General features: G+C 53.9%; 1 protein-coding gene across 1 annotated transcript; it reads left to right on the forward strand.

The window, feature by feature from the left end:
• Window positions 1-49,100: 49,100 nt before the first annotated feature.
• On the forward strand, window positions 49,101-115,471 carry CDH22 (cadherin 22). The gene is made up of 11 exons (XM_026503646.2): window positions 49,101-49,355; window positions 57,220-57,514; window positions 70,585-70,704; window positions 78,528-78,695; window positions 82,172-82,365; window positions 84,863-85,116; window positions 94,024-94,160; window positions 105,516-105,637; window positions 105,755-105,872; window positions 111,698-111,949; window positions 114,906-115,471. The coding sequence occupies exons 1-11, from the start codon at window positions 49,101-49,103 to the stop codon at window positions 115,469-115,471; spliced, it is 2,481 nt and encodes an 826-aa protein (XP_026359431.1).
• The last annotated feature ends 26,846 nt before the right edge of the window (window positions 115,472-142,317 follow it).

Genomic DNA, 142,317 nt, shown 5'->3' on the forward strand with positions numbered 1-142,317 from the left:
ATGCCCCCAGAGGAATATGCCTTTCTTTAATTCCCATTAAGATTCCCCAATTGGAAGTTAAGCACTGCTCACTCCTTCTCTCACACTCACTGCTCACAGTTCTCTCACTGTGGGGACCCACCTTTCTGAATATATCAAGCTGAGTCTGAACATACGCAGTGCAGGGACCTGGGCAAATTCCTTCTCCCCCTCTGTTCCTTTCATGCCCCATCAGCAGGCCCCTTCCTGCTGTCACACTGGGATTAGGCTGGGAACTTCTGGCTTCCTCATCAGACCCACAAGCCTTCAGTCATCCACTGGCTACCAGCTCCCTCTGCTGTGTATATAAATAACCGAATAAGAACATGGTCATGGGCGTCAGGCCAGCCTGGATTTGTGATTTTTCTGGCTGTGTGACTTTGGGCAAATTACTTTGCCTCTCTGAGCCTGTTTCCTTCTCTGTGAAATGGAGGGGGGAAAAAAGTCATGCCTGCCTCATTGGGTTGTGTGGAGATGAAGTGTGCACGAGTGTGTCTGGTGCCTGGTGCAGAGCCCGGCACACAGGACGCTCTGTAAGGGAAGCAGTATGGTGACTATCATCCCTCCAATTGTGTCTCTTGCTTCCCACGGGGCCGAATGCGTGGTTCCTCCGTTTGGTTTTGTGCGTGACTTCGGCTGCCTGGAATTCTGTCAGAATCACCAGCATCTGTCTCTGACCTCAGGATCCTTCCAGGGACGGCCTGGTCCCTGCACGAGGCCGGGGCATCCCCACTTGAGCTAGGTGCCCACAGATTACATTGCACCCTGGTCTCTCCCTTCTCCCCCCTTCCATCGGTCCCATGACCCCTGCTCAGACTCAGCCCTCGCTGACTTTGCCTGAACTGTTGCTGCAGCCTCCTCCCTGGCCTCCCGGCCTCTGATCCGCAATCCCTACCGCAGCCAGAGCCATCTTTCTCTAACGCAGGTGGGCTCGTGTCACTTGTTTGATTAAAACCCTTCCATGGCTCCCCATCGCCTACTGAATTAAGTCCAGACTCTGCACCGTGACATTCAAGGTCCTTGTAATCCGTCTGCGTCCTCCTTTATCTCCCACTGTGCCTCCAACCCGACACTCCCGCATTCAGCCACACCTGCCCTTCTTCCTGAACACCCTTCCCTTGAAGATCTTTCAAGGCATTAAACACCCAACTCAAACAGGAGCTATTCCTTGCATCTACCTAACCCGTCTGTCTACCGTCCATCCATTCATTATCTAGTTAAAACTATGTATTTGCACATACGTGCTAGGAGTTCAGTGTGCGCTAAGCATTGTAGTAAATGCTAGAGATAAAATGTGAGTAAGTAGACAGGATCCCAGCTAACAGGAGTCCGGTGGTCCCAGAAAGGACACTGACACACAGTTCTCATAAGCCATGATAAGAGCCCATTGTGGCCCCCGGGGGAGGGGGGTGGGCAACCAATGCTTCCGGGAGGAAGTGGCGTTTAAGCAGGGACTTGTCTGGTCGCTTAACAGCTAGCTAGAGGATGAAGGCTTCGAGGGAGGATGAGGGCAGGGAAAGCAGGCTCCAGGCCAAGAGGTGAGGGGTACCAAGGCCCGGAGGGGAGGAGGAATATTGGAGGAACGGCAAGTTCAGTTGCCTGAAGAGGAACATATAGAGTTTGGGGTGCAGGTGTGGGAGTTATGGGAAATGAGGACAGCGAGGCAGACAGCAGCTGGGTCCCATGGGTCTTGGAAATCATAAGAGGAGACTGGACTTGGTCTGGGAGCAGTGGGGGCACTGAAGGGTTTTCAGCAGGGGAGTGGTATGGCGGGTTTGCCTTCAGAAGCCTCGCCGTGCTGTTGGCTGGAGAACGGTTTGCAGGGATGACGGGGTCCGGCACTGCTGGTGGCTGGGCCTGGGGAGCAGAGGAGGGCCTGCCAGGGCTGGCAGAGTAGAATGGACTGGGCCGGGAGACTTCCTGGATGTGGGGGAGCAGGAGAGCCCCTGTTTGTGACTTGGGAGGCCGTGTGGGTCATGGGAGGAGGGGCTTTCAAGAAGAGGCAGAGGCCATGCTGGTGGGATATTCGGTGGGGATGCCCGATGGGCAGTGGTGCAGGGAAGACTGGGCCCATCCTGGGGGCGCTAGGCCAGAAGTAGATCTTGGAACCCACAGAATGGGTGAGATGAAGCAGGATAAGTCTGTAGAAGGAAATGAACCTCGAGCGACCCTGGCATTTCAAGGACAGGTGCACCCCAGAAGACTTCTCTGGCCCCTCCAGGCACACGTGACTCCCACTTACACAGAGCCCCGTAGCGATTCTTTTAGGTTTTCTCTTCCTGCCTCCTTTGTATTATCCACTAGATCCATGGTTCTTGACCAGGGGCAACTTTGCCTCTTAGGGGATGTTTGGTAATGTCTAGAGACATTTCTGTTTGCCACAGCTGGATAGGAGGCCGCTACCGGCATCTCGTGGGTGGAAGCCAGGGGCGCTGCCAAACACCCCCGCAGGGCACAGGACAGCCCCCCCCCCGCCCCCCGCAACCAAGAATTGTGCCTCCCAAATTGTTGACAGAACCGAGGTTGAGAAACCCAGCCATCGATGAAAAGATCCTGAAGGGGGGGCACCGGGCTTTTCCATTTGGGTCTACCCAGCATCTAGCATGGCATAAGGCGCAAGGCAAGCGCTCGCACCCTCGCTGAATTAAACATGGGCTTGGGGAGGGGGCGTCCGGCCACACAGCATTGCCGCCTGCAATACGTAAGCCGCAGTCGTCCCCAGGGCTGCCCGTTCCCTCCCCAGCAAGCCTCATGGGCATGTGGAGGAGAGAAGGACAGGCCTAGGGAGAAAATCTGCAGAGAAACTGCTCAGGACCCCAGAGGTTGAGGACAGGCTGCTCTGCCTCGTTTTTTCTCCTTGTCTTGTTAACTTCTGTCGTTTCTCCTCCACCCAAGTAAATATATGGAATTTTTTTTAAACAGGCAAGTTAGAGATAAACAAAATGAGAGAACGTGACAACCTCCTGATTCAGAGCATGGGCTCTGGAGTCAGAGAAAGCCAAGTTCAAATCCTGACTCTGCCACGTAACCGGGCCTCTGTGTCTTCATCTATAAAATGGCTTTACTAAACCTACCTTCTAGGATTGTAGGGGGGAGTAGAAGAGGTGCAGACAAAGCCTGACTTAGTGCCATGTTGGGCTGGTGGCTGTCAGCACGGAGTGACTACATATGCATGTGTCAACTCGTGTGTGTGTGTGTGTGTGTCTTTTTATATAAGAAAGCATTTTTAATTAGCCATAATCCCACCACCACTTGGCTAACATTTCAGTGCATATCCTTCTTGACATATATAGATTTTTAAAAAATAAAAATGGCATCTTGCTTTATACATATGCCTTTGTAACCTGCTTTTTTCGCTCTATAATATATTGTGAATGTCTTGCCATTTCGATAAATATACATCTACGTCATCATTTTTTAAGAGCTGCGTGGTTCTCCATTGTGCGGCTGGCCCATAATTCATTGAACCAGCCCCCACCGTTGGACATTTGGGTTGTTTCCAACACTTTGTGATTACAAACAATTCTGCGACGAACATCCTTGTACACACATCTTCACGTTCTTGTCCGGTGATTTCCTTGGGGACCCCTTGGACATTTTTGTCAGAAGGCATGTGGCCCTGACCAGATTCTTTAAGTAGGAAGCCCTTGGGCCCGGTGAGGAGGGAGTTGGGGGTCCCCCAGGGAAGGGAGAGGGTGCCGGATGGCAGAAAACTGTTTTGGCTCCGGGGAAGTAGGTTCTGATGTTAGGACTGGACTTCTCTGTGAGCGAGGAAGGAGAGGCCCCACCCTACCTCTCTGTCCTCACTGTGGTGCCTGCAGCATAAGGGCCTGGGGGTGAGGAGGTGGATTCCTCCGTGTGTGTGTGTGTGTGTGTGTGAGAGAGAGAGAGAGAGAGAGAGAGAGAGAGAGAGAGATGGGCAGAGTGGCAGACGCCAGGCAGGCAGGGGACACAAGGTGGATGGGCGCGGGCAGGCTGATGGACGGGGAGCCGAGGCGGAAGGATGCGGGTCAGTGGGCAGACAGGATGATGGGCAGTGATGAGCCGGACAGATTCAGGTGACCACACGTGGGACTGTCACTGCCCAGTGGGGCCCACAGGAACCCCGGGGCTGCAGGGGCGGCTTCAGGGACAACAGCGAGTTCCTGCGACATGCAGCCAGGCCCGGAGGCCAAGAGGCTCCCAGGGCTTCTATCTTCTGTCAGCCAAGCAGCTGTATGTAGGATGATCCATTTTAGAGCTGAAAGGGCCTTTAGGGGCAAACGGGCCCAACCCCATTAGGTAGAGGAGGAACTGAAGCCCAGGGCAAGTCCTCTTTTCTTTCATGTTCATTTTTTTCACGTGAGCCCCTCGCCTGGGCTGGCAGGGCTGGGGACTAGGGCGGCAGGGGAGGAGATCCCAGCGGGGCGGGGGACTGGGAGGTCAGAGTGCGCCCTGTCATGAATGTCTCTGTCCAGCCACCTGCCATGGTGCCCTGTTGGGAGCACAGACCAGGAGCGGGACTGCCCACTTCTGTCCCTGCTCTGCCACTTACTAGCTGGCTGACCTTAGAAAAATTGCCCAAACTTGAGCCTCAGTTTCCTCATCTGTACCTCCCTCGTAGGTTCATTGAGAGGACTGAATGAGTTACTGGAAGTAAAGCCCTTAGAACAGTGCCTAGCCCACAGGGAGTTCTCTATACTCATTCACTGTGAGTATTACGCTATTTTGCCTTTATTTTTTTCCCTTTGACTTCTGTGTTTGTGTGCACCCGCACACTCAGACGTGGGCTGTGTCCCCTTGAGGGCAAAGATTGTATCTTTCTCATCCTGTATCCTCCCCCTCCCATCATTAGGGCCCTAAAGCCAATTGAACGCATAGTAGGTGCTCAATAAATGTGTCTTGATGAAGTGGCTTGTTTCATTATATCCGGTTGGAGGGATTGGGGAAGATTTCACTGGGGAAGCAGCACTTGAGCTGTGTGTTGAAGTCTTGGATGGCATTGCCACCAGTGGAGGGGACAGGGAGGGCTTCCCAAGTGGTAGGGACAGCATAAGCAAAGGAGGGGAAGCATGGTGAATGTCCAGGCCACAGCCGGGCTACCTGGTACAGAGTACATAAGGGAGAGGAAGGAGAGAGGCCCCAAAAGGGGAGATTCAGCTGAATTCGGAAGCGTGGAGCTCTAGGCAGTAAGAGCCATTGCAGGTTGTTGACTGGAGCTGAGCTGTAGGAAGGTCATGCTGGTGGCATTGTTTCAGGGTCAGCGTGAAGGAAGGAGAAAGGAAGCACAGGGCATGGGCAGCAGAAGTTGTCCAGGAGACAAGCCGGGGGGCTTAAATGAGCTCTTGGAGAACTGGGGCCAAAGGGAAAAGGCACCAAGGAAATAGGATCCACAAGTCTCGGAGCTGCTTGGTTGTGGGAAATGAGGGAGACGTGAAATATGACCGGGTCTCCAGCCCAGGTGTCAGGGATCTGGGGTGCCATTAATCAAGTTAGGGAGTCTATACTTGGGAGATATGGGGAAAAGTTGAGATGCCTGCTGACATTATTCATCCATTCAACATCCCATCCAAGCCATCCTTCCTGCCATCCATCTATCCATCCATCCATCCTTCCTTCCATCCATCCTTCCATCCACCCACCCACCTGTCCATCCATCCATTCACCCACCCACCTACTTGTTTATCCATCCCTCCAACCACCCACCATCCACCTGTCCATCCATCCATCCATTCATCCATCCACTCACCTGTCCATCCATCCATCCATCCATCCATCCATCCATCCAACCACCCACTCACCTGTCCATCCATCCATCCATCCATCCATCCATCCATCCATCCATCCATCTATCCATCCATCATCCTCTTGCCCACCCACCTCCATTTAAACATCCATCTGCCCACAGGTCACCCGCCTCCACCCTCCACCTATCTACCTGTCATCCACTGCCACTACTAACACCTGTCTTTTCATCTCTTTGTTATTCATCCATCAATCCACCAACTCATTCATCCATCCAAGCTACACTTCCTGTGAGCCTCCGATATGCCAGGCTCTGGTAAAACCCTACCACAAGCATTTGCAGATGGCTGATAATAAATATAGTAATCAGGAAAGCCAGTGGAGGGACCTGGATTCATGTACCTAAAGGAGAGAAATTTGAGAGGAGACTTTACTGATAAAAGGTGGCCTGCAGATGAGCTGTATTCTATTCCTAGGACAGAACAGAGGAAATTGGCTGCACTTGCAGCTGGAGGGATTGAGGTTAGCTTGGAGGGAGAACTATCTTACTGATCATTGCTGGTGTCTGAAGTACCCACTAATAATGCGCTTGGGCTGCAGCAGGATATGAAATCCACATGGGTGAGTTAGAGGGAACAGGTGCCCCCTGGGGCTTTTATGGAATAGTGGAGAAGGACTCAGGGCTCAGCCTGGCGGATATGGAGAAGCAGAGGACCAAGGTGAGGGGTCTTAAGTGGAAGGGGCCTGTGTGGGCCAAGGAGACAAACTGGGGCTAGGATGAGCCAGGACAAAATAGGGCACCTCGCTGATGGGTTGGGAGGAAATAGTTGCCTTGATTCCCAAAACAACCCTTAGAAGGAGGGGCCCCTCCATTCTTGTCTCCCAACCCCCAGCCCTTCCTACGCTAACATTTCTCTTGGGCCAGATTCTCTTACACAGCAGCCCTGACCCCTCCTGGAGCCTCTGCCCCTTCTTGATCCCCTCACACAACCCGTGTGCTTTCTTCTGAGCGTCTGTCCCCTGAAGACCCCTTCATTCTCCTCACAAATCCCATGCCCTCAACTGAGCCCCTGGCTAGGATCCCCTCCTCCAGAGTCCCCACCTTTTCTCAGAGCCCCATCTCCTTGTGGAGACTCTCTCCTCTCAGGGCAGGGAGCCCCTGTTCCCCAGAATCGCCAGCAGAGCTCATGCTCCCTTTTACAAGAGCCCTAGCCCCTTGTGGAGCCACCCCCCTTCCTGGAGCCCCCAGTCCTTTCCCTCAGCACCATCCCCTCCTGGAGACCCAAGTCCCTCTCTGAGCACCTCGCCACTTGACTTAGCTGCCAGCCACTGTTCCTAACAGAATTCTGCCTCTTTTCTGAACCCTCATCTTCTCCCTGAGCTCCTTTTCCTTGGGGGGGGGGTGCCCCTCCCCCTTTGCGGAACCCTGGTGCCCCCTCCCTCCTCGGGAAGAGCAGACCTCCTCTCCTCAGGCCCTGTCAGCGGGCAGGTGGCCGCTACTGCTCTGAAGCCACCCCTGGGGCTCTAGTCAACCCAGTCCGCCCACAACACCCTCTCCCCAGCCTGCTTTGTACCCCTGGGGGCTTAGGGGAGGGAGGGGCCTAGGTCCCCAAGTAGGCTGGACTGGGGGCGGAGACCAGCCGCACTGGCAGCTCAGCTCTGCTTGTGGGCTGGGAGAATCTGGAGACTCTCGCTGCTTCTGGGTTAGGAAAACAATCACAAATTAGAGAAAATGCTCTGGGAAATTGCTCCGCTGCGCGAGAGGGAGGCCTCCTCGGGAGGGAGGCAAAGAGGCTCCTAAGCCAGCAATGGCTCCCTGTGGCCTCACCCATCCGCTCCAAACCATCTGCTTGGCATTTGAGGCCCCATCCCATCAACCGACATGGTCACCCGCCGAGCCCCGACATGCACGTGCTCCAGCTGAGTCTGTGCTCCAGCGTCCAATCCCGCCCACGGGCTTTGTTCACCTGGGCTGAGCTCTGCCTGCCATTCGGTCTGAATGCCCCCTTCAGCCCTTCGGGAGCCCTCGTCATCTGTGCTGTCTCTCTGAGAGTCCCTCGAGGACAGGAACCATGTCTTGACCTAGAGGTAGACAGAGGCAGACAGATCTGGGCACCCGTCCTCATCTGATACATATTAGCTGGGTGGCTTTGAGCGAGTCTCTTTGATGTTCTGAGCCTCAGTTTCCTCACCTGTAAAAAGGGGAGAGCGAGCACTCCCTTGCTGGACTGTGACTGGGAATGATTGAGGTAATGGGTGCGCTGCTCACAGTAGGTACCAAATTAATGAGGGTGCCCTTGACCGCCTGACAGCCCGCCCAGGTCTTGGGGCTGCGAGTGCCAGCATTGAGCTATGAATGTCCACTTGTCACATCCCCAACTGCCCGCTCTGTCCTCGACTGCCCTCTATTCCCCTCCTGAGAAGATACAAAAAGAGGGTGCATGATCTTCAGGACAAGCGCTTGGGGGGGTCCCCGATACAAGAGGAAGCAATCAAAATTGAATGTTACGAGTCTTCTGGCCATGAGACAAGACTCGGGTCAGGCCATCTTCTGTCAGGAGGAATTAGGATAGTAGCCAAGAGCCTGGATTCTCGAGCCAGACAGTCTGGGTTTAGGTCCCTCCGCTCCTCCTCCCTAACTGCCTGACTTTCACGGGTGACTTAACCTCCTCGGTTTTCCCATGTGAAAAATGGGGATGGTCGTGGTGAAGAGTAAACGTTTGCACCGTGCTTAGACTGGTGCTGGGCACTAGTAAGGCTTATGAAAGGATTTGTTTGATACATGATGCGGCGGCAAGGACACGGGAGTGGGCAGCAGGGGGGCTCAAGCAAGGTGGGAAATGGGCTTAAGCATTTGCAGAGCTCAAGCCCAGCCAGCTGCCAGTCGAATCGGGCTCTTTCTGAGGAAGGAGAGCACGGGATGTTCTCAAAGGAACAAGGCTTTTTCTGGAGACCACTCGAGTGCCTCATTTGCAGACGGAAGGGCCCAGGGCTGCTGCGCACAGAGGCTCTGCAGAGGGCGGCAGGGACGGGGCTCCTGGGCTCTCAGCCGGTCCCTCGGAGCGTCCCGGGCTTCACCTGCCCTCGCTCGGGCCTGGCAGTGGCTCCTGACCCACCACTCTCCCTGTCAGTGAAAGGTGAAGCTGGTTGCCATCTCTCCTTAATGAAGGGGGACAAAGACAGTCTGCCAGGGGCTCTCAGAGAAATCCGCCCCCCCCCCCCACTGTCTGCCTGAGCCTCCCCCTCCTCTACCACAGCCTGGTCTGGAGCCAGCCCTGTTACAGAGCGTCTGCTTCGGGCCAGGCCTGTGCTGGGCCCCGGGGAGGGCACTGTGGACCACACACGGTCCTTGCCCTCGAGGACTTGGGGACAAACAGCCAACTCCTGGCTTTCCTCTTCCCCTTGGCCTGTTTCCTCCTTGGACCTTTTCCTTTCTGCACAGTGGTCCTCCTTCTTCTTTCTATCCTTCTTCCAAGGTTCCTCCCCCAGCGGAGGAGGGGAGGGGCCCCCATGGAGGAGAGAGTTTGTACAAACTGGGGGCACGGCTGGAACTTCTGATTGGCTGGTCAGGGCCATTCTTTTCCCCCGGTTGCCATGGCAGCCATTTCCCGGGGTTGTCAGTGATGAAACTCATAATATTGTTTTCAAATAATCCGTGTAATTGAAATAACAATTGAGCTGTTAACTCGTCTCTCACACCCGGACTAGGACACATCCTCCTCTCCTACACCCTCCTCCCCACCCTGGGAAGCTCTGGGCACCTCCCCCCCACCTCCTCTCGGAGGCTCCGGCCCCTTCGTTGGGGAGGAGGAGAAAAGAGGAGGTGGCTTCCTGATAGAATCCTAGAAACTCTGGCCCCCAGAGCTGAAATCAGAAACCGGCTCCTTTTGCACCCAGAGGCACAGAGGGGCTTGGGACTTTGCCCAGGGTCACACAGGAAGGAAGCAGCTGAACTGGACACAGAGTTCTTGTTTTTCAGTGGAAGTTGGAGTTGTTGTGTCACTTTGAGTGACTGACATAAAACCACAGAGCCCACCCCTTCTAAGGACTTGATCTTGTAGGAGTCCTTACCCTATTTTATAGGTGAACAAACTTAGCCCCAAGAAGTTAAACTTAAGACAGGTGTTCTTGTAACTTTCCAGAAGATACCTGTTGAATGGATGGCTCTCAAAGAGCTCAGGAACGTCTCTCCCTCTGTCACTGCCCCCCCCCCCCCGCCCGCCCACAACCCGGAAGAGAGATCTGCTTTCTTCGGTGGGAGAACTTCCTGGAAGAGGGTATCGAGGGCAATTTGGGGACTGGCTTAGAGGAAGAGGAGGAGAGATTCCTGGAGGGGATGAGAGAGGGAGGGAATTCTGAAGTACTGGCCACCTCCCCATATCCACCAGGAGCTTGGGTCTGAGCCGGTGTATGCAGAGCATAAATGTGAAGAATGCAGGTTCCTGCCTAGTCCTCAGCCTGGGATGCACTGAAAAATGGGAGAAGCCAAGCTTTTCCTACCCTCACTTGTGTCTGTGCACACGCAGGATGCGGTTCTACACAGACAGCTCCCGATAGTGGCGGCTCCGCTGAGGATAACAGCATTTTTTAAATAGTGTCTGGTCTCTGTCCAAGGCACTCGCTGGGTCCGCAGACTGTGGGGGTGGCGGGGGTGGCAGGCACTTGCTGGGAGTGGGGGTGGGGACAGTCTTCTGAACGTGAGACTGGGTGACAGCAAGAGGTTGGCTTCCTTCCCTGGATTCTAGAGTGTTGGAACCGCTCAGGGTCTTGGCAACCGTCTACTCCTGCCATTCATTCATTCTTATTTATTCAACATTTATTGAGCACCTACTCTGGGCCAGGCACTGTGTGGGCCATGAGGATATCAGGATTAGGGACACCCGGTCTCTATTTTCAAGGACTCTTCCATTCTAGGAGGGACACAGACACACACACACCCCTAACACCCACCAGGGCCCCGGGGTTAGCAGGTGGTAGGTACTCAGGGAGCACGGAGGAAGAAGCGATGAACTCTGCCTGCAGGAATAAGAAAGACCTCCTAGAGCAAATGACTTGGGCTCAGTCTTTTTTTTAAAGATTTTATTTTTTTATTTGAGAGAGAGAGAGAGAGAGGAACTAGCAGGAGGGAGGGGTAGAGGGAGAGGGAGAAGCAGACGCCCCACTGAGCAGGGAGCCCGATGTGGGGCTCGATCCCAGGACCTCAGGATCATGACCTGAGCCCCCCAGGCACCCCTCAGTCTTGAAGGGCAAGTAGGAGTTCTCTGGGTGGCTAGTGGGGTGAATAGTATCCCAGCGGGGATAGCATAAGCAAAGGTAGGGAAGTATTCACAGTTGAGAGAAGTTCTGTTGGCACAAATCTTGGCTGCCTTTGAGGACACTGGGTTCTAAAGAGGGGTAGTGACTTGCCCAAAGTGCCACCTCGAGTTGGGGCACAGCCAGAACTAAAACACAGGATACTTTGCTTGGTCTGAACACCAGAACATCGGAGCTAGGTGAGGCTTTGAAAGGCTCTGGTCCAAACGTCCCACTTTTCAGATGGGGAAAACAGAGGGTCAGGGAGGTCCCATAGTAAGGATGTGGCAGAGCCGGGATTTGAAGGCTGGTCTCTCTGATATCAAAGGCCGAGCGGTCTTCACAGAACCAAAGCTGGGAGCGGGGTGAGCGCCACCTCCCTCAGCTCGACAGCAGAGGGCTCGGGCAAGGACAGGCTGCCCCAGCGGGACCTGTGCGAGTGGCAGGACAGGCAGCCCTGGCCGGCTCCGGGCCCACTGCTGGCACCAACACTGAGCAGGAGGACCGTGAGTCCAGCAGGAGAGCTTGGCTGCGAGACTTTTCTCTTGGCGGAGCGGGACTGCGTCCTGCTTGCAGGCCTGCCCCCGATTCTCCGAGTGACCTTGGGAAAGACATCAGCCCTCTCCAGGTCTTCGTTTCCACCCTCATCTGTGCCATAGGGGCAGCCTCCTTGCCTACTCCCTGGGACGGTCGTCCTTGGTGGGGGCAGTGGGGGGCCCTGGGGGACACTTGGCCGTGTCTGGACAGTTTTGGTTGTCACAACTGAGGGACAGGAGTGCTACTGGCATCTAGTAGGGTAGAGGCCAGGGATGCTGCGGAACGCCCCGCAGTGTGCAGGACGGCCCCCACCGCAGAGAATGATGCAGCCGCAAACGTCACTAGTGCCAAGGGGGAGAAGGCCCGCGGTCTGAGGCTTCCTTGTGAAGGTCAGACAAGGCCACGAGGGCGGGCACTGAGGACAGGGCGGGGTGCACTGCAAGCTGTGAGGCCCAGAGGCAGACATGGCCTTGAAGTCAGGCAGACCTGGCTGTATTGAGAGGTACTTAACTTCGCCAGGGCTTCATTCCCGGAACAGAGGCGGTAATATTAGTACCTGTCCCAGGAGGCGGTTGAGGGGGGTGATGAGGTCACAGATGCTGACAGCAGAGGAAGACAGCCACACAGCAAGTCGGGGGACCCCCACCCCACACCCCTCCACTGCTAACACAAGCCCTGAACCTCTAAGCGCCAAGTCCAGGGCTAGCCCTGCTGCTCAGGGCCATGGGATCTCAAGCATCGTAACCTCTCTGTGCCTCAGTTTCTCATCTGTGCAACGGGGAGGACAGCAGTAGCTATCACACAGGCTTGCTGGGCAGATGACAAGCGAGATAACAGGTTAAAGTACTCGGAATGGTGCAGAGTAAGCGGTACCCGGCGTCGGCCACTCCTCCTACTAGCCTTCTGTTGTTGCTGTTCGGTGGGTTCTGTCTGGAACGAGGACGGCACTGGCCTCTCCGGGTGCCCTCTCTCCACAGCCGTCCGCCCGTCCCCGCTCCCACCCCGAGCCTCCCACAGACCCCGCCAAGGTCCTCTGCCACCCTGCCTGGCGGCCGGCCTCCCTCCCAGCAGCTCCCACCCTGCTTCCAGGATGCCGTCTCCACCCCCAGAGCCGGGGACAACTGAGAGAAGCTGCATCCACGGGGAGGGACAGGTGTGGGCACCTGCTCCTCCCTCTGTCACTCAGGCCCCGTCACACTCACGCCCGAGCCCTGGCCCCTCTGGACGGCCGCCTGGCCAGCCCTTCAGGGAACGGACGAACTCTAGACAGGCTTCCTCAGCTTTAGTACTATTGACACGTGGGGCCGGATCATTCTTTGTTGGGGGCGGGGGGCGTCTCTGGGCATCGTGGGGGTATTCTTGCTGGATACCAATAGCTCCCTTCCTCCTCCAGTTGCAACAACCAAAAATGAGCACAGGCATTGCCAAGCATCCCCTGGGTGGCCAAATCACCCCCCCCCGCCCCCCGCCCCGTGGAGAGCCACTGTTCTAGAACTCTGCTATAAAATGTGAGTTTCTGTCTTACAGCGTCCTGGCAGAGAAACTTCTAAAACCTAATGAATGTCCTCAATTCAGGCCCCTGATGCCACCCTCAGCTTTGTCCCATTTTCCGACCAAAGTTCCAATCCTTGACCCAGTCCCCAAGCCAGTGGGTCACAAGCATCAGGCCCAACTCCCAAACTCTCAGCCTTAACCAGAAACCCTGAATCTGAATCTCAAATCCAAAACTTCAACTTCCCAACCTCAAATCGCAGCTCAAATCCTAATCCTAACCCCTTGACCTGTTTCAAAACTTCAGATTCCTTAACCTCAAAAAGAATTCTTGATCCAAAGGTTAGCCCCGGTAGGAAGCCTACACTTCCAGATCCTTCTGACACCAGTTCCTAATCCAGTCCCTGTCCCTCTGGTCTCCGGACAGTCTCTGGCTCCAGCTTCCAGCTTCCACCCTCCAAAGTAGCCCTAGGTCACAGGGGAGAGGCAGGGAGGAGAGGCTCCAAGAAGCAACTCTGTCTCATAACGCCTCCCTTGAAGAACCCCAGCCAACCCATCTGGAAATTCTATTATTTATCCATTTGTTTATTCAAACATTTAATGGACACCCACTCTGTGCGGGCTCTGCCTTGGACACCAGAAAAGCAGTGACAAATTGGACCCTACTACTGCCTACTGTCCGCTGGGGGAGACAGAGAAGTAGATACACAAGTAGACAGTTAGTTAAAAGCAATGGTTCCAGCATCATTCGAGAAATAGCCACTGAGCACCTAAGCTATGTCCAGCACTGTTTTAAGCGCCGATGATACAGCCCTGAGCACAAAAGACAAAACCTCTACACATAGAGCTCCCATGAAAGGGCGAGGAGGCAGATCAGAAATAAGTACAGTGTAAAATACTGAGCAGTGCTAAGTTCTAGGCGGGAAGGAAGCAGGTTGAGGGGATGGGGACGACAGGGGGTGGAGGAACTGTTCTGTCTCAGGTTGTTAGGGAAAGCCTCACGGGGCTCAGCCAAGGAAGCCAAACTTTGAAGGGAGGGAGAGAGTGCCAGGCAGACGTCAGTGGCAAGGATGTTCCAGGCAAGAGGACCAGCAGGTGCAAAGGACCTGGGGTGGGAACGTGCCTGCTATATTCAGAGAAGAGCCAGAAGGCCAGTGTGGCTGGAGTGGGGGGTGGGGATGGTAGGAAGAAGCCAGAGAAGTAACAAGAGGCCAGATCACGTCAGGTCTTATGAGCCATTTTACTCTAAGACAAGAAGTGGAAGGAATTTAAGAGGAGGAGTGCTATGATCTGACTTATGTCAGGACACCATGACCGAGAACAGTCTGTAGGGGGCAAAGGCAGAAGCAGGGAGGCCTGGGAGGAGGCAGTGCAGTCACCGGGGTGAGAGAGAGACGGGGGTGGCCTGGTCGAGGCTGTTAACAAGGAAGTCAGTGAGAAGGGCCAGATTCTGGTTCTATTTTAAGGTAGAGCAGGCGGGAGTTGCAGGTGGATCGGAAGCTGGGTGTGAGATGGCGTGAAGTCAGGAATGACTCTGAGGCTTTTGGCGGAGGCAGCCAGGACCGAGTTGCCAGATACTGGAAAGGGGGAAGCCGGACAAGGGGCAGTGTAGAATTTATTTATTTTTTTTAATTATCCATGTGTGTGTCGGGCGTAGACATTGGGAGTTTGGTTTCGGATGTGATGAGTCTGATGTGCTTTGGAGACCTGCAGGCAAAGGGAGGAAGGAGGCGGGGTTGCTGGCAGGGACCACAGTTGGACCCACACTCTCGGAAGCCAACGGCACACTGCTGGCCTTTCAAGCCGAGGGGTCGCATGTGGTCACCTCAGGAGCGTGTGTTGATGGAGAAGAGGAGTGACCCAGAGAGTAAGCCTGGGACCCTCCAGCCTACAGAGGGAGATGGAGCGGAGGCAGCAAAGGGGAAGGAGCCTTGAGGTCACTGAGGTGTGGGGAGCCAGGAGGGCCATGCGATGTCCCTTACCTTTGCTGTCTTTGCCGTACTTCTTCATGAAGTTGTGCGTTCATACAGAGAACTTGATCCACAGAAGGGAGAGGCCCAATCTGGGGTGGCCAGGGAATGCTTCATGTATTGGAAGTGTTATCAGAACCTGGCTGTGAGTGATTAATTAAAAATTCCCCATCAGACAAGACTGGGGAAGTGCATTCCAGGGAGAAGGAACAGCACATGCAAAGGCTCAGAGGCCTATGGCCACCAGGACATGCAAACTGAGCTCATGGTCCCCGACACCCCACTCTCTCCTTCTGTCCCCACATCACCAATCGGCCACCTGGGATGCCTCCCCGACAGGTGCATTTCTACCATGTCCTGGGGATTCTGTCTCCTATACATCCCTAGGAGCCGGCCTCTCCTCTCCACCCTCACTGCCTCCAGCTCACCTGGACTGTAGCCTCTTCTCCTGGCTCCCTCTTTCTTTCTTTTCTTTTTTTTTTTTTTTGTTTTTAAAGATTTTATTTATTTATTCGACAGAGATAGAGACAGCCAGCGAGAGAGGGAACACAAGCAGGGGGAGTGGGAGAGGAAGAAGCAGGCTCATAGCGGAGGAGCCTGATGTGGGGCTCGATCCCAGAACGCCGGGATCACGCCCTGAGCCGAAGGCAGACGCTTAACCGCTGTGCCACCCAGGCGCCCCTCCCTCTTTCTTTCTCAACCACATCACTTACCGTGGCTCTCAGGACAAAATGTAAAGTGTACCCCAGCCCAGGAGGCCCCGTGTGGTGTGGCCCCGCTCCCCCTGCTTCTCTTGACTCATCACCTTCTGCTGCCTGTCAACTTTCTGAGCAGCCATCCAGCCTTAGGACCTTGACCCATGCTGACCCCTCCCCCTGATTGTCCCTTCCCCCCACTCCACCACCACTTCAGTTAGCGCCCACTCATCCCTCCAGTCCGAGAGAGTTGGACTTCTGCGGCGAACCCTTCCCAGGGTCCTGGATGGGGCCAGGCCCCCTGTTTGATGCCCCCTTTGCTTCCTGTACCTTTCTTTTGTAGCCATCACCGTGCGATTTAATGAAGTCATGAATTAATGGTAATAATAACTCACGGTTATTGAGTACTTCATGCTCAACAGTAAGTGGTAGTTAGAATATTACATCTTTTCCTATATTTTTAGCTATCTAATTCCTCACTCAATGCTACGAGCTAGCTACTATTACTATTCCCATCCTACAGAGGAGGAAACTGAGGCCCGGAAGAGGTTCTGCGTGCAACGTCACAGATACGAAAGAGCCAGACTGGGATGTGTGGACCCAGGCAGCCAGGCTCCAGAGCCCACAAATGTCTGTCTTTCCTGCTGGATGTTCAACCCCACAAGATGAGGAACCATGTCTGTCTTGTTCGTAGCTTTGTCCCCGCCTCCTTCAGAGAGCTCAGTAAATGTTGAATGAATGAATGAATAAATGAGTAGGAGTTGGAGCAGGGCAGGGCTGGCGGTGTGGGAGTGCAAGCAAGGAGACTGGAGCAGGAGACAGGAGGAGACAAGAACAACCCTGAATGGCAGCCAGATGAGTCCAGCGTTGGCTCCGGCCCCAGACCCGTGGGGCTTTCCAGAGCAGAGGAGGGCGGAGCTCAGATAAGTATGTTAGAAAGAGTCCGCTGCTGGCTGGTGTGGAGGAAGGCCAGAGGTGGGGTCCTTCCCTGCCCGGCAGCCCGGCAAGATTGGCACCTGCCCCCTCCCACTTGGCCCTATTAGCATTCCGCGTGTGGCTTGGGCTCCACAATTAACACAAAGGTACAGTCATTCATTCTGACTGGTGGACTCGGGGGATCAGCCGATCGGGGCTGGCTGCGCGGGACTTCTGCTGGGAAGGCATGTCACAGCACAGCGGCCACCGAAATGAAAAGCTATTAATAATGATCCTGGAACTTCACTCCCATCAGCTGTTTGTTTAAAGGTGTTCGGTACTCGGAGCTGCCTGATTTATGTGGGCAATAACGCGCCCCGGTCGGTCCTCACTTTTTAAAGCAGCGCTAATGGGGTGAGACCGAGACCCCGGGGGGATGCTGAGGAATAAGGCTTGAAGACCAGGCCTGGTCAGGCTCAGACCTTGACTCCCTGCCCAGCACCGCCTCAAAAGGCCCTGCAGATGGCAAAAAGGAGAGAACCAAAAGAGCCAGGGCAGCTGGGTTTAGATCCAGCGGCTTCACTTGACCAGCTTGAACCTGTTCTTCTCTTCCCTGAGCCTCAGTTTCCCCATCTGCACTTGGAGTGAAAGAACACCTGCCTTGCAGGGGTGATAGGAAGATCTGTGAGAAGCATACAGTTAGTGCTCAAGAATACCTTTGGTTTCTCCCCTCTCTCTTCTCCTAATAGAAAACTGTCCCCTCCACCTGCAAAACTGTCTGCACCGCCTGTGCAGCCTTCTCCAGAAGGGAGAAGCATTCAGTCCATGTAAATGTTTATTGGGGGTCTATGGTTGTATGTGACATTTAGATCTCAGACAGCCTCACAGCAACAGAGGGAGAGACAGTATTGTGCCTACTTTAGCGACGAGAAAACTGAGACACAGAGAGGGAAAGAGACAAATCTAAGGTGGCCCAGCTCAGAGTCCGCTACACTGTGAGCTCCGCATGGGTAGAGACTTTATCTGTTTTGTCCACTACTGAATACCCAGCACCTTGCAAATGCCTGGCACATAATAAGAGCACAATATACGTCTGTTGATTTGAAAACAAAAAGCGTCAGAACCCCAAATCTTTGACTTGGAGGCTTACTGGGTAGATATAGTCAGAAGACCTGGGTCCTGGGGCGCCTGGGTGGCTCAGTCAATTAAGTGTCTGCCTTTGGCTCAGGTCGTGATCCTAGGGTCCTGGGATTGAGCCCCGAGTAGGACTCCCTGCCCAGCAGGGAGCCTCTTCCTCCCTCTGCCACTCCCTCTGCTTATGCTCTCTCTGTCTCTGTCAAATAAATAAATAAAATCTTAAAAAAAAAAAAAGGGAAGAAGATCTGGGTCCTAGCTCTTAGGTGAGCTGCTTAATGGGGCCATTGGATCAAATGACGCTGGAGAGCAGTTTCTCAACCTTGGCACTATTGACAACCTGGGTTGGATGACTCTCTGTTGTGGGGCCGTCCTGTGTGCTGTAGGACGGTCAGCAGCCTCCCTGGCCTCCATCCGCTAGATGCCAGAAGCATCACCCTACTTGGACAAAATGTCCCCAGACATCGCAAATGTCCTGTGGGTGGCAAAATCACCCCTGCTTGACAGCCACTGCTCTAGGAGCTCTCTCCAAATGAATCATAAATTCTAACAGCAGAGGTGTACCTTATGATTGGAGGTATAGAGGGGAGACAAGACTTGAATGCACGCCCTAGCCCATGACCGGAGGAGAAATGTCATATTGACATTTTCACAAAGTCATATCTTCCCACTTGGCCCGTGAACAAGCAGTTCGCCTCCTTGCCAGAGCCAATCACCAGGCACGTTCTGCTGATGGCACTGACCTGGTCCACGCACAGGTCACTGGATATGCAAGGCTAAGCTTCCCAGAATGCATTGCAGCTAGAAGCAGGACCACTGGGTACCTTCTAGGTTCAAAGGTGAGGGAGAAAGCTGAGGCTGCTGGGGATGAAGGCCAGGAACGATCGGGCCAGAGTCCAGGGAGGCGCTGCAGGATTTGGAGAGACAAGGGGAAGCTAGCGGCAGGTCAGGGGGCAGCCCCAGCCTAACAGAGAGGAAGCGGCAGACGGGAGTGGCGGAGGAGAGTGAGGGAGAAAATCGCCCGTCCCCGTTCGTTCGGGAAGGACAGACACCAGGCCAGTCCTCCTTCTCCAGTAGGCCCCCCTCCCTCTTTCCCACCTGGGGAAGCTCCCCCTTTTCTTCAGGGAACCCCATTTCTCCTGGCTCCAAGTCATCCCCTCTGAGCACCCCCCCCCCCAGGACTCATTACACAGAGAGGCAGAAATGGTGTGTGCCTTGGTGGGGGACACCATGGGTTCCAGCCGCAGCCTGGAACTCACAGCCCTGTGTCCTTGACCAAGTCACATGATCAAAGGCGCTGTTCAAAGTATTTAACAACTAGAACGGCACAGGCATGAACCAGGCAGAACAGAGCACCTGAAAACTACCAGTAGGACTGACCGGCTCCCCGAGCATTCTCAGCTCTGTCTCTAAGCCTCCCGTCTCCACCGGTATACAAGTGACACTTGCCCCTGGGGCTCTGGGGGAGATGGAGATAAAGCACCCGGCATTGCAGTGTGCACGCAGCAGGCAATCAATGCATGTTCCTTAGCTTCCCTAGAGGATCTAGAAGGTGCTGAGGTTTGAATTCCTGGCAGTGGGTCCCAGACCCTGGCAAAGACTTCTGTCTTTCCAGGTGTTCAGGGAAGTTGTCTGACAAGTGCCCCGGCCCCCACCCCCACCCTGGGCCAGGGCCCGGGAGCACAGAGGCTGATGGAGATGTGCTGGGTCCAAACACAGCAGCTGCAACCAGCGTACGTACAGCACCTACCCTGGAGAGACCCCAAGCTCCCAGGGGTCTTCATCCTGCCCCGGGGCGGGGTAGGGGGGCCTGGGACATCGGGCTGCCCCGCATCCCGGGTGGACCTGGATCTGTCACTCCAGCCCAGCCCAGCCAGCCCCCTGTTGGTGCGTTCTCACAGCTTGTCATTACCAGATCCATCTTCTTATCTCCTACCATATCTATTTTTCTAATTCTTACTTAACGAGCTCCCCTGAAAATAAGAAAATCATTGGAACAATTTCCTTAAGTGTGAAAGATTAGTCTGAAATCGGCATTAAGGGGACTAATTACCTTCATTCTCCCACTTTTCCGAGAGCCGTTTGTTAACTGCTTGGACTCTTTCATCTGCTGCTCAGGGAAGTCAGGCAGCATGCGCCGTGGAGGGCTTCTCCACTCCCGCTTTCACTCACAGGGCATGTGTGCGTGTGTGCGCACGCACACTCGTGTGTGCATGTGTGTGAAAGAGAAATGGGGAGCGGGACAGACAAGAGCAGAATGTCCTGTGGGCGGGGCTGGGAGGGGAGGGATCCATTTCAGCATGGGGGGGAAGGGGGTGTGAGCCAGCAGCGCATGGCCTGACAAGCTCCAAGAGACCTAGGTTCTCTGTTACTGATTCCCAGAATGACTTTGGGGAAGTCACTTTGTTTCTTTGGGCCTCAGTTTCCTCATCTGTAAAATGAGTATAATTTCCTGTCTTTCCAGGAACAGCAGTGTCTGGCTTTCCTGGAGACCAGGCACTGCCCAGGGAACCCCACCCGCTCTTAATCATCACTGTGGCCCTGAGGGTCGCTGTTCTCATCGGCCCAGTGTACCGAGCAGAAAGTGGAGGACCAGAGAGGTTAGGTAACATGCCCCCATCACACAGACAGTGAGTTCAGAGCTGGAATTGAAACCTGAGTCTGTCTGATTCTGGGACTCGTGCCCTGTCCACTCTCCCCGGATTCCAGACCTCCATCTGCTCCCAGAATCACACTCCCAGGGAACGTGGAGTCTGAACACCTGGGCTCCAGCCACACCTCAGGCTCATACCAGTGGTGTGACCAGAGGCACGTCCAGGCATCTCTCCGAACCTCAGTTTTCTGCTCTGTAAAATGGGCATGGTTATCACGCTTCCTGCCATAGAATGATGTGGAGAGGCCCACATGTCGGAATGCACTCTGTAAACTGAAATGTGGGGCGGGAAACTAAAAGATGGCAACAGAGAAGCTCACGTGAGGGAGGAGGACCCGGAGAGGTCTTTGCCCAAGAGCACGCTCAGAGTATGTGGAAACTGGGGACAAGAACCCAGGTCTCTGGACTCCCAGCTCCCCTACCGCTGGTTAGCCCCTCCTGCTCCTGTTCCCGGAGTGGAGGGGCCTCCTTCCAGAGCAGCATGAAGGCTTGTGACCAGGGAGCAAGTGGACAAGTGGCGATATCCAGAAAGAGGCAGGGCTCCAGGGCTGGGGTCCAGGGCTTTGCCCAGCACGGGGGAGGGGCTGCCCCCCTTGTCTCCCGGGAGAGCTCATTGGGGGAGGCGGATAAGCTCGGAGAAGACGATGGGAACATCTTCCATTTTCCATTTAACCACCCGATATTGAATTATAAATAATTCATACACCTGCCAAACATTTGATTAAAAGAACCCAATTCGCACTGCATTTGTCAAGGGGTAAGAATTGCATTTGGTGTTTTTATTTTAATCTGTCCTTTAACTCTTTTACGAATATTTATTTATACTTGGCTGTCAGGTTTTATTCTATTTGCCCTGATTTTATTCTGGCTGTAGCTGGCATTTTTTCCTTTCCCTTTTTATTTTGTCACTTCTGCCTGGTAGTCATGCATCTGAGAGCCCAGAGGTAATAAATAAGGAAGCGAGACTCCTTCCCTGCTCCCTCCGTGCTCTCCTGCCCCACCCCCATCGCCGCCCACTGTTTACAGACCCCCTCTCTCCCCAGAACTGCTCCCCACCGCGCCAGGGTCTAACCTGACAAGTCCAGGGTGTCTTGGGTACGTCACACACACATCTCTGTCTCCCGACCTCTGCCCGTGCCCTTCTCCTGCCGTCCTCCCTCCTCATTGCCAAGCAGAGAGTAGGAACTCAATAATTATTTTTTAAATGAATAAATGAAGCGACATCATTAAAATCATCAGTATCAGAGTCTTTGGGGACAGAAAGGAAAGTATTGTTATTCATCAAGTCTGGTGATGAGAACAGGCTGTCACAATGGACCTCAGAGTTCCACGAGCTCTAAGCCCCCGCTCTGCCACCCAGCCGCTGCGTGAATTTGGGTGAGATACCGCGATCGCCTAGCTCTGCGTCCCCCTCGTCTGTAAAAGGCATGTATCAGAACAGCACCCACATCAGAGATTGAGACAAGACTTGGTGCCTGTGTCCAGCACATAGTAAGCACTCGAAAAATGGCAGGTGTTGTTTTTACTAGAAACTGTAATCTCCCTCCCCCACGCTGTCCATATTCCCACCTGCCTCTCCTGCTTTTCCCTTGAATCTGAAGTTTCGGGCATGTGTGATATTATCCTGAATGCCGGGTGTAGGTCAACAGACGTGTCTGTGACAAACAAGAAAAAGGAAAGCCGGCCATTCCCTTTAGCTGGCTACCCGCTTTTGCAATAATGTGCTGTATTTGTCGGAGGGCTTACATGGGTCGGTTTTGTGAGTTGACATAAAAACTTGTTTCTGCCAAGTGATGCAGGTGAGCTGGGAATTTGCTTGAGACCCGTGTTGATGCTCCCTGAATACAAAGGGGCAGGGATGTTGTATGCCCAAGAAAGGCTGTGACCATGACAATGAGATCAGGGTGGATGTATGCGATTTCTTTCTTTTTTTTTTTTTTTTTTAGTTTACAGAACACATTCTCATATACATCACGTGTTTTTTCTCAGTCTCCTATAAAATCCTAGCATCTTTCAAAATCTAGTCCAGCCATCCACTCTTTCCTGGCTTCCTCCTGTCCCCCACGTATCTCACAGGATGAGAAAGGACCTCAGGGTGCTGTCTGTTACCTGAACTGTTCACCAAAGCCTCGTCACAGGTGTCCCTGCGTCTAGGCTTGTCCATTCCAAAGCCACACTCCACACCCTGTGTTCTTTCTGAGATGGATCTCACCATGTCATTTTCTTGATTAAACCTTCAATGGCTCCCCATTGTCCTCAAGGTAGAGTTCAAAATGGCCCTAGTAATCTAACCTCAGCCACCAGCTAACATCAGGGAGGACCCTTGTTTATGAGGACCAGTTAGAGGGTGGTGACTTTCTCTGTTGTCACCAATAATCTAATCCCACGAGAAGCCAAGCCTCAGACTTCCCTGGGCACCTATTTATATCCATCACTGGGTCTGACAGAGGGTTCCAGGGTGAGTCAGGCCCCTGCTTAGAGCCGGGAAGGCCGTGGCAAGAAGAAAAGAGCAGGAACTAACATCCATGAGCGCTTGTTACTATGTAAACTTTGCACACAGCAACCTGTCAACTTAGTATTACTTTGCAAAGCAAGGATGGGGCTGGCTCAGGGTTGCCAGCTGCTAAGTAACAGAGCCGGGGTTCAAATCCAGGTCTCTCTGAGACCAATACCCAAGGTCTATCCTTAGCACCAGACTGCCTCCCAGAAACTTGTGGGTGAGGGTCTCAAGAGAAAGGGCAGCCTCCTAACCACGAGGCTGAGGTCTTTGGGGCCGGCTCAGGTGGGGCTATAGGGCTTCTGCCAGGAGACTACAGGGATTTTGTCCCTTAGAGGGAGCTTAGCAGTAGGACGTGCCCCCACTGTCATTATCCTAATGACCATAGTGGCCTGGACACCATCCAAAAGGCATTTTCACCCAGAGCCTGAAGCCATAGAAAGCAAGGCCAACCTATAGAACCAGACAGCCTCAGGCTTGAATCCTAGCTCTGGCCCCACCCCACATGTGTGACCTGGGACAAACGCTTCACCTCCCTGTGCCCCCGTTTCCTCCTCCATAGAACAGACATTGCAATCCATCCATCTCAAGTCTTGTTGAGAGGATGGCGTAAGGTCATGGGGGTAAAAAATGCTCTGTCAACTAGAAAATGAATGACACATTCTCTGTGCACATATAATTCGATCCTCCAAAAAATTGAGTGCAATAGGCAGCCTGGGATTTTTTTTAGTTAATTTCTTTTCAAAAATTAATTTTAATTGTATAAGAAATACACGAACCCATTCTCTTCGACATCAGGACCCTGCCGACGGAGCCGAGGACCGTTCTCCCACCACCTCCGATCTGGCCTCCTTCGCACCTTCTCAGGGGTCGCTCCTGTCAAGGGCTGCGTGTAGCACTGCGTCCTGTGTTTATACTTGAGCGTACGTGATACGCACCCGCAGAAAGTACGTAGCATTGTTTTGTATTTTTTAACGTAAATGGAACCATACTGGATGAATCATCATTCCGTAACCTGCTTTTTTCTCTGCAACAATGTTTTTGAAAGCTATCCATGTTGATACAGAAAGCTCTGGTTTATTCCATTTAAGTGGCTAGATGCCATCGTATGAATATACTCCATTTTTATGTGTCCACTCCCTTACCAGAGTCATGTAGAATGTTTTCCCTTTTCCCCTTATTATCAGCAGTGCTGTGGCGACTGTGTGTATATCTCCCAGAACACAAGCTGGAGTCTTCCTAGTACAGACTTCTGGGTTATGGGTTTCAGACATTTTCAATTTTCGTAGATGGGGGCGCAGCTTGTTAATAACAGTGATCAGATACCGAGCTTTTGCTCTATTTTAGGATGGTCACATGCATTGCCTCATTTAACCCTTGAAGTAAAACCATGTGGGAGCAACAATCACGTCCGTTTCTCAGATGAGAAGTTTGAGCCCCAGAGCCCCGTGGGATTTATGGACGGCCATGGAGCTGGCTGGGGACAGAGTTTGGACTGGGACCTGGCTGTTTTAGGGCTAGAGTATCTAGGAAAAGCCAGTGAAGCCATTCTGGACCCAGAACCCGCAAAATTCCCAGTGACAGGCATCTTCTGGTGATATGAAGGGTGTCCGGGGCGTCTCTAGGCCAGGAGGCTCATCTTGTCGGCTGGGAGAACCACCTCGCCCCTCATGAGGTTTCCTTTAATGCAGATGTCAGGACTCAGGTATCAGGGGCAGAGACTGGCAGGCACACTGAGCCAGGCAATCCCAGGATCCTGGAGCTGGACTGACCTTTGAGGAGAAACTGAGGCCCAGTGGTGGGGGTGGGGAGGACTCACTGCAGGTCACCCCACAAGCCAGAGGATGGGCACGGGTAGGAGGCTGCCTTGTCCAGTGATAGGTAACCTGAGGGGCCTGGAAGTGTGGCTTGGGTGGTCAACACATGAAATAAGCCAGGCGCTGCCCCGAGAAAGCCACAACCAAATGGGAAAGAGCAGGAGGGGTGGCCTCGGGTTGCTGAGGCCTGGCTTCTGCTCCCAGCTTCACTCTCCCCTCCACTGGCCACCTGTGATTGCAGAGACATGTCCTCTCTCTACCTGGGCTCCAGACGCCTTGCCTCCTACGTCTGACCTCAGCCTTTGGTACCCCGTCTCCAGCCCTCCAGGCCCCTCCCCAGCAGCTCCGAACATGCTCCATGCTCCCTCCCTTGAAAGCCCTTCCTTCACCACAGAGGCCTCCCCAGCAGCCCCCCTCCGGTCCTCCCCCCACAGCCAGCTGTTTGTCCCACTTCCTCCTCTAGCCACCCAATCTTACACCTCTCACCAGGTCCCTCCCAGTCCCTTCACCACGCTGGGCCTCTTAAGAGCTTGGAAATCCAGCCCGGCCTCCTCCCAAATCTCCCTCCTCTGATCTCCCCGCCCTACTCTGTCAGGGTTTTCTCCCTGCCTGTCTGGTGGTTCCTTTGGAGTCACCTTTACCATCCGTCCTCTACCTGCCCCTTCATTTGTTAAAAACACTTACATGTGTTTAAAAAAAAAATACAAAGAAATATATAGAGAAAAAACATGCAAAAATGACTTTAAATCGCACCAACCCCTCCTTCCCCCATTGGTGTTTTTTGAGAAACAGCTGCGGCCCAAGTAGCACACGTCTGGGAGCACGTGTAGGACGAGGGCTGCTCCCAACCCTGCCAGCTGCTCTCCAGACGTAAACCCCGTTCACGCTTTCTCCGAATTCCTTCTAGAAAAATGTTCTGTTCATACTCCAGCACCTATGTTTGCATATTATTTTATTTACTGTGAAGAGATCATGCCAACACTCTGTTTTCTACTCCTGGAAACCTTGGGGCTCACCTGGGCTTTTTCCTCACTCCTCAGTCTGGTCTCCAGCTGTCCCAGCTGCCATCGGGCAGTGGCTTTGGGGGCATAAACCCCAAATCACTTGTCGCCACCTTTAATTTCTTCTCCAGTTTCCAGACCCCCATACTCAACTGTCCAGTTGGCATCTCCACGTGGGTGATCCCCAGAGCCTCCCGCTTTCTGTGAGTGTAGCATCTTCCCTCACAGATTGGCTTCCCTCTTTCTTCCCCCAGCCCCCAGCCCTGTCTCCCCCCATGGCTCTACCTCTCACCCAAGCCAGCAACTTGGGGATCACCCCAGAAAGCCGAACATCATCTGTAGAGTGTGTCTGAGTCCTGGTGGCACCATGCAGGTCCCTGAGGCTCCCTGTGGCTGAGATCCCTCATGTAATTGTGTGGATTAAGAGAGAGGACCGGTCAGGTGCTCAGAGCCTTCCCTGGCACACAGTTTCTGCGCAGTAAATGCTGGCTGGGGCCATTATGTTATCCACGATCCCTCCCTTTCCCGAGCACCTATGTTCAATCAGTCACCCTCAACTGGCCATTCTCCCAGCAGGACTGGCAGAAAGCCTCCGCAAATTCAGCACCAGTGCCTCCAAACTGTTCTGCCCTTGGCAGCTGGAGTGGTCCTTTCAGAAGTATCACTATCATTCTCCCTCCAGTGATCACTAACACATCGGAACTCCAGGCTCTCTCTTGCGGCGTAAGGCCCAGCAGAGAGTCCGCTGGACTGTCCCAGCTGTTTATGGCCAGTGTCTTTTCTGATTGGTTGGTGCCCTGCTGAACTGGCTGTTTCGTATTGTGACTCCAGCCCACCTCACCAACCCCGTGTCTCCCTGTTATGGATTATGTTTCCACTGGAGCAAACTTCTCCCATGTCTCCAAAGAAGACATGCTTTCTCTCTGGCCTCGGGGCACTCACGCATACTGTTCCCTGGGCCTGAAATCCTCTTTCCCTCCTCCCCAGTTGGCCAATCCTTACTCCTCCATCAGGTCACTCGCCAAGAAGACCATCCCTCATTCTGCCCCCATAACAGCCTTTTGTAAAGTTTATTGTATTCCTGATTTCTTGGTGATGGGGCTTCTCTCCACTCCTGGTTTAAAATATTTTCTTGCCTCTGGTCTCTCTGCCACTAAAATGCAAGCCACCCAGAGAGACTAGTTCTTCCAGTTCACTGCTGTATGTCCAGCTCCTGGCTCAGACAGGGCATTCAGAAATCACATATTCATTCATCCACTCAACAAATATTTATTGAGCACCTTTCTGTGCCAGATATTGTTCTATGCCCTAAGGGTACACCAGTGAATCGAATCAACAAGAATTCCTATCCCAGGGGAGCATCTATGTGAGTGAAGAGAGAGAGAGAGAGAGAGACAAGCAATAAGCGTAATAAATAAGTAAATCATAGGTTAGACGGTGATAAAGCTATGAAAAAAATAAGGAAAGGGTGCATGGCAGAGCTTTAGTGAGGGGCTACAATTTTAGATGGAGTGCTTGGGTTACTTTCCACTGAAAAGATCATATTTGAACAAAGATACTAAAACGGTGAGGGAGGGAGCCCTGCAAGGGTCTAGGGGGGAGAAATATCCCAGGCAGAGGGTACAGCCAGTGCAAAGGCTGTCAGGTGGGAGCATGTCTGTCAGTCCCAATGCCAACCCAGAAGGCCCTCAGGCTGGACCTGAGAGGGAGGGGAGGGGAGGGGAAGATGGGATAGGTCAGAGAGGCCACAGGCACAGATCCTGTAGGGCCTTGGAGCCTTGAAGAAACTCTGGCTTTTATTCCGAGAGAAATGGGAACCATTTTTCCCCGACAGCTTTATTGAGGTATAATTTACATACTATCACATTCACTCATTGTAAGTGTTCAATTCACTGATTTTTAGTAAATTACAGAGTTGCGCAAGGACTGCCACTATCCAGTTTTACATTTCTTTTACCCTAGAAAGAGCCTTTGCGCCCATCTGCAGTCAATCCCCATTCCGCCGCCCGCCCTAGGCAGCCACTGATCTGTTTTCTGTCTCTATAGATTCGCCTCTTCTGGACATTTCATGTAAACGAAGTCACACAATACATGGGGTTTTTGCATCTGGCTTCTTTCATTGAGCATAATGGTTTTGAGATGCGTCTGTATTATAGCATAGATCCACAGTTTGTTCCTTTTTATTGCTTAATAGTATTCCTTTGTGTGGATATACCACACTGCTGTTTATCCATTCATCCGTTGCTAGATTTTTAATTGTTTCCACTTCTTGGATACTTTGAATTGTTCTGCTATGAACATTTGCTTAGAAAGTTTTGCCTGTACATATGTTTCCAGTTCTCTTAGGTAGATACCTAGGAGAGAAATTGCTGGATTGTATGGTAATTTATGTTTAACTTTTTAAGAAACTACCAAATTGTTCTCCAAATGGGCCGCTGGATGGAAAATAGCCTACAATAAAGCAAGGATGGAAGCCAGGAGACCGGTTGTTTAATTAACAGAATTAATTAAATAAACCCACTGAGTTAGGGGAGAAAGGAGTTAGGACTGTCTCCAGGTTGGCACCAAAAACCCTCATGGAGGACCCAGGCCAGGAAACCCCAGGCTGCAAACCCAGCCTTCCTGGCCACAGAAAGGCACAAGAAGGCCTGTCCCACCCCTACCCCTCCCTCCGCATTGCCCAATCCCCAGACAGCTCCCACGCAGCCAAAGCGTGGAAATCTCCAGTTTGGAGAAAGAATCAGCGTCAGGCATGACTGTTCGAAGCTACAGAGCCCTCTCCCCCCAGGGAGATGACAAATTTTCTTTGCAATTAAAATTCCTTTGAAACTGGGACCGAGGAAAATTCAGAGGAGAGAGCTTTTTTAAACTGGGGGAGATACTCTTCTCAGCAATTACCATGTGTGCATTTTCACAAAAGCTGTTTCTCCTCCCTCCTTCTGCCAAGCTCTGCTTCTGCTTTCACATGGGGCCCAGGGGCCCCCCTTGGCCTTCGTGACTTTCCCCTGGCTGGCCTGTGCTTCTGTGCCCCCTCTTGGTGGCTGAATCCCTTACACATCCTAGCCTTCACTTCAGGATTTTACTTACAACGCCACCCCCCCACCCCCGTGAGTCCTCCTTTCCTAAACCAATGGCTAATTGCGATCAAGTTCCATCTTTGTACTCACCCTAGTCCTATCCTCTACCCCCTGCCATTGTCCTTCCCAATCCCACAGAGATCTTTCCCCTCCTCTGAGCTCACAGCCCTGCCTCTTTGCATAGCTCACTGAGCTCTGACCACAGCGTTCTGTTGGTATCTTGGCCTGGGAGTGTGATGTCCAGTGCATTAGAAGAGGCAGGGATGTTGGAGACCTGGGTCCACTTCATCCACTCAATCAATACATATTCATTGAGCCATCACAATGTGCCATGCACGGTGCTAAGCCCAAGAGATTAGCGTTTTCTGGGTTTAGAAACAGGAGGCTAAGTTTTTTGGACCAACCCTTCAGCTGAAAAGAGCTAAGAATGCTAGATAAAGTAGAAAAAGCATCTTATTAAAGCATCAAAGTGCTGACAAGTAAGCTCTTTGTAAGGAATTACCAGGAATTATTAGGTCAAAACTGAAGGGAAAACAGAAACCCAGAGAAGTTAGAGAGCATAGAATCTGCTTTTGTCCTGAGGGCATTTGCTGATCTCGGAAATTTTGAATTTATTTTTTGATGATCTCACAGCATAAAAGGAATTGAAATCAAAGTCCATAGCCTGCATAAGGTGGGCAGTCAAGTAGGAGATCCTTGCGGAAAGAAGCTGGGATTCCAGAGGGCCCCACCCTTGGGGTAAGGGTGAACCAAAGGTAGCCCAGCCTCACCCACACTACTTGGGTATTCCAGGGAACCTCAAGCCTTGAATTTTTGTTTGAAGCAATCCCAGAATGGTAGCACCACAGCCAAATGCAAATCCTTTTTAGGAAAAAAAAAACAACAACAACAACAAAAAAGCTTCATCCTGAATTTGAAATTCTTCCTAAAGAAAAAAAAAAATCCAATTACAATGGCCAACACACAGTCAAAGATAACCAGACATGCCAGAAAACAATGCTAATGAGCTAAGCACTGGAGGTACAATATAAGCAAACAAATGATATTCCCTGCCTCGTGGGGCTTACAGTCCAGCAGAATAGACATCATCAAGGCCGCTAACACCCTCTGTATTGCCTAGGGGAGTCACTTCTCCATCCTCAGTTTACCTTGCCTCTCCGCAGCTTTCAACATGCTGATCTCTAGTTCCTTTCTTGGTTTCCATGACACCACGGTCTCTTGGATGGTCTCCAACCTCACTGGCAGGTTCTCAGTCTTTGTGCCTCCTTTCCCCTCTATCTCATCTCTGATATTGGAGTGCCCCAGGGATCACTTCTGGGCCCACTTTCTGTCTCTCCCCAAGTGATCTCATTCATTTCCTCAGCATTAAATATCACTACATGCTGATGATCTCAGATTTATGTCCCCTCTCCTTGGAGCTCCAGACTGTTACATTCGACTGCCAGCTACACATCTCCACTTGCATGTCTCATGAATGTCTCAAACATACCTAAAAAGGAAATCTTATTTCCTTCCCCAAACTTCCCTTCCCTCATTCACTCCATCATGCTCAGTGTCCCACCATCCAGTGTCAAGCCAAAAATCTGAGAGTCTTCCTGAATCCCTGGTTTGAATTAGGGTGGCAATGGAGATGATGCAATGTGGCCAACTTAAGGAGTTATTTAAGATGTAAAATGAACCAGACTTAATGATAGATTGATTGCCCATTGAGGGTGCAGAGATGACAGTTGTCAAGCTCATGACTTCCAGCCTTCTGGCTTGGACCACCTGACAAAGATGGGTGCCATTCATGCAACGGGACACCCAGGCTAAGGGCCAGTACTGAAGAAGAAGAAGAACATATGTTTGATATGTCGGGTTTGAGGTTTCGCAGAGGCATCTAAGTGGAGGTGTTGAATGGGCAATTATATTTTTATCTGTAGACTTCAGAAGGGAGGTTGAGCCTAAGTTGGGAGTCACCATGGTATTGATGGTAATTGGAGCCATGGGCATGGCTGAGATTGCGCAGGTAAAGACTGGGGTTTCTGCAGGTGGGATGCAGGAACATAAACCAGGAGATGCAGAGGCATAATTAGAGAGGTTGGAAGAACCCCAGTTGTCTAGTTTGATGTCTCAAATACTGCTGGCAGGTCCAATGAAATGAAGGGTAGAGAACATCCATTGGACTTAGTAAGATGGAGGCCATTGGTGACCTCTGTGAGCCACCCCAGTGAAGCACTGGGGATGGGAGCTAGGTGGACAGTGGGTTAAGAAGTGAGTAGGGGGTGAGTAAAGGAGACAGTGAGTACAGCCAGCCTTCAGAGAAGTTTGGCTGATAAGGGAAGGGGCTGCAAGTGTTGGGAGGTGTGTGCTTCTTTTTTGTTGTTGGTTTTTTTTTGAGTTTGTTTATTTATTTGACAGAGAGAACAAGAGAGCACAAGCAGGGGAACAGTAGAGGGAAAAGGAGAAGCAGGCTCCCCGCTGAGCAGGGAGCACGATGTGGGGCTCAATCCCCCCAGGACCCTGGGATCATGACCTGAGCCCATGGCAGATGCCACCCAGGCGCCCCTCTTACTGTTGTTTTTAAGATGGAATCTACTTGAGCACGTGTTAGGCCAGGAGCCCATCAGAGAGGGGTGAAGATAGGGCAGGAGAAGTGAGAATCCATAGTGTAAGGTTTCTCAGATGCCAGGGAGGTGTGAGTGGGCTGCAGAACCCAGATCAGGGGACAAGAGAGACATTTCCTCCATAGCAAAGGGCAGTAAAGATGGGGCTAGCCAGGCTCCCTCATCTCTAAGACGGGGATATAACAGAGCTTCCATCGGGGGATTGGGGTGGGCACTCCATGAATGGATGTTATAACAGGCCCAGCCTGGGGAGGTAATGGCAGGTGCTAAAAGCTCTACAAAGAGCCACTATTATTATCTTTCACTCTCACAACTCTGAGAGATTTATTATTACTCTTGTAAGTGGATACTAATAACCAAACCTCACCCCCGCTCAACTCTTTCAAGAGGATTACTTTTATATTCATCATCTATTGGAGCCTCCCAACAAACCTGGAGAGATTTATTTTCCCCGTTTTACAGAGGAGAACACTGAGGCTCAGAGAGGTGAAGTCACTTGCCTGGGGCACACAGCTGGGAGCAGCAGAGTCAGGAGTCCCGTCCAGGTCCAGCTCCTGCATTCTCCGTAAAGATGATGCAGACTTTGGGCCTCACTACCCTCTTTGTGGCCCCGATGGTATGGCCCTGGGTGTGAGCTCCGTTGTCTTCCATACTTGCTGTGTTCGCTGGAGATGGGGAATCCATGACTAGACTCTGTAGCTTTAAACTCAGGAAGGAGAGGATTAAGTTCTGAACAAGGTGCCAGGCTCAGCTTGCTTCCTCGTTGCAGCCTGAGACGGGAGATTAGAGAAGAAGATGCTCTATCTGCCAGCTCCGTTGCTTGTCAGGAGAGAGAATAAAGGAAAATCTCCCTCAGCCCCAGCATCAGTGGTCTATCTGTCACCCCAGACGAGGTCCTGAACATAGTCGGCAGGTGGGGGGGTTAGATTTGGCCAAACTGGTTTGCACACTGCAGCCCCAGCAGCCCCAGCCTGTGAGTGTAGAACCTGTAGGGAATATTCTCGCCCCGTTCCCTTTCCCCATCTGTCCCAGACACAAGTCATACAAAGTGTTCCCACCTCCAAGTGAAGACCCAGCTCTTTGCCAAGGTGCTCAGCCTGGCCGCCCCTTACTTCTCCGTCCTCTTCGCCCTCCCTCCCATCTCCCACTCCCACACTCTGAATATTCCTTCCTGCAAGACTTTGCTGCAGCCGGTCCCCCTGCCTGGCATCTGCTTTCCCCCTTACTCTATATGGCAAACCCCTACTTCTCCTTCCAGGAGCAGTTCCAAAGTCCCCTGCTGCAGGAAGCCCTACTTGAGTCCCTTAGATAAAAGCAAGCCTTTACTGCACACCTACTATGCGCTGGTCCCCGAGTTAGGCACTGGGATGTAGAGACGCATCAGATCCTGGCCTTGCCTCCAGGAGGAAGGAGTGATGGTGCTGAAGATCCCTGGGACCGTGGATAGGAAGTTGCCGCGGACGTGGGAAGCGACAACCCCAAATGGGCAGGCTTGGGGCAGGGGGAGTGTTGACTTTAGGCCCCAGGCCCAAGAACCCCAGTGGCAGGCAGTTTCCCTGACAGACCTGCCATCCTTGCTTCTCGCTGGTATGTTGGCTTTTCTGGGCGCTTGTGTCTGCTCCGCGTTCACCACCAAGCCGCGTGGAGTGGGGGAAGCATCTGGTTAGGAGCGTAGCTCTGATGTCAGATGCTCTGGGGACGTTAGGCAAGTCACCTGACTTCTCCATGCTTCATCCCTCCGCAAAATGGCAATAGAATAGTATCTGCCTCATAGCGTCATTCAAGAATTAAGTGGATTACACATGTGAGATGCTTAGAATGGTGGTATCAAGCACTCAGTGCATGTTAGCTATTTTATGACTAGTTGTTATTTTAATTGGCAGAAGATTTGGGCCCATCATCAGCTCCCCCTGTGCACTAGGGAAATTCATCCCCTCTCTGAGCCTCTCTTCATCAGGAAAATGAGGAGGCAGTGCATTTCCAGCTCTGATATTCTGGGGTTCGGATTAAAGAGAGGTCACATTGTAAGGTGGGGGGGTATAATAAAAGACCCAGGCGCAGAGCTGAACACTAAGCAGCTGTGGCGGGGGGATCCCCAGGCAGCCTACAGTGTTGGTGAGCCACGAGAGGTAAGTTAGCAGAAGGGAGTTAGCAGCCGGATCACGGAGGACCTTAAATGCCAAAACAACGCTTCTGAGAGGTGACAGGGCTTGATCAATTATTTGGAGACTGTGTCTAGTCATTGGGGAGATAATGGGCCCTCCAGAAAGGCAGCAATCTCCCCATCCCTGGAGGATATGAGCAGGGGCTGAGATCTAAGAGAGAACCAGACATCAGGTGGGGGAGCCAAGGTCTTGGAGAGCCTGAAACCCCCAGAGAGACTCTACTTCCCTCCAAGAGTAGCCTTCGGGGGAAGAGACAATGGCCACAGTGCGTAAGAGCCCCGGCCTGGACTCAACTGCTTTCTTGGTGTGTGACCTTGGCAAGTGACCTCACGCTCGTTGGCTCCAGTTTGCCCATCTATAAAATGGGGGTGATGACAGTGTCTGCATCGGGGTAGTGTGAGGATTCGATGTGACAGCATCCGTGTGCCCGTCATTGGCTCAGTCTCCGGAATCCCCCTCCGCTGCCTTGGCCTCTCCTCTCTCCTGGATCCTAGGAGAAAGCGGCTGCACTGGAGTCTGGGGCTGACAAGACTCCAGCCTGAAGCCTCCCTAAGGAGCTTGCCATGGTTACCAGCTGCCTGCAAGGAGAGGCCATAAATCCTGCGCCCGGGGTGGTGGGAGGGAGGGACCCACATGTGGGGCAGGAAGAGGGGCAGCTAAGTGGAATTGAATCTTGTTTAAGGAGGAGGCCCACGCCTCCCCGGGCCTGTAATTTACTGCGAGGTTGACAAGATGAAAGCAGAATTTTCAGTGGCATAATCGCTGGGACCTCGGGGAAGCACGGAGATGAGCGGCAAAAGGCAGGTGGCGGCGGCCAGGCTGTAAGCGAGCTCTAGGGCGCTGATCCCGCTGTGAGCGCCGCAGGCGGTGGACCTGGGGCACCGGGCTCCGAGCTGGGCCAGGGCCGCGCTGGCTAAGCCCAGGGCTCAGGCCACGTCATGTCTGCTGTCATCTCCAGAGCTGAGGCCAGGCCCCGGGTTTTTCAGCAGATTTTATGTAGTAGAACGTACCACCCAGGACGGCTGTGACAGTGGCTACTGACAGCCCTCGGCTCGAGCCATTTCCTGGGGACTGCCTTCCACCAAAGGGAGCTGTCTTGCTCAAGGTCACCCCCTCTGGAGGGGTGGGCAGCCCACGTTCAGTGCCTGGTAGATGCATGGATTCGAAGGCCGGGCCCCCTCCCTCAACTGGGAGCATCGCTGCTGTGCGCGTCCGTGGATTGGCTAAGGCCTCTGCTGGGCCAGCATCGCGGTTCAACTTCCTCCTCACCCCCTCCTCGCTGTTCCCCACAATTCTTCCCAGTGAACCTCTTGCAGGCGAATCCCTACCCCGGAGCCTGTTTCCAGGGAGCCAAACCTGAGGTCTTCCATTGTGAGGAGGAAGCTTGTTTTATTTGTTTTATTTTTAAGATTTACTTATTTATTTGAGAGATAGAGAGAGAGAGAGAGAGAGAGAGCATGCATGCAAGCAGGGGGAAGGGGCAGATGGAGAGAGAGAGAGAAGCAGACTCCCTGCTGAGCATGGAACCCAACGTGGGGCTCCATCCCACAACCCTGAGATCATGACCTGAGCCAAAACCAAGAGTTGTGATGCTTAACTGACTGAACCCCCCCAGGAGCGCCCCCCTCCCCTGGAGGCTTGTTTTAAAGCAGCATCTGTGTGTCGTGTTGGGATAGAGTCACAGAGACTTCTTTTCTGGATGGGGAGACTGAGGCCCAGAGAAGGAAGAGGCCTAGCCAAGAACACATGGTGTTAGGGGCAGAAGCTGGGACACCAGTCTAACACCTCCATTTCACAGCTGGGAAGACTGAGGCCCAGAGGGGGGCGGGTACGATTCAGCATCTGTTAGCAGGTGCAGGGGAGAGGGCGGTAACGGAAGCAGCATGCTGGGGCGAAAGCCCACAGCTTCGGAGTCGGACCCTTAGCCATGTGGTCTGGGGCACCACCTCTTCTCATGTCTGTTTTTCATCAGTAACAGGAGAGGCTAAATAAAGCCCGTCTCGGGAGGGTGGTGTGAGGATGGCCTAAAGGACAAGCCGTAAGAGCTTGCACTGATTGGGGGGGGGTGTGTCTTCACGCACGTCTTGATGACTCACCACGAAGACGTGCTGTTCATAGCAGGTGCACTGTGCTTGACCTCCCTCACGCCCCTTCCTGACCACCTGGCCCGAGGCTCCCAGGTCAGCATCATCAGAATGTGCTTGGGAGCTGTCCCCGACCGAGGACAGGCTCAGACTTTCCTTGTTCGGGGCCCGGCTTCCCCTCTTCCTGGCTGTAGCCCAGAGCGAGTTCCTTCACCTCTCTGTGCCCCAGCTGCTTCGTCTGTAAAATAGTGAGCAGCCTGTGACACAGAGTAAACAAGGTAACTCGTGTAAGTACTTAGCACGGTGGTCAGTAAGTACTTAGCACAGTGGTCAGTAAACACAGCTTCCTACTTCCAGCTCCTGGCACACCTGGGACCCTATAAACATTGCCTATCAGTATTACTATCATCCTTACTGAGCCAGACGCTCTGGGGACCCGGGGATATGCATTTTGAACAAGTCCGCCTTGTTACACTGCCACAGTGACCCTGGTCCTCTGACGACCTCTGGAAGTCACCGTTTGACCTTTCCTCGTCAAGAAGCCCAGAGAGGGCGGAGACTTGCCCAAGGTCACCCAGCATAGTAGGATCAAAGCTAAGTCCCCACCTAGTCTGCTCGCCTTCCAGTCTAGAGAGCTTTCTCCTCTATTGTAAAGGGACAGATTCCTTAATGTCATCTGCTCGGGTTGTAATAAAAATTAACTACCCTGAATATGTCATCGTCAGAGCAGCTCCAAGACAGAGAAGGGACTCAGGGAGACAAACGAAATGTGTCAGAGGTGCTCCTGGAGCACGCAAGCGGGATCTGTAGGGGCTCTTTGGAAGGCCCCCTACCCTATCAGGCCGCCCACCGCCTGCTGCTCTCAGCTGTGGGGGGTGAGACTCACCGCTAGGCCTGGGATGGGTGCTGTGTGAGACTCTGAGAGAGCCGGGCTGAGGACGGGGCTTGGCTCTTGTCCCCCCAGGCTCTTTGTCCCCGCCCCCCTTTGTGCATCCTACCACAGCAGCAGGGCCCCTTGGGGCCCCCTCAGTTCTCACCCGGACCATGGGGGCAAAAGGTGAGTCCTCCTGTCCCAAGGCTGCTAGCCTAGCAGCTGGATTCACCAGGACAGAGGCTCTGTGTGGGGTCCAATCTCTGCCCCGGGGGTCCTCCGCAACCAATAAGCTGTCACAGGCTCAGGTCTGGGCGACCCTCCGTCCAGCTAGAGCCCATGTTCCACGAACATGGAGGGAGAGACCCAGAGGGGGGCACCAGGTCCCTGCTCGGACGGCAGAGCTGAGATCAGGGGTGTGCGTGTGATGTGGGCAGATGTAGCAGACAAACCATCAAGGAGGTGGAACGGGGGAGAAGGAGGTGGAAGGGAAGGGAGCTGCTGACTAGAAGAAGAGCGGGAGAAAGGGGGAAAGAAGAGGAAGAAGGAACATGCCTGGAACGGAGTGGGAGATCATGGCACATGTCTGCCGTGGGGTACTATACAGCAGTGAAAGGAACACGCGCGGGAACAAAGAGAAATCTCAAAAACGGAATGCTGAGAAAAAGAAGCAAAACGTAAAAGAGAAGGATTGCATCTACATCGAGCTCAAACACAAGCAAAACTAAACGGAGACTTTGGGAGGCATAACTGGGTGCTAAACTATAAGGAAAGGCGAGGAACGAGTTATCCTAAAAGCCGGGATGGAGGGAATCGGGGGGCTGCAGTCAGGGACGGACACAGCAGAGGGTTCCTTAAGAGGGGGGCCGTTTTCCGTGTTTTGATGCACGGGTGGACCCACAGGGTTCGTCTTCTGTCATCGAGCACTTACTGACCACTGGGCTAAGGACCGTACGCGAGTTCCTTGGTTTAATTATTTGTTACACTCCACATTTATGATTTGTGCACTTTTTGGTAGGAATGTTGAATTTCACAATTTTCACTGATGACCAAAGAGCTGAGAAAGAGGAGGAGGGAGAGGGGAGGAGAGAGAACGGACAAGGCGGCTCCAGCGTGAGGGAGAAAGGGTTCCTGGGGCCACGCTTGGCTGGCACCACAGCGGGGCCCTGTCCCCCATCCGGCCGCGTTTGTAAAATGGAATAAATATTGACACGGCCAGGATGGTATTCAATTTGTCCTGATCACTGGGCTGCGGTGAGTTCTGACAGGGCGCGGTGTAAAACAGCAGCCCGGGATGTAATTTCTACTGTCAACATGATGTACAGAGGACTCTGCCTGCGGCACCAGCAGGCGGGCAGGGCGGGGGCAGGGCGGGGAGACAGGTGCAGGCCGGGGGCATCTGGGGTGGAAGGCCAGCTGGGCAGGCCAGCCCCGGGTAGGCGAGCAGTGACAGCCAAGGGGCATATGTGTGTGTGTGTGTGTGTGTGTGTATGTGTGTGTGCGTGTGTGTGCGTGTGCGTGCGTGTGTGTGTGTGTGTGTGTGTGCGCATACACGTTTGCGTTCATCACTTGCATGGGAGGCTGGGCCTTGAGAAGAGACCCAGGCGTAGGGTGAAGAGGGTCAAGAGGTGTTGGGGGAGGGACATGGCTCTCGCTCAGAGCCCAACACAAGCCTGTCCTTCCCAGCGGTCACCAAGCACCCCCTTGCCCATCCTCATTTCGCTCCCCTACCGCAGCCGGTTTGAATTCGAGATCTACCACCAACTAGCTGTGTGACCTTGGACAAGTCCCTCAACCTCTCTGAGCCACTGTCCCTTCTTCTGAAATGTTGAAGAGAGCTGCGAGTTGTGAGAATTCAATCAGCCCGCTGACATAAAGTGCTCTGCATAGAACTAAGTGTTACCTTTTATTATTAGCTAATTGGATGGCACCACGCCTGGCACACAGCAAAAGCTCTATAAATGCTATCTGTCATTATTCTCCCTGACTCAGAATCCACTCAACATATGCAACGTTCCTTTCTCTCTGCCTTTGATTTCTTATACCCGCCAAGGCTGTTCCCCCAAAAGGGCAAGGCTTGGGACAAACCCCACTGGGTCCCACTGCCCCGGCATCCTTACCAGAGGGAAGCGAGGTTGTGAAGGGGTGGAGTTACTGTGAGCATTAAGCAAGGTGGGGCCCAAAGCCATAGAACAGTGCCCGGCTCTTAGCAGGTGATCAATAAACATCACTAGAACAAAACAAAAGCCAGGAGTCATTCTTGATGTCGCCCCCCCCCCCCCCCCCCCCCGCCGTCCCCTTCACTATGTCTGATCCATCACCAGGTCTGGTCCATTTGCTTCCTAAATATTTCATATCTGTCACCTCTTCTCCACCCCACAGTGGCCTCCCTGGTCTGAGCTCCCCCCCCCCCCCCCGCCGGCCCAACCACACTGTCACTGTCTTGCTCACTGGTCCCATGCTTCCTGTCCTGCACATCAGCAGTGTGGCCTTTAAGTGGCAGACGCGATGATCTTAAAAACACAAATTCGATCACGTCTCCTGTGCTCTATGCCTTCCCATTGCTGTTGAGCCAGAATCTAAACTCCTTAAGCTGCTTGTAAGCTGCCTCACCCCTCCACACTGTGCTCTGGACCCTGAGCTTTCAGGCCCTGGAATGTGGCTTTGCTGGGTCTGTCACTTGTTTGTCTTCTCCTTTAAGATTCAGCTCAAAACCCCTTTCTCAGGGGACTGCCCCTCACCAGCCCCTCCCGTCCCTAATGAGATTGTGTGCCTTGCAAAATGCGGGGTCCTTGTACTTTGTGGTTGTGGGACATTGTACATTTACCTACGAGATTACTGGATTAATGAACATCTCCTCTTACACACACACACACACACACACACACACACCACGGAAGGCCATGGCCCCGGGAGTTTGATTCACCCACCGCTACAGCCTTAGCCTCCAGCCCAGTGCCCGGCATATAGTAGGTGGTCAATAAATAATTGATGACTCAATAAGCAGATGAAGCCGAAGGAAACGGTGCCATCGAAGGTTCTGCGGAAGGTGGTGTGGCAGTAACCAGGCGCCCCACCACCTTTCCTTCTGCTTGTCCGTCCATCCGCACGTTCTTTCATCCATGCCTGCACACATTCAGTAGCGCCCACTCCAAGCAGGGCGCGGAGGCATGAACGGAAGGGCGTAGAGCGGCGTGGAGGCGCCCACAGCCAGCAGGCAGGCTGCTGAGGCCAATCAAGGGAGAATTTCGTTCTGAGCGGGGGCTCAGATGAGCAAGCTCACGGGGGTCTGGGGGAGGAGGCAGAGAGACCTCACAGCGGAGAGGCAACTGGGCTGGGCGCGGAGGGGTGGGCCAGGGTTGGGCGTGGAGCCACAAGGGAGAGGGTGTTCCTGGCAGAGGGAGCAGCAGGAGCAAAGGCCCTGAGGCTTGCAGGTAGGGAACAGGAGATGGGCACAGGAAGAGAAGTGGTGGCGATCACGTAGCATGGGCAGGTCCAGATCTCACGGGGCCTTGAGCAGCCACGGGAGGAGTGGCTGACAGTACAGGCTTTGGAGCTGACATTTCAGGGCTCAGATCCCAGGTCCACAACATACCACAGACCACCGTTATGCCTCAGTTTGCTCCTCTGGAAAATGAGTGCAGATCACAGTACCCACCTCAAAGGCTTGTGTGCGGAGTCCGGAGCCTGAAGAACACTTTGTTACTCGGGCAGTAACTAATGAACGGAAACTAACTAACTTTATCTTGAAAGTGAAAGAGAACGGGGGAAGGTTTTGAACTGGAGAAACTTCCAGTCTGAGCTGGGCTTCACGAGGACATATCTGTGCTCAGCAGAGACTGGGGGCCAATACTGGGGGCCCTTGGAGCAGCCTTTGCAGATGGGGTGACCGTGTGAATGGGGTGGGTATGGCCCCAGCTCTGCTCATCCCTTCTTCCCTGACCTCCCACCTTTTCGCCTTCCTAGGTAATGGTCCAGCTACCAAGCCCAGCCGCTTTGGTAGGCCCTGACCCCCGCACACAAACACACTCAGAGATGTAACCCCACCCACCCCAGCAGTACACTGCTGAGCTTAGAGGGCGTGGCATCACACCCACGGCCCCAGAAATAGCCCCTGGGCTCAGCCCACACTGAGTAGACTCCCATCCGTCCCTCACCCCACACTTACAGAGCACCTCCAATGTGCAGGGAGTTGTTCTGGGTGCCGGGCAGCAGAGCACACATCATGACTGGTGCAAATGCACGCATGTGTGCAGGCACACATGTGCTCATGCATGCCAAGCCACGCGAGGCAATAACTAGTCTGCTCTCTGGTTTAAGGCTGCATGGTGCCCTCCACCTGGGGGGGGGGGGCAAGAGAGGTGAGCAGAGACAAGGCAGCCCCTCCACGCCTCAACAGCTCCTGCATTACACTGGGATCCCATCTGGCCTGGAGGGAGAGCACTGAGCGGGTAGAAATAATTTCCCCCCCGGGGAGAAGACAGCAGCCAAGCACAGAGAGCTCCCGCCTCAGGATCCAAGGGTCACAGCGCCCTGGGGACTCGGACAGGGCAGACAGCAGCCAGGCTGCGCCGCCCAGATCCCACCAGCAAAGCTGCTCCACCCCTCCCGCAGGCACCAGCCTCCCGCTGGAGCAGAAGGCACCGCCCTGGCCCTGGACAGGCCTTCACTCTTCTTCCAACGAGGTGTGCTTGTGCGCCCCAGGGCGGTTGTTAAGTAAGCGAGTGAGTGAATAAATGAATGAGCAGAAAAGTTATCTGTGAACCCCTTCTACCTGGCCAGGATACTTGGTACAAGATAGGGGTCCAGTAAGTGGTTGTCAGGTGACCAGAAATGCGAACAATAGTCAGTATTCTCGCATCAGCTAATATTTATTGCCAAACACCGTAGATCCCACCACGCACATCATCCCATTGACTCCTCGCGTGGACGCTAGGAGAGAAGCGCTATTAGCCCCATTTTTCAGATGAGAAAACTGAGACTCCGAGAAATGGAGCACGTTCCCAAGGTCAAACATACAATAATGGAACTGGGACTCAAACCCTGGTCTGACTTTGGATCTCATCATCTTAGTTCCCCTGAATGTTAAATTCTGCCCCAGAGATGGGGGCTAGGAAGATTATCAGGAACTCTAGGGAGGAGGCAGAGGTGAGGAGCTCCAGGCTGCACAATGAAGTCTCCCCTGCTTTATGGTGCCTGGGGGTCACTGTGCCCAGCCCCTCTTCTTGGTCTTGGCAGAGAGAGAGGCTAGGAAATGAATGTGGATGGATAGGGTAAGAAACCCTTCCTCTGTCCCCAGGGAGACGGCCAGATGACAAAGGAGGGCCTGGAGCCTCGGAGCTGGCAGTCATACAGCCTTGGCAGCAATGATACCAGGGCATTGAGAAATCAAGAAAGGACACGCAGGCCACCCAGCCTAGACTCTGGAAGGACACAGTGTGGACAGTGACGCCCAGAGCATAGACAAGGCCACAGCAAATCAGCAAGGCTGGCAGATCCTCACTGAGAGGGAAAAAACGTTGCCCAAGCAGCTCCCAAAATCTGAGGCAAGACTCTCTAGAGTCCCTCCTGGGGTCCAGCTCTGTGCTTGGCTCTGACAGGCGTGTGTGGGAAGGTGCAGGGAAGGATGGAAGAAGGAATAGTCATGGTTTCTGTCCTCCAGAAGCTTGCCATTAAAACTGACACCAAACCCCAGAGAAGATGCAGCCAGACAGATCTGAGGGAGTTCACAGGAGAGAGAATGAAATTCTGGAGAAAGTAGGAGCTGGAACTGGATCTTCAAGCCCCAAAGTGGGTAAAGTTGGTGGTTCAGCAGCATCATTAAAGCCACAGATTTGTACCATCTTTCTTAGTAAGTCCCTGTAGCCTCTTGGGGGGAGGGGGGGTTGGGTGGCTTCCCTCATTGTTCCAAAATGGCTGCTGTAGCTCAAGCCATCACCTCCTCACACATGCAGAAAATGAAAAGTTTCTCCTCAAAGCATCTCTTTTCATGATTTTTTTAAAAAGACTATTTATTTGAGCGAGAAAGAGAACACGAGCAGGGGGAGCGGCAGAGGGAGAAGAAGGCTCCCTGCTGAGCAGGGAAGCCGATGTGGGGCGCATCCCAGGACCTGAGCCAAAGGCAGATGCTTAACCAACTGAGTCACCCAGGTGCCCTAAGGCATCTCTTTTTGAAGAGCAAAAAATAATTCCCAGAAGCTCTCCAGTAGTTATCTCTTTATATCTCACTGGCCAGCATTGTGTCACATGATACTTTCTAAAGCAATCACTGGAGGGGAGAGAGGAATGATTTTCTTTGGTTTAGTCTCATCAGTGTTCACAGGGGCAGAGCTGAGCACATGGCCAAGCTTGGGAGTGAATGTTGAAACAGAATCGAAACAAGAAAGGACTGGGAAATGAATTGGTTATTAGCAGCTGGCCACTCTATATTTCCCATCCCTCTCTCTTATGTACCCTAAAACCCAGCAGACTGCTGGGCTAGGGGTGGGGCTGGGGGAGCAGGTAAAAGGAACCTTCAAAAACTCCCCAGAAGGGCTATCACCCCCACCTATGTCTCTGCCTCCCTGCTTCCCAGTCTCTCTTGGACCCGCTCCATTCAAGCCTGCACGCATGCCACCAAACTAGCTTTGATCAAGGCCATCCGTGTTGCAGAAACCAATGGGCAATTCAAAGTCCACATCTGACTTGTCCTGGCAGTAGGTAGACCCTATAATTCATCATCTAAACTGGGAGAAAAGGGAGTGGGACACTATTAGCAGTGATGTCAGGACAACAGAGGCAAAGTTGGACAGCCAGTCCCTCACCCGCCAGAGCAGTCTACACTGTTGATGACCCTTCCTCCTTCCAGCACTGTCTTCAGTGGGCTTCCAGGATAACCGCTCTCTCCTGGCCTCCCCTCCCTGGCCCTTCTCTTTCCTCCTCTTCAGCCTTTCGCTCGGCCTCTCATCTCCCTGATCTCTGTCATTAAGGTGCTGGGCCTCTTCTCCACCTGCACTCATGTCTTCTTGGGCTCGTCCAGTCTCAGCTCGACATACCACCCAAGTTCCCAGATGTACCCCTCCAGTCAGGCCCCCACTCTGGAGCTCCTGCCTCTAGGTGCCCTGGCCTGCTCCACATCGCTACCGGATGCCTAACAGGCATTTGAATGGAACACGTCCAAAACTGAGTTCCTGATCTCCCCATATCTGCTCTGCCCACTGCTGTTCTCAGCTCGGTGAGAGGAAACCCCACCATTCTCCTTACTGCGGTGGCCTGATGGTCCTGCCTGGTCCCTCTCTCCCTGGCATCCCCTCTCAGACCCACAACATATCCCGCGGCACAGCTTCACTTCTCGGCACCTCCACTGCTCCCCCTTGGTCCGAGCCACCTTCACTTCTTGTCTGTGTTATTGAAATGGCCCCCCCAGCCCCCTTCCAGCCCCAGCTTCCCTCTATTTGAAACACAAGAGCTAGCCATGATGATCTTCTAAAATAGAAATTAGATTATGTCACTGCTCTTCTCAAACCCTCCCAGGATAGCGGCCCCATCTCACGGTAAAAACCCAAAGGAGACGCTGCAGACTCTGATGCCCCCTCCGTATTTTCTCTGACCCCATCTCCCACTGCTCACACCCGTCACGCCCCTTCAGCAACAAGGGGCTCCTTGCTGTTCCTCCTGCACACCAAACATGCACTGACCTCAGGACCTTTGCACTTGCTGTTCTCCCAGCTTGGAATTTTCTTCTCCCAGCTATGTGTGCAGCTCCCTCCTTCCTTCACTTTGGATCTCTGTTCCAATGTCACCTTAGCCGTGAGGCCTTCCCTGACCACCTTGTATAAATTATTATTTATAACAGATGATTGAGAGAGAGTGTGCGCTCAAATCCCCCCACCCCGCCACTTCAGTACTTCCCATACCCCTTACCCTGCTTTGTTTTTCTCCACAGCATTTACTATGAACTGTCATGTTATTTATTTGTTTATCGTCTGTCCCCCACTAGACTTGCAAGGGCAAGGCCTCTACTCATTTCTTTTCATTGTGCCTAGAACAGCACAGAGTGGAAATTCACAAATATCTGTGGAATGAATGAACATGCAGCAGATACACACGTACATGACGCCATACACGATGACATCCATGATTGCAGACACAGGCCTGCAGGCACATAGGGATCACGGAGACACAGGCCTGCAGGCACATAGGGATCACGGAGACACAGGCCTGCAGGCACGTAGGAATCACGGACGTGGACATGGTCGGGAGAGCATTGGATCAGAGCAGCCGAGGCTGAAGAGCGGAGAGGGCAAAGCCAACATTTATGGAGCCAGGCTGGGGCTTGACATTTAATCCCATTTGGGATGAAACAGCTGTGCAGTATGTTGAGCCCCGTGGCCCAGAGAAAGCCACCAACATGCTCACGATCTCCTGGGAAGGCCTCGGAGATCTGAATTCAGGCCTAAGGTTCCACAGCAGCCTCCCCTGAAGGACTGAGCCAGGGTAGGGTCCTGTGGTTACACCGCTAGGAAAACGCAGCTGAGCAGGAAAGGGAGGAAGGAGGGGGGAGAGAGGAGGCCGAAGTGTCTGCAGCAGTCCTGGCAGGGCCACGCAGAGCTGTGGAGAATTGGCAGGTGGCCAGGAAAGCTGGCCAGCACGGCTGAGAGGGGCCCCGGTGGGCGGTGAGAAGGCCGGGGGAGGAGGGAGAGGTAGGGCTATGAGGGCCCCGACCCTCAGGCTGCAGGACACGCCAGGCAGGCGCGAGGGCGTTCAGCAGAGGGGGCAGGCCAGGGCGGAGGGGCAGTCACCCTCATCTTGCCAAGCGTGCCCCCTGGCACTGGGCTGCAGCCACGGAGAGGCGTGACTTTTGCTGTTCCTTCAAAGGTGCCCCACACCAAGGGGAATCCAAGCCTGGGTTCGAGACCGCAGTCTGCCATCAAGGAGCCTATGCAACTTTGGACAGCACTCTTTACTTTGCCCCTCTCTAAAGTGGGATTTGACCTCTGGCCTTTGCCCCAGGCAGTCCTGCCACAGAGAGCTCCTTCTCCTCCCCCACACCCCAAATCCCACATGTCCAAATCCTTCTTACACTTTAACTTCAAATGCCACCTTCTCTACAATGCCGTCCCCCCTCTGCGCCCCACTGTGCTGTGCTTGGCCCTCCTGTGTTGAAGGATTTCCATCATGCAATCCCCTTATGGCCAGAGACCATTTCGGTCTCCCGTGGTTTTTATTCTATTAAACTCCTCCAAACACTTCTCCGTACACACAGAATACAATGGAAACTGCTTTCCCTCTCCCAGTCCTCCCTGATCCGGCCTGTGTCCCCCAGTCCTGACTCATCTTCAGCCACCCCCTTGCTCGGCACCAGCCACAGTGGCCTCTGGACCTTTGCATGTGCTGTTCCCTCTGCGTGGAATCATTTTGTGCCAGGCTCCTTCTCATCTTTCCAGATCCACCAAATGTTACCTCCTCTGAGAGGCCCTCCCTGATATCACATCTGCGATAAGACAACCACTCCAGCCCTTCCATCATTCTCTTCCTCCCCCTTTCCTGTTTTATATGCCTCCTTAACACTGATCACCCCCAGAAACATATGGTAGATTTCTTTCCTTTATAACTAGGAGGTCAACCCCCTATTTTGTTTATTGCTTTGTTCCCAGTGCCCAGCGCAGGGGCTGGCATCAGGGAGGTGTGGTAAATATTTGTTGAAACAGTAAATGCATAACCAGAAGAAATGCATCTCTCTCCTGATATATAGCTGAGTAACCGATTGTATCTTGCTGTCTTCACAGAGAAACGATTTTGAAAGTATGTTGAATGAATGAATGAATGAATGAATGCATTTCTGTCTCCCCACTTGTAGTAGATGCTGATGTTTGATGGATGAATGAATGAATGACAGAATCTTTGAAAAGGTGGTGTAAAGAAAGAAAAGGAAGGAGGGAGAGGGAAGGAGAGAGAGTAGCAATGGGGTGCCTGCAAACACGGGGTGGGGGATCGGCCCTTGTTCCCACCTCCTGTACCCCCACAGCTCTCCCCAGAGGTGGCCCCAGCCTCCCCCCATACCCACCCTCCCGCTGGCCCCTCCCCTGTGCGTCCCTGCAGGGCTGTGATGGGTCCTGGAACTGCCTGATGGAGTCAGGGGAACAGTTCCTGCCGAGCCCGCAGGGAAGTCATAAGCTCCAGGAAATGAAGGCTGCGGAGCGATGCCCCCTCCTCACCCATAACTCCAGCCTCATTACGACCAGCCCAGGCTGTAATGCGGGGAATCAAAGCCCAATCCCCAGAGGCGGCAGCATAGCTCCAGGATCGCGCAGAGCAGGGCCACAAGGAGAGGGGGGTGTCCTCATCTCTTGGCTCTGCCTTCATGCTAGACCCCACGTAGTGGGTGAGGAAGGGGTGAGACGGGGGTGCCGGGGAAGCTCGCACCAGGGTCATGGGCCCTCCTGGCCTCCGTTAGTTCAGGGTGGGGCCTGAAGGGAAAGAGGGAACAGCACGGTCCCATGTTCAGGACTCCTCTCTCCTCTCTTCCCTAGGGGCTGTGTGGTTTTCTCCTTCTCACTGCCCTGAAATGCAGCTTTAACCTCCTCACCATCTCCCCTTCCAACAGATGACTCCCTACCCTGAACCCCTTCTGTAAGGAAGTTCCTTTGCCCGTGTGGGGAAAGAACACTGGGGAATCAAGCATCTGCAGAATGGGTACAAAACGCCAGCCTCACAGTTGCTATGACTCCCACAAGTTAGTGAAAGGCATGAGAGCCGCCCGCTGTGGTCCTGGGTCACAGGAGGTGGTCTCCATTTCTTCTGCCCCAAAGATTCCAGCCACCTCTTTGTTCCGCAGGAGAACCTGGCCCATCTTCTGCGCAGCCATACACCCCAAGTTTCCAACCAAACTCCCCCAACCAGCCAAATGCTCCCTAGGCTGCCTACACACTCCTCTGCCCCAAGGCCCACCCCTTTCTTCCCGGCCACTCAGAAGCCCCCTCCTCCAAGAAACAGCCGGGATTCCCTCCCACTCACCTTCCCCTTCCAGGCACCAGGGCTCACTCTCTTCCCTGAGTCCTTCTTAGAGCCCTGCTCACATGCCACCTGGCATTTACATTGCTCACCCCACTAAACTGGGAGCTTATTTCTTTGTCCTAGTACCCAGCCCAAACCCAGCGAAGCCAATGCTCAGTGGAATTGAGTGGTTGAACTGAACTGAACTGGGCTTGGGGAGAGGAGTGGGGATTGAGCCCCTCACCTCCACTCAGTCTTGTCAGTACCTGAAATTCCTCCATTAAAGCAGCGTTGCTGTCCCCTGTAAACACCCACATTAAGCCATTATTCATCATTATGGCTTGAGTAGGAGTTAGTCCCTCAGATCCTTTCTTGCTGAAAGCAGGATCTGATGGAGGTGAGGGAAGGAGAGATGGATTGATCTGGGGACGGCGGTGCTGGTCCAGGAGAGGGGAGAAGAGTCTCTCTGGCGCTGCGAAAGGAAGGTTTTCTGGGGGAATGTGGAGACACCATGGCAAGCTCAGAGGGGTTGTGGCCCTGCCCAGAGTCACTCAGGGCACCTCCAAGCAAGGCCCCCTGGGATTCAGGGGCCCCACCCCTGTAGGCGGGCTGTGCAAGATCAGAGGGCCTTCCCTGGGCTCCTCTCACCTGCTCCAGAAGGAGGGAATGACCTCTCACCTGCTTTGAGAAGGTGGGAATGTGGGTGGTGGGCTGGGTGCTGGACTCTGTGCACCCAGGAGGCCTGGGTCCTGGGAGCCCTTGAAGACCCCTTCTAGAGGGGCCTGCTCCTTCTCTTGGGTGGGGGATTTCCAGGGGGTGGGCTGGGCTGGACAGATTGCCAGCCAGCGTCAGGGGAAGCAGCTGGTAAGGCCTCTGCTCCCTTGGGCATGGGGGCTGGTGGAGGACCACGGAGAAGGAGCTGGGTGAGGGGCCATGAGAAAGTAGGGGGAGGCGGGGAGAGGATAGATGTGTGACGGGAGTTGAAAGGAAGGAGCGGGGCTGGTGGGGGGTGGGGGAAAAGAAGCAGAACTACTAGACCCGGGGCCCAAGAAGGCAGGGACCACTATGGGTCACGGCAGGGGCTTAACTGGTACCTAAAAGACGAGAGGTGAGAGGTCGACTCAACCCGCCCTGCCCCCACAAGGCGCCTCCTCTGATGTTCTCTTGTTTCTCTCGCAGGCTCCGGGCCGGGTCGGGACGGCCCCTAGCCCTCCGGGGATCGGCCGGGCCCCAACCAGCAGCCCTCTGCGCGGGGACCATGGCGCACACCAGCCTCGGGAGCCGCGGAGGCACCGCCTGGTGATCCGGCCGCGGCGGCAGCGAGGGGGGCGCGGGCGGGGACCCCGGGGGCCGTCCATGCCCCGGGTGCGGCCGCGCCCCCTCCCCTGCAGCCGGGCGCCCCCGCCGCTGGGCGGCGCGCAGGGCCGCGGGCCAGTCCGGGTGCCCCGTCGGGGGCCGCGCCCCGGCGGCCGCGCTGAAGCCACCATGTGACGCGGGGCCGCTCCGTCGTGCCACCGAGCGGCGACGCCCCGGTGCCTCCCGTCCAGGCTCCCGGGCCCCGGCCCGGCGCAGGCCAAGCATGAGGCCGCGGCCCGACGGTCGGGGGCTCCGGGCGGGAGCCGCGCTGTCGCCCGCGCTGCTGCTGCTGCTGCTGCTGCCGCCGCCGCCGCCGCTGCCGGGACGCCTGTGGGCGGCGGGCACCCCCGCGCCGGCGGCCCCCGGGACTCGGCAGGACGGCGCGCCAGGCGCGGGCCGCGTGAAGCGCGGCTGGGTGTGGAACCAGTTCTTCGTGGTGGAGGAGTACACGGGCACGGAGCCCCTGTACGTGGGCAAGGTAAAGTGGGCCCCCGCACACGCTGCCCCGCGCCCAGGACCCCGGAGTCACCCACTGGGAGACGCTAGGGACCCCGTTCCCCCCAAGTCCCAGTCCTGGGTGCCTCCTCCCAGCCTGCACCTGGCCTGGGACAGACAGCAGGATGGCGGGCTTGGCTTGCTTGCCCCCGCCCCGCGCCCTCCTCCCGTCCCCCTCCCCTGTGCATCTCAGAGCAGAGAGAACTAGTAGGTAAACCCAGGCCGGCTTGTAGCTGGATGCATGCAGAATGTAGAAACAGGTTTGCAGATCTGATCATGACACACACATACTGTCCCCACTCTGCTTAAAATTCTTCAATAGCTTCCCATGCACTTGGGGTCAAGTCCAAATTTCACCGGGCTCCCTACAAAGATCTGGCTTCCCTGTAGCCTTACCTCCTGCCACACTCTTCCGAGTTTCAGGGTCGGGGCTCTTCTGATGGTCCTCACAGTGCCCTGCTCCTGCCACCACTCCTCCCCTCCGCCTGGGTTATTTCCTCCCCCTGCACAGGTCTGTCCCGCTCCTTCTGCTGATTACTTTATACTGACACTCAGGTGGAGACCTCAAATGCCACATGTCCGGAGAAGCCAGCCTGACCACACCAGGCTTAGGCAGATCCCCCTGGATATGGCCATCCGTCCCTGTCACGTGCCATCCAAGGTCCCCATAGCTTTCCTTCACACTTCATTATGCATGTGTTTGTTTGATGATGCAGTTAATGTATATATTTCCTATCAGACCGTGTTTGTCTTGCTCACTGTTAAATCCAGCACCAAGCACACACATTGTTCATAAACTGTTCGTATTACATGAATGAATGAAGGAAAGCTACTTTCTCAAACTGAGTAAATGCTGGTTAATGTGGCTAAGGGTCTGTGCCTGAGGGGTATATGAAGCTAGGAAGGACTTTTGTTCAACCCTTCAATTCTTAGCTCCTCGTGTGTGTGATGCTGGAGAGGCAAAGGCAAGTAAAATCCAGCCTCTGCCATTTGGGGGCTCCCCAGAGTAGCTCTGGTACATGAAAAGCTTCAGAGGTGAGCTCCTAGCACTGAGTAGGCATTAAGTAAATGGTATCTGTTGGCTGGCTTGGTGGAGGAGAACACACTTGAGCAGGGTTTTGATGGATGAGTAGGAGTTTGTTGGGCTGATGAGAAAGAAGGCGTACCTAGCCTGTGCAAAGACTCGGAGGCCTGAGGGAGCCTGGCTTAGTCAGAGACTTGTCAGCAGTTGAAGTATGGAAGTGAAGGGTGTGGTAGGGCACAATTCTCTGGTTTCTGCTTGTCAGCCTTCCGGGAAGTTTTGGTCAGTAGAGACGGGGGAGGGGACCAACTCTGGAGTTTCCCGTGAGCTGAATGGGTCTGAGAATTGGGAGGCTGATCAACCTGCTCGGGTCAGAGGCTCAGGGTTCAGGGAGGGGAGGAAGGCCTTGGGGTAAATCTCCGGGCTTCTCTTGCAGGAAACCCTGATTTTCTCTGGTCTAGACACAGTAATCCCTGGTTCTTGGCTACTTTCCCCTCCATCCATGTCCTTGCTCGAGGTCACCCAGCAAACTAGTGGCAGAGCCTAGGGCTCCCGACTGCCAGCCAGGGCCGTGAGATGGTGGGGCTGGCAGAATGGGGTGAGGGGATGGGGAAGAAGGGCCGAGTTCCGGCTAGGCTGTAGCCAGTGCTGAGGTTACTAAGATCGCAGGCTGGGGGACCAGACGCCCCTGAGCTTCAGGCCTGCCTCAGCCAACCCACAAACCGTATTACCTTGAACAAGTTACGTCACCTCCCCGAACCTGTCTCTTCATCTGTAATAGGGGGGCTAAGAGAGCCCATTTCCTAGGGTTTTTGAAGGGATTAAAAAGAAAACAGCCTATACTGTGTTCAGCCTCCAGCCTGGTTGGTATTTCATTGTTGTTTTCTCATTATTCCATACGAAGCACTTAATCCTTAAACTGCAAGGTAGAAATCATCCTTCCCTTTTGTAGCAAGGAAACCGAGGCTGAGAGAGGGCTAAGTCCTAAAGGGGGCAAGCAACTTGGCCAGGACTCGAACCCGTGTATGTCGGAGGCCAGTCCCAGCCTGATTCTCCCAACCTCTCCGAGACAACCAGGCCTGGGAGGGGGACTTGGGTCCAGGAAACCCCCAGAGAGACAGGGAAGGACTCGCACATCGGCCTCAATGTCAGCCTGGTGCTGTCAGGTACCTGAGCTCTGTGGTCCGCCCAGCAGCTGGGGCTCTGAGGCCTCCCCAGCCACCCAAGTCCTGAAACCATGAGAGAACCCGCTGCTGATTCAGCACTTTGCCCTGCATCTTGCTAACCATTAGCATCTCTAAAGCATGGGGGAATCCCATCCCTGTCTCCAGGAACCAGAGTCTGTGGCCTTAGGAAGTCCCTTCATTATAAGACCGGGAAACTGAGGCCGGAGGCAGAGAACATCAGACCAAGGTCACCCAGCAACGCGGTGACAGAACCAACGCTAGAGACCGGATTTCTGGACACCAGCTTGGGGCCCAGTGCAATGTGACTGCCCTTGACCATGAGCCAAGTATTGTGCCCAGCCCAGGTGTCTTTCTTATCCTTGGGGCAACCTCTCCTAATATCCCCGTGGCTGCCACAACCATGTTATCCCCCACTCCATCATCTTCACCCAGAGCCCCCCTCTCTTCTTCCCAGAGCCCATCTCTGTGCAGGGAAGAAAGAGAAGTTTCCATCTCTTTGCAAACATTTGTCCAGAACACATTTCCTTTGGAAAAGTGGTAGATAGTATGTGGTTCAAGGGGGCCAGCTGGAGCCAGGCCGCCGGGGCTCAAGTCCCAGCTCTGCTCCTTATTATCTCTCTGAGCCTGGCCACATTACTTAACCTCTCTGAACCTCAGGTTCCTTATCTGTTGAGCGAGGCCGTTCCTACCCCCCGCCCAGGGTTGTGGGGAGGAATCACTGAGTTAGCATATGTCAAGAGCCTAGAAGAGCAAGTGAGCGCCTGGCACCTGACATGTGCCGGGTGTTAGATTTATAATTATAGGTCTCACCTGGTATTTCCACCAGTTTGGGCATCCTAGCTACACAGACACTCCCAACCCCTGCCCCCAACCATGAAAGCCTTCTCGGCAACCCAGCAACCCGATGTCCCAGTTTCTCACCCCCAGGTGGTGGGGGTGGGAGTGGGGGAGGGGGAGGTGGTCGCTTAGCCCACCCCTCATTCTGTATTCAATAGGAATATGAGCTTGGACTTCTAAAACCCACCTGTCCCCATGCCAGCCGAGCCCCACCTCTGTGCACACACACGCATGCAGACACACACACACACACACACACACAGACAGTCGCACCACTCTCTCTCGCTCTTCGCTCTTCGGGGAGAAAGGACTTCTCCACAGTTTCAGTGAATTCACTGCTTCCCGGTCCCCCGCCCCAGGGAGCTGCTCGGAGCATCGTCCTTGTCGAATTCCAAAGGTAGCTTAGCAACGGTACCATCCGCCGAGTGAACCCCGGGCGCCCAACGGTAACCTATTTTACAAGCGCCTTCTCCATCACTCACTGCCAGGCTCCTGTCGGCACCCGCAGGAACCACTGGGGTCCGTGGTTGTCGCCTCAGCCCCGCACCCGCCGCTCCCTCCGCCGTCCTGCCCCCCTGGGCGGCCTGGCCCACCTTCCCGGCACCTGCTCCCAACACCCACCCTCAAAGCAACCTCCCAGATTTCCATACAATCTGGGTACTTTGACTAATCCCTTTTCTGAACTGTAATTTCCCCCGAGGCTTCTGTCAGCTGGATGTGGATTTTGTAGGATTTTTAATTTTTAAAAAAAAAAGAAAGATAGAATTATGGGGTCAGCACTTATGACCAACTCCTGTGGGCGGTGAGATCTATTTTAGATATACAGCAGGATTAAAGTGGGGAGGGGAGCAGATTTAATTAAGTTGCTAATATTTAAAGAAAATTGATGAACTCTTGGTTTACGAGAAGCACCGGCGTGAACAGACCCCTCATTCCGGGGGAGGCTTTTTATTTGATTTGCTTTCCGTTTAAATCCTGGACTCGTTTTATTTGCGTAGCTGCGCTGTCCGTTTAATTGTCTTTAATAAGGAAAACGTACTTCTGCTCGCATTTAATTTTGATTTAATTAGGAGGAAGTAATTAATGGCCTCGTAAAGCCCATTTTTCAGTTCCCCCCGGGATGAGAAGCCATCACTCTTGTGTTTTTCACGTTGTTTATGACCTAGGGCTGGGGCCTGAGGAGGGGGGAGATCTCTCCTGGGGCCGTCCACACTTGATAGCGGTGGAAGGAACCCAGGATGTGGAGTCAGGTTTCGGGCTTGCCCCTTGCTGGCTGTGTGACTCTAGGGAAGATAGAGTCCCTCTCTGATCCTCAGCTTGCCAACCTGTGCTGTAAGGAGAGAATGACCTCTGATTCGCAAGATCCTAATGAGACATCAATGAGGTTTCAGTGAAGTGTCTAGAAGTGTATCTAGTGACTCTTCGCTCTAGTCTAGCTCAAGTGTACCTGGGATTTAACAGTGACTGGATCCTCCAGAAAAAGCAGGTGGGGGAATTCTAGTGACTGTTGTATATTTCATTCTTCATCTATCTGATATGTTTGGTGCCCTGCCTTGTGCCAGGTACTGGGTAGAAGGAAACGAACAGCCATATGCTTGGTCCTCAAGGAGCTCACATCTCACACTCGCATGTGCATGTACTCTTACACACACTCAACTCTCAGTTCCTCCGGTATTTACTCTGCAGGCATACTCAGGACACCTATGTGAGCTAGGCATGGGGAGTTCAGACAGGCATGAATCAGTTAGTCCAAATCCTTGAGGCCCTGGACAGCTGGGGAGACAGATGTGCAATACTGAGGTGTTACGGGGGAGTGTGAAGCTGAGGGGAGTGTGTAGGGGGCAGGATGAAGGCTCTTCAACCAAATGGCAAGGGGGGCAGCCGAGAGGACTGCCTGAAGGAGACAAGCCGAGTTTAAAAGACAGGAAGGTACTAGATGATGCCGCTGTCTCTCCTGTGGGTCAGGATTTCAACCTACGGTCTCGTGTCAGGAGATGGGGGGATAAAGTGGGTGACCCTCAGTCCCTCCTGAGCCAGGGTGGGAAAAGGAGAGGGAATTGATCTGCACCGAGCACCCACTTTGTGCCAGGAGTTTCCACACGTTATCTTATGAATTGTCGGAATGTGTGGGAGCCATATCATATCCTTTACAGATGAGAAGACTGAGGCTCAGAGAAGGGTAGCCTCTCTGGCTCAGGGCCAGGTCCCAGGCCAGAGGCAAAGCCTAAGCTGGCACCCAGCTGTTCCTGATCCTGAAGCCCTCTCCTGATTTGTGATTTGCAGTCCTTTTCCAAATGATGGAGCAGAGGCTCGGGTAGAAGAGGCTGCCCGTGACTGTGGCGGGTTCAAGACAAAAGATGTGTCCGGGCCTCTCCCCCAGACAGACTGACAGACCCACAGAGGCTGCAGACAGACAAACTGAATGTAGGAGTCAAACAGACGTAGGCCCAGCTCAGTGTCATCACCTGGGAAAGGGGATAACTCGACGTGTGCTCCGACATTAAATTAGATTTCTGCAGAGGCCTGCAACACACCTGGCACGTGGTAGGCTCTCCATAAACAAGAGCACCGTCCTCCAGCCTCCACTCACAGCTGAGAGTCTTGGGAAAAGTCCTTCTGGGGGTAGAGACGCAGGCACACCCTCTTCATTCTGGAGACAGGACTCGCGGAGGCAGGGCACGCAGCCCCAGCGCAGACCCACAGCTCCGAGCTCTGAGCTCCTGCCTTCCCTCCCCAACCCGGTCAGCCCTGTCTGACTCTGCAGTCCCCAGGGAGTGGCTACTGGGCCACAGCGTGAGCGCTATGTCATCCTTCACGGAAGAAGAACATCGGTGACATCACCGTTGGTTCCACTCTCTCCTCCCCCACTCCTCACTTGTGAGTGATCCCTGTCCGGGGTCTGAGTTCACATGTAAGTAAGGTCTGCAGGGACCCTGATAGAGACCCAGGGGGCAGAAAGGGAAGGCAACAATGGTCTACCCAGCATTAGGTCATTACAAACACGCTCTCATTGAGTCCTCACCGCACCTGTGCCAGGGAGGGCTTGATCTGATTTCTCAGGTGGGAAAACAGGAAGAATGAATCAGCCCATGATCACAACATTAGTGCGTGATGGGATCAGGAGATTGGCCTCCCGAACTCAGCTCTGGGACACAGCAGGTGACTCCCCCTCTCTGCATTCCCATTTTCTCATCTGAGAAATGGGAAGAACAATGTTTCATAGGGCAGAGGTGAAAACGGATAAGATTATCGCTGTTAAGTGTCCCCCCACATGCTGACAGCGTAAGCAGACACCGGTTCTGATTGGAAAGCAGGGTGAGGCGCTGGAGGAGGGGGACAAGTTCACCCTCTCCTATCCCCACATCCCCCCCTGGCCAAGGTGGAGGAAAAGCATAAACAGCAAACAGGAGAGACAGGTCTCCTCATCCCCGGCACTGCCAATGATTCAGGGCTGACGTCCTGAGATAATTTTATTGGGGGCATTAAACTGAGTTATGAGGTTTTTACAATCCAGCCACTTATGAGAAATCTATTAACAGTAACTGGACAGGAAGAAGGCTTCTCAGTGGAGCCCAGAACGGGCATTAATTGGGGCAATCTATAACAGGACGGGGACCCGGGAAGGTTCCACCAGACGCCTCCATTTACTCCCCGCAATTTCTGCTGAGAATCAGCAGACTCGCCAAAAAGAGAGAGATGCCCATTAATCGGCTAATGAAATATGAAAATGTTTATGGGCCATTCAATCTTCCAAATGGCACTTCTATAATCCACCTTTCAGACACAGAGTTCCACCAACAGAATTTATACCCGGGCTCCTCCTGTATGGCAAGGGGTGGGTTTTCATCCCCATTCGTGACTACTTCATTGGCACCTGTTGTCCTGCTGAGTGGGCTGGAGTATGTGGCATCCTGGTCCGAAAGGGGCTTTAGGGATTCTCTCACTCACGCAACATCTCTATGGAAGCTTCGAGTAGAGCAGGGGCCCACCCAAGGTCACCAGCTTCATCAGATGCTTTTCCCTCTGCTTAGAGCTGCCTCGGAAATTTGGGCATAGGAGGATCAGGACCTAGGTGTTTCTATTTGGGAGAACAGTCCTGCTACTGCTTCCTTGCCTTATCTCAGTTCAGTGAGAACAGCCTGGGATTTGGAGCCTGACGGTGCCTGGATTAAAGCCCAGTTATATATAGCTAACATTTAGTAAATAATATAATAGTAATGATAGCTACCATTTATTGGACCCTTATTATGTCTCAGGCAGGGCTGATTTTCAGCCAGTACATACCAGGGTCGTTTTGCCGGTCTTTAAGATAGTGAAAAAGCTCCCCACCTGCGGTAAATGGTCTTTCTCCTCTCCCTCACCCCAGTTCCCTCAGCTCCCCGGACCTCTCCGTGATTCAGCAGCCAGAGGGTCCTGCCTGGCCCCGCCAGGGCCCTGCTGCGGTACAACTCTGTGGCAGTGCCCCTGCCGGGCTGGCTGGTAAATTTTGTGTGTCCCGTGCTGCCAGGCAGGTGCTAGTGCCTTCTGTAGACTTTAAACTTTTTTTTGTAAGAACTCTGAATAGATAAGTACGTGAATTGCTTAGCACAGTGTCTGGCATGGAGTAGGTGTTCCTTCAGTGTGCCTTCCCTTTCCTCCCCGCTCCCTTCACCCCTGTCCCCACCACCTGCCAAACTCAGAGTCTGGGGGGTGGGGTTGGACCCATAACTCAGAGTGGGGTCAGAGACAGCCCTTTGGAAGCTAGAAATGCAAACTCCCTGGCCCCGCCCCAGACCCACTGACCCTCCTCCCTGCCTCCCCAGATCCACTCGGACTCTGACGAGGGTGATGGGGCCATCAAGTACACCATCTCAGGCGAGGGCGCTGGGACCATCTTCCTGATCGATGAGCTGACAGGAGACATCCATGCCATGGAGCGCCTGGACCGCGAGCAGAAAACTTTCTACACACTGCGGGCTCAGGCTCGGGATCGTGCCACCAACCGCCTGCTAGAGCCCGAGTCGGAGTTCATCATCAAGGTGCAGGACATCAACGACAGCGAGCCCCGCTTCCTGCATGGCCCGTACATTGGAAGCGTGGCTGAGCTCTCACCCACAGGTGGGCGGTGGGCTCTGGGGGCACCGGGCTGAGCCAGGGGCTGGGGTGAGGGGGCTCCCAGGTTCCGAGTGAGAGCCTGCTGTGGGGAGTGGCTGATAATCTGGGGAGAGGCAGGAGAGACAGGAACTGCTGCCCCAGGCAGGGGGGTACAGGCATGAGCCCAGGTGCCCACACATGCTCAGGCATAGGGATGACACGGTCACAGCGGCACACCTGGACAAAGGCACACACGTGACCTCAGGCACATACATGGACACCATCCCCACATGGACATGGACCTACGTGTGGCCACAGCAACACCCTTGGACGTGGTCACCCCCACAGGCCCAGCCCCACTTACAGGCTCAGCTGCCCACCTGTATGCAGCCCTTGCCCAGAGTTCAGCTCCACACAGACCTCGCACAGCCCTTGGCCACAAGCCCACACGGGCGCTGGCACAACTGAACACGGGCCCGCCTACAGCTGGAAAGAACCAGAGTGAAACACAGCTGGAACGAGGCCCAAGCACATGACCGGACATAGCCTCACACCCGACAGAGCCCTGTACAGCGCCCCTCAGGAAACAGCCCCCCACACAGACGGAGCTTATGCACAGACACGGCCACCTACACAGCCACAGGCCAGAGCCACGAACAGACGTGACCCTCCCGGGGCCAGGCTCCACCAGAGTGTAGCCACACAGGGATGAGCACGGCGACAGAGCCAACAGCATCCAGACAGCTTCGTTCTCTGCCCATGGGAGACCCCAACACCCCAAGACCCAGCCCCCTGGGAACACAGGTTCACAGAGAGGGCTGAGCCCCAGACACAGGTCAGCCGCATGTAGCCAGGCATGGCCGCTAGTGTACAGGGGCGCTGGGGACGTGCCGTGATATGGGAAAGCCAGGAGCCCACACACTAGAGCCCCCACGTGCGAGAAGACCTCAAGCGAGGCCACACTCCGAAGCTCACCTTCCCGTAGCGGCGGGACAGTGAGGCGAAAGGTTGGATGAATATGCCTGCTCCCACAGTGGGGCCCACTTAACCCCAGGGCTCCTGGGAGAAGCCGGAGTCATGGGCAGGGGGCACAGCCATCTTCTTCCCCACGGGGTTAGCCCAAGCACCCACACGCCAGGCTAGGCGGAGAGCAGTGGCCCTCAGTCCTAGACACCTCATTCCATCCCTGGCGCACTGTGGTGGAGGGCTCAGGGCTGCCCCTCTCTGGGCCTTCCAGTCCTACTGATGCATGTCAGAGGCGGGGGGGGGGGTGGTCTGAGCTCATGGGAGAGGGTGCAGTCAGTCCCCACTTCCCCTCAATCTTGGGCCAAATCTGGCAGATTGGTGGGTAGAGAGCCGGCAGCCAGCGAGGGAGAGGAAGAAGTGGACCAGAAATACGGGTGGGCACAGAGGGATGGTGGGAGGACAGGGAACAGTGAGGGCAGGGATGTGGGTGCAGGCTGGTGCACACGTGCACACACACACACACACACACAGGTGCACACGTATGCCTGGTGTACATATGCATTCACACACGTGTGTGCACGTACATGGCTAGTCCAATGGCACTTCAAGCCCTGTGCATGCATATGACACGCTCTGTGTTTGAGTGTCTCTGTGTATTCATTTGACAAGTATGCACGAGGACCTACTATGTGCTGGGCACTGGGAACATGGCATTGAAGAGGCAGACAAGTCCCCCTCTCATGGAGGGTACCTTCTGGCTGAGGAAGACAGGCAGTAAGCGAGTAAACAAACAGGTCATTGGGCTGGAAAGACTTCTCTGAGGAGGTGACAGTGAAACGGAGACCTGAGGAAAGTGAAGGGTGGGCCCTGGGGGAAGAGCATTCCCTGCAAAGGCCCCCAGGACAAGTGGAGAGGCGATCAGATTGTGCAGCTCTGGGGACCAGAGTCAGGGCTCTGCCTTTTGTTCGGAGCAAGCTGGGCAGTCAGCGAAGAGCCTTTTTCAGAAGAGTGACATGGTCTGACTTAGTTTCAACAGGATCCCATGCTGTTCTGTGAAGATCAGCTGGTGGCGGGGTTGGGGTGCGGGGCAAGGACAGAAGCAGGGGAGTATACTGTGATTACGTGGGCGGGAAAGGATGGTGGCATGGAACAAGGTGGGGCCAGTACGGGTAGTGAGAAGAGGTCGACTTTGGGATATATTTTAAAAGTAGAGCCAAAACCATTTGCTAATGGATGGGATGTGGGGTGTGAGAGAAAGACATTTCAGGGGTGACTACCGAGGTGTTGACTTGGGCAATTAAATAGATGGGATTTCCATTTGCTGAGATGGGAGGAGCAGTGGGAGAAGCCGATCTCGGGGACGGAGGGAAATTGGGAGTTTGGTTTCAGTCGTGCTGAAGTTGGAAGTACTTATTAGACAGCCTTGCAAAAGGCACTTCCCTATACAGGTTCAGTGGAGAGATCATCGGAAGTTGTCAGTAGCAAAGACCCATGGACTTTCAGGGCCTAATGATTACTTAGAAATCAATTTTGCAAATGGGGAAACCGAGGCTCAGAGGGGTGGTGATGTGTCTAAGGTCACACAGCAAGTCAGGGGCAGCTCAAGCCCCTGAGGTTCCCCCGTCCAGCAGCCTCTACTCACCGACTCAAACCTTGGCCCTGTCTCTGTTCATCCCAAATGGACCTGCACATTTCCACATGGAAAAGGCCAGAAAGGTGACACGAGGTGAGGCTGGAGAAGGAAGCAAGAGCCATACTCGAGGACTTGAGGGAATCATGGAACCTGGGAAAAACTTAAGCAAGGGAGCCATGTGGGCGGACATGCATTTTAGAGAGCTCCCTCTACTACAGTTTGGAGAACAGGTGGGGACAGGGGACTCCAGAGGGAGCCATCCACCGGGTGCTCGTCCATCACTTCACTCCCACTTCAACCCTGAGAGGTGGTGGGACTGATGGTGGCATCCCCATGGAACACATGGGAACACTAAGGCTCAGAGGGGAGAAAATGTGCCCACCGTCACATAGCAAGTCAGTGACTGAGCAAGTCAAGGCTTGGCTCCAAGACTGTTGGAGTGGCAAGAGTCCTTGCGTCACACTTGGGGGAACTGAGGCCAAGAGAAGGGCAAGGACACATTCAAGGTCACCCAGATTGTAGGAGGCAGAGCCAGCCCCCAAGTTCATGAGAATCAATCAGCCTGAGGAGCCCCTGCCCTGCCTCACCTTCCCCTCCCAGCCCACTGACTCTGACATTCAGCTCAGAAAGAGTCAGGCATTGGATTCAACTTGGACAAGCCAAAGAACCCAGGAGGGGGAGGGAGGAAGCAGAAATTAAATGAGTTTATTTCATTTAAGCAACTTTTTGAAGAGAAAGCAAATCTGACACCGGGGTGCTCGTGGAGACTCCAGGCAGCTTTGAAAATCGGTCACAATTACCAAGTCTCCTGATCTGGGCTGAGGAGGGTGGGGCCGACACGAGGCACTGGGGTCTGCGCAGCTTTGGAGATCAGAGGGAGCAGGGACACAGCTTGGGGCATGAAAGGCAGCAGTGCTCGCAAATTAAACCACTCACAGCTTTAAAAGGAAGGGAAGTGTGCCGGGGGCTTCCGATGAGCCACGCTTCTGAGGAGGGGCGCGCCAGCCCAGCTGAGCCTAATGCAGCCAAGCAGGTCCCGCAGCTGCCAGTCAGGAGGCCTGGCTCCCCACACGACCTTGGGCGAGTCCCTGCCTCTCTCTGGGCACCAAGTTCCCTTCGAAATATTGAAGGGGTTCATTCATGCAACAGATGTTTATTGAGTGTGTACTCTGTGCCAGGCACTGTTCCAGGCACTGGGGATTCTTAGGAAGCCTAGGTACAGAGCTGGGAGACAGGCGGGAAAGAAAGAAACAAGCCAATAAATTGCAGGCCCTGTGGTGTAAGTGCTGTGAAACCAAGGGAATTTGGCATTTTATTGGGGGAGTGCTATTTTACATAGAGGAGTCAGGAACGGCCTTTCTTTACAAAAAAGGGACATTGGAACAAAGATCTGAAGGAACCAAGGAGCTATGTGAAACAGTGGTTTTCATACTTTATTGTGCATCCACATTACTGGGAGGGCTTGTTAAAATACAGATTGATGCCCCTTTCCCCCCGGGGTTTCTGATTCAGCATGTCTGGCTATTAGAAATGTTTGCATTTTTAATTAATTCCATGGTGATGCTGCTGTTGCTGGCTCAGGGACCACACTTGGAGAATCACTAAGCTGGAGGAAGAATGTACAGGCAGCGGAAACAGCAAGTGCAAAGGTCCTGAGGCATAGTGTGTTTGTCACGTGTTAGGAATAACAAGGGGTCAGTGTCAGTGAAGAGAGGAGTAAGTGGGGGCGCCTGGGTGGCGCAGTCGTTAAGCGTCTGCCTTCGGCTCAGGGCGTGATCCCAGCGTTCTGGGATCGAGCCCCACATCGGGCTCCTCCGCTAGGAGCCTGCTTCTTCCTCTCCCACTCCTCCTGCCTGTGTTCCCTCTCTCACTGGCTGTCTCTCTCTGTCAAATAAATAAATAAAATCTTTAAAAAAAAAAAGAGAGGAGTAAGTGAGGTGGGGAGAGTGTCCAATGAGATCGAAAGAGGTACTGGAAACTGGATCACGGACCTTGTAGCCATTGAAAGGATTTCGGTTGTACTCTGAGTGAGATTCAGAGTCAATGAGTGATGTGATCCAACTTATACTTTTAAAGGCTGACTAGTTGGCCACCATGTTGAAAATGGACTATAAGGGACAAGGTTGGAAGTAGGGAGATCAGTGAGGAGGCAGCTGCAATCGTGTGGGCAAAAGGTGATGCTGACTCAGACCAGTGTAGGAGGTGAGAAGGTGTGGTATTCTGGATGTTTGTTGAAGGTAGAGCCAACTGGGCTTGTGAGGGACTGGATATGGCTAGTAAGAGAGAGACAAGGCAAGGATGATGTTGATGTGTGTGGCCTGAGCAGCTGGATGGATGGAGCTGCCGAGATGGGGAATGCTCCAGGAAGAGCAAGATGACAGCACAAAATTAAGACTCTTGGGCATGTTAAGATTGAGATGTCTACTAGAAATCCAAGTGGAGTTGTCAAGGGGGCAGTTGGGTCTCTGAGTCTGGAGGTCAGGAGCACGATCAGGGTCAGAGATACAATTTTGAAAGTCATCAGCAGAGAGAAGGAACTTAAAGCTGAGGGCTAGATGAAACCAACAAGAGAGTGGGTTTTGAGAAAAGAGAGTTAGACTAGACAATCTCTACTAAGAGAGATTGCTGGGGGCACCAGACCCCTTCCCACCAGTGTCGCAACCTGACCAGTGGACAGCAAGATTTCACAGGGTTTTCCTGCCCAGTTCAAGTCTACCTACTTATTAATGCCAACTATGTATAAGACGATGTGCTTGGCACTGTTGAGGATACAGAAATGAGAAGTTCCATCCAACACACATCTATTAGCCACTGCTTTATTCCGGGCACTGCAGGGGATGTAAAGATAAGTAATTGAATTAAATCCACAAATGTTTATTAGCACCCATTATGTACAAGGCCTCCAGTGTACTTGGCTCTGTAGGGGTTGCAAAGATGAGTCACCTAACTTAGCAAACATTTATTAGCACCTACTTTATATATATATATATAGCCCCAAGGGGAGAGAAAAATAAGCAGTTGCTTTCAAATCAATAAACATGTATTAGTGCCTACTGTGTACATGGCACTTTGCTAGGTATGTAGGGGATGCAAAGATGAGCAAGACACTCCCCAGACCTCAAAGTGGTGGCAGATCAGTTTCACCTCTGGGGCCAACTCTGGTCAATTGGTAGTGACTGTAAGGGTTGTGTTGAGAAGGAGTCTGAGGCCCCCCATTCAAGGTCAGGAGAAAACGCCGCAATCGATTAGTGATGTCTGCTGCGAGCAAAGGCAAGAGAATGGGGTGGTTTATTTGGCATAGGACTAGCATTGTTGGACCATGGGATTGGGGCTCAATGGGCCATGGAAATGGGCAGGGGTTCTGCCAGAGCGGGGTTCCCATGTATTCCAGTTCCTCTGTGAGCAGTGTCTTTAACAGACAGAAAAGGGCTGTTTTGTAGTACAGTCTGCACTTCTTGGGACATTTACTAAATAACAGCTGTCAGCCAACACTGCTTTCACAGAGCTATTTCCCTTTATTCTCAACAATCCTGGGGAATAAGCAGGGCAGGTATTACTGTCCTCATTTAACCAATGAGGAAATAAATGCAGAGGGAGATAAAGTAACTTGCCTGAGTTTCCAGAGCTGGACCCAGAAGCCAGAAGCAGAACCCAAGCCCCTTGCCTTGGCTTGTGTGGGCCACAGCCATGCACAGGGACTTGATACCTTGCAAAGCACTTTCATATCCCTGATCTCATTTCATCACCCTGGGAGCTCTCCGATAGTGTTAACATGCCCATTTTATAGCTGGAGAAACTGAGGCTCACAAGGGGAAGAGGATAAAATTGGAAGAGCACACTATCTGATTGCTGAATCCAGTGCTTGGCGGGGGGCGGGGCAGGGAGGAAAGGAGGAAGGCAGGAGGCAGTGTGTTCCCCGAGGGTCTCATTCGGGGAGGGCAGCAACAAGCTGGGAGCCTCTGATTGTCCTGTCTGCAGCCAGAGAGAGTGTGGCTCAGCAGCCCTCAGGCCCAAGCCAGGAATCAATTGCTGGCCTCTGCAGAGACAACTTCTAAAGATGTTTTTAATTAAAGTCCAGGAAGATCTATATGTGCAATATCTCCTTGCCTAGCAACGGCACTGGCTCTCACCACCCAGATCAGGGAGAACAGGACAGGAGATTTCTGGTGGGGAGAGGTGGCAAGGCGGAGCAGAGGCCCTGGCCCTCAGGAGTTATCCCCGTGGCCCAGGGAACCTGAACAGTGAAGAGTGGATCCATGCCTTTCTTTGTCGTTTCCATCAACAAATTATTCAACAAACACGAGCAACTTCTCTAAGCCAGGCCCTGTGTCTACATGGCAGTGGGTACAAAGGTGACAAAGCCACTATCCAGCCCTCAAGGGGCTAGCACACAGTGGGTGCTCCGCAGATGTTGGGTGACTGAATGGAACCGAATTATAAGCAAAAAATGTTTGCTTTCTGCAACAGGCAGAGGGATGCTATTGCAGATACTTACAATGTTGCTGTCCCAAACAAACAAGGTGACCAGACTCCTTACTAGAGGGTCCCATTTAAGTGTGAAAAGGACAGAAGAGCATAAAGGTCTCAAATTGGGATGGTAGGAGAATCCTCTCTCTCAGAGGGACAGATTAGATCCCCACACACATTCATGGGTGAGTCCATGGCTGGGATCTATGAGGAGAAAGGGAGGGGACAGTGTCCCAGAGGTCACTGGAGACTCTGGAGAAGCGTGTTGGCAACATAGGGCACCCTTATCCCATTGAGCCAAAATTGCTTCTTCTCTTTGTCCCCCTCCCACTCTCTCCCACTCTCCTCTTGCTTAATATGTATCTCTGCCTGTCTCTGTTTCTATATAAGTCTACTTTCTGACTTTATCTCTGCATTTCTACCTCTTTCTGTCGCATTCCGTGTTCCACTTTCTCCCTGTCTCTATGTATCTCTGCCTCTCTGATGCTCATCTCTCTGTCTCCGTCCTAATTTTTTCCCGTCTGTCTGGGTATCTGTTTGCCCACTTTCTCCCTGCCCATCTCTCTGAATCTCTGTCCCTCTGTCCCTTGTCTCTCTGTCTCTGACCCACTTTCTAGCCCCATCTCTTAGTGCCACCTTCTCTGTCACTTGTCTCTGGGTCTGCCTCCCTCCCCTCCTTCCCAGTAACCCCCCCCCCCACCTCTGCAGCCACGTTCCTGCTTTTCCTGCATATCATTAGGCTGCCCTGGCTGGGCGGCCGGAAGCTTTGGAGGCCAGCCCAGTGAGCCAGCATTTTAAGTGATGATCAAAGAGGGAGTTGGGGGGGAGAGTTTGAGAAGGGGTTTGTTTCCCGTGTAATCTGAACGTTCCCAGGGACTCGACAAGTGGTTTTTAATTTTTAATAGAAAGCATTCCGCGCAGTTCTGGCAGCAGCAGGGGGTGGGACTCATTTTTTATAAATGTTTGAGAAGCTAAATGTGAGCTGAGGGTTTCCCCAGGCCCAGCAGGGCAGCAAAGGGAGGTAGGGAAGAGGCACGGATGGTAATAATTACAAACATCTTCATAATAATGACACTTGGTCACCTCGTTTGAAGACTCTGTTCTTTTCCAAAGTGCTTCATCTCTTTCAACTCATTAAAGGGCCTCCCTCCTCCAGGGAGGCCAGGAAGATGTAGTGTTATCTCCATTTTACAGAAGGGGCACTAAGGCCCAGTCAGGTCAGTTTTCACACAGCCACACAGCCCAGGAGAGCGCCAGTATGACTTCAGTCCTGGAACTCCCCTCCGCACAGCACTGTCTCCTCCCTGAGCCAACAGGGGCTCCTCCTGGGGGCTCTGCAGCCCAAGTCTGGGTAGCAGTTGGACCTCACAGATAGCAAAGATAAGAGACAAGAAAGGAAAGAATTCTGGCTGGGGAGCCAGGCCATGGGTTCCAATTCTGACTCCATGACAAACCATGTCAGAGCCACCCAGATAAACCAGAGATGAGGGGTGGGCCTGCCCCCCTCCTGATACCGGTGCCCAGGCATCTCCTACTCCAGGCCAAGGGCACAGCCCCAGAGACCTTCTGACCATGCAGAGAGACAAGAGAGGAATAAACTACTGAGCACTGCTACATGCCCAGCTTTACTGGCCATGTAAATCCATCATTTCTAGTCCTCAGGGCATCCCTGGGAGGCAGAGGGGCCCCCTCTAGACTAAAGGTGAGGAAAGAGGTCAAACAGAGAGAAAGATTTGACCAAGGGCACAGCGTGAAGAAGTGGTGGAATCTGAACCCAAGACTCTCTGATGCCAAAGCCCACCCAGTCTCATCTCCTGGCAGGAGAGACTGACGTCTCCTGCTGATTTTGCCTGGGAGGAGCACTGCTGACTTGGTGGCATGTGTCGTCCTTGCTTCTTCCTTCCTGGTGTTGGTCTCAGTACATGCACAGTGAGTCCAGGAAGGTCACATGCTGGCTGCATAGACTTGGGTTGCGATCTTTCCTTTCCACTTACTAATGATAGAACCTGGGGAAAGTCACTGAGCAGAGGCTCAATGACTCAGTTTCCTCATTAGTTCAGTCAGGGGCTTGGTCAGTTCTTAGCCTGGGATGCACTTTAGAATCACTGTGGGAGCTTTGAAAAATGCCCTTGCCTGTGTTCCACCCCAGGAGAGTCCTACTGAATTGGTCTGGGGTGGGGGTCAGCATCAATTTAATTTAAAACTCCTGAGAGATTCTAATGTGCAACCAGGGTAAGAAGCACTGGTTTCTGTGATCTCTGAGGACCAGCCTTTCCACATCTAACATTCCACGTGGAACCCTGCTCTGAGATCCTGTTTACCCAAGAATCATTTGGGCAACACTTCCTATGCTGGCCTGAATAGAGGCCCTTAACCCCACGTGGCTGAAGAGCTGGCTGGCAGCACCACGGACAGCGACCAGCTCACCCTAGCCAATCCCAGCCCTGCTTCTGGAAGTCTGAGTTTGAACCAGCTGTGATGGGGAGAATCCTGAATGCAGTTCCTCACCATTCCCCTGCTTTCTCTGACTCTTCCCTCTCTTACTTGCCCATCCCCGTCTACTCCTATTGATTCCCCTCCTCCTACTTTATAAGGCCAGGCACATGTGGGTTTTGACATCAGATCGACCTAGGTTTGAATCCTGCCTCTCCTATTTCCTTGCCAGGTGAACTTGACCAGGTACTATTCTCAGTTTTGAACGTGGAGAACTATTTGAGTTCTCACAATGATCCTGAGAACTTGGCAATAATATTACCCTCATTTCACAAATGAGGAAACTGAGGCACAAAGGGCTTCATTACTTAACTTCAGTCAGCCTCATTTCTTCATCTGTAAAGTGGAAATCTCAATAAAGCTTACTTTAAGCTTATTTTATAAATTCCATGAGAGAACATACATAAAGGGCTTCTCATAGGATCTAGCACAAAGTAGTTATTCAGTAAACATAATCTATCATGATCATCGATTAATGATATGTAATAATGGGTTTCATCATTATTTATTATTAATTCACATTTTCACCCTTCACTGTGCATAGCAGTTTCCTCATCTGTAAAATGGGAATGATGCAAGATTGTACTGTGTTGGTTCGTATCAGCTCACAATAGACAAATATTGATTTTCTGTTTTGTGAGCCACTTGATCACATTGGTAGCCTGAAAATGGCCATGGTGAGAGTCTCTACACCATAGAAATAAAAAAACACTACAAGGCAGGGCATTCCTCCCCACGCCTTTAGTCCTCGGAGCCTATGGTTAAACATTTACCAGCATACAACTGCATCTACATCACAGAGTTGACCTGAGGACTAAAGGAGGGAGTGGATGTGATGGTCATTATAAAATACGGAACTACTGAATGGAGGGGGGGTGACCCTGAGGTGGTCCCGTAGCAGCCACAAGCACAGCACCCTTTTATCTGCCCATTCTGGGGAGCTGCTGACTTGTGAAGAAGGTAGGAGGGAGTCTGGAGCCTGGGGAGCCAGTGGTGAATCACTGACCCTTCACCAGCTCCACGTGTCGGCATTAACTGTAATGGCTGCAATAAAGAATCCCGGATTGGGGAAATGATTCCATCATCCCCGCAGGAGTCCCTGGGATGCAGCCAGGGAGAGGGAGAGTGAGAGAGGGAGAGAGAGAGAGAAAGATCAGCCATTACCCTGGGGAGTCACTCAGCCCGATATTTTGCCTTGCCCAAGGGGTGGGGGGAACAAGCAGAGGGGAGTGACAGGGAGACCCTCTCTCATAACAGTTACAACAGCACTATTTATTGAGCACCAACCATGAGCCTGATGCTTTATGTATCTTCTCCCTTCTCAGTATGTCTGTGAGGGAGGCAAGATTGTGCATGCCATGCCTCCCGAGACAACAACCTGCACTTTGAGTTCTTAGCATGGGCTGGGTACTGTCCGTGGTGCTGAACATGGAAGTCTGTTTGAATTCTCAAAACAATCCCAGGAGTTTAGTAGTACTATCATTTTCATTTCACAAATGAGAAAATTGAGGCACAAGGGGGTTTGTGACATGCTCAAGGTCAAACTGCTAGTAAGTGGCAGAATCATCACTGTGATTCAGTACACTGGGCCACCATCCCCAGAGCCACTCTGCCTGTGCTGACTCTGTCACGCAGGAGGGCTTTGACTTTAGAGTCTCTTGGGTTCAAATTCCACCACTCCGTCTCTCGGTGGTCTTGGTCAAGTCTTTCTACCTGTTTGACCTGTTTCCTCACCTGTAACTTAGAGGGGCCCACTCTGCCTCTCGGAAATACTATGAGGATTAGAGATGATGAATTTAAGTGCTTGGTGAAGGGGGACATGCAGTGGGTGCCAGTAGGAGTTTATTCCTTTCTCTTCTCTCTGTATAATAGGTGGCACCTAGAGTTATGTCCCTGGCCCTGAGTAAGAGACCCTGGGCACCAAGCATCGAGAGGGAGGGGGCTTGCTCAAATCCCTTCCCTAGCTTCTCTGGGCAACCCTGACATGGTTGACATGGAGCAGGAGCTGCCAAGGAGAGGCGCATTGCAGGGCCGGTTTAGGAGGCTTAGGCTGGGAGGGGGGACATGGAGAGGGAAATGAGAAATGCAAAAGAGTGAAAAATAAATACATGTGTCTGTCTGGAATGATCGAGGGCCCCAGGCTGGAGGCGGGAGAGGCGGGCGGCAGGCTGGGCTTAGCAGAATTGCTGCAGTAGCACTTCCAGAGCCTCACTCATTAGCCACGCCGTGAATGGGCCTTACTTCCCAGCATGCAGCCCTCCTGGCCTGGAGAGTCCAACCCAGCCCCAGGAAGTCTCCACCCAGAACCTCAGCAGGTCTGGACCCCATCCCCACACCAGCAGGGCATTCAAAGAAGGCATCACCTTGAGGTGACGTCTGGGTCTCATCCCCTTGGGTCATATCCTGAGCCCCCAAGACTCCCTCTTGGGTCTTCTACCTCACCCCCTCCCTTCTGGAAAGGTTCAGATGGACCCGAAGGCTTTGCCACCTCTCCATCCAACCCTCCCCCACCCTGCCCTCACCCCCATCCTGTCCAGCCTCACGTCCCAAGCCCTGATTTCGTCAAATTGAACATGATGTCAAATTAGAGCCATCTCTGGGACAGGCCGAGAGAAGCTCCCAGTTTAATGAGGCAGCGTCGAAAATCAATAACTTAATTGCCGCTGTTTGATGGACTTTTATCCAATTTATACTCCCCCAGCAGCCTACGTGCAGAGCGTGCAGAGCTTGTGGAGAAGTGTGTGTGTGTGTGTGTGTGTGTGTGTGTGTGTGTGTGTGTGTGTGTGTGTGTCTGGGGGCAGGGACTGTCTGGGCACCCAGGGGGAGGGGCGAGGAGGGCACCAGGACCCACAGCCAACTATTTCCCAAGGGGAAAGCTGGGTCTTGCCATCCTCCTGCCCCAGATCCAAAAGACACTGGCCTCTGAGCCCCAGTGAACTTGGTTATCTTTCTGGGCTGCCCAACCCCCATCCTGTGGGGGGGTGAAGGAGGGAGGGAAGAGAGGCAGAATTCCCTTGAGAAATCAGGAGGTGCTGGGATAGGTAGAAAGACCCCTGCTTTGGGAGGCAGGTGCCTGTTTTCCAGTCCTGGCTCTAACTCTGACCATGACGACTTAACTGGTGAAGACGACCATCGCCACTGCCCGCTGAGACTGGGCCCCATCTGCACTGAGAATTTAAAGTGCATTCCCTTAACCTCAAGAACCAAGGACCAGGATTATCCCCCATTTGCTGCAGAGGAAATAGATTCAGAGAGGCTACCTTCCCTTGTCAGATCCTACAGCTGGGAGCCACCAAAGGGACATTTGAACCCAGATCTGACTCCATAGTCACGCTTGTGCCATAGGAAGGCCTCAGATCAGGAAGCGGGTTGGGAGTCGGTGTGGGGATGGGGACTGTGAGGGGACTAGCTTCCAGGACCTCCAGCTTGGAGCTCCTCCCCCCTTGGAGCTTCCCCCCTTGGAGCTTCCCTGGGATGGGGAGGACAAGCACAGCAGCCCCAGGTGACCCCGTCTCGCTTGGTTCCCCGGGCCCAGGCACGTCGGTGATGCAGGTGATGGCCTCGGATGCGGATGACCCCACGTACGGCAGCAGCGCTCGGCTGGTGTACAGCGTGCTGGATGGCGAGCACCACTTCACGGTGGATCCCAAGACCGGTGAGGGGCGGGGCCGGGGTGGAGGGGCGGGGCCTGGGCAGGACGGGAGAGGGCAAGGAGGGCCGGGGGAGGGTGAGGGTAGGACGCGACAGGGAGGCGTCTAGCCTCTTCCAGGATTGCAGAGAGGGAGGGGCGGCCAGGCAGAAAAAGGGAAGGGCTGAGAAACAGAAAAGGATGGGGTGGGGAGTTGCCTGCAATACTAGCAGAGAAACAAAATGCAGGATGCCTCCACCATGGGTGCCCTGAAGGGACTTCAGAGGTCCCAACTAAGCAGCCCTCTTGTCCTTGGAGCTTAACCGAACCAAGTGTGTCTGCAGCCCTTAGGGGTCAGCTGGTGAAGGGCACCTTTTCAGTAGTTGTGAAAGCTCCGTTCAAAGGGCAGTCGTTAAGGATCTGATGGAAAGAGATGGAAACCATTACGGAAGAATGGCTCCTTGGCTTCTTTTCCCTCCCCCAACACCACCGAACACAGTCCCCACTTCACTTTCTCTGAAGTTAGAACCTGATTAGGTCTCTGAGGGGCCCTGCCTGAGGCAAGGGAGGGCGGAGCCGGAGACTGAGGCTCAGAGAAGTGAAGTGCCTCACGGAGGTTGCACAGCTGGGCATGCCTGCCGATGCCACTGGCCGGTATTCTCCTGGTCCCTGCGATGGGAGGGGCAGGGCAGGAGTGAGGGCTCGAGGGAGACCTCACACCATAGAATGTTTATCAGATGCCATCATGAGGTTTACAGTCCCGATGAGGGCCAGGGCCATAGGCATATGCAGGGGCCATTAGGATGCAAGGTTCTGGGAGGTGGAAGCAGCTGATCTCCAAAGGATAAGAAGGTGTTGGCCCGACCAGGATTCAGAGACAGGCATTTCAGGCAGAGGGCACGGTGCAGGCAAAACTAGGAGGGAAAGAACAGCCTGAGGCCTGAGGGGATTTGTAAGCAACTCAGGACTGGGGATGCAGGCGGGCTGAGATGGGATGTGGGCTGGCTGGCAGGGGCCTGACTGGGCCCGGTAGAAGCGAGGTTTAAGACCTTGGATTTTATTCTAAGGGTAATGGAGATAAAGGGTAATTCTAAGTGTTATTATTCTAAGGGTAATGGTGTGTCTGTGATCTGGGTTTTGGGTTTTTGTTTGTGTGTTTGATTTGTTGGGGTGGGGGATTGAGGATTTCAGGTTATGAGCAGTTCTGATTGTATTATCTTACACATAATATCTTTGTCATTTTTTTTCTCCTTGCAAAAGTAATACATTTTAGGAAACATTCAAATATTAAAGAAAAGAAAGGAAGGACAGGAGGGAGGGAGGGAGGGAGGGAGGGAGGGAGGGAGAAAGAAAGAAAGAAAGAAAGAAAGAAAGAAAGAAAGAAAGAAAGAAAGAGGAAGAAAGAAAGAAAGAAAGAAAGGTGCTTCCCACCCTCATCCTCTAATTGCCGCCCCAAAGGTAGCCACTTGGTGTATATATCCTATGAGATCTTGGACTCACTCACTTGAAAAATATTAAGTTTTTAAAAAATAGATAACACATTTCAAGGTTCAAAATTTAAAAAGAAGTCCAAACAGATATTTAGTGGAAATTCTTCACCCCTTCCTGTCCCCCAGCCACCCAGTCTGGGTCCCCAAGGCAACCAATGTAATTTTCTTGGGTATCTTTCCAGAGCTATTCTATGCATGTACAAGAAAATAGGTACATGTATTTGTTTTATTTTTTTTCACACAAATGGTAGCTATAAACACACACTCTACACACTGCTTGCCTTTTTCACTTAACAATACATCTTGAAGATTATTCTATATCAGTACATAAAGAGCTTCCTCATTCTTTTATTTAACAGCTGTTGTGGATACACTAAAATTTATTTCACCAGTCCCCTATTGATGGACACTTACGCTGTTTCCAATCTTTTGCTACAACGAACAATGCTACAGTGAATAACCTCATACATATATCATTTTGTGCTTTTGTGAGTATATCTGCAGGATAATTTTCGGGAAGTGGAAAAGCTGGGTCAAAGAGCACATGCATTTGGAATCTGGATAGATAATGTCGAAATGTACCAGATTACACTCCCGAGAGCCACACAGGAAGGCGCCTGTTTCCCCTCCTCCTCACCAACACTCGGGGTTCATTGATGACTTTTAGGCAGGGAAGTGACATGCTCAGGTTTTCATTTTAACAAGATCCCTCGGGCTGCTCTCTATAGCATGGCTCAGAGGCAGGAATTGAATTCAGGGAGACTCGGTAGCCTGGGGTGCCCAGCAGAGAGCCTCAAAGGACAAACACCAAGGCCTGCACCTTTCCCTGGCCCCCACCCAGACTCCTTAATCTGCTCCATCCAGTTAGAAGCCGGAGATAACACGGGCTTGGTGGCGAGGGTTAGTTGAGATGCTGAAGAGGGAGAATGAGGGATGACAGTGAGATCCTGCCAGCGGCAAACCTTGGGGACCTGGGTGAAGGTAGGGAACTAGATTGAGGGAAGAATCTGGGGGTTCCCAACTTTGGCGCCTGAGATAGGAGGGTCCACCATCTACGGGAACAAAAGGAGGAGTGTCGATTAAGAAAACTAGGAGCAGAAGAATTAGTGAATGTGCCCTGGGATCTGGTGCAGAGCTAATTCATTCCATTTTAGCCAAAGCAACTTTAAGAGGAGAGAGGAGGAGGAAAGAAACATCTAGAACATCTAGAAGGCCGTCTGAAATATGGGCCTGGAGCTCTCTGAATAGCTGGGACTCTTTAAGCTTTGGTTTCCCATGTGCACAAGAAGGATAATAATTCCCATCTCACGTGACTATCGTGAGGATCCAACGGAAGAGTTCCTTCCTTCATTTGACAACTCTTTAGCGAGTGCCTGCTATATGCCTGGCTCTGTTCTAGGCTCTAAGGGTGTGGCAGGAGGCACATCAAAGACCCTACCCTCCTGGAGCTTTAATTCAAGTAGGGAATACAGAAAATAAGTCTACCCATGTATAGCATAATGTCAAGTTGCAACGAGTGCTAGGAAGACACAGAAAGCAGGGTAAGGGATAGACTTTGATGAAGAAATCAGGATGGCCCTTTCTGGGCAGGTGACCTGGGGCAGAGTCGTGAATGAAGGGAGGGTATGAGCCCCTCAGTATCTAGGAAGGAACGTGCAGGCCAGGGGAAGAGTGAGGGTGTGACGTGCTCGGCACAATCCCCGGTACCTCCTGGCAACCCAAGGGGCTGCTGTGGCTACCGAAGCCTTCCTTCGTTCAGCCGAAGGAGGGGGCCCTTCGAGTTGATTCCCCTTCCAGAAAGGGAAGAAGAGACAGAAGTAAGGAGGGGCCAGGACTGAGTCTGGGAGATGGCAGGGGTGAGCAGATGGAGAACCAGACTCCAAGAGAGTGAGGAGGACAGCCAGGTTCTCAGAAAGAGCATCCCCCGCTGCAGGGAGTCAGGAAGAGGGTGGCAAGTGGGAGGCCGTGGAGAGCCCAGGAGGGCAGGAACAGCTCCCGAGAGGCCAGCGAGTGGGCACCAGGCAAGGCAGGTGAAGCAGCACAAATGAGGTCCTTGTCCTAGGGTCCTCCACGTTCTCAGTCTGAGAGGGTCTTTGCTGACATCTCCCAGGAAGGCCCAGATTTTCCCTCCCCTTGCCTTCAGCCCCACCGCAGGAGCCGCCCTGGTGCCATTCCCAGCCCAGCTCCATTTCCCCAGCCAGGAATATTCCGCTGATGCGGGTCTATATTTAGCAGCTGGTGCGAGGTACAGTCTGTTCTCGCTGTGCAGATAGCAGGGAGCAGAGCCGGAACCGGCCCTGAGAGGAAGGTGTGAGGGAGAGGAGGAGGCGGGGCTCCCTGGGGCCAAGTGCCAGAGGAGGAATTAACTTGTGTGCTTTAAAGGCCAGGCCTGCCAGCAAGCCCCCCACAGGGGTGACAGGGATGGCATTTGCGGGCTAATGAGGCATCGCTTGGGCTCCGGGGCCCCTTCTGCAGAATTTGGAGGGGACAGCGGGGGTGGCGAGGACAACAGCTGGAACGGGGGAGGGGGGGTGATGAGTGAGGACAAGGCTGCAGGGAGCTGTGGCCAGGTTCTAATTTTCAGCCCCCGCCCACCACCACCCCTGCAAGACTAGAAAGATGCTCTCAGAGACTCCAAGTTCTCTGCTGAAAATTCTCAACTGGGCCAGAGATGTCTGTTTTCCTGAGATGAATGAAACAAACCTTTGCTGAGTACCTTCTAAGCCAGATCCTGGGGTCAGGATGATAAACTAAGATCTGGTTTCTGCCCCCACTGGGTTTTTGTTCCAACTTTTTCTCCTCCAGAGAGGCCAGAAACAAACAATGACACCCAGCCTGTGAGAGGGGAGACAGGGTCTGTGGCAGTAGGTCAGGCAGTCCAAGTGTTTATTAATCACCTACTATGTACCAGACCCTATAGGTAAGATAAGGAGAAGGCTAGTAGGACTCTTTGCCATCCTGGAACTTATTGATCAGGTACCCAATCCAGGACTTAGGGCAGTGAGGGGGGATCATGATGGAATCCCCCAAATGGGAGACCTGCCGCTGGAAACTTTATCTCATTTAATTCTGTTAAAAGCCTTCCAACGGAGTAGCCCCATTTTATAGAATAGGAACTGAGGCTCAGAGGCACTCAACAACTTGCCCAAGGTCAGATAGCATGTAAATAAATGGTGGAAGGAAGACTTGAACCAGTCAGTCTGACCCCAAAGTCCCTCCTTTCTGCACGGCCTCATATCTGACTCGGTGGCCCCTATACATAGTACGTCCTCAGTAAGCGTCTAATAAATGAGTGAAAGAAGCTATTTGCAGGGCCAGAAGGTTTCAAGAACAACTGCATGGGCCGATTTGGGAATTTTTCCCCAGAGCCAGGAGAAAGGCACCAGCCCCCAGGGTGCTCCTCCCAGCGTCAGGAGGTGAAGTAGGGAGCAGAACACAGCAGGTAACGATATATGCCATCAATTCTCCCAACCCTCTAGGTAAAGTGACTTTGCCACTGCTCCCATCAAGAGGTGAAGTCTTGAGGGGTGCCTGGCTGGCTGAGTTGGTAGAGCATGGGACTCTTGCTTTCAAGGTCATGAGTTCGAGCCTTATGTTGGGCATGGAGCCTACTTAGAGAGAGAGAGAGAGAGAGAGAGAGAGAGGTGGAGTCTTGAATCTGGGAGCAGAAATGATGTTCTGCCCGAGTCCCACGTTAGGCCTTAAGAGGACTTGCAGCCTTCACTCTTCTCTCCCAAGACCCCATCTAAGGAAACGACCCCAGCCTGTTGAAGACAGGAGACACTCCAGCCGACAGCCAGGACCCCCTGCCAGACCTATGCACCAGGCCACACTGGGCCTTCTGGCTTGCTGAGCCTCTAGTGAAATGTGGCTGCAGGAGTGAGCCCAGGAGAGGAACAGGCTGGAGAACATGATTTCTCCATCAGATATCTACTGCTCTATGACAAACTGCCCCCAAATGCGGTGACTTAAAATAGCAACAGTTTTTTACTTGTCATTATCCTGTGGGTTGGCTGCGCAGTTCTTTGTGCTGGGGTCACTCGTGTGGCGACAGGCAGCTGGCAGATCAACTAGGACAGCTGGCGTGGCTGGCCCCCTCCCTCCGTGTGGCCTGCCGTCTGGGACTTTTTCTCAGCACAGTGGTCTCAGGGCTCCAAGAGGACAGGCCCCAGCACACAAGGGCTCATCAAGCCTCTGCTTTTTGTCACGCTTGCTGATGGCCCATTGGCCAAAGCAAATGCAGGGCCAAGGCCAGAGTCAGCATGAGAGGGGGTGACCCAAGAGTGTGCCTATCAGCGGGTGTGCTCTGTTGGGAGCAGTCGTCATCCCAGGCTGTCACTGGGTGGGATCCCAGGGCTGGGTCTGGAGGCAGCATGGCCTCTGGGTACCCACCTCCTGGTCTCCCAGAGATGGCATCTGATTGTCTACAGGGCTTCGTGACCAGTCGCCAAGTGAACAGAGGCTAGTGTCCCTACTTCCTCTGGAGCTGGAAGTGGCAGGGACAGCCACATGAGCAGGGCCTGCGGGTGTGGACCTCAGCCAGAGCCCTGCTCCAAGCCCTACTCATGAGCTTTCAGTGCACAAGCTCACAGATGCGCAGTGGCCCCAAATTCCAGCAACGCCTCTACTTTCAGGGAGGTCCTGCATGCAAAGCGCATGCACACAGCTTAGCCCGCAGTAAGGGCTCCCCGGGGCGGCTCCCCTCCCCGCCCTTCCGGCTGGTTCACTTAGGGAGCCCCTGTCTCTGGCCTGGTGGCCACTCCATCGTCAGTCTGTCTGTCTGCCCTCTACTTTCCACCCTCCACCATCTTTCCTCCCCCCTTCCCATCCCTGCGCCTCCCTGCTGTCTGGGAGAAGGGCTATTGGCTCTGTCTCTGTTGTTCTCTGCCTTCCTTTCTCCCCTCTGTTCTTTCTCCGGTGCTCTGTTCCTCTCTCTCACTGTCCCCTCCTGAGTGCGCATTTCTCTCTGGCTTGACCACTCCCCTCTCTCCTCTCTTTCCTTGCTCTTTAGGTCTCCCTTGCTTCCTGTTCTCTGTCCAGGGCTGCAAAGCCACAGCTGACAGACCAGCGGAGGCCCGGCCCTAACCTCATCGCCAGAAGGGCACCCCGCTCACAGTCCCAGTGTTGAGGCTGGTCAAGGAGGTCTGGGGTTGGTGGGGAGCACGCTGCTACTGGCAGCTGGTGGGTAGCATTATCCCGCCCAAAACGTCAGTAGTGCCAAGGTTGAGAATTCCTGTTCTGTAGAGAGGTATTGCAGTTGTCCCATTTTCCAGATAAGGAAACTGAGGTTCAGAGGAAGGGATTTGCTCAAGATCACATGGCCAAAAAATTGCAGATCTGGGCTCTTGATTAGGTAGACTACACATTTTCCATTATCTCCATGTGATCCCACAAAAGCAGGGCCACCTCCTACATGCCCTACCCCCAGCCCTCCAGCTCCACATACAAATACACACATACACGCACACACTGCAGCCTCTCCCCTCATTCTGGCGCCTTTATTGGAGTCTGGGGGCTGTTTGGGGACATCAGGAGTCGGAGATTGGGTTTTATGGGGCGCATCATGGGGCTGCTGGTGCATGACTCCACCTGGCGCGCAGGCCCCGGGCACCACCTGTCACCACCTGGTACTCGGCAGGTTGGAGCAAGTGGTGGGGGAGGCTCTCAATGCCTCATCGACTCTCCCCTCCACTTTGGTCTCCCACTGGCAGGGAGACAAGAAGCAAGCCTTCCGCTCGGCAGAATTAATCTTGCGGTCACCCCCATTCCTGCTGGCCCTGCCCCTCTTGCATCAACAGCTTGAGGGGCTGTCTATCAGTGATTAGCTGGTGCCTGGACAGAGAATCTAGGGCTGGGCCTGGGCACGGGGACCCCGAGGGCTGGGGGACGACTCCATCACGGAGAGGGGCGTGTGAAAATAAGAGTGTGCACATGTGTGGGTGTGTATGGGAGCTCGTGTGTTCTTGTGTATATACTACATAAGCGTGTGAGACACACCTAGTGTATGTATACAGGTGAGTGTGACTCCAAAGTGAGTATGCGTGAGCGTGGGTGTGAGTCCAGGGCACCAGGTTAACACGCGCCGAGCTGCTGCTCCGCGCCTGGCTCTGCTGAGGGCCGCTGACCGAGCGATCAAACAGCAGGTGTGAAGGTGCGTTATCTGTGTGAGCACGTGGCTGAGTGTGCGTGAGCGTGTGCGGCGGCTGCCGAGCCTGCGCCTGCACTGTCCCTACACACGTGTCTTCGGCATCCCCTCCTGGACTGGCCTGCACCCAGCCTCTGCCTGCAGAGGGGACTCTGTAGCAGCTGGCAGCTTGCGGGGGGGGGGGCATCCCTGGCCTCACTGTCACTCACCCACAGGTGTGATCCGGACAGCCGTGCCCGACCTCGACCGCGAAAGCCAGGAGCGCTACGAGGTGGTGATCCAGGCCACAGACATGGCGGGCCAGCTGGGCGGCCTCTCTGGCTCCACCACCGTCACCATCGTGGTCACCGATGTCAATGACAACCCACCTCGTTTCCCGCAGAGTAAGTGGGGCCTTCCCAGAGGGCGATGGCTGCATCTGCGTCCATCTGGTAGACCCCCAGCACGCCTCCCATTGGGCCTCCGTGGGTCCGTCCATCCTTCCAGCTGCCCACCGAGCTCATGCTTCCCTTTAGGCTTCCACCACAAGAGGGGCTTGAATCTGTCTGTCCACCTGAGTCACCCATTTCCCCTCAGTGCTCCTCCAATCACGCTTCTTGCAGAGGAAGTCCTCCAAGTTGTCTGATTTCCCACATAGCCCAGTAACACGGTTATCTTCCTACCCCTCACCTTGCTTCCTGCCGAGAGGGACCCCCATCTGTCCACCTACTCTAGCCTGTCACTGGCCCACCCACACCCCACTCCCGCTTACTCCATGTCATCTGCCACTGACCCAAGCTTGCAAAGGGAAGGGCTGGGGGTGGGGTGAGAGACACAGGAATGTAGACAGTGGCTGTGGACAGACCCAGGCCAAGGCCTGCCTGTGCTGCATGGAGAAGCGGGGTGCTGGAGTGACAGGCCTGTCCCCACGATGAGCCTGGAAGGCAGGGTGCTGTGCTTTTGAATTAGGAGGTCTTTCCACTCTCTGCCTCTCTTGGCACAACAGGGGACAGGGGGTGGTTCTCTGGCCGAGTCCCCCACCTCCCCATCAGCCAGTCCCTCTGTCCAGCCTTGGGCCGAGAGCCGTGCCGGGGAAGCCGCCGGAGCTGGCAGAGACTAAATGCCGCGGGGAGACGGGCTGATCCCTATCGGGGAGTCATTACTCGAGGTCTGCTGCTCTCACATTAGGCCCGCCACAGGGGACTGACCCCCGCGAGATAAGGGAATCCAATCCCTTAGCTGAGAGCGCACCATCATCGGGGCCGAGCGCCTCAGCCGGGCTCAGAGCGGGGTGGGCAGAGCCACCAGCCAGCTCTGTGTCGCCAGGGAGCCGGGCGCAGAAGCCGCCCCCCCTACGCGGATGGGGGAGCTTTGAGGCGCCGCGTGGAGGGTGGGGGCCACCCAGGCTTCTGCCCAGTTGTACGAGGCTCTGTGCCAGCTCTGAACGGGAAGCGGTGGGGCAGAGCAGAGAAGAGGGACCCCGGGCCCCAGGAAGACTCGTTTATTCATTCATTGATTCGTTCCCTCTTTATTTTTAACACTTCTTTGTTGTGTAATATGTATACAAACAGAAGACTGTAAAAGACAAATGTCCAGTTTGGCACCTAAGTATAAAGCGAACCCTCCTGGAGACCACACTCCTGGACTCCAGAAGCCTCCACGTGCCTTTCCTGAGCCTAACCGCACCCCCCACACCCCCTCTTCCAGAGTCAACCATGACCCGCTTTTGTGATCGCCGCCTCCTTGCTTGAGAGCCAGTTTACCTACATACTCATCACCAAACGCTGTAGCTTAATTTCACCTGCTTTTTTAACCTCAGATGAGCAGATCATACCATATAACCTCTGTGCCCTGCTTTTTTTTTTCTTAAAATTATGTTTATGAAATTGTTAAGTTGCTGCTTGTCCCTATAATGAATTCATTTCCATTGCTGCACAGTGTCCCATCATTTCTCTATTCAGTGTTGATGGACGTTTGGTTTGTTTCCAGTTTGAGGCTCTGAACGTTGTTGCACCTTGTCGAACATCTCCAAGTGCCGGTTTGCACGCGCGTCTCTGGTGTATATACACGCTGGAACACAACAGCTGGCTCATGGGATATACTCATCTTCGGCTTTACTAAACAAAGCCAAACTGGTCCCCCCATGAAATAAATGCATGTATCCACTGCAGCCCACCCTCACCAACACTTGCTGTTGTCAGACTCTTGAATCTGTGTTAACCCGGTGAGCGCAGACCCACGCTCCTTTTCATTCATTCGCTCCCTAGTCACTCACACATTTCATTTATGCGACAGTCTGGTGTTCTGCCAGGCTCGGAGAATGCCTGATGAATAAGAGATGTGGTTCCTGCCTCCAGGAGTTCACACCCCGGACAGGGGAGAGAGGAGAGAGCAGGGAGAGAAGAGGCAGAAACTGATAGGGAAAGGCAGGAATCCTTACTGTGGGATAAGCTAGGTGGCCCTGGGGCACAAGACTGGAGCCTGGAGGTCAGTCTGAGAAGGCTCCCTGGAGGAAGGAACATTCAGTAAGACTAAAGGAAGGGTAGGAATTGGAGAGGGCACAGCAGAAGGGAGAATAAAGAGAGGCGATGCCTAGAGATGAGGAATTATACAAACTTCAGGCAGGCTGAAGCTGGGGTCAGGGAGAGGGAGGCTGAGGCTGCAGAAGCCAGCAGGGGCCAGGCAGCGAGCGTCCTGTAGAGCAGGCCAAAGGGCTGTAGGGCTCCATCGCAGGGCAGCGGGGAGCTATGGAAGGGATTCCAGCGGGAGAGTGGCACAGTCAGCATGTATTAGAAACAGCCCCTCTGGCTGCCACGTGAGAATAATTCAGAGGCCACCCCTCCACACGAAGGGTGTCCAGACCTTGGGGACTCCAAGAGGCTCATCCTCAGCTCCACAGGCCCTGCTTCACCTGCACTGGCCCCTCATTTAGCAAATCACCCTTATCTCGACCTCAACTCTGGGAAGAGAGGAGGGTACCGTTTGTGTCCCATCTGGCCTCATTCCCTCGCATTTCTGCTCTGCTTCTCCCCTCTGGCCACAATGGCCGTCTTGCCATTCTTCAAACATACCAGGCATTGCACTCACCTCAGGGCCTTTGCACCAGCTGTTCCCTCTGTCTGGAATGCTCTTTCCCACAAACCTGCTTGGCTTACTCCCTCACCTCCCTCAGACTTTTGCAAAAATGTCATCTTCCCAGTGAGGGCTTTCTTGATTACCCTATTTAAAACTCCACACACACGCTCCTCGGCATTCCCCATGCCCCTTTCCTTCCTTTATTTTTCTCCGAAGTACCTATCACTGTTTGATATACCGTGTGTTTTACTGATGTGATTGTGTGTTTCTCTGCCTGTTAAGAGGAAAGCACTCTGAGAACTGGGATTCGGGTCTGTTCTGCTTGTTGCTATAACCCCAGTGCCCGAACTGCATCTGGGACATCACAGGTGCTTAATAAATACATGGGAACAAAGGAATCAGTGTCACTGACGTCAATAGCAACAGGCAGCGGCATGAAGCCCCACTCTTCTAGCACACTTGGTTCCATTTATCGAGTAGCTGCCATGAGCTAGGCACTGTAGTAAGCGACTCCATGCCTCATCATCTAAGTTCACTGGGGTAATGACGGTGGCTTTAGGAAGGCACTATTGCCATTCTACAGGTGAGGAAACCAAGGGAGACTGAACCCCAAACATTGCAGGCACTTTTCCTATCAGTCAGCAAATCAACTCAGCATCAGAATTAGGACCCTCCTCTTTGCACTACCCGCTTGGAAGCCCCTTGCGGACACCGCCCTCCCGGGAGCCCATCTGGGCCCCCCTCTCCTGGTGGAAGTTGGGGTAGGGGCTGCCCCCCTCCCTGTTCACAGCTGTATCCCCTACAGAGATGTACCAGTTCAGCATTCAGGAGTCAGCCCCCATCGGCACGGCTGTGGGACGAGTGAAGGCTGAGGACTCGGACGTGGGCGAGAACACAGATATGACTTACCACCTCAAGGAGGAGAGCGGCAGCGGCGGCCGTGTGTTCAAGGTCACCACGGACAGCGACACTCAGGAGGCCATCATCGTAGTGCAGAAGGTGGGGCTTCCCCAGGAAGGGGGAGAGGGCTGGTGGGGGAGGGGCGGGGGGAGGGCACCTCAGAGCAGCCACATGGCCCCATTCCACTCGGGGGATCAGGTCTCTCTGGGGACTCAGGACCAACCTGGGGGAAACAGCGATGGTATCAGTCCCATTTTACAAATGGGAAAATGAGGCACAAAGAAAGTAAGTTGCACAGCTGGTTGTGAGGGCACGGATTCAAACCAGATTTGGATCCGTGCTCGGAATCACTGCGCTGTGCTCCTTCGAGGCCATGCCCTTCACGCTCATCATTTCCTTTAATTCCCCTGCTTCCCTCTGAAGAGACGTCAGTCGTTAAGCCCATTTTCACAGTGAGAAAACAGAGGCACAGAGAAAGAAAAGGGCTCACCCAAGATCACACCTGTAAGGGGCAGAGTCAGGATCTGAACCCAGGCCTGGTGACTCCAAGCTCTTTCCTTCCTGAGTCTAACAGCCCTTCTCCCCTACTGACTAGCCCAGGAACCAGAAGCTAAAAGAACAAACTCAGGGGTTCCTAGGGGAAGGGGATGGAGGGCAAATGAAAAGCAAAAATCCATCTTCCAGGACTTGGCCGTGGGCTTGGCAACTCAGGGCTCCACAGGCCTTTGAGACCATCGCCCCAGCCCTGCTCTCCCACAGGAGGTCAATCCCCTGCCCTGGCCTGCAAATGATGGTAGGCCTTTGCATGCCTCCAGGTTGGGACGCTCACTCCCTGCCACTGTCCAGGTATTTCTCCTCCTGTTCAGCCAGAATCTGCCTCCCTAAATCTGCCCCCATCAGCCTGGGCCCTGCCTTCTGGGACCCACAGCGACATCCGCCCTCTACGGCCCTTCATTCACTCACTAAGCACATAATGACCCGCTCTCTACCTGGCCTGGAGGGTTTGAAAAGAGAGGACTCCCAGTTTCTTCAGCTACTCCCCAGAAGATTAAAGGATAGCAGCTACTGCCTATAATAACGGGTATACTATGTGCCCAGCACCCTTCAACCGCTTTTCACATATGAGCTTAATCAATCCCTACGACAACCCTCTGACGTACTATCATTGCCCATTTTACAGATGGCACACTGAGGCCGTGGCAATTCAACAATTCGCATCTGAGGTCATGCATCCTGCAGAGCACATTAGGGCTATGAGCCCAGGCAGTCTGGCTCCAGAATCTACCCTCTGAAGCATTCTATGGTTTTCAGTCTTCTGAGTTCCATTTGGCCCCTGGAAGATGAGCCCATTTCACAGATGGGTTCCAGCATCACAGAGCAGCAGAGTCAGGCCCCAAGCCCAGCCTCCGCGCTTGCTCTCCTCCCCAGGCTGCCCCTAACCCCCTCCCCCAAGTCAGGCCCCTCCCACCTGCTCCAGCAGTGGCGCCTGCGGTGTCTCCGCCCGGGTGCGCTGGCTCGAGCCCACGCCTGATTGATGACTGGGCTCCAGAGCCCATCGCTCATTCACAGGCCCGGCTCTGGGCTGCCTCCCTGCATCCAGATTTCCCAGGCAACAGGACAGAGAAAGGAGGTGGTCGTGTTTGCTGCTGGAGAAGGTGGGGGCGGGAGGTTCTGAGAGCAAAGTGGGGGAGGGACTATGCACAGGGCAGGTCTCTAGGAAGGGCACCCTTGCCACCCAGAGAGCTGCCCCCGCGGGACTGAGGTGCCTGAGCCCCACCACTGCTATTTCCCTTTGCTGTAAGGTGCTGTCTTTAGGAGGCCGGAGCCAACACACAGCAGTGGAGCTCATTCATCAGAAGGTCACCCATTAGCACTCCCTGATGAGAAGCCAGGCTCAGGGCGGGTTTAGCCAGATTTCCAAGGAAAGCTCTAAGGCAGCCTGGCTTATCGGGCTCAACTCCTATTAGTTGCCGCCTGTGGACCTGGGAAATGTCTCCTTCACCCTCACACCTGAGGCCCAGAGAGGCTAAACAGATTGCCCACAGACACACAGCGAGTCAGCCGCAGATCCAGCGCGCTTTCCTCGCCTGGGGTTAAGGGCCAGGACTTGGGAGCCGCACTGCCTGGGTTTGAATCCTGCCTCTGCCAGGGCCTAACTGCTAAGTGACCTTGGGCCTCGATTTCCTCCCGGGTAAAAGGAGATAATCACAATACAAGCCTCTTAGGGCTGTTGTAAAATTAGATGAGTTAATGTATTTAACTGGCACACAGTAAGCGCTCCGTGAATTAATAAATGCATGAAATAGCCCAACATACTGTGTTTTGGGGGCGGGAAGTTAGACGTCAGCGTCCTTTAGCCCTGCTGGGCTGTGTGCCCCTCGGCAAGACTGTCCCCGGCAGTGTCGCTTCCTCCGCCTACAACCAGGGAGGGTGGGTCTGGGTCTCAAAACAGCCAGTTCCCACTACTCCCGGCGCCCCCGCAGAGTCAACGTGACCTTGGGCCGGCCCCGCCCCCTGTGGGCCCGCCTCCCTGACTTCCTCTTTCGGCGCCGAGCCCACCCGGCCCACTCACCCGCCGTCTGCTCCCTCCCCGCAGCGCCTGGACTTCGAGTCTCAGCCCGTGCACACCGTGGTCCTGGAGGCCCTCAACAAGTTCGTGGACCCCCGCTTCGCTGACCTGGGCACGTTCCGCGACCAGGCGATCGTGCGCGTGGCCGTGACCGACGTGGACGAGCCCCCCGAGTTCCGGCCGCCCTCCGGCCTCCTGGAGGTGCAGGAGGACGCGCAGGTGGGCTCCCTGGTCGGCGTGGTGACGGCGCGGGACCCCGACGCCGCCAACCGGCCCGTCCGGTGAGACCCCCGCCCGGGGCCACGCCTGCTGCCTGCTCTCCCGCCACCGCCCCGCGGACAGACTGCGGGCAGAGGGGGAGGGGCGGGGGACGGAGAAGGGGGGGATGGACACAGAGATGCAGCTCAGAGACCAAGGAAACAGATGTGAGAATGGTCACCGAGAGTCAGGGGACTCAGGACAAGGAGGGAGACCCAGGTTCGACAGACACCTCGGAGTGAACAGGGCTCGCCCCGGCCCTCCTCTCTGTCTACGGCGGCTCCCTCCGTGCCCTCCGTCTGTCCATCCACATGCCTGGGACCCCTGATTCCACTCTCTGGCCCACCCTGCCGTTTCAGCAGTTCCCCTTGGCTCCCCTAGGCATCCAGAACTCACCACTTAACCGAGCGCCAGGTCCGTCCACCAAAAACAACGACCCCAACTTTCCAGTTGTTGAGATCAAAAATGTTGGAGACACCCTGTTTCCTGCCTCTGCCTCACACCTCCCTCCAGGCCAGAAGCAAATCCATCATCCGCACTTAAGCAGCATATCGGGAATCCGACCACCTTCCCTACCTGCACTGCTACCCCGGGTCCAAGCCACCATTTTCTCTTACCCGGATCCGGATCCGGATTCCCGCACTCCACCCACCCTCCGCTGGTCTCCCTGCTTCTGCTCCGCCCCTCTTTAATCTAGAACTGGCCGGGGGGCGGGACCACACGGGCTGATCCTGTCCAAAAGGAAATCAGAGCGTGGCCCTCCTCTGCTCAGAGCCCTCCAGAGGCACCCACCTGGCTCAGAATAAAAGACCGGGCTCTCACCATGCCCCCCAGACCCATGAGATCTGGCCTCACTGTTTTTTCTCAGACCATTTCTCCCAAGGCCCTCCTTCCCAGGGAACCCCTGGCTCAGCCACACTGGCCTCCTCACAGCTCTGCAGATACACCAAGCTCACTCCCCCTTAGGGCCTTTGCAACGGCCATCCCCCTGCCTAGAATGTTCCCTCCCTCACATCCCCACGACTGGTCCTCTTGCTTTCTCCAGGCCTTTGCCCAAGAGTCACCTCAGTGAGGCCTTCCCTGACCGCTCTTTCTAAAATTTCAACCCCACCCCAGCCCCCAGCCCCAACACTTCACATCCCCTTTCCTCATGTTACTCTGTCCTCAGTAGCCTTCGTCACCATCTGACACGCTACCTAGTTTTCTGACTCCGCTGTGTGTCTCTCCCGCTACAAGATAAGCCCCTTGAGGACAGGGAGTTCTGTGTGCTCGCCATGTTACGTGACGCCCTGCACTCAGGGGACACTCGCTGACTGCAGTGGTGAGTGAATGAAACGGAAAAGCAGAGAAAAACTGAAAAAAGAGAGAGAGACTCAGAGGCCTGGGGAGAGACCCACAGTGAGAGGAGGAGGTCGGAGAGAGGGGGGAGCCAGTGGAAAGACCACGAGAAGAACTACAAGAGGCAGAGGACCCCCCCCCCCCCGATCATGGAGAAACAGAGGAGATTTGCTGAGAAAGCCAGAAAGGGAAGAAAGAGAAACAGACACAGGGAGAGAGAAGGGCGAGCAGGGAGAGAGGCAGATGGGCAGAGGGGAGGGAATGCTGCAGCTGTCAGTGTCCCTGGAAGGATTTGGGAAGTCTCTGACTGTGGCCCAAGTTGGAAGAAGGTCAGGTAGAAGAGACAGAAAGAAAGGTTGTAGCAGAAATGATCCGGAGGAGGTCAGGGATGGGGGAAAGGGCCATTGTTGGACAGACAGGAAGGAGATTCCTGAGCTCCCTGCGTCCTCCCCGAAACCCCTGTACATAATCAGTAAGTAATCCCCGAACCAACTATACACGAGGCTCTGTGCTGAGCATTGACGAGAGGGAGAAGGGAAGTTAATTTGAGGATCTCTGCATTACATGGTTCCAGATGGGTAACATTCCCCTCATCGTCTGTGTGAATGGGTCTCTGAGTTGTACAGTGCACAGCCTGTGTGATCTTACATGGCAGCCCTGGGTGAGGACAGAGAGACACCATCCTGCCTAACTGCCTATGGGCTCCCAGACTGGGAAATAGCCTCAGGGGTCTTAAAAGGCTTCCTGGAGGAGGCAGGAAATGAACTGAGCTGGGACCTGGGTATGGTCAGGCGTAAATACGAGGTGAAAGGCATTCCAGACAGAGGAACAGCGTGTGCAGACATACGGAGGCAGAGGTAGATGTGCCTGGAGAAGAGAGCAGACCGGGGTGGCGACAGTGGACTGAGGGAGATGAGGCAGCAAAAGTGAAGTCTGACGGGCCTCAAGGGTGGGCTGAGGAGCTCAGACTCAGGCCAGAGGGTCAGAGCGACGGGGCTGCCTCTGCCCTCCTCACTGCCAAAACCATCCAGCTGCCTCTGAGCTCCTCTGCCGCCCTTCCACTCAGGCTGTCAGGAGCAGCCCCCAGCCTCTGGCTGGGCCACAGACCTCTCTCTCCAGGAAGGGATTATCACCCATGTGTGTGAGGCAGCAGAGGCCCGGGGAGGGGAGGAGGCATCCCTGGGCTCTCCCCGAGGAGTTGGGAGCCAAGGGTAGGGGCTGAGTCCTCGCCTCCCAGGTTAGTGCTCTAGTCTGCCTGCTCCCCTCCCCTGCAGCACCGCTCTCACACCCCCTCTCAGTCTTCTCCTTCCTCCCTCTGTTGGTTTCCCTTCCCTCCGGCTTTTATCTGCACTGAAAGGGCCAACTTTGAAACCAGCTTTTCACCTTCTTTCATCTCTCTTTGCTGGCCCCTTCCCTGGGGCTCCTCAGATGTGGAAGCAGTGAGAAGCTTGAGACAGGTCCAATTTACCACCACAAACATTTACCCAACTCCTGCTCGTGCGGAGAGCCAGGCGGGCACGCGGAGATGACTCAGCCAAGGGCAGAGCTGGGGGTGAGCGCCCTCTCTGCAGGGGGCAGACGGGGAAACAGGAGGCCAGTGAGGGGCCACTGAGAGACAGAAGGGCTCCTCGCAGGGCAGGCGTGCTGCCCAGAGCCCAGCTTGCCGCCTCAGCTCCCGAGTTCTCAGGGTCGTGAGCTCAGTCAGCGCTTACACATTGAGTCAAGGGGGGAAACAGTGGTAATAGGACCTCATCCCTGCCCACAGAGAGTTTGCCTTCTCCTGGGGGGACACAGTCATCGAGTTGTAAAACATTTGTGACGCAAGTCGTGAAATAATTGCCGTTAAGAGCTATGAAGGAGTTAAACAGAGTAATAGGGTAAGGAGGATTGGGGGCGACAGGGGCTACTGTGGTTCGAGTAGTCCAGGAGTTGACAGATGAACCGAGATCAGAATGATAAAGTGAGAGCCAACCCGCAAAGATGTGAGGAAGAACGGTCCAGGTAGAGGGAACAGCAAGTGCAAAGGTCCTGGGGCAGGGGCAGCTTGGTGTGTTCTGGAGGTGAAGAGATTAAGTAGTATCCTGGGTCCTGGGAGATTTTACCTAACACACTCAGCACCTGGGAAATACAGAGATGCAGATACACAGAGCGGTTTTTCTGAATTCCCGCACTGGGGAGAGGGAAAGTACCTCATCTTAGTGCATTTCTCCCTCAGGAGGTATCATACTCAGTTTATAGATGAAGAAACTGAGGGTCAGAGAGGAGAAGTGACTCTCCCAGCATCATTCAGCTTGAAGGGGGGAGGAATGATTTAACCCATGATTGTCGGCTTCCTGAGTTCAGCCTCCTGTTGTTTTACCCCGGCTTCTTACTCTCTCTGTGGTTAGGTGTCCTCCCCCGTGCATAAGGCACAGAGATGTGTCGGACCTAGGCCAACGGGAAGAATAGGCCGCCATATGAAGGCATCTAGTGACAGATCTAAGTCTCAGTGGTCTTGGGCTGAGGCCAGAACTCCATGGAGGGGTGAGTTCTCAGTGCACCATGGAGGGGAATGAGCACAGGCTTCCCCAGTGGCCCCCAGCAAGGCTGAAGAGGTGAGGTTGGAACAGGGAGAGGCCGCTCCAGGTTGGAGTGATGGTGGGGGCTGGGAAGCAGGAACAGAGATGTGGATCCGGGAGGCTAAGTTCAGCAGCAGGGTCATCAGCTGGGTGAGCTCATGGCAGGATGGGCAGAGATGAGGACAGAGGGACGCTTGGGCCAGGCCGGGAAGGACCTTGAATGTCAGGTGGAGAAGTGGGGCTCTATGCTTAGGTGATGGGAACCCTTGGAAACTTCGGAGGGAGGGAGGAGAGTGCTCAGACGGGCCCATCTCTGGGTTAGGCAGCCTCGCACATAGTCAGGCCCTTGATCAGCCCAGCATAGCCCTGCACCCTAGTGAGTCTTCTTCGAACATAAAAACCAGCAAAGCCCACAGTGGACCAGAGGGAGCAAACACCTCATTTCCTCCCAGCACTCCACAGTGGGGTGCAGCATAAAGTATGTGGGCTCAGGAATCAAAGAAGATCTGGGTCGGAATCCCAGCTCAGTTGTAGAACCATGGGAAGATCACTGGACCCACTGCAAGGCTCAGTTTTCCCATCTCTATAATGGGCATCATGATAGTACCTGCCTCATTCATTTATTCAAAAATTAGGTATTAAATGTCTACTGTGTTCTACTAGGCTCTGTGCTCGGTGCTCATAGGGTTGGAGGGAGGCTTGTTTGGCACATAGTAGGCTCTCAGGAAGTGGACATTAAACATTTTCCTTGGTGGCCTGGACACCCATTTCTACCCTTCAGTCTGCAACCTGTACTGATCACGTACAAATTCCCAGGCATCGTGTTTGGGCTTTGAGTGTGTGTCTTAAGGTGGGGGGGGAGCAGGTATGTGAAAAAGAATCTCAGATGGGGTGCGGTGAGCAGAGAGGACTCCCTGGTGAGGGGGAGGGGAGCCCCTTTGGCATCTGAAGAGACGCTCACTCTGTAGCTCAGGTGGGGGCTGTGGCATTCAGCCTGCTGCACACGCGTGTACACGAGCCCCCACAAGGGAGCCCTGGGAAGGCTGCACGCACAGGAGCCTGCTGCCTTTCTTGTTTATCATGCTTGTGCGCACACTCTATGCACGTATTTATGTGGACAAAAACCACGTGGTGCATGCCCTGGCCAGGAAGCAGGACCCTCCCCACACCCCCCACCCGAACCTTGACAACGGTAGCACTTTGTGCCGTTGGAGTGTGTGCGAGTGTCTGCGGGTGCGCGCGGCTGGCCCTCAGGAGGGTGCCCTTAGACGAGGCCCCGCACAGACGTGGGTGTGCCCCAACCAGCCCTTTGGACCCAGGCCAAGGCACCTGGCTTCTCTTTGCCCGGTTTCCTCATCTGTGAAACGGGAATGATAGCAGTGCCTGGGAAGATGGGAGGAGCTCATGCACGTAAAGGCCTTCTGCAGGCCTGGCACAAGGTCTTGGCCTGGCAAAAAAATGTAAGAGCTAATCCACAGGTCATGTGGCAGGTGCCCACCGCTGCTAGAAGTGTTCTGCTGGTAGCTACTTACTCGTCCAACCCTCACCACTGCTCAGTAAGCTGGGCATTGTTACTATGTCCATTTTTAAGAGGAGGAAACCAAAGAACAGAGAGATCAAGTGATCTATCCAAGGCCACACAGCTAGGTTTCAAACCTAGGCAGTTGGGCACCATATCCATGCTCCTGACCACCATTCCGGGGCGTCCCTTGCACGCGTGCACAGACACGCACACACACGCCCCACACACTAGCTGGCACCTACCCACATTCTCTCTCTGCACTCCTCCAGCCACACCTGCTCGGGTTCCCCTCCCTGCCATCCAGGTCCGGGCTGACTCAATGAGGAGCAGGACCTCTAGACCCACAGCTGTCTCCCACCCTCCTCAGCCTGCTGGGGATACTCCGTCCATTGTCAGTACATGGGGCCTCCCACCCCCGGGGCACACAGACCACACACGTGTGTACCCCTTACCAGACGTTTCTGAATAATTAGAATAACAATCATTCTCTCTCATGGAGTAATCCTGGAGCTCAGCTAGGCACCTTATCCTCCAGCTACGCATTTAATCCTCCCAGCAACTTGCAAGGTAGGATTATCATCTCCATTTTGCTCCAAATTCAAGTTCAAAGATTGAAGTGACTCGACAGGGGCATCGTGGACTTGGGTCCACACCCAGGGCTAAGCAGCTGCCTCGTGAGCCTTTGCTTTTCCAACAGCAAAGCGGGATCTCACACACACAGACACACACGCACACCACTCACATATTCAGGTCACGCACACACACACGCTTTCCACCCACAACACAGACCAGAAGCACAACTCATGAACCTACACGTGAGGTCCGTAAGCCTCTCCTCTCCCACCCCCCATGGTTGCCAGGCCAGGCTCCTGGCTTCATGCCGCGCCCCTCCACCCCTCCCTCCCACACTCACTGGCTGGCTTCCGGAGCTGAAACAAAACCACCTGGGCTCAGCCAGCCACACTGACCTGCAGCCCCAAGTCTCTTGCTGGTTAATGGCAGGTCCCTGCAGCCCGCCCCACGGCCTTGGGAACAGCTGCCTCCACTTAGATTCCGCCCCCCACCCCCAGGAGGGTACAAAATAGAAAAACTGGGAGGAGAGAAAAGAGGGGGGAGGTCAAGCAGGAAGGTGGTAGGCATCCTCCCACAAGCCCTGCCTCACGCCCAGTCCTGACCCAGCGATCAGGAGCCCGAGGCTGTGGCAGGCTCTGGCCTTCTCCTGGACTCTGTCTCCCAGGAGAACCAGGGAGAGTTTCCTTCCAGCCGAGCTGACGCTCGGAGTCTGGTTCTACCTCCTTTGGACCCAAACATCTGACAGGGCCAGGCTGGGGGCAAAGAGGACCTGAGGCTCCATGCCTTGCAGCTTTGGGTGGTACAATGAGCTAAAAAGCACTCTGGGTAGAGAGTCCCAAACTTGGGTACAAATTCCAATTCTGTGACAGTCCCTGTGCAATTTTGAGTAGGGTCATCACTAGCCCACATAGCATCTTTGCATAAATAAGAAGAAGAGCCCTCTTTGAGAAGATCCTCCCTCAGGACACATGGCTTGGCAAGCTGAACACCGGTTAGATTTTAACCCCACTTCACCTCTTCAACCTGGACCTTTGTGCAGGACACAACCTATTCAACCATACTTGGCAGTCCTAAGCTTGGCACGTTTCCTCTCTGAGCCTCAGTGTCTTCATCTGCAAAACAGGAGCGATCCCATTAGCTTCACAGGATGCCAGGCAGGGACGTCATGTGTCTCGTTTGCCCATTTATCCCCAGGACCTAGCACAGAGCAGCACAGAGAAGGCACTCGGTTAATGTCTAGGCATAAAGGAATGCACGGAGGGATGGCTAAAGGAAAAGCAGGCTCTGAACTATGAAGTGCTGTACTAGTGGAAAGAAGTATCATCTTGGGTCTGAAGCCCCCCATACACTTCCACCCAGGTCAGGAGGACCCAGGTTGGTCAGGGGCAAGGAGGGTGTGGGCTTAGCGGCTTAGGGACAGGAAGGAGAGTTGATGGTGGCTCGGGAGACAGGCTGTAATGCCCACTATACCCATACACCCAGCCTTTTACAGTTGGCCATGGCTTTCACCATCTTCGCCTCCACCCCGGTAACCAGGAAAAGAATAAGGGATGTCACCCATGCCTGTGCCCAGTCTCATGAATTAGCTCCTCTAACCCACGCCACTGTGAGGGAGTATAGATCACCCCCTTTTCCAGGTAAGGAAACGGAGGCCAGGAAGGTCCAGTGACTTGTCCAATGTCACACAGGTAGAGTAAGTAACCTAGGATTCAATTGCAGCTCTGCTACTCTCAGACGTGGGCAGTCCACTGGGTGTCATTATTCCCATTCCACAGATGAGGAAACTGAGGCCCGGGGAAGTTGTAATGCAAAGTCCCCCTATAGGGTCACTTCAGGGCTTTGCGCCTCCAGCAGAGGGCGTTTCTGGCGCCCTGGCCTCCCTGGGCCTCAGTTTCCCCCTCTAGGAGACCTGGAAAGGGTCCCTTTCCTCCCTGTGGGAGGGGCCGGGTGGCTCAGGCGGAGCTCCACCCCGCCAAGCTTCTTTGTCCTCGCCACACAATGCGCCCTTGCTTGGCATTCGAGGCCTTTGTGGGCCGCGCAGCCTGGCGGCGCCCCCCCGCCCACGTTATCAGCGCGGGGAAGCGGCGGCCGGAGCTGGCGGGGCCTCTCTGGGCCGCCGCCCGAGACATGTGTTGGACACGGGCCTTTCAGGCCTGAAGCCGCCGCACAAAGGCCCGGGAAGAAGGCGGAACAAAGGGCTTTTTCACGCGGCAACTGAAAAGCCGCAGATTAGCTCGCGCGTGCTGCGCAGGCGGGGAGGGGCCGCGGCCATCCCCCCCCCCACCCGACCACTCGCCACCGCACTCGCTCTGCCCGTATTCCCGGGCTGGGGCCTCCACCGCGACCCCCTCTCTCCCGCTCAGAATTCCTCTCGCCTTCCCCCCACCCCAGGACACGTCCAAGCTCTGAATTCCGCGCCCCGCGGGTGCGGGTGCCACACTCCGCCTGCTTCTCGGTTCTGCGCGCTGGGCACCATTCGCCGTTCTCCGAGTAATTCCTGCCCGCCGTTCTCTGATCCTTTGCACCTCTGTTCCACCCACGCACCCACCCATGCCAGCCCCGCCCCCTTCCGTAGCCCAATTCTAGGGTCAGCTCTTGGGGAAAGAAAAGACTCGAATATGCAGTGAGTGCTAGCTCTGTGCCAGGGAGTTGCCGTCACAACTGTGTGGTGCAAATTATTAGCCCCGTTACCCAGCTGAGGAAACCGAGGCTCAGAAAGGTTGAGGGTGGCCCGTGGTCACACAGCGGGTACCGGTGCAGCAGAGAGGCAAACCCAGATCCCTTTCCACCCCTCCTCTCTTGGAAAGAAAGGGTTTCTCTGCTCCTGGTGTCTCCCAGGCAGGGGGTCCCTCTTTTAGGGGCGGGGGGGGGGTGGACTTAGGCACGGGCTCCACCTGGCGCCAGGGCACCTTCAGTCAGCCCCGCCCTTCCTTCCTCAGGTACGCCATTGACCGCGACTCGGATTTGGACCAGATCTTTGATATCGATGCGGACACGGGCGCCATCGTGACGGGCAAGGGGCTGGACCGTGAGACGGCCGGCTGGCACAATATCACCGTGCTGGCCATGGAGGCGGGTGAGCCGGGGGGCGGGGCGAATGTTGGGGGCGGGGCGAAGGCTGAGTGAGAGGCGGGGCTGAGGCGGGGCAAAGAGAAAGAAACCTGGCACAGACGGCCTGGTTGCGGGAGGCAAAAGCTGCTGCGTAGGAACAAAGACCTGAGAAGGATCCCAAGCCAAAAGGTGAGAGCTGGTCCTGAAGCTGGCTTTTTTCCCTCAGCATTTATTGAGCACCCACTACATACGAAACCCTGTTTTGGAGACTGGGGGTACAGCCTTGAACAAGACAGAAAAGCTCCTGTCTTTGTGGGGGAGCGCTAGACTGTCAGCCAACAGGTGTTCGTACGTCAGATGATGTGAAGTGCTAGTGAGAAACCGGGAAAGAAGAAAGCCAGGGAAGGGGATTGGGAAGAAGAGGCTGTTGTTCCTCTTAGAAGAAGGCCTCTCTGAGAAGGAGACATTTCAACAGAGACCTTCCGAAAGTGAAGGAGTCATGCCCACGTCCGAGGGAAGAGTATTCTAAGCAGAGAGAACAGCCAGAGCAAAGGCCCTGAGGTGGTAGTCTGCCCAGCATACTGGCGGAGGAGCAAGGAGACCAGTGTGGTTGGCGAGGGGCAGGGTGGTCAGCTGTTGTTTAAGTTCTTTGGACTTTACTCTGAATAAGGTGGGAATCACAGGACAGGGGCACCCTTTGAGCTGAGGAGGGACATTGCCTGACAGGGTACCTCTGGCTACTGCATGAGAATAGGAATGTTGAGGGGTGAGGGGGGAAGTTAAATGTGATCGTGGCAGCAAGACGAGACTGTGGCCTGGCCCAGGGTGACAGGCAGGGGAGGTGATATGTGGTCAGCTTTGGGGGACAGGCTGAAAATGGCACCCCAGGACTTTCTGATGGAATGACGGACATGGAGATAAGAGATAGAGAGGGATCCGGGTCTACTTCAAGGTGCTTGGCCTGGCTTTCTAGAAGAATGAGTGTGTGTGTGTGTGTGCACGCGCGCACATGCTGTTTGGTGAAGCCGTCACGGTGTGAGCTGCAAGAGAAAGAGGGGGCCTCCATGCATGGGGTCCAGATAAGTAAGGCCATGGAGGTGAGGAGCTAAGACGACTGGGTTCACAGAGCCCCAGGAGAGGGGAGGCAGCAGTTCCAGGCCTCCTCCAAAACCAGCTGCCTGCACCTGGTCTCTGAGCCCCACCCCCACCCCCACCCCTCAGCTCTCAAGGTCCAGGAGCCCCAGATCTGCCAGGAAGCAGTCATAACAACAGAAAGACTCAGAGCCTCTGAGCCTCGGGTGGGTGGGCGACATTCAAACTTGCCCCTGCCTGCATTTCCAGGGGGGCCCCAAGCCTCTCCTGGCCCTGCGAGCCCCCTGCCAGCCTTCCTCCTCCTCCCCCTGCTGGCGCCCTCCCACTTTGCAGGCCCCACCGGCCCATGGGCCAAGGAAGTCCCTGGGCTGAAGTTCCCTCCATCTCTTTCAACTTCAGTTTAAAAGAAAATACAAAGCTGGCTCAGAGCTCAGTGCCTGCTGCTCCAGAGCCTTTGAATCCACTCCTCCGCCGCATGAAAGGAAGGTAACAAAGGTGGCTGGAGAGGAAGTGGCGGCTGGACTTGGGGGGAGGAGAGCTCCCCCTCCTTACCTCCCTGAACCCGCTCCCTGGGCAGCCAGGGGGGGACTGGCCTGGCTGCGGGGCAGAGACGCCGCCTCTCCCTGCCCACAGATACCTCTCCCCCCACAGCCTGTCACACTGCCTGACGTCCCACTCTTGGGTTAAGCATTGTGCTTCTGCCCAGTGGCTCTCTGCAGAGAGCAGCTGAAGCGTCATACAAAATCTGCAATGCTGCCGTTTCACAGAAGAAAGAATGTGGAGGGGACTCTCCCACAAACATTTTACAATGTTTACCTCATACATATTCTGGGCTAGAGGCTTTCTAGTGCAGATTTTCACTGAATCATGATCAGTAACCCATCAGCACCCACTTTACTGATGGGAAGATCGAGGCTCAGAGAGGAAACTTGCCCCCAGGATGTGTGGTGGCAGAGCCGGGATTTGGAGCGAGTCCACAGGGTTTCCTCCGCAGCAAGGCCTCCTGAGCTCCCTTTCCCTGGTACTCTCTGCAGTCTGAGCCCCGCCCCTCTCCCACCCACTAATGCCTAGCAACCGACCATGCGACCATGCGGAAGGGGAGGCTCTGAAAGGAGACTGATCACTGGGCTAGAGACCCTCCCCCTCTGAGCTGCAATCAACAACCCCTGCCCAACCCTCACCAGGTATTAATCTATGAGAAAAGGAATGGCTCCCACTTCACAGAGCTAGTGGGAGGATTCAGTACGATCATGCAGGGAAAGAACTTGCCTAGTACTTAATAAGTGCTCAATTAGTGGTATCTATTGATCTTGACTCTGTGCCCTTGACTTTGGCACCCACTCTGCACAAGGCATTCTACAATAGTGGGCTCGCTCAATGACTCTTCGCACCTGAGAGGTGTCGGCTCTGCCCTTATCCCCAGCGTATGGATGAGAGGTGAAGTCATTTGTCCAAATTCCCAGCCCCAGCCTGTCTGACTCCAAAGCCCGGCTCTCACCCAGATGCCCCTCAAGTCCTGTTTCTTTGGTGCCAGACACGAATCCAGGCGTGTCACAGATAACCCACCCACTCCAGCTTCTCACTGTGTCTGTGAGACGAGGGCAAAATTATTATCCCCACTTTACAGATGAGAAGATAAAGGCTCAGGGTGGAACAGCAATGGTTCCAAGGTCACAGAGCAAATCCACGCAGGGCCAGGGCTCCACCCTCCAGACTTCCTGCTTCCCAGCAGCCAGCCGGAGCCCCAAGTGCAATGCCAATGGGTCTGTCTGCCCACAGCCTCCTGCTGGAGCATCCATTTGGCTCCCCGCAGAAACAGAGGGCGCTGGTGGGGTCACGGTGGCCCCATCTGCTCCCGGCGTAACAAACACGAGGTGACAAGAATCAGAGGGGAAATATTTGTACACAGTGGCCGAGCTCGGTGAGCACCTTGGAGAAGGCTGCACTCAGTCGGGAGCCGCCGCTGTCACACTGGATTACCTCAAAGACTCCCCAGCCGCTTAGTATGCCGGCTCCCCTCTCCCCGAACTTCTGAGTCATCCATTCTGCCCATGCAGACGCTCCTTCCACTGACATTATCTTTAACGTTTTGTAATCATGAAATATTAATGACCGATATTGAATTTAAAGTACAATTTGTGTCTGAATCCTCGGTGGAAAGGGCAGTTGTAAAGGGACAGTCTTCAAAGAGATGGGGGTGCGGACTTGGAAGGCCAGTGCGGGGGGGGTAGGGGTGCCAGAGGCTGCATCCGGCACCCCTCCTCCAGGGTTGTCTGGCCCTAAGCTGGTCTGGAGTGGGGGGGTGTCTCTAGCCACCAGGAAAAGCAAAGAGTTAACTAGATGAGAAGCTTCCCCATCTGGGTCACCCCAGGCCAAGTACATCTTACAGCACCCCGGTTTTTCCTGTAAACCACGGAGCACACGTCATGATTTATATATGTATTTGTGTGAATATTTAGTTAATCTCTTCTCCCCGGGAAGCTGTACTTTCCCAGAGGGCAGGGTCTCGTCGGCATCGGCACTATTCATACCGGGCCAGGCCCTCAGTAGGCGTGTGTAGGTATTTACCGAATGAACAGACAGAGGGGCTGCCCCACCCAGTTAGGAAAGCAGGGTCGGGGCGTGACAGGCGAGAACTGGGGCCATTTGTACCGTTCCCAGCTGTGTGAGGTTGGACAGGTCACTCCTCCTCTCATTGCCTTACTTTTCTCATCTATAAAATGGTAATGTGTTACATGGCTGTAAAGATAATAATTTTTTAAAAGATTTTTATTTGTTTATTTGAATGAGAGAGAGAGCAAGCATGAGCAGGGGGGTGAGGGAGAGGGATAAGCAGACTCCCCGCTGAGCAAGGAGCCCAACATGGGGCCTGATCCCAGGGCCCTGGGATCATGATCTGGCCAAAGGCAGATGCTTAACTGACTGAGCCACCCAGGTGCCCCAAAGATAATGATTTTACAATATCTTTACAATAATAGCAGCTTCTGTTTATTTGAAGCTTACGGTGTGCCAGACGTCATACTGAATATTGTATCTAAAACATTGCATGTCATGTATGTTAGAATCTGTGTATGTAAAGTACCTAGCATGGTTCTGACACGCGATACGTGGGAGTCATAGCCAGAGAAAGAATCTGAGGGAAGAAGGAATGTCAGAGATGATGGACTCCAGCCCCCCCCCCCCCCCCACTTCATAGCTAGGGAGACTAAGCCCAAGGAAAGGAAGCAGCTTGCCCAAGTCCAGCAGTGAGGCCTTATGACTCTCAGTCCAGTGCTCCTTAGGAGAACAATGGGGATGGGGGTGAGAGCTTGCAGTGGAGTGAGAGGCAGAGTGCTCAGTTGCCATGAGGACGCCCCCCCGCACCCCCCCCCCCCGCATGTCTACCCCCAGCTAGTGTTTTCAGAGAGCCTCTTGTCACTGCCCATCCAGGGCTGGGTGCTGGGATCTGGTGGTATACAAGGCTTGCCACTGACCTCGGAGCTCATGGGAAGGCGGGGGAGAGACGTGTGGACAGTCAACGACAACACGGAGTGGCAGGGGGCAGTGGACACTCAAGAGCAGCAGGGAGGGACTTGCCCACCCAGAGGGGAAGAAGGCCCAAAATCTTTCCCAGAGGAGGGGACATCTGATTTGGGTCTCAAAGGCTGAGGAGAGGCAGAAAGACCCAGAAGCCCAGCAGTCCGCCGGCCATGCCGAGAACGGGCAGACTGGGTGTGGCCAGGGGCGGGCGTGGCGGGCGGCTGGAGCAGGTGAGGGGAGGTGAGCGTGCAGAAGCTCACTGGTCCGCTACCCACTACGGTAAGGGCCTCGGATATCCTCTGAGGAGCCAGACGTCTCCTGGAGGCAACGGGGAACCAAGGCAGGTCTTTGAGCAGAAGAGAGACGTGGTCAGATGGGCGGTCCCAGTGTTCACTCGGGCTCATGGCTGAAAGGAGGGGTTGGCCTGGAGCAGGAGGACACATGGGAGGCTGTCGTGAAGCCTCAGGCTTAGACATGAGCTGGGGTGGCAGGGCAGGGAAGCTGAGTGTGGTGCCGTCTGGGGGAGAGGCTTGGCACAGTCCTGCGTGGAAGGGGCTGCTTCAAGAGGCACGAACTCCCCATCACCAGGGGTGTGTAAGTCAGGCCTGGGCCCCTCTTGGATGGGCTAACTCCCGGAATCCTGTGGCACCTGAGTACCTAACGGAAGTCTACCGGGACGAGGGTTTTGTCGTGTGCATGGAATCCCCAGCTCAGCCCTAGGAAGGAAAACGTTCTCCCACCCCCACCCCCCATTCCAGAGTCCCTGATTCACCCTGAAGTCCTCCCTTACCCTTTGGAGGACTACACATCGCCCCCACCCCCCCAGAGTCAAAGCCTCTAGTCTCCCCTGGGAAGCCAAAGAGATAATCAAAGTCCTGAGAGAGACAGAGAACGGTGTCCAAAACTCCTGCTCCCGCTAAAGGTGAGTGGGGACAGGGCAGGGGGTGCAAGGAGTCCCCTTTTGACAGCCCTGACATCCCCCTCCTGGAGCACCCCCACTTGCTCACCCAGCACCCCCCTCACCGGCCTGCCTGCTTGTCTTGGCCGGCGGGTAATTGGGATGATAAATCTTCCTGCCCAGCTGGCCAGCTCTAATCAGAGCCTGGTGTTTGGATGCAATTTAATTCTCTCGGGAGGGGGAGGGGATGGGGGACTGGAGAAGAGTGTCCGGCTCTGCAAGTGAGTGGGAAGGAGGTGTCTTTGAGCTGCCCCCCAAGCTCTCTCCCTCCCCCACCCCAGTTCCTTTCCCCTCTCCTTTCCTTCCTCCCCCCACTTCTCACTCCCACTCTTGCAACCTCCCTTGCCTCCTCTGTCTCTCCCTTCATTTGTTTTACTGATGAGAAAACCTTAGTCCAAAGAGAGAGGCAGGAACAGCATCACACAGCTTGACTCTTTCCCAGATGGAGAAACCAGTCCATCCGAGGAGGTCTTGGTCTCTGCCTGTGGCATGGTCAGGGAGGCCACAGACAATGAAATCCATTCATTTGACAATCTTTACTACTCACCTACTATGTGCCACGCCCATAGCAGTAAACAAAATAGTAATCTGCTTATCTTCTAGTGGGGGAGACAGGTGATGAGCAAGTTAAGTAAGTAAAAGCATAGGGAGTGTTGGGCAAGTGCTATGGAGAGAAAGCAGGGAAGGGGTGTCTGGTGGGATGGCAAGGGGCCCATTTAAAGAAGGGCATCAGGTGAGTCTCTCTGAGAAGACATCTGGGCAAAGATCTGAAGGAGAGAACGGAGCCAGCTTGAGCAGAGCTCAAGAGAGGGGTGAAGGAGAAGGCCAGGAAGATAGCCGGAAGATCACATGCAGCCCGCGGGCATGTAGGACTTGGGCTTAGATTCTGGTGGCCCAGGACAGAGGCAGTCAGGGAAAGCTTCCAGGAAGAGACAGAGACATTTGTTTAGGACGTTGAGGCAAGTAGGACTCGGACAGCTAACGATGGCAAGAAAGGCAGTACTATCTGATGCTTAGAAACTCCCCCTTTGGAACCAAACGCGGGTTCAAGTCCCAGGTTGATCGGTTGTTCCCTACAAGACCTTGGGCAAGTTCGTTACGTCTCTGCACTGGTTTCCTCCTCAGTAAAATGTCAGTAATGCTAGTCCCCACCTCCCACAATGGTTGACAGGATGAAATGCGGCAGCACAGACCCTGGCCCACAGCACACACTCCCTATGTGTTTGTGGATGTCTTTCTGGGAAGGAGTACATTCCTAAGAGTGCCCTTAACAGAGTCACCAGGCCAGCTCCCATTTCCTCTTCCCTTCCCAGTGGCCCCCAGCCCTCCAAACCCAGTTTGGTTCAGATACCAGGTGAGTGCCTGCCAGGGGTTGGGGTCTTCTTTGGAAGGGGTCCAGAGTCTCGTTATCTACAGCCTCCTGCTCTCTGGGTGTTTGCAGATGCTGTCCCTATTCCCTGGGGCACTCTTTCCCTCGCATTCCTCCCCCTGATTCCTTCCTAGTTGGAGCTCAGCCTAAAGGTCACTTGCTCCGGAGAAGACAGCCCTGCACCCACCCTGCTCCTGAACCTTAATCTCTTAGCTCTTATCAGAGTCTGGAGTACTGTCTGTCCCTGCCACGAGACTGAGGGACCGTTTAGGTCTTGTTCACTGTTATGTCCTTGGCACCAAGGAGGCCCTCAATTCATAATTGTCAGCAGAACCCAGAAGCCTCAGCTCCAAACAGCGCAGTCCGATCCCCTGTCTGTTATACGTCAGGGACTCCAAGGCCCAGAGAAGGTAGGAGACCTGCCCACAGCGCACAGCAGCCCTCCAGCCTCCAGTCCAGTCTCTTCCCGAGGTGCCCACTCAACAGCCCACCTCCTTGGCCCCCAGGCCCCCAGAGCTTCACCTGCCACCTTCCCAGATTCCTAGCGAGCTCGCTCCGGGAGGGAGCACCAGGCCGCAGCACGTTTAATTCTCGTCTAGGAACCGGTTAAGGCTGCAGGCCTGCTCGGCGCTGGGCTGTCAATCAGCCTTCCTCAAGGCTGCATCAATTAGTTTAAAAATATTGAATGCAATTTTGCCTGACACAACATATTGCAGCTACTGCAAAATATAATTTATTTTAGAAGAAGAAATAATTAAACTAATTTGCATGTCAGTCAGCTGAACTGAGATGCCAAGAGGGGGGTTGGGACCCCTGAGGGACCCAGCCCCGGGAGAGGGCACCTGCTGCTGGGCGTCGGGGAAGGGCAGCTTGAACCTGAGTCCGAGTAGTGGTTGGGGCTGGATGGACAGATATCCAGGCCGCAGGAGGGCCTACTGGCCTTGGATCTAGACCAAGCACTGGCAGTAGAGGCAGGAGACCCAGGACCCAACCCAGTTCTACGCTGACTCACTGGTGGCTCTGGGCGAGGTCCTGGCCCTCTCTGGGCCTCAGTTTCTTATCTACAAAATGGGTTTAACAAGACCTCCTTTACAGGTTGTTCTGAGGATCAAATGAGGTCATAGATAAGCAAGTTTATCGATTGGAAAGTCCTGCACAGGGGTGAAGATTAATTAATTGATGGAGTCTTTGTTTTATTCCAGAAACATTTAAGGTGGTTAAACGTATAAATTAATTATTAGCAGTGATCACAAATGCTGCTAACTGTGATCAGGAGGGGTTTAGCGGAAGTCCCCCAGAAGTAAGATAACAGGTTGGACTCCCCCACCTACCAGCCACCCAGTGCAGTGGTTGGCAACCCCTGCCACATATTAGATTTCTACAGCCATTAACAAACCTCGGTGACCAAGCCTTGGGCATCAGTGTGTTTTAAAGGCTTCCCAGGCGATTCTGATGTGCAGCTGGGCTGGAGGCCGCTGTGATGTCATGGGCACCCAGGCTCTGGAGGTTCCTGGCCAGCCCCCAATTCAGGGGTCCCTGGGATCAGTTCTGCAGGTGACAACTTAGCAACATAGAGGCACACCCCTTCACCGCTCACTCAGCTGCCCCACCTCTGAGACCCATGCCAAAGGGTTCCGGGCCTTCCCAAGAGGTGACCTGTAACATTTTTAAAAAGGAGATAAGGGGGCACCTGGGTGGCTCGGTCCGTTAAGCATTGACTCTTGGTTTCGACTCAGGTCATGATCTCAGAGTCGTGAGATCGAGCCCCATGTCGGACTCTGGGCTGGGCCAGGAGCCTGATTCAGATTCTCTCTCTCCCTCTCCCTCGGCCCCACCCCTCCCTAAAAAAATAAAATAAAATAATAAAAGGAGGCAGGACAACAACAAAAAGGTAATTACGTGCAGTGAAGGATGTGTTAACTAACCTGATTGTGGGAAACATCTCACAATATGTACATGTATAAAATCATCCCATTGCACACCTTAAACTTATACCACATTATTGGTTAAATTCTATTTCAATAAAGCTAAAAAATAAAAAGAGAGAGAGAGCAGCCAGAAGAGGCCCAACAGATTGTAAAGGAATGGCTCAATAGTGGGGGACCAGGTCCCCCTTCAGTGTGTCCCCTTTGGAGGGGCTGGCCCTGCTCTGGGGTTGCCCTCTGCATGGAGCATAGGCCCCTACGCCCCCTCCCTCTGCCTCAGCGGGGAGAGTGGTGCCTGGTCCTGGCAGCGGGCCTTACCCTCCCCACCTCCCCTCCTCCCAAATGCTCCCACCTTCTGTCTGTTTAAGTTCTCCAGCAACACACTCTTAAAAATAACGGCTTGCCCGGCATTCCCAGTCACGACTCCGATCTCCCGCCCCCAGAAAAGCCCCCCCTAATCACTGAAGCAACAGATCTGGGTGAGCTGAGAAGATAAGGTGCCCCTGGCTAAGGGGAGCTCCAGAGAGGGGTCCAGTCTGTGTTAATTAAGGACTCACCCCCCTCCTTTCCCCGACCCCAGGAGGGGGCTGCACCTGCCTCCCGATCCCGCTTCTCTTTATCAACACACAAGCGGCTGCAGTCAGCCCTCAGTGGCCCCTGAGTTCAGAGAAAGGGGCAGCCAACCAGCCCCATTCCCCCCCAGAACTCATGGGGTTCCTGGCTGCTTGGAAGCTTCCAGAATGCCCCCTAAAGAGCTCTCTGCCAGCCAGGCTAGACACCCAGCCACCCTGCTTAGAAGGGGGTGGCTTCCTCTCCTAGTCCTTGAGGTCACCAGTGGGTAGAGCTTGTCAGTAAAAAACTCCTAAGATAGCAGGGCACCAGTGAGCACCCAAGAGGTCCAGGAGACAAAGGGCAGAAAAGGCCAACATTCAGGGTGCTGCTCAGAGAGGGCAGGCTAGGACGAGGTATCCTGCAGTCACTTGATGTCATTGCTGAAAGGACCCTTCAAGGATATCTGTTTATTTAACAAATCCTTATATAGCACTTGCTATGTGTTATATACACAGTTTAAAAATGCTTCACAGATAGTAACTCAATCTGTCCTCTTAACCAACCCATTACTAGTAGCTCCATGTCGCTGGTGAGAAAACAGAGGCACAGAGAGGCCAAGTGACCTGGCACAGACCACACAGCTACTAAGTGGCGAAGTTGAGATCAGAACAACTTGGTTCAGGAAACTGACTCTTAATCACTGTGCTCTGCTCATTTTCCAGATGTGGAAAGGGATCTCAGGGAGGGAGGACCAAATGCTGGGTCAAGGACAGAGCCATGCCTGGAACCCAAGCCTCTGTCTGTGTTCTTCCAGGCTTCATTCATGAGTTCCACAAACGCATCAGAACCTACTCTGTGCCATGTCCCACAGTGCTGGGAACCGGGGATGAATACATCAGGGGCCTTAACCTCAAAGACATCACAGGTGGGGGATCATGGTTTTGCTGAAGACCCCGGCCAAGACCTATATCCAGTGGACTCGTCTTGCCCTCTCAGGATCAGGTCTGAAAAGAGCAGAGGTTTGAGAGCCCAGTTGCCAGCTGACCAGTTCGTTAAAATTTCTCATGCTTTGTTTCTCTTCTGTAATGTAGGGCTAGAAGTTGAACCCAAGCACAGGATTTCCACGTGGATACCTGAAATAATGGATGTGGATGCTCGGGTGTGTTCTGTGCACTTGATGGTGATGGGATGTTGAGGATGGGATGTTGGTTGACGGCAGTGGTGGTGATCGTGTTGCTGGAGGACAGAGCGGGGGTAGCGATGTGATGGCGACCTAGGTGTTTATGGGGGGGTAACAGTAGTAAGGGTGGGGCTGGTCATGGTGGTTGTGGTGGGGATCGTGTCTGCGTGGGTGGTGATGATGGTGGTGATATTGGTGATGGCGGTAGTGGTAAGGGCACTGATAGTGATGGCCTTCGTGTTTGTGATAATAGAGATGAGGAGGGTGGTGCCTTGGATAGGGCAGTGGTGACGCCATCATTCCAATGGTGATGGTCACAATGGTGAAGCCACCGGGTTGGTGATGGCAAGAGTGGTGAGGTTGGCGATGGTGGTACTGGTGGTTATGTTGGCACAAGGATAATACTAATGAGGGTAGTGGTAACAGGACTGGTGACGGTGGTGGTGAAAGGAGCAGTGGTGGGGATGGTGTTGACGATGGTGCCGGGTGGCTCCAGGGGTTATGGTGATGGAGGTGGTGGTGGTGATGCCCATGGTGTCAGTGCCAATGTTGGGGATGGGGATGGTGACACTAGCAGGATGACCTAATGGTGGCAATGGTGACAGCAGTGGTGGTGGTGACCCCTTCATGCCAGATGTCCTCAGTTCTGATCCTATTACCTGCTGAATCAACCCACAGATCTCTCAGTGTGACCCCACTGCCTTGTCTTGTCCTTGTGGCCGATGGGGGGTTGTCTAGATCTCACATTTGATGCCTCTCCCCCCGCTCCTGTGCTCTCGCTGCAGACAATCATGCCCAGCTCTCCCGGGCATCCCTAAGGATCCGAATCCTGGATGTGAACGACAATCCCCCAGAGCTGGCCACTCCCTACGAGGCGGCTGTGTGTGAGGATGCCAAGCCAGGACAGGTACATGGAGGGGCTGAGGACTGGGCATTCTTGCCAGGCCTGACCGGGACACCCTCTACCCAGGCCCAGAGTGGGCTCAGCCTCACATCAGCTCCCTGCCCCGTCCTCACCCTTCAGCTTATCCAGACCATCAGCGTGGTGGACAGAGACGAGCCTCAGGGTGGGCACCGCTTCTATTTCCGCCTGGTGCCCGAAGCTCCCAGCAACCCTCACTTCTCCCTGCTTGACATCCAAGGTGAGTTACCTCTGAGCCACCAAATCCTAGGATGCACAGAAGGAGGGGTCTAGCCTCCCCTCCACTTCCCGTATTACTGGTGGAGAGACTGAGGCACCCAGAGGGCCAGTGTTAGGTCCAAGATCACACAGATAATCTGGGTCAAGCTAGAGCTGTTCCCCAGCCCACTGGCCAAACCCTGAAGAACAAGCTGGGGGCGGGTTGGTGGAGTGGAGAGGGGGCACCCAAGAGAAGAGAATAGAACACTATAGAGAGGAAACAGATGAGGAGTGGGTGGGCCAGAGTCCTGGATGGAAAGAGCCCCTGGTCTAACTGAAGATTGAAATAAGCCACGTGCACACACTCCCACCCTTCAGTTTAAAAAGTCCTGTATCCCACTCATGTTTCTCTTTGCATCCTCACACCCGCCCTGGGAAGTGGTTTTCTTACCCCCGCCCCCACCATTTTACCCATGATAAAACAGAGACTCTAGGAGGAAAGGGACCCGCCCAGGGCCATACTGGGAGTCAGTGGCAGGCTGGGATTCCAACCCACCCCTGTCTCAGACCCAGCGTGCTTCCTGCTTTCGCTCACTCACCGCCTTGAAAGGGACTGCCCTGCCCAGCCTGAGCTGATCCCACTGTGAGATGTGCCCCAGCAAGTTCCTCAAGACGCCAAAGTCTGAGACTTTGAGGATTGAACTGGGGGTGGGAGGGTTGGGGCGGTCAGTGGACTGGGAGTGAGGGCCCTGCGTCCCAGGCCAGGCTCAGCTGGGGGCTCTCTGGCTAAGCCTGGCAAGGTCTGCACTTCCTAAGCCTCCGTGTTGTTATCTGTAAAATGGGGCCAAAAGGGCCTGCCCCCTGCAATGGCTCGGCAACCCCAGCGAGATGAGGGCTACCGAGGTATATTGTTAGTACCGGGAACACGTTATTTCCTGCGTTCAGCAATTATTGACTGAAGCACGGTGCCTATGTAGCAGGCACTGTTCTAGGTCCTGAAATATAGTGGCAAACCTGACAAACTCCCTACCCTCATGGAGGTGACATTCTGGTGAGGGGAGGTAGAAATTAAACAAGTGAATAATACGTTGGGGATGCTAAAAGTGGCTAGAGGGTAGATAATGCAGTCTCCACCCAAGTCTAAACTTGGTTTTGTTCCATGCTGGGCCCTGAGTGCCTGGAGCAGCGCCTGGCACGTAGTGGCTATTCCATAAAATGTGTTAAAGTGGGAAAATAACGCAGAGTAAGAGTAGGAGCTATTAAACAAGGGGGTCTGGGAAGCCCTCTGTGAAGGAATCAGTAGTAAGTATGAATCTAAAGGATATTAGGGAGTGAGCCACGCTAATAAGTGGACCAAGAATGATCCAGGGGGAGGGAACAGCATGTACAAAGGCCCTGAGGTGAGAGCAGGTCCAGGATGTTCAAGGAACAGGAGGCCTGCATGGTTGGAATGAGTGGATGCCAGGGCTAGGAGATCAGGTCACGTGGGTTCTTTCTGACCCTGGAACAGGTCTGGGACCACCCCCAAGACCCTTACACCGCTTCCCTCCAAAAGGAGGGACCTCAGTGGCCTCTGAAGCCAGACCCTCTGTATTTCCAAGAGTCATATTAAAAATATTTCACAACCAGTGCCGTTCAGATAACCAACCGAAAGGGCCACTGACCATAAATAACCTGGAGTAGGACCCTGGAGCCCCCGCTGTGCCAGGCTTTACCCCCTTTGTGGCTTGATTGGGTCAAATTTGGGGGTGGGCATGGGGGGAAGGCTGAGGCAGCAGGGAAGGACTTGGGGCAAGCAGAATCAGAGCTATTTAAACCTTTTTGGAAGCATTTCAGTATTTTAGCAACTGTTAGTGTCTTGTCTATGCATTATTCCAATGGTATCCTGAGTTGGCCCCGGGAGACACAAATAGCCCTGGCTTGACCTCGCGAAGTTCACAAGTCTTTCCAACCCGAGGGCCCTGAAGTTCTGTCCCAACTGCCTCTCTTTGACAGGGAGCTGCCAGGAGCTCCCATCCCGTGTGACCACCTGGAACGTGCTCCAGGAGCGAGGGTGGCAGCCATGTGCTGAGCTCAGCACAGCCATGGCGAGGCTCCTCCACCAGCCCCTAGCCCCTTCCCACGGCCTGCCAAGCCCCCTCCTCCTCACCGTATAAATATCCTGGGTGACAAACAGCTACCCCAACCCATCTGTTTCTTTGTACACATTTGTAGCCAGTTTGGAAACGTGATTTATAAATATTGCTTTTGCAGCCAGGGATTGACACTGATGTATGTCAGGCCAGATGGATGGATGCAATGCTGGGCGTGGATCCTGCCTGGACGGGTGGGGTAGGGGACCTGGGGTGACCAGCAGCTTCCCCCGGTGAAGCCAGCCGCCGCCCAGGAGGGCAGCTCAGGGGGTTCAGGGAGGATGCCCAGGGATTCCCTTTTGTCGGTTGGAGGAGTGGCAAGGACCAGAGCTCTCAGAACATATGGCTCCATGGCCAAAGACAGCAACCTCGAGAAACAAACATCTCTCCACTCCTCTGTTCTTGCTTGGGAGTTTGACGCTGAGCCAGAGCCAGCCACTCATTTTTCAAAACTGTCTACTTCTCTGTGTCTCCACTGCCCACTATCCTCTCACACTGAAAACACACAGTATCTCCCTAACTCGTCTTCTACATCTCCTCTTGTGTTTTACATTAGTAACTCCCTTGACTAGAATGGAGGCCCAGCAAGGGCAGGGACCATGCCTGTCTTGTTCATTGCTCTAACCTCAGGGGCTAATAATCCTGACATCCAGACGGTGCTCAACGAGTATTTGCTATGGAATGAATGGATGATATGTCACTCGGTCCCTCCTTTGCTTAAAACCCACCAGTCAAAGGCCTCCCATTGCTTTTAAGAAAAGAACCCCAATTCCTTACTATGGCCTCTAAGACTTTCCATAATGAGCCCCTGCCCCACCCTGCCCCCAGTTTGACCTTGACTCACTCTAGCCATCACCTTCATCCCTCCAGTCACAAAGGACTGCTTTAGGTCCTTGAGCATATTATGCTTCTTCCAACCTCAAGGCCTTTGCCTTGGCTGTCCCCTCTCCTTGAACTCATCATTCAGGACTCAAAAGTAATATCACTTCTTCCAAGAAGAGCTCCCTGACCTCTCAGACAAAGTCGGGTCCTCTGTGAGGTGCTGTTGCTGTAATTTTCCTTCTTAGCACTCACCATGGTTTGTAATTGTAGACTAAATTGTGGGCTTATTCAATTAACATTTGTCTTCCACATTATAATATAAGCTCACATCCAGGACTATTGGTTTAACTTTCCATTGTTTTCTCCCTGTGACTAGTATGGTGCCTAAGACATAGTAGCCACTCAATAAAGATTTATTGGATGGCTGGGTGGAGGATGGATGGGTTGATGGATGGATGAGGGATGGATGGATGGATGGATGGATAGATGGAGATGGATGGGTGGATGGAGGATGGATGGATGGATGGATGGATGGATGGATGGATGGATGGAAGATGGAGATGGATGGTTGGGTGGATGGAGGATGGATGGATGGGAGGCAGATGGATGGATGGAGACGGATAGATGGGTGAATGGAGGATGGATGGATGGGTGGATGGGTGGATGGATGGATGGATGGATGGATGAAGGATGGATAGATGGATGATTTGATGGGTGGGTGGGAAAAATAGCTATGTCACCAATTCACTGGATAAATACAGACAAGTCACTTCTCTCTGAACCTCAACCTCTACATGTATAAAATGGAAATAATGTCACAACTCTTGGTGGTTGGGACAATTAAACATTACTATATTTAAAGCATCCACATGGTCCTTGATGCATAGAAAGTGTGCAGTCAGTGCAGAGGAGTCCCACATCATTCCCTTTTCCTCATTTTGCTCTTGAGTCTCCTTTCCTACCCTCAGGAAGGCAGATATTTTCACAGCCGGGGTTGATTATCCTTTGACAGGCAGGCTGGAGTGGAAGCCAGAGCTTGAAGAGCTGACCTGGGATCACCAGTTACCCCAAAAGTTGCAGTTCATTCAAGTGTCATTCTTCAAGTCTGGCTCGGTGCCAGGGCAGAGACAGGCACACGCTAACCTAACGCAATGTGACAAGTGCTCTAACAGAAGTGTGTGTGGCACCTGCATAGTCAGAGCAGGGAGGGGGAAGCCATAAATCCTTCCTTCCCAGGGAAGCGGAGAAAGGAGGCCACAGAAAGGAGGTGACATTTAGCTGGAGCATGACAGATGAGAATTTGCCCAGGCAGGAAGGTGGAGAGGGTGCTCCCGCTGGCGGGAAACTGGTGAGTAGAGGCAGGGCAGCCTACACGGAGAGCAGGCACGGGGTGCAGCACAGGAAACATGGGGTGGGGCATGAACGAAAGAACAGCCAGCATTTATGGAGAATTTCCAGCAGCTGGGACCAATTCTAAGGGCTAGGCATGAATTTTACCATATAATCCTCACACTGATGTGTCCTATTTTCCTCAGTTACAGATGAGAAAACTGAGGTCCAGAGAAGCTAAGTGAGCTCCCAAGCTAGTCAATGTTTGACTCAGCATGATTTTTTAAAACAATTTAATGGAGATTTTCAAATGTGTATAAAAGTAGATAGAATAATATCACGAAACCTCATGATGCCATCACACGAGCTTCATCCCATGACCAATCTTGTTTGAGCTGGACCTCTAGTTCGCTTCACAGATGTGTTCAAGGTCACAGGTCAGCTCTTTTCTCCTACATTGTGTCCCTGACTGGGGGAGGCCAGGAATTGAATTGTGTTGACAGGGACCACAGAGCTGGGGAAGGGACCCAGACCGCCAAAGTCTGAGGTCAGAGAGACTAGCCGGAAGGCTGTGAGTGCAGGAGAAGGACTCAGGAGGGAAGCCGCCCCACCCCCCCACCCCCCGAGGAAGGCAGGGCCCCCTCATATGGAGCTGGCTGTGAAGGGTGGGGGCAGCAGCAAGCCCGGCTCTGAGTATCAGCCTCCACACTGGCACCCATCAAAATCATGGGGGCTCAGGGATGGCCTGACCCATGCAGCAGAGGGGTGGGAGAGGCAGGAAGGGCCGGGGAAGCAGGCACCACCTATCATGGAAGCCCACGCTCCGGGACCAGAGAGCCACCTGAGCCCTGCCTGGCATTCCCATCTACCGGCTGAAGTGATATAATGAGTATGATGTGTTAGTTGACTGTCCTCTCTGGTCGCACATGTAGAAAGGAGACCTTAGTGCGCTTGGGGCCCTCATCAGGCTCCAGGGGCCATGCCCCCAGACCTCCAGGCTCAGCCTCTTAGACTCCTGACAGAAAGCTCCCTCAGCCAAAGCCAGGTGCCAGAGAAGACATTCCCAGTCTTCTCTGTGACCCAGGGCTTGTCAGGGGCCCAGTAAGCTATAACCCAAGGACCCCAGGACCCCAGGGTCAGGGGACATTGGGTAGCTGGGGCGGAACAAAAGAAGGCTGTTAAGATGAGGGAGGAAAAAAATTAACATAGCCGGGGACAGGACCTTGGCCCAGCTGGGGACAGAATCTTGGAAAAGCTGGGGACAGGACCTTGGCCCAGCTGGGGACAAAACCTTGGAATAGCCGAAAACAGTATCTTGAGACAGCTGGGAATAGCATCTTGTGACAGCTAAGGACAGAACTGTGGGTTATACGGCTGGCAGCAGGATTCCCAGGCAGCTGGGGGCAGAAGGTGGGGAGATCGGGGAGTCGATCCGTGGGTCACCTGGGAGGCAGGAGCTTGGGGCAGAGGGAGGCAAATCCCGAGGTGGCATCAGGAGGTGGCCGGGACAGGGGAGGCTGACCCGGGCCCTGGTGTCACATGCCACTCCCTTTTCCCGGAGCAGACAACACGGCCGCAGTGCACACGCAGCACATGGGTTTCAACCGGCAGGAGCAGGACGTGTTCTTCCTGCCCATCCTGGTGGTGGACAGCGGGCCGCCCACGCTGAGCAGCACGGGCACACTCACCATCCGCATCTGCGGCTGCGACAGCTCGGGCGCCATCCAGTCCTGCAACACCACAGCCTTCGTCATGGCTGCCTCCCTCAGCCCCGGCGCCCTCATCGCCCTCCTGGTCTGTGTCCTCATCCTGGTCGGTGAGTCCACCCAGAGCCACGCCCCTGCCCCGCTGGCCTGCACCCTGGGGCCCTGGACGTCCTTCCTAGTAACCCCCACGGGGCCTCAGCTTCCCTCTCCCACCAGGAAGGGCGACCCCAGTGACGTCCGGGCTCTACAGCGTAGGTCCCATGACAAGTGTTCAAAGGACAGAGCAGCCCCACCGCCAGCTCCAGAAAATGCCAACCCCACCTGAGACTCCTTGCGTGCTGGCGACCCTCTACACAGCCCAGACATGCCCTAAGGTTTTAAATCAAGCATATTATAAAAAAAAATAAAAATCTCATATCCACTGTCCTTTTTAATTCTCTATGCAGGACTTTGAGTAAAGTCCTTTTAGTAAAAAAGAGGCTCTTGTGAACCTCGCGACCACGTAGCCAGGTGTATCAGCCCCATTTTTCAGAGGAGGAAAGTGAGGCTCGCAGGGGTTAAGTGGCTTGCATAGGGGTACGTAGTCTTCGAACTTGAAATCTGGCCTCCTCACCTTGTGTTCCCTTTAACTACGCCACCTGCTAGGAATCTCAGCGGGGGCAAAACCCCAGGGGCAGCTGGGGCAAAATCTTAAGACATTTGGGAAGGCAAAATGTACCCTGGGAGCAACCCCACCAGCAGCCAGTTGAACCCACGACGTGTCACCAGTGAAGAGCTCAAGTTCTAGGAACTGAGCTGGATTCCAGTGGCCATAACGCCCCCTCCCCTGTCACAGCAGAGAGGCCTCGCCTCCGCTCTGGCTGCTGGACTTTAGCGAACAGCCAGAGCTCGGGGAACCCAAGCGTGGTCCAGATTGCAGATACCAGCTCTGCTCAGTTCCCTGGGGGATGTCAGCCGTCTGCCCCCTGCCACTGGCGTGGCGGCCACTGGCCATCCCACTGAGAACCTGCCAGTGGCGAAGCCGCACCTCCCCGGGTCCCTGCAGAGGCCCAGGGCAGGCTTCTCCTAGCTGCGAGGCCCAGGCCCCCTTCTCTCCCCTCCCCAGCCCATGGCTCAGAAACCCTTTCTCCAGAGGGTGCACTTTACAGCGGTTTCATTTTCCGAGGCAGTGCAAACAAATTTCTGCCTAATTGCCCACAAACGAAGAAAGTGCACATCAGTGCTCTAAAGGTGACGGGCGGAATCGCTGATCAAGCCTGGCACATCTGGTTCCCGCCGCCCGCACTCCCCACCATCTGCTCTCTCGGGCATCCCCCTCTGCAGCTCCCAGCCTCCGCTTGGAAAGCTGTCCATCCATCTTTCCCACTTCTCTCCTGACACCTTCCCTCCCGCCGGGCCTGTTCCCGAACCCCACCCCCTTCCCTGTCCGGTGCCACCTTGTTAGGTCGTGGGCTGGAACCCGGCCGCATGGCCCTAGCAGCTGGCTCTGGCTCTGGCTGTTGGCCGGGTCGGAGATGTTAGGAGCAGCTAGAAGAATCCAGTGCCTGGCATGGTACCCAGCACGTGTCTCTCTATCCACCCACTCACCTACCCATTTAATGCTCTCAATGGTTCATCAGCTCCTTATTTATCCATCCAGCAAGAACCCCACCCCCACCCCATGTGCTAAACTTTTGCGGGCACTGGGATCCAACTGTGAACAAAAAAACCCACAACGCCCTGAGTAACTGGAAAGTTCGGGTTGCCATCACGGAGATGGGGGAGACTGAGAGCAGAGAAGGGGAAAGATTATTTAGAGTTTGGATGTGTTCAGGGTGAGATTCTCTTGGTCGGCCCAGAGGACTGGCTGAGGAGGAAACTGGACAGAGGATCTAGATCTCAGGGGAGAAGTCAGTCCGAGCCAGAGGCTGAGATGTGGCCGTGGTCAGCCTCCAAATGAACTGCGGGGATAGCACCCATAGAGGGGTGTGGATACAGGGCCAAGGACCAAATCCAGGGCCGGCTGACGTTAAGGGGTCAGACAGGCGAGGAGAGGCATGCTTAGAAGGCCGAGAATGAGTGATCAGCGAGGCGGGAGGAGGAGAGAATGTGGAGTCCTGGAAGTCAAGTGCAGAAAGCAAAGAAGGAGCGATGCTCTCATTCTTCATCCTTACACTCGCCACGTCTCCATCCACCTCTTCAGTCAGTCATTCACTCAACAAGCACGCTTCAAGGGCTTACTGCCTGCCAGGCACCGAGCTAGGGGAACACTCCTCGGAGCCCCGAGGGGGAGTTTAGAGTGTGTGTTTGGGGGTGGGGGAAGCTCTGGTTCACAAACCTGAGCTGCCTGGGCGTCACCTGGAGGCTCCTTCAGGACAGACTGCCTGTAGATCTAGGACAGAAGCCGAGAAGTCACATTTCTAGCAAGTTCCCAGGAGATGCTGCTTGCTGGTGGTCCAGCCACTATGCTCTGAGAACCCGTGTGACAGAGGAAGGAACTCCTCACCAGGGGAGGTTGGAGGTGAAGGCACTGAACCTGGCCTGGAGCTCTTGGGGCTGGGGCGGTGGGGGCGGGGGAGCTCCTGCAGAGGCATGTTGACCTGAGACCCAAAGGGCTAAGCAGGTGCTCAGGAATTCTGGAATAGAGGAAAGCAAGGGTAAAAGAGAAGTCAAGTTCAAGATATCTTTCATTCCCCCAGCCCCATCTGCCCCTCAGCTGCCCCCTTCGCACCCCCCAGAACATAGAGACCTCTTGGGTTGTATCTCTTCATAGAGTTGAGGATAGAGACATCAGAGGTTGGGTCCAGCTCCCAACACCCATGAAATCTCTTAACACTGCCACCTGTGCCGCCACCGCAGCACGGTGGTCTAGCCTCGATTTGCACACCTCCCAAGATGGGTAGCTCATTACCTATCCGTCTAGCCAGTGCAGTTCTGACTGTAGGAACCGTCTTTTTGCACAGAAATCTAGGAAATTTGCACCAGAGGTTAGGTTGGGCCGGCTCCACTGTGTGCGAGGGGTGAGGGGTCCCCAGAGTGTCCCGGGTGGGTCCCGGCCCTCACTCGCCCCTTCTGTCTCTCCCACAGTGCTGGTGCTGCTGATCCTCACCCTCAGGCGCCACCACAAGAGCCACCTGAGCTCGGACGAGGACGAGGACATGCGGGACAATGTCATCAAATACAACGACGAGGGCGGCGGTGAGCAGGACACCGAGGCCTACGACATGTCGGCGCTGCGGAGCCTCTACGACTTCGGCGGCGAGCTCAAGGGCGGCGACGGGGGCGGCGGCGGCGGGGTCCCCAGCGGGAGCGGGGGCGCGGGCAGCCCCCCGCAGACCCGCTTGCCCTCGGAGCGTCACTCGCTCCCGCAGGGGCCGCCGAGCCCCGAGCCGGACTTCTCGGTGTTCAGGGACTTCATCAGCCGCAAGGTGGCGCTGGCGGACGGGGACCTGTCGGTGCCGCCCTACGACGCCTTCCAGACCTACGCCTTCGAGGGCGCGGACTCGCCGGCCGCCTCGCTCAGCTCGCTGCACAGCGGCTCGTCGGGCTCCGAGCAGGACTTCGCCTATCTCAGCGGCTGGGGCCCGCGCTTCCGGCCCCTGGCCGCGCTCTACGCCGGCTACCGCGCGGACGACGAGGCCCAGGCCTCCTAGCCCCTTGCCCTGCTGTCGGGGCGCTCCTCCCGGCCCACCCAGGGCCCGACGGTACCCCAGGACGAAGCATTTCCCGGGCTCACTCCCTTCCCCAGCCCTCGCAGCCTCCCAGGGCGGCCGGACAGGAGGGGGGCTTGTAGGGGGATGGACACCCCCCCTCCCGGCGGCCCCCCCCAAGCCCCGCCCCGGGGGGGTGGTGCAGCTTTCGCCCAGACGTGCGGGAATTACCAGCAACGTCATTAAAACTGCAGTGAGACTGGGCACCGCGTGGCTCTCGGGCTAGCGGGGGAGATGGCGCCGCGTGGCTGTGCGGAGAAGGGGCGGGTTACTCACTCCCGGCTGGGGGAAGAACACTGGAGGGAGGGTGCTGCTGAGGTGTCCCCCCTCCCAGGTCTCCCCCATTGGAGTTAAGAGAGAAGGAAGGCTGTTCATTTACTAAGCGCCTACTGTGTGCTGGGACACTGTACAGAGACCATCTTAGTCGTCATGGAAACCATGAGGTGGGGCCCTGCAGGTAACAGGTGGAGAACGCCACCCAGAGAAGTGGCTGTGGCCTGTCCAAGGGCACCTAGCCAGAAAGGGGGAGCCTCTGGCCCTGACCTCCCAGCTGCCTGGCCTTGGGCAAGTTACCTCACTTCTCTGGGCCTCAGTTCCCTCGTGTGTCACATGAGGCTCATAACAGAACCTACCTCGAAGAGTTGTGAGGATAAGAAGCAGTCGTATGTGTCACGTGGTTAGGACAGTGCCTGGCACATAGTAGGTGTTCAATAAATGTTAGCCTTTGATACTGTTGTTATCTTTGTCATTATTAGAAGCCCACTGGCCGGGCTTTCCTTCATCCAGTCACTCTCCCCCTTCTCCCACCATCTCCAAAGGAAAAGGAAATGTCCCCCAACTGTCGGCTCTGCTCCTGCCCAGGGTAGGGGATAGGGACATTCCCAGTGACTGTGGAGCCTTCCAGAGTCTTAGGGGGGACTGGGAGAGGACCCTTGGCTGGGGTGCCAACAGAGGACAAGTTGGGCAGCTCTGGGACTGGGGTGAGGGGGGAGGGTTGGCCAGAGATAGAGGGGCTGGAAGCCACTGGGCGTGACGGGGACCTTAGCTGTTCGGTCCCAGAGCCCAGCAGTCTCCCCATCCATGGACCCCCCAAGTTAAGAACTTCAGGGCTAAGTTATCTTTAAGAGTCTCCCTCCAGCTCTAAAACCCTTTGATGACAAAATATAGGTTAGTTGTCCCCCCAGCACACCCCCAAGTGAGTCATTCATTCCGCATCGATCAGCTGTGAATTCCAGCTCCCGCTAGCTAGGCAGCCTTCATCAAGGTCTTCAACTGCTGACGCTCAGTTTCCTCATCTGTAAAATGGGGCTAATGATAGTCCCTCCCTTAAAGGGTTGTTAAGAGGCTTAAGGGAGATAAGGCATGTTAAGCCCTGATCCCAGTACCTTCCCGACACATTGAAAATGCTCAGTGGATGCTCATTAGCCTTATTTGTTTGTCTGTTTTTTACTCTCCCAGGGATCATTCATTGATTCCTTCCACATTTGCCAAGGTCCACTGTGACAGATCCAGAGATGGTCATTATGCCCTGAGTGCCTTACCTGTATTATTCATCTAGGTTAGATCCTGTCAGCCCCACTTCACAGGTGAGGAAACTGAGGCCCAGAAGGTAGTAATGCACCCAAGGTTACACAGGTCGTAAGTACTGCCTGCCTTTCAGCAACTCAAGGGCCCAGTGGGCCAGGCACGCTGGGCAGACGCAGCCAGTAATAATGCACTTGATAAGAGTTGTAGCAGAACTAACAGAACAAGGTCCTGAAAACACTGAAGATTGAATAATTCATGGAGGGCTTCCCAGAGGAGGTGACTCCAGCTGCATCTTGAAGAATGAGATGTATGAGATGACCAAGCAAGCAACAGCATGCCAGGCAGAGAGAAAAGCATCTGCAAAGGCAGGCGGAGGGGAGAGGCCAGAAGCATGTGGTGGCTTCAGGGACCATGTGTGGTCCCAGGGGCTGGGTCACTAGGTGTAGCGATGGTGACATGTGAGGCAGGGAAGGCTGGTTGGAGGCAGGTGGAGAAAGCACTTGAAGGCCAGGAGAAGGAACTGGATGCTTTGCTGCACTCGAGCATGTCTCCTGACAGCAGGTATGTGGGCCAAGCGAGGTAGTCCCAAATGGGGTGACATTAGGACCCTCATCCCGTGTCCATGTTCCTGTATCTATCTCTTCTACAAGTGGGCATGGTAACTCGGGGACCCTCGGGGAGACATGTGATCCCCTCTCTCATTGCGTGTGCTCAGCCGTCACATACAGAACCCCAGCAACATTTCTCAGATTGGTTTTTGCTCTCTCCATTGTAGAGCGGAAACTGAGATCCAGAGGAGTAAAGTGACTGGCTCAAGGTCACCCAGCTGGTCTAGGACAGAGCTGGGCAACACAGGATCCCTAATTCCAAGTTCCTGTTCTTTCCACGTATGCCAGTTGCCTTGACAGATTCTGACCCTGCTGAGAAGAAGGTTATAGTCAGGTTACGTGTCCAGAGGGACGTATAAACATGGAGTCACAAGCATCCTTGAACATCTTCCAAATCCCACACATGGGGAATGACCTTCCCAAGGTCACACAGAGTTAAAGATCCTGCCAGAAATAAAGAACATTATTCATCCAGATTCACCTTCTGAGCCTCTGGCTCAGACCATTTACCAGCTGTGTGACTTTGGACATATTATTTACCCTCTCTGTGCTTCTGTTTTCCTATCCATAAAGTGCACATACTCAGAACACCTACTCCATAGGGTTGAAGTGAGGATAAAATGCAGGGACCACCGCTGATACCTGATACTCAGCATCTCCCGTGTACCAGGCACCGCCCCAAGCATGTCACGTGATCTAACTCCCGCTAATCCCACAACCACCCAATAAGTAGCCCTCATTTTACATTTGAGTACCTTGCCTGAGATCACATGGCTGGTGAAGAGAGATGGCAGGATTTCACCGAGGTTCTCTGGCGCTCAACACTCTGCACACCAGCACGCATGCGCCGGGCACACGGGAAGCCCTGGGCACGTGGCCCGGGCACATCTGACGTCGCCGTCTGTGCCCGGGAGAGCTTGTCCTCCACTCACTGTTGTGTTCTCCAGCCTGCGGGAGTCCTCAAGCGTCCCCAAGATTTCTTCTCATTCTGGAGTGGGGTGTGGAGGGAAAGGCAATGCTCCCTCAGTCCCCTCTGCTTCCGACTCTGTGTCCCCACTGGGCTCTGAGCCAGCCCAAGAGAGAAATCCGGTGAGTCCAGCCCCCGTCCTGGGCTCCACAAGGTGTCCACGAGCGTCCACGAGGTGTCTGATGGTCTGGGGTCACAGAGAAAGGTCTTGTGCAGAACCCAGCCTTTGGTCATCTGTCCCGCGGGTTCCCACCAAACTCCCCCAGGAGCTCCAAATCCTCTCAGTGCTGAGCAGAGAGCATGGCCACCCCAGACTCTCTCAGCTCCAGGCTTTAATTGACCACACCCAACTCCATCAAGGAGCTCAGAAAGCAATGAGCCTTCCATTTACCCTGTCTGCCCTCTTTTCAAGGCATCAAGGAAAATGAAAAGAATTCCCCTTTACTGTCATTGTCTCAGTCACCGTCATCATCACGGGATAAAGGAGGATTCAGGGTCATGAGCAAGAATTGGTGTATAATCGACCAAGAATTTTAGAGCCAGGGATATTAATGACAGCGACGACGACGGTAACGGTGATGGTGGTGACAGTGCACTTACCTAGGGTTTGCGGCATGCCAGCCACTGTTCTAAGCCCTGCATGTAATTACCACCAGCCCGGGTAAAGCCCATGGAGGGTGGACTCTATGTTTACTGTGTTTAGCTCTTTACGTAAGTTGTGTTGTTTAATTTTTATCAGGTGCATGATTAGCCCTATTTTACAGCTGAGGAGTCCAGGGCTCACAGAGGAGAGGATTGCTCGAGGGCATGGAGCTTGTAAGGGCGGATCATCGCACAAACACTGCCCCAGGAGTCCACACAGGACCAGGACGACTCAGATTCTGACCAGAGTTTCGGGGCGGAGGCGGGGGGTGTGGGGAGAAGAGCAGCTGGTGAGAGGGGAGGCACCGCAGACAGATGGCCGAACTGGGGAGCAAGGTGGCGGTGGGGCCGAGGCTGCCGTGTACGCCCAGGTCTGCATCTCCGGTGTGCACCGATGTGTGTGTGTCTGCATGTGGCTGCGGGCACGCACCGGGGAAGTGGGAAGCCGACGCCGAGCACACAGGTCAAGAACTAACCTCCCACCTCCTGATTCAGGCAGCCGAGAGAGCCAGCTGCTGTCATAGGGGGCGGCTAAGCGCCCGCACCCGTCAGCCAGCCGTCATCGCTGCCCACCCCCGGGTCACGAATCAGCAGCTCCACTTACCTCCTGCCAGCAAGCACGCTCAGGCCAGCTCTGTCACTGGCCGCTGAGCCTTTGGAAAATGTAACCCTGTCAGCCCTCACTCTGAGGGAAGAGGATTTCCGCTTCACTGAGTGCACATGGGTGCACGCACGCGGCCACGTGCTCATGCCAGCACAGGATGCCTGCACCTGAGGACCCTCAGACATGCTCCCACCAGGGTGCACGGTGCGGACCATACACACGCCCAGCCATGCACGCAGAGCATATTTGCAGCTCTGCAAACGCGGCCACATGCCCACACACTCCACGTGGACTGGAGGCGAGCTCTCACGTATGCACTCACATTGGTACACAAACCATACACATACCTTCCATAGGTGTGTGCTCTTACATGCGTGTGCGTGTGTGTCCACTGATATGCTTCCATTTTCCCACGCAAGCATGTACTCACACACATTCGTGACACTCCCATGCAGTTACCCGGTACATACACATGTCTCCCCTCGGATGGGTTTGTGTACACGAACTCCTAGCCCCACCCACATTCATACTGCCATATGCGCATTCGCGTGCTCGCACGGGAAAACATGTGTAGCCTCAGGAACAGTCAGTTACAAACTCTAAATTCCAGTGCATAATGCCTACAGACCTGTTTGCACGCATGAGCACATGAGTCCGTGAGCACATAATAGACGTGATCACTCACAAGCATCTAAACAACAAGGCCCCCTCCGGCAAGCGTTCGGAACTACACCAGGCAGGGGCAACTGGGTGGCTCAGTCGGTTAAGCATCCAAGTCTCGGTATCAGCTCAGGTCATGATCGCAGGGTCATGGGATTGAGCCCTGCATCGGGCTCTGCGTGGCCCGTGGGACCTGCTTGGGATTCTCTCTCTCTCCCTCTGCCCCTCCCCCCCCTCAAAAGAAAAAAAAAGAAAGAAAAGCAAAACAACGGTGTACACCCCCCCCCCACATCTGCCTGCCTACATGTGTGGACCTTCACTTCTGGACCACAGTCCTCAGACACGTAAGCACCTCTAGCCACGTGTACGTTCAGGCAGGCCCAGCAGGGTTCCCTCACAGCCACGCCACATGAGCCTGGCTCCGCACACAAGCACGCACACACACAGACACGTGCCTCTGAAGCCCATCTCCCACGCGTGCGTGGGGTCAGAGCTCTAGCACATGCCCCGCTAGGGTGCAGCCTGCCCCCGGTCCCAGATTGTCAGGTGTGCTGGGGACAGCGGGAATAGTGCCCGCGCACAGAAATCGCCACTCATGCAGAATTGCATCTGCCGCAAACTTCTCATCTGCTGTGCAAATGATGATTAAATGTTATTGTGCAAGAGAAACCGGCAAGGAGGGATTCATTAGCTTTATTGTCAGGAAGGACTCCATGGGCTCCAGCGCCCAGCTCCAAGGCTGGCTTAACCCCCTGTGTGCCGGGGGTGCCGTGCTCGCAGAGAATGAAGGCCCAGGAGACGGATCCCAGCGCTGGGCCCACGTGAGCCAGCCGGGGTGCAGAGAGCACCAGGGAGAGGGTCATGAGTCCAGACGGCCGCTCCAACCTCACCCTTTGTTTGCCGTGCAGCCTTGGACTTGTTTCCTTCATCAAATAATCCCTCACCCCGTGTCACAGGAACACAGAAACACGGAGGCCATGGACCCTCCTTAATGCACGGGGCTTCTGGGATGGAGAATTGCTTCCAGACCAATGAAACAACTGAAGCAAAGACTGGAAGGCTTGGAGACAGAGTAGCAGTGCAGGGCTTGTCCAGGAAACACTGGGCTGCGCAGGGCAGGTGGAGGGCAGGTTGTAAGGGGCCCAGAAAATCCTTCCAAAGAGCTTAGGCCTTTTCCGGAGAACAGTGGAGAACCACAAAAGGTACTTAGGGCTGACAGATAAAATACAGGGTGCCCAGTTCAATGTGAATTTCAGATAAATACCAAGTAATTATTTTAGCATTAGTATGTTCTAAATATTGCACAGGACATACTTACACTAAAACACTTAGTCATTGTTTATCTGAAATTCACATTGAACTGGGAATCCTGTATTTTTATTTTGCCGAATCTGGGAACTCTATCTCTATTAGTATCTTACACAGATCCCCCTGGCTGCTGTGTCCAAGGTAGATTAGAGGGTGCGAGAAGAGAGAGGGAGACCTGTGAAGAGGTGAGGAGGTCACAGTCTCACCTTCCTCTTTAATCAAAGAACCCCCAGTTTTTAGCTGGGCACATGGCCATCTATCACAAGGATCACATTTCCTGGCCTCCATCACAACTGTGTTTTGCATGGACTGAGTTGCAGCCCGTATAATCCAAGCAGAATTGTCACATGGCAGCTTCTGGGACACCTCCTCAAAAGACTGTTGACCAAGGCCTTTTGCCTTTTTTTCCTGCTCTTCCTCCTTTCTGCTGAGTGAACACAGCTGAGATGACTGGAGCTCAAGCAGCTACCTTGGGCCATGAGGACAAAGTCTGTACCCCATGGATGGCCAAACAATGAACTAGGAGACTTGGTTCCTTTCAACTTCATGGGGCCACCATACCAGCCCCAAACTGCCCCCATCCACACCTGGATTCCGTGAGAGAGAAATAAGCTTCCAATGGTTAGAGTCATTGTTATTTTGTTTTTCTGTCCCGAGCAGCCAAGTCTAATTCTAGCAGATACAAGTAACTGACACAGGAATCTCGGCAAGAGCTATTGAGGCTTAATCTGCGCCAGCAACAGTGGATTTGAGAAATATTTAAGAGGAAGACTCAGCAGGTGTGTAGGGATGGCGGATAGAGGAGGTCCAAGGTCAAAGGGTAGAGAAGGTCAGGCTTGAGGGATAAGGACAGTGGAGCTGGTAATGGGCCAGAGAGCTCAGGAGAAGCCTAGGATCGGGGTGAGGGGAAGTCAGCGTGGTTTGGGTCTGTTGAGTTTGAGGGACCTACAGGCCACGTGCACTAGATGTGGAAATTCAGGGCTGGAGCTCAGGAAAGAGGAAGGGCTCACGAGCTTTGCTGGCCACCGTCATCTACAGGATAACTAGAGCCATAAGAACAAGGGAGGTCTGAGCAGAGGGCAGAGGGGCCGGGTGAACTCTGAGAAAGCATCAGGTGTGGGTGGAGAGAGAAGAGCTGTTTGGACCTCGGTTTCTCCAGCTGTAAAATGGGGGCAGGGGAGAGGGGTAACCTAACTGATCCCTAACGTTCCTGCCGATCTAACATTCAAGAATTCTAAGGTGTGATCTTAGACCATTTATGTCCCCTCCCTGTGATCAGTTTCTCCTTTGGAAAATAGGGCTAAAAATGGTACCTACCTCACAGGGTTGTTTGGAGGACGGAGTGACTCACACTCGTGCCCAGCTCAGCGCCAGGCACAGAGTAAGAGCAAAATTAACAACCGCTGTCAGGACATGGACGTGAGGCTTCATGTGGGTGAGTGAGAAGTGGGGATGGGTCCTCTTCCCACTCCAAGCCCAGAAAGAGGCTGCAAGCCTGGGGTCCTTCGCTGAGACCTCTAGTGGGCACCTGCTGTATGCAGAACACAGAGCCAGGTGGGGAGAGGGAAAAAATGGGGAGAAGACGTGCTCACCCCTGGAGAGGTGATAAAGCCCAGTCTTACCGGGAGAGGTTGGAGGAAGCTAAGATCCCGGGACGGGAGAGGGGTTGGGAGAGGGGCAGAGGTACTGTTACCCAGCCCAGAGGAAGGGCCGATAAACTGAGGCCTGGGACCCTGACGCCAGCTGGGATGGGGTAGAGTTTCCTCTCCTGTTTTTCCTTCATAGCCATTGATTCACTCACAACCTCACATTTAACCGCAGACACACACACGTGCGCATGCACGCGCACACACACACACACACACACACACACAGACTCTCCATTCAGAGAAAACCTCAGAAACCCACCCATACACACGAGGCCACACAAAGACACTCACGCGGAACCCGCACACACAAAGAGGCTCGCAGACTCTTACACATCTTAATCTTATGCACCTGTTCAGAGCCATGGAGACACGCATGGGTACCGACCACAGCTCACACACGTCCCCCGGACACACAGCCGCATGCTAGCACATCCTCACGGGCACAACTACAGCCGTGTTGAGATGGACGCCCAGGGACACATCTGTGACCTCACGATCACGCACGACACGGATCCGCTCGCGTGCATTCTCACAAACCTATACACCCACACACAAGACACAAAACACAAGGACACAGGCATTCACGTGTGTGCGCGCGCGCACACACACACACACACACACACACACACAGGCTGTCTGCGTACACAGGACTTTCTAATCCCGTTGTGGTTGGCAGATCCTGGCATGCACTCAGCATCCCTGTGGCCTCCCAGCTCACCACTCACTCCCTAGTAATTGGAGGCAATTTAATCCCCATCCCGCCCCGCCAATCACAGGCTCCGCAGAGCAGGCGCCCCTCAGAATGCCCCACCACGAGGGCAGCGAAGCAGAGCGCCCCCTCCCTGCTCCGGTTTCCCCATCTACCTCGCTGGTGGAGAGGGGATTTGCAAAGCTCGACACACACACACACACACACACACACACACACGCACGCACACACGCTGAAATCCTGAGACTATATACACACAATCACACATACACAGAAACACACGCAATTGCACGCGTGCTCACGACACGTGGAGGCACAGGAAGAGAGTGTACATAACACAGGAAAGGCGCCGTGAGATAGATGGTGCCTCTGTCTATCCGGATACACATAGCTTCATGTTCCGTTTGGGAGACTATGTGTACATCTTTCCCAGAGTTCTATTTAAGTGTTTGAACACACAGACAGACAGGCAGACAGTGATCCCTCGAGATGAAGGACGCATAAACACAGCCACACACAGATCTCAGCCTGTCTTCAGTGAACATCGTCCCAGGTGGCGGAGGTGTGACACCGACACGCGATGACCACGAGCGGAGTTGGGGCACAGAAACATGGGAGCAGGGCACACACGCGTGTGCACAAAGCACACAGGACACCTCGCGGGTCCTCTGCACATCCCCGCAGAGACCCACGGTCCCTGCCAGCTGAACCGAGACACGGCCCCGTTCCCTCACCACCCAGGGTGATTTCCCAGGAGAGGGGGAGCCAAGCCCCCCACCCCACCCCCACCCTCCCCCCCGGCCCCCAACCTGCTGTTTGTCACTCCATCACGGCCGGTGCGCTGACATTCAGAGCCCAGCACTGAGATGATCACATTTAGCTGTAATGTGCCACAGATTGCACTGACATTTGGAAAATATCCCACCGCGGGACCCATTCGACTTCTAACTTTTTTCCCGGAAAAGGAGAGAAATGGCAGAGAAGGGGCAGCGAGGGCCTACAATGTTCTGGAAAGGACCTGCTTCCCAACCCAGACCCCAGGAGCTGAGACGCTCAGCCTCTCCTCCCAGAGACCCAGGGGCACTGGCTGCCCCATCGGCATCTATCTGGGGACAGTGAGACGGGGAGGTGGAAGGGGGGTCCCCAAAACAGAGACAAAGTTCCAGACCACACAGCAAGTCTTCACGGATGACCCACTGGGAGTCTCTCCATCAGATCCGGGGCCTGGGGATAGCTGCCTGCTCTCAGCCGAGCGCCTACTAAGTGCCAGGATTTGTTTTAAGCATGTTACATACATGACCTCATTCGGGATTGGAAAACCTTATGAGGTAGGAACTGCTATCGTCCTCTTTAAATGATGAGGGACCTAAAGCTCAGAGAGGTGAAGGGACTTGCTCAAGGTCACACAGCCAGGAAAGGCTGGACTCCGGTCTGTCTGACTCTATACGTGCCCTTTTTCTAGCTGCACAGGGCAAAGATGTCAGGCGCATGGCAGAGTCGGGCAGATGTTGAATCCTACCCAGGCCCTGCCTTTTCCCTTTTCCTCCTTCCCGTCTTCTCCACTGCCTCTCTCTGGCTCCCTTACTCTCCTCTCACTTCCCCTCCTCTCCACCTCTCTGAGCACAACCAGTGTCCCCGGAGTGATGGCACAGTCTGGGATGGCTTCCTGGAAGGGAGGGGGAGGGCCTGAGCTGCACCTGCAAACTCAGGGGTGTGGATGGGTAGGACTGACATCCGCAGAATTGGTGTGCAAGCCTCACAGAAAAGCCGCTGGAAATGGAATGGTCAGACCCCTCCCATGTGACAGCTGCAAACAGGGTTTGGATGATGGAGACTTGCCTGGGGTGACCCAGGTCTCTCTGAGGTTGTGCCCAGATGGGGTCTGGGCAATAGGGCCTTCTGGGGAAACGAATGGCAGCCAGAGATGTGCCTGCCTTTTCCCCAAAGAGGAGACCACAGAGGACTCTGCTTAACTGAACTGGACAGTAATGGTGGAAATGCACGCAGCGTGGTGGAAAAAAGATATTTCAAAGGCAGAGTGAAAATGGCATGGTCCCAGGTAACCCAAAAAGAATAGAAGAGGTGGGAAGATTGTCTGGTTCTCTGATGAGCTGATTAATCTCCTTAAATAACTTACAGTCCAACTTCCCAAAAGGCAAAAGAAAGTTAGGTTAATCTACTCTAAATGACTCCCGAGCTTCTCGGGGGTGGTAATCAATACACACTCTCAGTAATTGCAAGAAAGAGGGTTTTTCTGTGGAAAATGACATTCTAGCCACAGAGAGAATCCCAGGCAGGGGGATCAATTGGCCTCCAGCTGGGGAGCCAGCCCTGCCAGTGGGGGGACACGGTGGCATGACCACCATCACATCACATGGTGAACCACAGTGTCATCCCAAGGTCTGTCTTCCTGCAGGAGCTGTCATTGACTGGGGAAAGGGAGACCAAATGGGGAAGGTGAACGAGATCTCCAGCAGAAGCAAAGACTGATCCCTCGCAGTGCCTGTCGCTAATGTCATCAACAGCACCAGTGCCCACCCCTTATATGATAAGAGCTCCATCAATGGCCATTACCAGTGTCCTTGGGAGCACAACGATGCTTAGCACCAGTCCCCTGAGGACACTGTGAGTGACTTTGGGGCACCACCAAGGTTCACCAATGCTCTCGCAAGCCCATCATCTATATTTTCAGGAGTACCCGTCAGTGTCCATCTCCAAAGCCCTGGGCAGGCATCCTCGCTGATGCCCCCAAGCATAGGGACTGTGTCCTTGTTAATCATCAGTGTACTCCATTAGCCACAGTGCCTGGCACATAATAGGAGCTCAATAAATATCCTTTGACGAGATGAATAAGTGAGTGAATGGGAAGGACAGGAACTTCTTCTTCGCCCTGTTGGCCACCCTACTACCTTATCCTCAGAATCTTACCCAGTGGCTAGCCCAGGATGATGCTCCATTACTGTCTGTTGGATGGACGAGCAGGTGGGTGGATGGATGGTGGATGGATGGATGGATGGATGGATGGAAGGAAGGAAGGATGGATGGAAGGAAGGAAGAAAGTCAGGGCCATCTGTAATTCCAGGCAATCAGCCCCTGAGACCAGAGTTCAATATGAATTAACCCTGAAACAGAAGACAAGCGCAGCTACTGCCCCACCCCTCTGGTTCTGGGCCCCCATGTGAGCCTGATGGCTTCACCTGATTCTCTCCTTTCCAGTGGGTTGGGGTGGGGATGGAGATGGGCAGAGGCAGGGAGGGCCCCTCCCCTCCCTGCCCTACTCTCCCTGCTCCCACTCTCCAATTCAAATACCATTTTCTAGAATGTCCCCAGGTACTGGAGGGAAAGCTCATTACCTGTGATGTGCCCATAAAAACGTCAGTAGCTGCCTGCAGGCCAGGGAGCCAGTTGCCATCCACTCTGCCTGGCAGCAGGGTGGGCAGGTAGGCTGAGGTGGGGGTACGCAAGCTCTAGTCATCAGCCCAGCCTCTCTGCAGATGCCAGCTTTGTGCCGATCCAGCCATGACCCCTGGCACAGCTGACTGCCCAGTACCTCCGAGAGGGCCACCCCAGGATGGGGAAGGCTCAGTCCACCTGCCATGTATTCCACACCCACTGCATGCCACCCACGCCATGCCACCACCTAATCCAGACCCTCAAGGCAACCCTAGGAGTCAGGCCCAATCACTAAGGAGCCCCATTGCATAGTCAAGGAAACGGGCTCAGAGAGGTGAAGGAAGTTGCCTAAAGTCACACTGCAAGGATGTGGCAGAATCAGCACCTGAACCCAAATTGATCTGACTCCAGAGCCTGACTCCTGTGGATGCCAGTTGGCAGCCTCTGAAGCCAGGTCACCCAATGCCACCAAGATCATTGCCACACAGCAGCTTGGGATGAGAGCATCTCACTGCAGACAGGGTTGACCACATGGCAACAGAGAACAATCTCTCTCTCTCTCTCTCTCTCTCTCGGCAACAGCTAACCTCTGACCTCTGTCAGTCACCTGCTGTCTCCAAGATCCCAGCCCAATGGGATGTGTATCTGAAGTCAGAAGGCAGGGGTGATGGAACCTGGCAGGGGAGTCTGCTAGCCCATAGCACACCTTCCCGTGAATGAGAAAAAGAGACCCCCTTCTTCCAGGAGAGGGCCTGGCAATCTTGTGCAGTGGCCAGCCTCCACCTCCACTCACGGCAGCCCTACCTTTGCTTTGAAATGAGATTCTGCTGTTAAATCACAGAACCTTGGAACTTTGGCTCTAGAAATATTGAATCGATCTGGGTTTTCTCCATTTCAGCCATTCGAATACCATATTCATGATTTCTGCCATATCCAAGTACCACCTGGACTATTATTTACTGAATCTTGTTCTTCCAACGACCCCCTTTTTACTTAATTTTATCTGGGAAGCAAAGCATACATCAATACATGAGATGGAAAAACAGTAACACAGGACATGGAGACGTAAAAACAAACACTCAGGTAAAACGCTATCGTCGCTGCCAGCTCTGACAACGCTGCTCACCAAAGCCTTCAGTCTGTCTCACGCCCTCTTTACAGCAAAGGGGAGTTACCGAGAATTAGTCAGGTGCCCGCACACGCGAGCACCAGGCCCATCCTTTCTCTGACCCAGTCAGAGAAGAAGGAACGAGAGCTGAGAAGGAGCCCCCTCTCTTGACAGGTGGTAGTTCAGTGTTATTTAATGCTGTTTATGGGTCTTGGGGCCACACAAGTCACGCTTCTGGAAGCACGAGGCTCGATGCTGTCAGCGTGTCCCCGGAGCTGACCTGCCTGGCCACCGCCATGGCCCAATGCAAGAGCTGAGGAGGGTTCTCGCTTGCCTTGATTCTTTCACTATTGGCTGTGTGTCTTTGGGTGAATCCCTGCCCCACTCTGTGCCTCAGTTGGACCGAATATCCTCTACAGATGCTTTCAGCTCTGATAGTCTAAAATTCTGAGCTCTAAAAGGGGATGATTATATTGTCTAGGATGAGGGTTGGCAAACCTTTTCTGTAAAGGGCCAGATCAGATAATAAACATTTTCCTCTTCCGGAGCCATGTTGTATCTGATAACCACTCATCTGTGCCATTGTAGTGTGAATGCAGCCACAAACGATGAGGGGGGGGGGGGTGGCTGTGCTCCAGTAGACCTTTCTTGACAAGGACAGACAGGGACCAGTCACAAGTGGTAGTTTGCGAAGCCCTAGTCTAGATCGGGGAAGATTGAGGAGGTCCCAGGTTCAGGGGAAATCGGTCAGGGTCAAGGTCTGCGATGGGTCAGGTACAGGTCCCCTGTGAGTCCCCAGCCTCCCCTCCAGGAAGGCCCACCGCATGCTTCCTGGGCAGCCGTGATCCTGTTCCCTTCTGTCCGCTTTCAAAACCTATTATTCAGAGGAAAAGATCGAAGTCATTCTTCCGGGTGAAATCGCGGCCCCCCTCAGAGCTGACAGGGTGCTTCCATCTCACGTAGCCAAGACACACACAAATTTCTGGACGCTGCCCAGTTTGGACCTGAAATCTCACTCCTCTTCCTCACTTGCACGAGGACAAGTGTCTTTACCCCCTGGACCTGGTTTTTTCAACTACAAAAAAGGAAAGAAAGGACAGATACATACCCACCCTCATAAAGTTCATGGCGAAGGGGAAAAACATTCCTCTTTACAAAGCACTCAGCAAGTATTAGCCCACGCGAAGCCTTCCACACGTTACCTGTTATTATTATGAATAACAATACCGACAACACAGGGTGGCCCAGCTCCGCCACACAGCCCAGCCCGCTGTCCAGCAGGGCTTGCCCGCCGCGCATCTGCTGCACAAATCACGGCCATCTATTTCTTGGAAGGCAGCTTTAGGGATTTTGTGATTTTTTTTTTTTTAGTTTGATTTTAAATCCTGGTTTATTCTTAGTGCCTTAAAAGAGGAAGTGGAGATTTGGAGGCAGGCTGGATCTTTCTTGATGCTTGATTTTCATGCTCTTCCACCCCTTCTTCCCCACCCTCCCAAGCCCCAAACCCAGCCCACCTCTGCTACTCACATTACTTGTCTCTCCCCCCAAAGGGGGTGGCACAAGGACCTGTGCCCTGCCCTGGCATGGGAGGAGGGGATGCAGTCAAAGAGAGTGGCTTGGAGCCCAGGTACGGTCCCCTGTCCTCCTGATGACTACCCCCACCCAAGCCCCAGTCAGCATCTTTCTGGGCCTCTCCTTGCCATCCACCCCCAGCCTTGGACCAGCACAGGCTCAAGAGTCCCCTGAAACTCTGCCTCTTCCTAGCTGTGTGGCCTTGGGCATATCATTAAAACTCTCAGGGCCTCTGTTTCTTGTTCTGCAAAATGGGTACAAAGGTGCCATCTCCCAGCGCTATGGGAGGAGATCATCAGGTGGCAGGGGCTTTGTAAGCCCTCCGATGTATGAGGGGCTCTCAGTGATCATTGCCTGACCGGGACAGTGTCTGGCTGCCTCCCCAGGGGCCCGCTGGGTTCAGGTGGAATCAGGCAGAGAGGTCTTCGCAGCTGAGCGTTTCAAGCTCAGGCTCTGGAGGTGTCACAGCCGCCTCTCGCTACGACCCAGCTGGGACCAACTGACAGCATCTTAATTTCAGCCCAAGCTCTTTTCCAGACGGGCTGCTAATTAGGGCTAATGGGCAGCTCTCCCCGCTGGCTCCCCGTGCCTCCTCCTTCTCTATAAAGCAGGCCACTGAGCAGGGACGTTGGGCTGATGCCCCAGGCCCCTCGGCCAGTCAGTCCTCTGGGGTAGGCATTGCTCTCCACGTCTCTTGGCAAGGGTGAGTTTTTTGCTGCTTTTTTGCCTGACAAATGGGAGGCAGGGGAAGGGGCAATATTCATCCAGGCAGGCAGGCAGCCCTGCAGTGACCATGTAGCCACTGCCTCCTTTATGCCGGTCCTGTGAGAAGCACGGAGAACATGCAGATAGGCTGAACCAGAAGCCAGACATTCCTGGATTCGAAACTTAATTTAATCTCATTCTGGCTGTGTGACCTTGGGCAAGTTACTTAACCTCTCTGTGCTCAGGTCTCCACGTGTATATAAAATACTCCCTACCTCACAGGGATGCTGTAAGGATGAGAGGAGATGGGACAGGCTGAGCACAGCGTCCAGCACGCCGGCCGCGAAGCTGGCAGAAGTCAGAGGAAGCATGAAGGGCCTTGAGTGCCATCTTGAGAAGCTGGAACTTCATGCCCAGAGAGCAATAAACAGTGACTATTCTTCTTACCATGTTTACTTCTGTTCAGTGCTTACTAAGCATCTCCAGAGTGCTGAGAATATGATAATAGCTACACTTAGGTAGTATTTACTGTATACCAGGCACTGTCCTAAGTACTAACTCATTTGATCTGCACAACAACCCGACAAGATAGGTGTGATTCTTTTTTTTTTTTTTAGATTTTATTTATTTGACAGAGAGAGAGACAGCCAGTGAGAGAGGGAACACAAGCAGGGGGAGTGGGAGAGGAAGAAGCAGGCTCCCAGCGGAGGACCCTGATGTGGGACTCGATCCCAGAATGCTGGGATCACACCCTGAGCCGTAGGCAGACGCCTAACGACTGAGCCACCCAGGCGCCCCTCAAAGACTATCCTCAATGGTGTGGACAATGGGAGAGGGTGGCTGGGGACAGGGTGGGGAGTGAGGAGGCTCTTCCTTTATTCCATCATTCAGGTAATGTATATTTAGCAAGCCCAGCGATGTACTGTTCTAGGCACTGGAGATACAGCAATAAATAACACAAGGCTGTTCTGTCCTGGAAGTCACATTCTAGTGGGAGATAAAAAATTAAACTTACAAAACTAATACATAAAAAGGAAAATTACCAAAGTGACGGATGCCATGAAAGAAAAAAGCAGAGTGGCATAAAAGCAGAAGTAACCACATTAGCCACATTGACTTTAAACCTGAATGACAAGAAAGAGCTAGCCGTGGGAACACAGCATTCTAGGCAGAGAAACAGCTAGTGCAAAGGTCCTGAGGTCGAGCGGGTTTGGTTGGAGGCCAGTACAGCTGAGGCATAGCAGCCAAGGGGAAGAAGAAGTAGACGGAAGCCAGAGCAAGAGAGGATGGTGCCAGGTGCTGAGCCCTAGCAGCAGGGGCGAGCGATGGGAACGCTGGGGAGCAGTATAAAGAAGGCAAAATCCACCTGCCGTGGGTAAGCAAATCGGAGTAACAATGCCGGGCGGGCCCCGTGGACCAGGGGAGCCCTAGCAAGTGAGGGAGAGAGGAGAGGCTGGCCCAGCCCTGACCCACTTTGCAAAAAGGCTTCCTCCCCACAGCCCCGGCCACAGATTAACCGTCAGCCCCACGGCAGACCCAGGCGAAGGCAGCCGGTTACGCAGCATTTGCATATTTGTTTAATAAAAAGTTATGGATGTACAAAGATGGATAATTAATTACCCAGCATATTTTCCCTCCGCTCCCTCCCCTCCTTCCCACATTGCCACCATGGCCCCAATTGCCTTCCTCTCCTTCTGGCTGAGTCAGCGGAATCCTTGCCTCTTCTGGGGGGGGGGGGGTACAGGCCCAATAAATATGTACTTATTAAGTGTGTATTGCGGCCGGTCAGGCCTGTGCAAGCAGCAATCCCGGACCGTTCTGCCTGAAGTATTTATGCCGGTACTGAGGGCCACTTTTGCTATTTATTTTCACAAAGAAATTAAATTAGATAGTTTGATAGCTTTCAGTGTAATTATGAAAGAAATTTACATGAGATGTTTATGAGGAGGGGATCATTAGGCACCCGAACCCTGAGGATATCCATTTGTTGGGACGCCCCCTTCATTTCCTCCCCAGCCACTACAAGGGGGGGTGGGGAAGCATCCCTCCCCGGGAGGGCTGGAGTTAGGAGGGGGGCGGCTCAAATTGCTGGAACTTGAGCCCCAAGAGGGTGGGAGCTGTCTCTCTGTTTCAGCAGTGGGCTTGGATGCCAGCTCCGCAAAGCAAGGGAATCCTTCCCTTGAAAACTCAGTGTCCCCATCTATGACAATGCCTCCATCGCCGTGCTGTTCTGGGAATTCAATGAGATGATGCAAGCAAAATGCTCCCTAGCCGGAGCTGCTGTTTATTGGGCTCTCACATGTCAGGAACGACCCTGAGGACTGTCTTACATCCTCGTAACAATCATTTTTAGCAGATGTCAGCAGCACCCCGGTGGCTCAGTCAGTCGAGTGTCTGACTCTTGGTTTCGGCCAGGGTCATGATCTCAGTGTCGTGGGATCGAGCCCTGAGTGGGGCTCTGTGCTCAGAGTCTGCTTGTCCCTCTCCCTCTGCTCCTCTCCCCCCTCTCAAATACATAAATAAAACCTTTAAGCAGATGGCAGTACTTTAAGCTTATTCCCATCTGATGGATGGGAAAAGTGAGACCAGGCTAAAGTAATGACGCCAGCAGCTCAGGGCAGGGCCAGGTTCACACCAGGCAGCTGGACTGAGCCAGCCCTCTGGTCAGGAGCTAAACAGCCAGGCTGGCTTTCTCTGAGGTAGGTGGCTAGGCTCTTTCCCTGGCATTTCAGAGTGAAAGACCTCCTGCCTTCCCCCACGCCGGTATGTAGCCAGGGAAACCCAGACCCAGAAAGGAAGAGCGTTGTGCCAGCGTCCCACTGAGCAAGCCGCGGGGCTGGAACCCTCCTAGCGTCTCCGCTTGCTCACCTCCCCATGGGCTGAGTAATTAGCCAAGCTGATTAGCACTGATTGCAGCCCCGCTCTGCGGGGCAGAGAGGGAGCCCTGCCTGGGGGTTGGGCCTGCAGGGTGGGGGAGTGCAGGGCGCTGGGGGTCCCTCTCATCCACCTGGTCCTTCTCTCACCAGCCCTGGAGGCGGCTGGCTCCTGAGGGCTACCATCTGAGCTGCAGAGGGACGGGACAGAAACCCTGGGCCAGGAGACGCACTCTTTAAGTCCAAAACTGGGAAACTGAGGCAGGGTTAAGGGGGTCCCACGGGCCAAAGCGCCTGAATTCTAATTCTGGCTCTGCCACTTACACTAGCCACGTGGCAATTACTTAACCTCCCTGAGCCTCAGTTTCTCCATCCATAAAATGGGAAGATGATAATAGTCCCTTCCTCTCTGGGTTGTCAGGAGGACAAAATAAGCTTCTGCCGGTGACATGCCTGATAGGACATGAGCACTCAGAAACATCATTTTCATTATATATATATTTCTTGTTTGTTTATTTTTTAAAGATTTTATTTATTTATTTGACAAAGAGAGAGAGCACACCAGGGGAAGCAGCAGGCAGAGGCAGAAGGAGAAACAGACTCCCCGCTGAGTTAAGAGCCTGATGTGGGGCTCGATCCCAGGAGTGTGGGATCACGACCTGAGCCGAAAGCAGACTCTTAACCGACTGAGCCACCCAGGCGCCCTAACATCATTTGCATTATTAATTACCCAAATTCCTGAAAGTGGGAAAAACAGTGAACTATCTTCTTAACAGAGTCTGGATGGTTGATGGATGCAGGAGAAAGCTCTGCTCCCAGGGCATAAAGGCAGGTGGAATGCCCCCCCCACCATATGAAGGCCCCCAGATCTTGGAGGGGGGCTGAAGAAGGAAACACCAGGTATTGATTGTATGTACCAAGTGAAATCACCCAGGTGAATCCCAGATGAGGATGTGGGCCTAGCACAGATCACCAGGCAGAGGCAACATTCCAACCTGGGCCTCTCTGACCCCAGAGCCTCCAGGGCAGCTGGGGCCCCAGTCTGAAGTCCCCTTCTTTATGTCGGGAGTCACCCAGGGCCTGCAGAGGGCAGGAAACTGGCTAAACAGAGCACAGAGGAATTAATGGAGGAAGCTAATCAGGGAATCCTAGAGAGGATGCCAGACAAGATCCAATTAAAATGCCAGCCTCTGTGAGTTCCCCATTTTAATTTTCCACAAATTAGCTTAAAAGGGGGGGGTGGAAATGAAGATATTAGTTTTTCTTTTTTTTTCTTTTTCCTTCTTTCTTCTTTCTTTCTTTCTTTTCTTTTTTTTTCTTTAGAGCCAAGAGGGAAAATCCTTTGAGGATTATATTACTTGTTTCTCTTTTTAAAAAAAATAAAATCACTCTCAGCTGAGGGATTTGGGTTCCGACTCTACCCTTGTTGGAGGCAATTTCCAGGGCCTGCTTATTAGGGTGTAGACATGGTAAGCCCTTTATGATATAAAGCACCATTTTCGGAATGAGCACTTACTGTATACCTTCCAACTCTCGCAACGCCCAAGGTCAGCAGCGTTGCACCTGTTTGCGTGTAACTGAGGCTCAGAGAGGTGAAATGAGTGCCCGGCACCCAGTGGGGACTTGGTAGAGCCTCGTCACCTCCTCCCCACTGCAGCCAGGCTCCCGTTCAGCCCCACTCTCCGGTCCCCGCAGTAACTTGCCAAGCTGAGGATGGGGACACATGCGGGCTCCAGCCTGCCTGCTGCATGCTGCAGGGCTGGCCAGGGGTCACTGGTAGTCCAGACGCCCCAAGCACTTCCCGGCCTTCGCGCAAGGTAGGGTAGTCCCCCTTCTGGCTTCTCCAGAGTGGTAGTGATTTCTGACACCCCTCCACACACACACCCAGGAACACTTCGGCACCCCACGGCTGTGACCCAGCCTATTCATCACTGTCTCCTGGCAAAGGCCAGCTCCTGCCACCCCCCACCACAGTGACTGGCCGGGGCCACCGGTGTCCTTGACCTCCCTGCAGTTTTCTCTCCTCCCATGCCCCCTCCCCCACCCCATCCTCCAGTCTCCTGGAAGAAATTCATTTAGCTAGTGTGGAAATAATACAAACTTGGGCTCAATGACAATAGCCATCCCCCCACCCACCCCCGCCCAGTCTCCTATGTAGGTGACAGCCCCCTCAAGCCCCAAAGCCTGAGCGCTCTCCAAGTCTTGGGGCAGGATCCTGGCAGAGACAAACTTTCACCCTTCTGAGCTGTGTGCCTTTGGACAAGTGACTTAACCTCTCTGTGCCTCCATTTCCTCATCCGCAGAAGGGGATAATAAAAATCTAGCCGGAAAGGTTGCGGTGACGCTTCCACGAGACCACAGACATGAGAGGTCCTGGCACATCAGATGCTCAGTAAATGTGACCTTCCTCCCTCTGAAACCTGGGAGGTGAAGGGCCCAGCTGGGATGAGGATCCCAGATGGAAGAAGAGGCAGGAGACAGCTAAAAGCGTGAGATAAGACTACCCTTAATGGAGTTCTAAGTCCACTAAAGGGGGAGAAAATGGATGACAGGTGAAAATACCTCTGCTCCCTCCCTGGCCTGGTAGGAAGGGCCAGGACAGACCCACAACATCCCACGTCATTGCCCTGTGCCTGGGGGGCACTCGGAGAGCCAGAGCCGGTAGTGACCCCTAAGGCTCTGTACAAGTTTATTTGGGGGGATCTGGGGGGACCCCTCAGAGTCTGGTGGTAGCCCAAGGCTAGGGGGAGCCCAAGCTAGGGTTTGGAGTCTAGTTTAGGGAGATGTCTCAATCCGCACTTGTGCCAGATCTGCATTCAAGCCCGGGGTTGGGAGATGTTAGTGCTGGAGGGTGAGCTCTGAACTCGGGGCTGACTCTGGTGTGATGCTCCCAGTTTGGGGGTCTGCACATCCACGTTGGTATTATCAGGACTAAGCTGAGCCCCAAGTCTGCCTGTCAGCCCAAGCCTGGGACATATCAGAATTTGAAGTGAGCTCTGAATTAGGGTACACTGATAGTGACCCTCAAAAGCTTAGAGTATCTGCGAGCCCAAGCATGTGAACCCCACATCTGAGGGATGGAGTCTTTTTGGAGAGCCCTGCCGTGGGGGTCCGTGCCAGCCCTGGAGGTGTGTTCAGGAAGGAGCCAGGCAGCTCGGGGCAGCAAGGTGTGAGTCTTGGGTGGATCCCTGGGCCCACCAGGTTCCCCATCTTTTGTTTCTTCCTTCCCCCTCTCCCAGTGCACACAATCTCCTATTTTCGGTCTCGCCCTCCACCATGCATTCGGCCCCCTCCTTCACCCCCACCTCTGCCCAAAACTGCTGACTCTCCAGGAGCTGCTGTTCTGAACCCCAAGCCTCAGGAGCCTCCACATTCCTTCCCTGGGGTGAGGAAGATCAAGGGATGAGGCAGGGAGAGAACACAGCATCCCCTCCTCCTCCCACAGGGCAAATCCTCCCCAAAGCACCCTTTGGGGCCCGGAGAAGACAGATCCTATTCTTGGGAAGCTCAGAGGCCTGCTGCCTTATCTTAGTCTCTGGAACAAGCATTTCGCATTTATTTCCCCAAATGTGTTGCCGAATTGCGTTCTAGCCCATGGCTCCCAGCCATCTGCAGAGAGAAATCCAGTTAGACCTTGTATAATAAGTTCCTGACAATCTTGCCGAGGACGCTGGGTCATAAAAGTCTCCTGGTTTTATCGCCGGTAACAGACACGGAGTGAAATTAAGTTGTCTTATCAAATTTAGATAATATATATCCCTCTAGAGTAGAAGGCTCTGCATGGGGCTTTCATGGTATGAGCCTAGGAGGGGAACAGGGAGTGGGGGAGTGTTCCTAGGGATGTGGCACGGGGTGGGGGGCCATCCTGAAGAGCCTGGTGGGACTGAGTGACAGTCGGACAGTTACTGGCATTCCAAATTTCAGTGTCAGCCAAGCCTGGATTTGATACCTGCCTCTGTCATTTCCATGCTGGAGGAACTTGAGCAACTTTACTTCTGAGGGCCTCGGCTTCTTCATCTGTAAAGTGGGTGGGACAAGAGCAATGCCTGCCTCCTGGGTTGTCATGATATTTAAATGAGATGCTACACCCAACAGGCTTAGCTCCCTGCATGGCATGTCCTGAGCGCCCAATGCATTCTGTAATTTGGGAATGGGAGAAGGGAAACCAGGGCTCGACACCGATAGTGTCTGGCCCATTCTCTTCCCATTTTATCGAGTGGGTTCCCAAGTCACCCCTTCAAGACTGACTCATCCCAGCTCTCTCCCACCCTAACCTGGCCCCCCCAGAGGAACTGGAGGCTGCCACGTTCCTGCCTCTGCCTGAGGTCCTACCATTCAGTGCCTTGCCCTAGAGAATGGGCATGCGTGGTAGGAAGCTTGGCTGTCCCTTTGCTAGTGGAATGGACTTCTAGGACATTACCCAGTGCTGCAGCTGGCTCTGGGAAACTTGTCCCACTGTCCCAGGAGGGGAGTGTCACGCCCCAAGCAGTATCTGCCTGATGGAATTGACCTGCCTTTCTCACCCAGCTGGGATCCTCTCTGTGGCAACCTCACACTTTGGCATACCTCCAGTGATGGAGAGCTCACTACCTGAACAGGCAATCATTCCATTTCCCCAGCCTGGCCTTAAAACAACCTCACCTCATCAGACTCCTAAGCTAAGATTCATTCATTCACCATGGCTTTCTTCCAGCACAGCCGGAGTGCATGTGAGCCTGTATGCGTTAATGGATTTCTCCGTGTGTGTTCCACACTGTGAGTTCTAAAGGGAGGGAAAATTGGACAGGTACAGCTCCGTGTACAGATAATACACACAGTAAGACTCAGAAAAAAAAAAAAAACAAGAATTAACCTTTATTGAGCACTTACTATGTGTCAGGCATGAGTTACATGCATTAACTCATTTAATCACTATATTATCCCTGAGATGCTGCTGTCATTATTATCTCCAATTTACAGAGAGGAAACCTAAGGCACAGAGAGGTTAGGTGATTTGCCCAAGGTCACACAGCCAGGACAGGGTAGAGCAGTGAGAGTCCAGAGCTATTACTCTCATTTCCCAGGTATTCCTAAAGATTATTTGGAATGAAGGAAGGAAAGGAAAAAAGGAAGGGCAGACCCAGCTCTGTATATCCATCTCTTTCAAGTAATCTGGACTCCTGGAGGGCAGGAGATGTATATTATCCATATCTCTCTTCCCCGGCACCTAACACAGTGCTCACCGAACATTAGGCACTCAATAAATATTTGTGAAATGACTATTGACTCATCATAGGCATATTTTTCTCTCCCATTATCCCAGGAGCCCTTGGATCAGGAACTGAATTCTATTCACCTCTCCAGAATTGTCACTAGCCCAGTCTGCGTGGATTAGGAAAAAGCAACCACAATCCCGTGAGTATGGCTTGCCAAGCTAATGGCCCATTGTGGAAAGAGAAAGGAAAGTTCCCTTCCTCTGGCATCAGGAGTTCCAGGTTGACAAATGGAGCCCCACTCTCCCGGGGATGAGGCTTTGTGCAGCACACAACCTGAACGACCGTCCATGGAGATCCTGCTCTGGCTCCCTGGGGACCAGCGCCGGGCCTGAACGTGCAGTAGGCACCGTGTTTGTTGAACAACTATTTGCCAGGATTTGCGGCTCTTCCACCCTGTTTTGCCCATAGCCAGTCTAAGCCCCAGGAGAACAATTGGCGGGAGGGCCGCCAGCTGGGTGTCATGCAGCCAGTGCTGCTGATGGGGGAGTCCGCAGACAGAAGGGGGACAGACAGGGTCAAACATAATTGGTAAATATTTGTCTATCTAATCAGAGGGCCTTTTAATTAGCAATTTCATCCTTGCAACTGGTTTATCTTTTTTCTTTCTGCGGGAAGTCAATTAAATGTAACAGATGGAGGAGAACATGGGGGTTTCCTTGTCTCCTACCATCTGTCCCATCCCATCCCACCCCCACCTCCGCCCCCACCCAGCAGCACCCACACCTCATTGGTGGAGCTGCCTGCCAGTTTCCAGAGGAGGGTGGGGCTAGGGCCCTGAAGGGCAGAGGCAGGGTCTCTGAACCGGCCAGCCTCCTCCTTCCCAGGAGACCCTCCTTGGGGCTCCTAGCCTCCCTGGCCACCCCACACATCTAGGCTGATCCTGTCGGCTCGCCTATGACCCTCAGGTCCTGAGACCCTCTGCCAGCGGGGCATCTCTCCGTCCTGCCTGGGAGCCAATATCGTGGTATGCCTGTTTCAGCTCTCACTGCAGGCCTGGAGGAGACTCTTGTTTAGTTCAACAAACTTTCCTGAGTGTCTGCTCTCTGCCAGGCAATGTGTTGGGCACTGGGGATATAAACTGGGTAGTCCCTGCCCTTCAGGAATTTGTAGCCCATGGGGGGTGAGGGGAGATTCATTCATTCATTCATTCATTCATTCATTCACTTATTCTTTAAATATTTATTAAGCAGCATGTATACGCCAAGCTCTGTGCTTGACCCCAAGAACACAGGGATGAATCCATCCCTCCCCTTACTTTAAATAACTCAGTCAAGCAGAGGAGACAGGCACGTAAATGCATGCACTCAGTGTTTGTTGAGTGACTACAGGAGCCAGACACCGTTCTGGCTGTGGGAGACCCAGCAGTGAAGAGCACAGAGCCCACGTCCTTTCTAGCAGGCAGAGAGACAATAAGCAGATGGACGTGTAATGGCAGAGGGGTGATCAGTGATTTGAAAAAATCGTCCATCATTGTGTACTATGGAATCTGAGCTTCCAAAACGAGAAGGCCGGAGTCTCCAGCACAGCCTGCAAGGGCCCTGATCACGGCCCCACCTTCTCTGGAGGATCGTTTCCTGCCACTCCCCACTTCCCAGGCTACCCTGCAGCCACATTCCACCTGCTGATGATTCCTCCGACCCGCTCTGTCCTCAGGCCTCCCCCAGGTTGTTCCCTCGGCCTGCCGCGCTCTTCCCCTTATTGTTTGCCTGGCTAACACCGCAGCTGAAATGTCCCTTTCTGTCCCCTCTGGGTCCCTCAGGCCATGTTCAGTTTCTTCCACCACATTCCTGCAGCCACAGCGCTCCCTGCGTCCCAGATCCTCCTTCCAGCTTGGCTGTTGCCAGAGACCCCTCTGTCTCCCTCGTCCTGTGTGGGAGGCAACCCAGGGTCTGCACTGTGTCTGACCTGCTCCTGTGCAATGTATCTGTCCCCGGCACCAGGCACAGTGCCCGGCATGTCCTGATCACCTGGCCCACCAAGATGGACTGGACCGAATTCACCCACGTAGAGAGAGGACATCCCAGCTAGAGGCCAAGATTTTTTTTTTAAAGATTTTATTTATTTATTTGACAGAGAGACAACCAGGGAGAGAGGGAACACAGGCAAGGGGAGTGGGAGAGGAAGAAGCAGGCTCCCAGCGGAGGAGCCCGATATGGGACTCGATCCCAGGACTCTGGGATCACACCCTGAGCCAAAGGCAGACGCTTAACAACTGAGCCACCCAGGCGCCCCTAGAGGCCAAGATTTGCAAAGACAAGGCAGCCTGAAGGAATCCTGTGTTTCAGAAATAGGGAGCACCCCGATGTGGCCGGATTAAGGAGAAGAGCAGCATCCGAAGCCGGAGTTAAGCCTTGAATGTTAAACTGAAATGTCTAGACTTTATCCTTATTAAACCTATAAGCCAACTTCAATCACTCACATTCCTCTTCCATGATTTTGCCAGAGAGCCATGTGTTTCTGTACTACTCTTGGCTTTTTTCTTCGAATGGTCAACTTTTTTGCTTTATTTTTTAAATAATAGCTTTACTGAGATATAATCCACATGATAAAATCCACCCTTTTTCTTTTTAAAGATTTTATTTATTTAGAAAGAGAGCGTGAGCGGGGAGAGGGTCAGAGGGAGAGGGAGAGAGAGAATCACAAGCAGACTCCCTGCTGAGCACAGAGCCCAACTCGGGACTTGATCTCACGACCCTGAGCTCATGACCTGAGCTGAAATCAGAATTGGACGCTTAACCGACTGAGCCACCCAGGCACCCCTAAAATCCACCCCTTGAAAGTGCACAATTCAGGGTTTTCCCACATATCCACAGAGTCGTATATCCCTCCCATCTAATTCCAGAACATTTTCAACACCCCCAAAAGAAATCCTGTACCCATGATCAGTTACTCCCCATTCCACTCCCCGTCCCGGGCCTCCGCAGCCCCCAGCAACCACTAACCTGTTTTCCGTGTCTATGGGTTTGCCTGTTCTGGATATTTCATACGCACGGAGTCATACGATGTGTGGCCTTTTACGACGGGCTCTTTTCAATTAGCAAACTGGTTTACAGATACATCCACGCTGTAGTACGCATCGGGACTTCCTCCCTTTCCACTGCTGCCTAATATTCCAGTGTCTGGGTCTACCACGCTTTGTTCATCCAGTCATCAGTTGATGGATTTGAGTTGTTTCCACCTCTTGGCTATTTCGACTAGCACTGCTAGCA

This window comes from Ursus arctos, unplaced genomic scaffold (assembly GCF_023065955.2).
Source record: "Ursus arctos isolate Adak ecotype North America unplaced genomic scaffold, UrsArc2.0 scaffold_16, whole genome shotgun sequence".
NCBI classification, from domain to species: Eukaryota; Metazoa; Chordata; class Mammalia; order Carnivora; family Ursidae; genus Ursus; species Ursus arctos.

What these genes read in the sequence shown, in the direction of transcription:
- CDH22 (XM_026503646.2), top strand. Translation starts at nt 49,101, where the DNA reads ATGAGGCCGCGGCCCGACGGTCGGGGGCTCCGGGCGGGAGCCGCGCTG. An exon ending in GGCTGAGCTCTCACCCACAG is followed by an intron (nt 57,515 to 70,584) that starts GTGGGCGGTGGG and finishes CCCCGGGCCCAG; the next exon opens with GCACGTCGGTGATGCAGGTG. An exon ending in GCCGCCAACCGGCCCGTCCG is followed by an intron (nt 85,117 to 94,023) that starts GTGAGACCCCCG and finishes TTCCTTCCTCAG; the next exon opens with GTACGCCATTGACCGCGACT.